The 115,300-nt window shown below is 38.0% G+C and overlaps 5 protein-coding genes and 2 pseudogenes across 17 annotated transcripts in view; 5 read left to right on the top strand and 2 right to left on the bottom strand.

Annotated features, from left to right (window-relative positions):
* Positions 1 to 12,973: 12,973 nt before the first annotated feature.
* Positions 12,974 to 34,277, top strand: LOC104592689 (Amidase family protein). Of its 5 annotated transcripts, none has more exons than XM_010252136.3 (12): positions 12,974 to 13,316; positions 13,772 to 13,892; positions 14,010 to 14,231; positions 14,368 to 14,402; positions 14,486 to 14,586; positions 15,156 to 15,279; positions 15,367 to 15,521; positions 16,011 to 16,147; positions 16,233 to 16,403; positions 16,571 to 16,795; positions 17,247 to 17,480; positions 33,918 to 34,277. In XM_010252136.3, the coding sequence occupies exons 1-12, from the start codon at positions 13,165 to 13,167 to the stop codon at positions 34,023 to 34,025; spliced, it is 1,785 nt and encodes a 594-aa protein (XP_010250438.1). In that variant the 5' UTR covers positions 12,974 to 13,164; the 3' UTR covers positions 34,026 to 34,277. The 5 variants fall into 5 exon arrangements, with proteins under 5 accessions (XP_010250438.1, XP_088758149.1, XP_088758150.1 ...); XM_088902023.1 differs by having other exon boundaries at positions 12,976 to 13,316; positions 14,320 to 14,402; XM_088902024.1 differs by having other exon boundaries at positions 13,176 to 13,316; positions 13,777 to 13,892; positions 14,320 to 14,402.
* Positions 34,278 to 42,228: 7,951 nt separating this feature from the next.
* Positions 42,229 to 45,575, top strand: LOC104593248 (pentatricopeptide repeat-containing protein At5g56310 pseudogene; annotated as a pseudogene). Of its 3 annotated transcripts, XR_016083745.1 has the most exons (3): positions 42,229 to 44,401; positions 44,536 to 44,621; positions 44,914 to 45,575. The product of XR_016083745.1 is annotated as a pentatricopeptide repeat-containing protein At5g56310 pseudogene, transcript variant X3 (transcript). The 3 variants fall into 3 exon arrangements; XR_016083744.1 differs by having other exon boundaries at positions 44,536 to 45,575; XR_016083743.1 differs by having other exon boundaries at positions 42,229 to 44,621.
* A 3,235-nt stretch (positions 45,576 to 48,810) lies between these two features.
* On the top strand, positions 48,811 to 62,701 carry LOC104592687 (uncharacterized). Of its 5 annotated transcripts, XM_010252135.3 has the most exons (13): positions 48,811 to 50,329; positions 50,434 to 50,565; positions 50,790 to 50,910; positions 51,318 to 51,451; positions 51,565 to 51,706; positions 53,048 to 53,226; positions 57,574 to 57,817; positions 58,466 to 58,564; positions 58,823 to 58,968; positions 59,128 to 59,235; positions 59,723 to 59,811; positions 59,933 to 59,951; positions 60,341 to 60,477. In XM_010252135.3, exons 1-12 carry the CDS (start codon positions 50,261 to 50,263, stop codon positions 59,943 to 59,945), a joined length of 1,476 nt encoding a protein of 491 aa, XP_010250437.1. In that variant the 5' UTR covers positions 48,811 to 50,260; the 3' UTR covers positions 59,946 to 59,951; positions 60,341 to 60,477. The 5 variants fall into 5 exon arrangements, with proteins under 5 accessions (XP_010250437.1, XP_010250430.1, XP_010250433.1 ...); XM_010252128.3 differs by lacking the exon at positions 59,933 to 59,951 and having other exon boundaries at positions 48,836 to 50,329; positions 60,341 to 62,701; XM_010252129.3 differs by lacking the exons at positions 48,811 to 50,329; positions 59,933 to 59,951 and having other exon boundaries at positions 50,431 to 50,565; positions 50,715 to 50,910; positions 60,341 to 62,701.
* Positions 62,702 to 64,593: 1,892 nt separating this feature from the next.
* On the bottom strand, positions 64,594 to 70,354 carry RBOHA (respiratory burst oxidase homolog A). Its single transcript, XM_010252127.3, has 10 exons — positions 69,492 to 70,354; positions 69,122 to 69,284; positions 68,965 to 69,013; positions 68,722 to 68,835; positions 67,759 to 68,574; positions 67,573 to 67,668; positions 67,335 to 67,450; positions 67,020 to 67,196; positions 65,176 to 65,705; positions 64,594 to 65,036 (listed from the first exon to the last, which is right to left on the bottom strand). The coding sequence occupies exons 1-10, from the start codon at positions 70,093 to 70,095 to the stop codon at positions 64,927 to 64,929; spliced, it is 2,775 nt and encodes a 924-aa protein (XP_010250429.1). The 5' UTR covers positions 70,096 to 70,354; the 3' UTR covers positions 64,594 to 64,926.
* A 16,877-nt stretch (positions 70,355 to 87,231) lies between these two features.
* On the top strand, positions 87,232 to 96,869 carry LOC104592684 (OVARIAN TUMOR DOMAIN-containing deubiquitinating enzyme 12-like; annotated as a pseudogene). The gene is made up of 8 exons (XR_016083566.1): positions 87,232 to 87,703; positions 88,480 to 88,704; positions 89,471 to 89,544; positions 90,841 to 90,895; positions 90,984 to 91,058; positions 92,921 to 92,994; positions 93,802 to 93,850; positions 95,702 to 96,869. The product of XR_016083566.1 is annotated as an OVARIAN TUMOR DOMAIN-containing deubiquitinating enzyme 12-like (transcript).
* A 6,915-nt stretch (positions 96,870 to 103,784) lies between these two features.
* On the top strand, positions 103,785 to 106,158 carry LOC104592683 (xyloglucan endotransglucosylase protein 34-like). The gene is made up of 5 exons (XM_010252126.3): positions 103,785 to 103,923; positions 104,022 to 104,206; positions 104,312 to 104,412; positions 104,529 to 104,722; positions 105,485 to 106,158. Exons 2-5 carry the CDS (start codon positions 104,026 to 104,028, stop codon positions 105,882 to 105,884), a joined length of 876 nt encoding a protein of 291 aa, XP_010250428.1. The 5' UTR covers positions 103,785 to 103,923; positions 104,022 to 104,025; the 3' UTR covers positions 105,885 to 106,158.
* A 6,206-nt stretch (positions 106,159 to 112,364) lies between these two features.
* Positions 112,365 to 115,300, bottom strand: part of LOC104592682 (glyceraldehyde-3-phosphate dehydrogenase A, chloroplastic) — a 3,775-nt gene continuing 839 nt past the window's right edge. The window contains exons 3-5 of the mRNA XM_010252125.2: positions 113,663 to 113,964; positions 113,308 to 113,552; positions 112,365 to 113,105 (exon numbers count right to left, since the gene is read on the bottom strand). Coding sequence (XP_010250427.1) covers positions 112,603 to 113,105; positions 113,308 to 113,552; positions 113,663 to 113,964 — 1,050 coding nt within the window. The 3' untranslated portion in view covers positions 112,365 to 112,602. The remainder of the gene's footprint in view (positions 113,106 to 113,307; positions 113,553 to 113,662; positions 113,965 to 115,300) is intronic.

Below are 115,300 nucleotides of genomic sequence, written 5' to 3'. Positions count from 1 at the left end.
GTTTATTAACGGACTAATTAATGGTAGATAAATAGATTGATACACTTTGAAAATTTGGATACTAAATTATTACATTTAAAAATTTATAAATCAAGGTAACGCTACACCCAAAATACAAGATACCAATCAGGAATTTTTCTCTTTAATTAATAAGGTTAATGAAAAAAAAAATCAAAGGCCCAAATATAGAAATTTCGTCCTTTTATATAGGCGTGGGCCTCAGTTATCTCAAGAACTGGACCCGCCGCAATGCTTCATTCCAATCGGACGGCCTCGGAAAATGGTGTTAGTATAAGGGGACTTTTAATAATTAGATTTTAGTTACAATCAGTAATTGCGATTTTATACCCCGTTTGGGCTCTTAAATGTTTTTTAATTAAATAACCTTGTCAGAAGGGGACATTTGATCATTTGATTTCTTAATTACAATATGAAGAAGCAATTGCGATTTTTATACACCATGAGCATGACTGTCACAAGACAACCTCCTACGCTATGGCTGTATCTAGTAGGAAAGTAGGAAACCCACCTTCGGAGTGCTAGTTTCTGTGCTGCTACTCGACTCGGTCACTACGCAAAAGCAAAGTAAAAGAAAACAACTCAAAAGTCAAAGGGTATATTAGTAAATATAACGAAAAAATACTCGCAATTGACGAAACACCCAAGGATAATAATGGAAATCCGGTAAATGATATGAAATACCAACAATTAATAAAACCATATTAAATCCATACCCTTTTTCTTATATAGGGATAATCCACGTCACATGCTTAATGGCTCTACCAACAAAAAGAAAAAAAGGTTCGTGGGCCGTGAATTGAAGACAAGCGGAGAAAGCGAGGAAGAAATAAATCCAGAATCATGTCAAATCGTGGACGCTGTGGAGCGTCATCGTCAGAGTCGGGTGGACGTGGTAGAAGAGTATGTGTGACGTGTTGATTTAGATATTTGCATGTAACTGATACTACCTGGTACTTACTGGACATCTGTCAATCTCATCATCACTTCACATTCTGATTTTCCGAGGGAACAATGCTTGTATCTTGGGATTCTTCTTTAAGAGTGGTGATTCAGTGGCGTCTTCTCGTAGAGAATAATGCTTGTATTTTGTGTTATTTTGTATGTATTTACAATGTATACATTTGTATTTACAGTATAATTATACTTCTTTCAAATTGAGCCTTGCTGTTGTGAGTGGTAGAACATAAAAAAAAAAATCACAATTTTTCATGTCCTCAGATTTTAGATAATACTAGGGTTGGATTATGATATAGGAAAAACTTGTAACTATGCTATATAAAAAATACACTTTTTGACATGTAAATACCTAAAATGCTATATGAAGCCTATCGCATATATTTGTTTGTTAGGTCATAAAAGTTAAATTTAATAATATAATGTTAATTTATGTGTTCATACTTTATTTATGCACATACATACCAATGCCTTTGCACTAATTATTGATAAAATAAACTAAAAATAAGCAAATATTGTATATTATTAATAAATTAATTAAAAATGAATTCTTTTTGGAGAAAGATTATTGAATTCCTTAATTTTGTTCGCTCTAAGATTGAATTACTTGAGTTGTGTTTGGAAGTGATGTAAAACATCATCAATGTAAAAGTTTACGTCAGTTTAGTTTTATTGGCATTTGGATGGAGTATAAATCAAGACCAATGTAAAATTCCAATCCTGGTTCAGATTTTTCGGCAGCTGGATGGAGTGGTGTTTTGCATTGTAAATCGATATAAAACCTCATCTAAAATAAAGTTTTACATCAATTATCAATGTAAATAAATATTTTTACATCAATTGTCAATCTAAATAAATATTACATCAGTAAAATTGATGTAAAATGTCACATTTTTCAAAGCTCAATGGTCAAAATTATTTTCGGTTCAATGTAAAGCTCCATCAATAAAGTTATATATTGATGAGGTTTTACACCGCTCCCAAACAGAACCTTAGTTAAATCTAATAGATACATCATATTTATAAATGAACAAAGATAAAGCTACAAACTCTCAGTGCTAATATAAATATATAATTCAAACTATGTTTTTCTATTCCATATATCTAATCACATCTAAACTAATTGATCTCATCTCAATATTCCTTTATACGTCTCCTCAAATCCATGGGGATCAAAAGATATTGTTTGACAAAATCAATATTTGCCAATGCCATTTTGATGTCTTCCGGTCATCACTTGCTGCAATTAATGATGACATGGCCAATGAATAATGACATAAGGTCTCAAAATCCCAAGTACTATGATGATGATGCGGCCCAGGTGATGATGATATGATTACAAATTAATTTGGTATTGCATAGCATGAATAAAAATGACTTGCATGAAGCTTAAACGCATGGCCCTTTAGTAAATATGTAACATTCAATGTATGTCTAGTAATGAATGCATGTTAATTTTGTGCAGCTAATTTGAATTCAAATCCGTGTGTTGATTTTTGAATTGGGGTCAAAGTAGAAAAAAAAAAGACTTATAATCTGACTTGTGTGAATATTAGAATGAGTAGTCGCCGGTCATTATTAGGATGGCAATTTTTCTCATCCCACGGGATTCAACTTTCTCGATCGGATGAATTGGGGATGGAGATTGTATCCGATTTCTCTGACTTAATGGGGTTGGGGATGGAGATTGTTTTGGCAAGATGAGGATGGGGACGGAGATTAATAGGAATTGATGAGGGTAGATTTGGCCCTCCAGTGAAGTTGCGACACGTGGCACCTCGTGACAACTAGGCAAGCCCCCAGGCAACAACTTACCAAGTTGGTCCCCCCCGGGCACCGGTCTGGCTGGCCTGGCGCGACCTGGCGCGGCCTGCGCGCGACCTGGCACGGCCTGCGTGCGGCCTGCGCGAACTGCGCGCGAACTGGCCGGATGAGCCTGCCACATGCGCCGACCTGGCAATTTGGCCCGGACGCAGGCGCCGACCTGGCGATCTGGCCCGGACACAGGCGCCAACCTGACAACAAGACCCGGACACAAGCGCCGACTTGCTGACCTGACCCGGACACAGGCGCCGACTTGGCAACCTGGCCCGGACACCGACCCGCCGACTGACACAGGCGCCAACCTGATGACCTGACCCTGACACAGGCGCCGACCTGGCAACCTGGCCCGGACACCGACCCGCTGACTGACACAGGCGCCGGCCTGGCAACCTGGCCCGGACACCGACCCGTCGACTGACAGGCGCCGACCTGACAACCTCGAGGAGTTCATCACCGTACCCCAGTTCTGACGGGATATGACGTCTTACCATTTGAAGGCTTTTTACCCACCTAACCCGCGAGGGCACCACTATATAATGACTCCGACCCCCAAAGCCAACGGAGGAAAAAAAAGAGTATGGTAACCCCCGCTCTCTAGCTCTCTCATTTCTCTCCAAGCCCTCTGTAATCAGAATGCTAACTTAGGCATCGGAGAGTCCCCGCCGGGAAAATACCCCCGAGTCCTCTGATTCAGTTCCCGCAAGTCCCTCAGCTCCCGCCGTCTACAAAGGAGAGAAAATCACCTCCCGCAGGGGGTAGTCGGGTAGCGCTGCACCAGGGAGCTCCACCATCCTCTGAGTTGCAGACCGCCTAGGAGCAAGTCAAGTGACGAGTTCGCCATCAGGCAGTTCGCCACCAGGTAGCACTGCCGGGCAGTTCGCCACCAGGCAGTTCGCCATCAGGCAGTTCGTCACCAGGCAGTTCGCCATCAGGCAGTTCGCCACCAGGGAGCACTGCCGGGCAGTTCGCCACCAGGGAGCACTGCCGGGCAGTTCGCCACCAGGCAGTTCGCCACCAGGTAGTTCGCCACTAGGCAGTTCGCCACCTGGCAGTTCACCACCGGGCAGTTCGCCACCAGGCAGTTCGCCACCGGGCAGTTCGCCATCAGGCAGTTCGCCACCGGGCAGTTCACCACCAGGCAGTTCTCCCCCGGGAAGTTCGCCACCAAGTAGCTCATCACCAAGGCACGTCACCACCAGGTCAAACACGAGGTACTTAGCCAAAAAATTTTACACATCCCAAAAAATGGTATGTGACCAAAAACGGTTACATCAGGAATCTTTGATCAAGGTCAGGATTAAGGATTGGGAGGTCCCCGCCCCGCCTCGACTCCGATCACATACACACACATTATTTATAATTTAAATTTTTTATTTATTTGAAATAAATTAATTTTTCAAAAAAAAAAATACTGCTATCTAAAAAAATTTCGGGGATTCAGGTCCCGTGGGAATCCCCGTCGAAGATCGGGGATGGAAGACAAATTTTATCCCTGACAGGGATCGAAGACGAGGATGGGGGTTAATTTTCCTAGTCATTATGGCCCCGTTTGGCATCAATTCTTGATATTCTTATTCTCAAAATCCTTTTAGAAAAAAATAGATTCTGAGAATTTTCATCAGGGAATTGCCACATGCATTTGGCACAATCATCCAATTCCTATTTTTCAGAAATATAATCACGTTTGGCATCACCTCATTTCTTAGAATCAATTCTCAAACTTACCAATATATAAAACATGTCAATTCTAATAAATATAAATCCAATTGAAGCCCCATTGTAATATATTATGTTTAAATCAAGTCTTCAAATGAGAAATATATAAACCTATAACTCTAAATATTATCCACTTCAAGCTATCCCGCTTCAATTTTGCCTTGTTAACACATGTCTTCATACTTTATATTGGTAGGAACATGTGATAAAATTTATCATTCAAGGATTGGGTATTCATAATGTAAAACCTCATCCTAGAAGATGGGATGCTGGGTATTTGAGAGTAAATTATCATTCAAGGAGAACATCATTGATCCCCTTTATTGAATCAATGGTTCCATATGTGGAGGCTAGTATGGTAAGTCAATATTTGTTCACGATGCAAAGATAGAATCATCAAACCTTCAAACCATCACTGTTTTCAGTACTTATAAGCTTCAATCCCTTAGAACAAAATTGTAATAGCAACAAAAGAAGCATAAGAAGAATAGAATAGCAAGTTCTGATTCAATTTACAACACTTCAGGAGTGTATCTTTCAGCAACAAAATTATGAATGCTTTAATTTACAACATTTGTTTGTTTGGATCCATTTGTGGGTCATTTTGTAATGTACACCTTCTTTCATTCTATAAATAAAAGTTCCTTCTGAAACAACCATGCAAGATATTTATTTTTGGCATATACATCTAAACACAATATTCTTAGTTATTTGACAGAACAACCAACAACAAATCAACTCCTAACAGTTATTTTTCTCATTATAGTGGCTCCTTTCATGGATGATAATGCAAGATAAAACACTCAAAAGGACAGATTCCTAAGTACCCAGATAATCAAATGCATAATATCTTTATTTTTTTCAAACTTCAGAGATTAGATAGATAGATAGATACAAGAATTCAATTTTATGGATGGATCCCACCAAGTAGATAATCAAATGCATAATATCTTTCTTTATTCGTATAAATGGATACCACCAAGCAGATATTACTCAAATAAACTCTTCCCATGAATTCAATTTTATCAATGAATTAAGCCTTTCCTTTTATCGCCACTAACATTGAATCACGGAAGAAATTCTTAGCAGCTTCTAAAAGATAAAAAACAACAGCCTTACTAAAGAAGAGATTTCAGAAGAGGTGTAGGGTTTCAGAAAATATCTTCTCATCTGATTTGCTGGAGAGATCAAAATTAGAAAAATGGCGTTCCATTAGATGGATTTGAGAACGAAGATGGCTAAGCTAAGTGGGTTCACCGTTAAAGAAAGAAGAGGTGTAGGGTTTCAAAAAGGATCTTGGCTCCCAGACAATCCCAACTTTGCAATCTTCTCATCCGTCTTCGTGCCTGAGGCAAAGACAAAGATGGTGTGATTTGACATGTCAGAACCCTATATATATGGGGGAAGGAAAATCCAAAGAAGTAGCCACCATGAGCGGATACTTATTGGGGGTGGTGGACTAACACCGGATCAAGTAGGCACAACGTTGTAAGTATGGTCAATGAATACTTAGAAATTTATTTGACACCTGTCCCTTAAAATACCTCTAGTAAAAGATTAATACCCACTTTTGACAATTGTCAAAATATTTATCAAGTGCTCATTTAACGTATTTTATTATGCTTACTAAATCCGGTCCCGGCAAACACCACGCTGCAAAGGAGCTTTTGAAAGATAAGACAGTACCAAGTTCTGATTCAGAACAAAATAGCAAGACATTCATAACTGAGAATGAACAGAATCCCTAAGGGGCTGTGCTTATACTCCAACTTCTGATACCCATATTCAACAACCAAGGTCAATGCGACATCATCAGTCGGTATAGTGGCTCTTTGGGAGTTCTCTTGTTTGTTGATGTCCTTCACAGACCGTAGTTCAGGGATGGGTATGGGGATGTCCACAGTCCACAGAGAGTCAAAGGAAGGAAATGATTGATGTCCACAGGTTGGTATTTAAATATTTATGATATTTATGATATTTTATTTAAGTAATTTTTAGACTATTATTTGTTTACAGGTTGGTTGGGCCTACACCCATCTTGGTATTAGGCCAAACATGGCTTGAAATTTATGGGCTTGATGGGACCAAGACCTAGGTCAAACTAAAATGATCACCCCTAACAAATTGCTTTTGGTTTATTAGATTAATGAGGATAATCAAAGGAACTAATGGTGGGTTAATGACGAGGGGTAAAAGTCTTAAAGACTTAAATTTGTTTGGCTAGTTGAGTTGTTTTATTCAAAAATAAAAATGAAAAACCACAAAATAGATAAATGGCAATGAGAAAAGGAGACCCATGCTACATGACATGGATTAAGGTATATTTGGGTCCAACCAATCCGATAACACATATGTTAGTTCCGATCCAACATGAGGATTCGATCAGATCTCACAGATGGTGATTCAAATCCGAATCCACCAAGGAAGTTGAATATTCGAATCTAATTAAATCTAAATAGGTTGACGTTAAACAATAAAACATAAAACAATAAAAATAAAAAATATTAAATTGTAATACTATTAAAATGCTTTATTAACTATTATAAGGTAATCTATTTTAATTTTTATTAAGTTTTATTAATAATTATTATTTTTAAGTGGAAGTTTATTAGATTTTAAATTAAACTCAAGCTATTTATATTATTTGATCTATTAATATTTAGATCCTTTGGTTCACGAACATGATCAAAATTGGATCACCTATTCTTGATATCAATTTGGTTTAATTGGAAATCAGAATCGGATTTCGATTGCTGTTGTTTAATTTTCTTATATTTTATTAATACATGCGCCAATATGTTTGGGTTGGAATCGATCTAAATTAAAACTAATTTTGAAAGATTGAATGGTCTAAACATTGAATTGGATTGGTAGAAATGAGCAAGAGTATTCATTGCTTTGGATTATACAAGGCTGGCAACGGGTCGAAACCAGTTGGAACCAGAGCCGACCCAACATGAAATGTTGAGGGCCTAGACTTGAAAGGGTATGTAATTTTTTTGACCTGAAATTGAACTGATCGATTCTCGAGACAATGTCAAACTCAAGTATAATAAAATAAAATAAAAATATTTATGTTTAATATATATTACATTATATATTATATGTATAGTATATATATATTTATAATTTATTTATTTAATATATATATATATAGGATCGGGTTTGAATCAGTTTAGGACTAGGTGGAACCGGTTCCGAATTGATAGTAACTGAAACCCTATATCAGGAGTCGAAACAAGAATCAACCCGATCGATTCAGGTCCATCAGGTTGGGTCAAACCCATTGGCAGCCCTGGGTTAGACCTTATCCATTTATATCGGACAGATTGGATTGGACCAAACCCGGTCCAATTGACACCATGTACTGCTGACGTGGCATTGAAAAACGCCTGCATCTTTGAGCAGCCACCAACGAAAATAAAAACTATGAAAAATGGCATACCAAGGCTGCATTGCTTTCTAAAAAACAATTCTCAGAAAATGGCATTGGTTGCAAGCATGGCATAGATTATCTATATATCTATATTCTATATCTATACTATATACTTAAAGGGGGACGGCCATGATGTGAGGCGACTTGGCACCGATGTGAAGGGTCTCCTGCATGCTGATGATGTAGGCACCTGTGTGTCAATGATGATAGGCAACTGCTTAGGCCAGAACACACCTGTGCGTTATGGGCAACGGGATAGTTCATTCAGCTTGGGCAAGGGGCTGGCGTGGTGAAGGGTCATACTTGAGCTAGGCCCGCATGCCAAACCTCCCTTGAGTGTCGGTAGCACAGTGTCGGTCCATGCACTGTCCCCATGAGTAGGAGTGTCAAGATTAGGCACCCAAGGAGGTCGACCACCCCTCCTCAAAGAATATGTTAAGCTTTTGGTGGTCTGTCTGAAAATAATATAAATTCTCCCAAAAATCTTACAGGCAAAAATGACGATAGTGTCCCTTAACGTAAGCCTACCAAGCATAGGCAAGACTAAGCCTGTATCAAACCGTGACACTAGGGTGATGTAACAGACCTTCTTCAACTAAGGTTTAGAACTCATCATCTTGTTGTGGAAGAAATCAACGGCTATGAGATCCACAAGTCCCATGTATATCAAAACTCCAGGACACAGAGAACCCAGGAGCCCTTCAAGTATTAAGGCTTTAGGGCTGCTATCATCGTAACCAGTCATGTAGAATATCATCAACCCCAAAACTATTCCCGTTGGAGTTGTCACTGAAAACATGAAGCTCATGTAAGCCGTCGTTCCCATGCTGAAGCCCGCCTGTCCATCATCATCATCATAAAAAACAATTAATTCATCAACCAAAATCATTGTTTCAGTCCTCATATTTTTGAATATCATGATTCATTCTACCAATTTTCAATATGCTAGACTTGCAGATACAGTGCAACCATGGGAGAGAAAAAAATAAAACGTGTAATGCACTCCATGCTATCCGTTAAGTATGCACATCTAATCAAATGAGTAATAGAAGTATACATAACACCCAAGTTACTCATTAAAGCACACCAAAAGGTTAATACAACAAGTTAGAACCAAGTTTTGTGGTTGCCTGATATGGAACTAGAGGGGCAACAAAAGCATATCGATCATCCATCCATTAAAAGAATTCTTTTATTTTTCCATATGGGATTTTCTCCCAGGTCTGCCGGCACCGATCCTATCATCTGGCTGTGGTAGTACCTAGGTTCTTTAATTATAAAGCAAGAAGAATAGGTCAAAGGTAGTTATTTTCTATTTGGCATATGCTTGGCCAAAAAACAATCGTCTTTACTAGTCAGTATATTTACTTAGGGGATAGACTTGGCAGATAAAATGAAGAAAAGAACTAGAGATGATTATTTAAACAAAACTAATGGGATTAGATGAATATTAAGAGGTGTCCATGGAATAGGTACAGTAAAATTTCGGGAAACAATTATAAGTACCCATGAACGGGAGGGGGCTAAGCATACCTCTGGCCGGGTATACTATTCTCTCTCTCTCTCTGTGATGGACGACCTCAGTACAAAGGTGGAGGTATTTTGTGGTGGTGAATCAATTCCAATATGACGACAGAAATGAAAGGACATTTTGTATGAGGTTGCTGTAAAGGCCCACTTTAGGGCCATCAGAAATTTTTGTCAATGCTCGGGGATGTCCCAATTCCCCTCTCCATCCCAGGTTAGCAATGAACCGGTTAAATAGTTATTGGGCTCTATGTGTTTTGGTCTGCTCGTTTGTTTTGAAGTTTAACATCTGAAAGTGCAATAATTACATTAAGGGGGCATTCGTTTTTTGGATTTTGAGAGGGGGAAAGTTGGTAAATGGGATTTTAGTTCCCATTGACCAAGAACCCCATGTTCTTTTTTCATATTTATGTGGGGACAAAGGAAAGTTTATTTTCCTGGGTATCTCCTAAGTGGGTAAATTAACTTTTCCACCTATGGGGAAAGTTGCCAACATTTGAAAGGGACAAAAATGCCCTTTTTAATAATGGATTTTTATGGCTAAAATGGACATTGCCTTATTTACATGAGAAATAAAAGAACATGGGTAATTGCACTTACCCGGTAAGTGTTTCCCAATAAAAACTTACCTAGGTAACCACATTTACTCGGGTAAGTAACTTACCGAAAAGCGAACGGGGCCTAAGAGGTATATTGATATTGGTGAAGTTTTCTTTTCTCTGAACTCAGAATGTAGAGAATGTTGTTCTGAATTCTGAAAATTATCAAATATCTATTTTGACCCCATATATGAGAGTTTTTGTTTGTCTTTTTGAGGGTATCATTGGAAAACAAAAAGTTGTATAATTGCACTTAAAGAGATAAGAGATAAGAGGAAACTATTAGCGTAGAGGTATTTCTGTCTTTATACCTTGATTGATGTTGAGCAATGAGATAAGGAGGAAAACACACCCGGAGTTCCAATCATGTGATCGGAGGCTCCAGAGTCAATGATCCAGGGATTGGGTGTAGATGCCAGACAAGCCATACCTGAGTGAGCAAAAGTCGCTGTGTTCTGATGTGATTGGACAAACCTCTCATATTCATCACGGGGAACACTCACCATCTCCTTCATGGGACCATCTGTGGATGTAGGAGGCATTTGGTTAAATGAATGATTCTCCTGTCTAAAGTTGGAACTTGAGTCACCGGTCGCGGCATGATTGACCCAGGTTGAGGGAGGACCATGTAGATCATAACAATAGTTGATGGTATGTCCATCCATACCATAATGAGTGCACTTCCTCGGGCCTGAGCTACGTCCTCTACCACGGGCTCCCCCTGAATCTCTACTCCCAGTACGACCACCACCATGATTATGAGTAGACCCACCATTGCCACCTCGGCCATATGCAGAACCACTACCACCACCACGGCCAGACTGAGCTCCCCAAGCTCCACCTCTAACACCACGACCTCTCGATGCAGTAAAGGCAGATCTATCTGAGATATTAGAGTTCTCAGTAGATCCGATAGAAATCCTCCGAAGTCGAGTAAATACCTCTTATAGGGATGGAAGAGCTGATCCCCCTAATATCTGAGCCCGTACTGGTTCATATTCAGACTTTAGTCCCACAAAAAATCTAGTCACATCAAGCTGCTCTCTCTGTTGTTGCTAAATCTTGACATCAGAAGTGAGAGGATGATAGACATTCAACTCATTACGTATGTTCCTCATGTTGGCATAGTACTCCTCAAGACTCTGATTGCCCTGTTGCAGATTAAAGTACTCTTGATAAAGCTGATAAACTCTGGTTGTATTGTCCTGCCCCGAATACAATTTCTTCGCATGGTCCCACACATCTTTGGCAGTATCAAGGAACATGAAGTTCACACTAATCCTGGGTTCCATACTGTTTCACAACCATGTGATGATCTGAGCATCCTCTTGCTCCTAGTCTTCATACTCGTGAGAGTCAGAGGAGGGTTTCTCCTCTCTGATGTGTTTTACTTTCTTCTTTGCCTTTAGAAAGACTTCAACGGATTTAGCCCAAGGCACATAATTCTCTCCATTTAACTTAATGGAGGTCATCTAAACATTCAGGTAGTCTATAGGCACCATCACACTAGGTTTATAATCATTATTGTCTCCCATTATGTTATCACCAATTCTGCACACTTGCTGAATTCTATTATCACTGAGATCTGCACACTACACACCACTAGGCCACACCTGTCACACTGATTGCAGCACTAATTGTTGCTGGAATGTGTGCTCTTTACACCACAAACCCTACTCCTACAACTACCTGAAATCTCACCACTATATGATCATATCTCTTCCTTCAAAATGCACAAAGAAACCAGCATAAACCCTAGCAATTACTAGCCGAAACCCTAGCATATGGTCTGAAACACACTTCATATTTAATCCATAACAGATATCATGCATTGAAATCTCTTACCTTATCGCTGAAGTAACACCCATACGAGCAGGAGAGCAGTCCACACACAACAGCCACTGCCCACACAGTTCGACCCTCTATTCTTCCTCTACTAGGAGAGGGTGATCTCAGAAATCACAGCAACTGACTACATACGACCTGACTGGAGGCATAGAGACCCCTAAGGGAAGAGGGCGATCACTCCTTTTCAGCCCTTTCCCTTATCTCCAATCGAACACAGAGAAAAAGAGGAAAACCCTAGATAGGGTGCGCAGAGAATGAACCCTAGGCAAGCAGAAATCTAGGCAGATTTAACCTAGCTCTGATACCATGATAAAATTCAGGTCTGCCTTAGAGTTCGGCCTGACTGAGTTCAGTTATGTAGAAGAAGAAAAGGTGATAAAGAAAGAGAGAGAGAGAGAGAGAGAGAAAGAGAGGAGAGAATTCTGGTTCGAACTGAAAGAGTCAACCTGACTTCTCCCAGTCGGCTAGTAAGTATTTATATTATTATTAAAACATGACTGAAAAGACCTATGTGCCCTTACTTAAGTTAAGAGCACATGTTCCAACACAACATTGCAGATCAACAACATCAATCAAGGTATAAAGACAGAAATACCCCTACTCTAAAAAAAACAAATTCCTAAAAATATGCAAAAAGTAAATTGGCTTACAAAAAATGCTGACGGAATGAGAAGAGGGAAGAGGATAATTAATATGGTTGACCCGTGAAACCATATTAGACAAACAAGTTTTGTCATCCTGAATTGGCCGATAATTAATAACCATCTTTGCTTTTAGTTTTTTTTTTTTTAAATTGTAAAAAAATGTTTACACATTTGACATGTTGCATGGTCTTATTATTGAGCCATCTCTCCAGCTTATTGGTATTTTAAACTTTAAAGGGCTCTCTCTTGTATCCATTCTTTAACCGGTATGAATAAATTGAGTTATTTATCTCCAAAATGAGATAGCACAGAATTAGTGTAAATTGTTGAAGTTCGATTTTTAATTGAAAATTATATTAACTTTTTCCTTTATTTTTAATCTCCCAACTATTCAATAAAGAATTATTCATAATTGTTTCCTTGCCTAAGCACGGGCCCTTTCTGCTACTTGATCCGAAATTCCGAACTACCGCCGGAGGCTCCGAGGCTCTCAAATCAAGTTATCAACAACACTGCAATCAGCCAATCACACACAACAGCGGTGCTTGCTTGCCTCTGTGTCTTTTGGAAAGTAGACGCAGCACCTGCAGCAGCTATGTCTCGCGACGCGCGTACACCCTTGCTGTTGCGTGTCTCCTTCCTCGTCTTCGTCTTGGTGCTCTACAGTGCTGCTGCAATACTGGGTTCTCTAGCATTAGCTCCAGAGCACTCACCACTCTCTGTTGCGCCGGAAGCTGCAGACCAATGGTAACTCTCTTTGTCTCTGTTTTTCTCTCAGGGGTACCATAAAACAAGGCTGTGCTCCTACCATAAAAGAAAGAAAAAAAAAAACAAGGCTGTGCAACAACCCTTCAAATTCCCACTTCATTTTCTTACCAATCACCTCTCCCCTTCCACTCCCCACACTAATTTGCTTTTCATTTCCTTTTTCAATTACCTTCTCAATCGCATGAAATCACGCCCGTGGCTTGTTTGTATAGGCGGGTCTGTATAAGAAAATGTGGGAAATAGTGTATCGGAAAATTCGAGTTAATTTTCATACTCTAGTTTCCAGGTAACATAGTTTTTTGGAAGCTTGAAGTCAAGAATAGCCTAATAAGGAATTATAGACGTTTATAGCTTGATAGTGATGAGATCTTAGAATGTGCAAATTAATCCCTTTTTTTTTTTATGGATGCCATTTCATATTCTCCTTTGATCAGGACAGCAGGGAGTCTGGTTCTAACTAACAACACCAAATGCAGAGAATACTTAAGTGAAGATGCAAGAATTCTCAAAGTTGCGTTGAAGTTCTTCGATGCCCACTTCTTCAATGATACAGAGGTAACTTTACAATGAAGATGGCCCGCCAAAAACTCTATTATTAATGTGATCATTCTTCTTGAAGTTGTAGGTTAAGCTCAACTTGTCACAGAAACCGTGTTTTGCCTTTTCCGTTAGGTGGAGGAGATGGCCAAGGGTGCAAGGAATATCAATATCCCTATCTTCAGAGCTAATCGGAAGTTAGTCGCTTCTGTTAACGGAGGGTTGCAAGATCCATCTGTTTTGGTTTTCAATCCCGAGTGGAATGGTAGAGAAACATCTCATGAGATCAGACGGTTCAGTTATCCTTATCTTTCTGATGTACGTAGGCCAGATACAGAAGATATTGCTTTCATGAGTGTAAGTCTTTTTGCTACCATTTAAGTATGGAGTGTTGCGTATTTTAATTTTTCTTTTCCCCCTACATTTCATTTATTGGTTGTATGAGGTTCTTGAGCTTGGACATCTTATTAGGACAAAGCAAATTACATCTCAGGAGCTTACTGGGATTTTCCTAAAGAGATTAAAGAGGTAAAGGTGTTGTTTTAAGCTCTCATTTGAAGACTTGTTATTCTCTCTCCCTCTGTGGATGATGCATTGGATAATTCTTTTAGGTATGATCATGCTCTTGAAGTTGTGGTTTCTTACACAGAAGATTTGGCATACAGCCAGGCAAAAGAAGCTGATGATTTACTTGATAAAGGAGTGTATTTGGGTAAGTCCCCAATCCATTAGATGCTCACTTCAATCTTGTATGAATTCTTTGTTGTTCTCTTAAAGGGTAAAAAGTGAATGAACCGAGTAGAGGTTTGTGATAAACAGCAAACTATACGAGTTTTCTCTCAGATCTATTTATGCAAACGTCAAAATCTGTGGCACATTTATAACTTAATTGAGCCATTTTGAGTGAGTGAATGACAAGACATACCGCAATTTTGTTCTCAAAAGAAGAAGGTTTATCTCTATTGTGCAAGTGCAACTGTGACATATGAAGCAAAAAAGGTAAAAAAGGAAAAAAGAAAAAAAGTGCGATTGTGGTATAGTACATGCAGGTTTTTCCAGGACATGTAGATATAATCCATAAGCCTCACTTATGGCATAACCTAGCCCCATAAGCAATATGATTGGAAGTGAATTATGCATTTAAATGAATTGCTTCTAGATAGGGGCAAAGTGGTACAGAGTGTTAGGTTCCATTTGTCCAAAGATCTGTCATGTTATTACTTTCTGTGCTATCAAAAAGTTTTGTTCATTTAAGTTTCTAATAGTGGTTAAATGTTCAAGGTCCTCTCCATGGGATTCCATATGGGTTGAAAGACATAATTTCAGTGCCCAAATATAAGACGACGTGGGGTTCAATGACATTTAAGAATCAAGTCCTTGACGCGGAAGCTTGGGTCTACAAGAGGTACTCCTTTAAAAGCTGGAAACTACACTAAGAAAGCATATTTATCACTGATTGCCTTTTCTGGCTCTTGAAATTTCCCCCAAGCAGACTAAGATCTGCAGGAGCTGTTCTTATTGCAAAGCTTGTTTCTGGATCACTTGCATATGATGATGTCTGGTTTGGGGGAAGGACACGGAACCCATGGAATATTGAAGAATTCTCCACTGGTTCATCAGCTGGGCCTGCCGCCAGCACTTCAGCAGGTTTTTCTTCAGTTCCTTTGTATGCACATTTTTAAGATGGTTCCAGTTTCTTCTTAACTATTTTCCCCAAGACTATGCTTGAATTCTCAGAAGAGTTCAAGCCTCAACATACCTTATCTTCATAGCAAGGGCACTCTATTCCTTAGAAATTTGGGTGCTGACCACATTTAGAGTAGACCCAGTTTTTGAATTATTGATATGGTATTACCACTCATTTTATACATTCCGGCCAATTAATTGGGGTGCCATTACTAATGTCTTTGAACCTTATTAGCATCTTATTTCTTCATCGAATGAATCGTAATGGCACAGACATGGCCGCCCTATATCCAATTACCATGGTGCCAATCACCTTGTTCTCTATAATCTAATATTTCTGGTTCTGCAATAGAATATTTGTCACCATTTTTATGTCTAGGTTCTTAAAGAATAAACCTTTCTAGAAGAGTGTTGTTCTTGCTAATGATTTTCTCTTTATTTCTTTTGCAGGTCTTGTTCCTTTTGCAATTGGTTCAGAAACGGCAGGTTCTATTACCTACCCTTCTGCTCGTTGTGGAGTGACATCATTGCGTCCAACTTTTGGTATTATTGGTCGAAGTGGTGTTATGAGCATCTCTGAGAGCTTGGTAGCTCAGTGACATTTTAGTTTTAAATGTCCTTGGTTTATTGGCTTTACTGGAAAGCAACCCTTGAATCTCTTCTGTTTGACAGGATAAGCTTGGCCCTTTCTGCAGAAACGCTGCAGATTGTGCAGTTGTTTTGGATTTCATTCGAGGGAAGGATCCAGATGACATCTCCTCTAGGGATATCTTTCTTGAGGACCCCTTTTCAGTAGACATCACCAAATTAACTGTTGGATATCTTGAGGATGCTGACATGGAGGTCAAAAAACTCTCTTTTAGTTTACATGATTGTTATCTTTATGAACTATTATATTTTAGAGTACAGGAGTAGTTAAGAGACTGCCCTTGGATTTGGGAGTTAGGCTAAAATTTCTCTGGTGTTCAACTTTGGAATTTCTCATGATTCTTGATTATTTTCACTACCAGGCTGTTCATGTTCTTGCATCAAAGGGTGTTAATATGGTTCCTTTCAAGCTGAATTACACAGTGAATTCTGTTCAAGGCATCTTAAATTTAACAATGGATGTAGATATGTTATCTCACTTCGATGAGTGGCAGCGTTCCAAACAAGATGCTGTTTATGAAGCACAAGATCAGTGGCCCGTAGAACTGCGACGTGCACGCCTGGTACCAGCAGTTGATTACGTGCAGGTTTGTCATCTATCCGTATTAGTCTTTAGATGGAAAATTCAGAATAGCAATGTTCTAATTTTTTAAATTATTGGTCAACCCAAAAATAGTCTGTATTTATTTATATCCAACATTTGCAGAGAAGGAAACAAGTAATAACAGAAGAAGTTAACATTTCCAGATCATAGTCCTTTTGTTAACATTGATAGCATTACCATAAAATGTAAAGTAAGCTATATAAACCACTCATGCTTCCTTCTTACCGAAAAACACAATGCATTGTTTTATATGAACTTATCTGTCAATTTGGGACAAAAATATGTGGACTAGAGGTTTAATACCGAATAGTATTTAAGACTAGCCATGGTGCAGCTTGGATATTAACAAAATGGTAGACTAGTAATATAGAAAAGAATTAAGAGTCTAATTACTATTGCTATTTTCAGAAGCTAAATTTCTGAATTATCCACAGGCACAAAGAGCACGAGGAAAGTTGATTCAGGAAATTCGTGAGAGCTTTACCGTCGATGCATTCATTGGTAATGCGACTGATTGGGAGAAAGTTTGCATGGGAAATCTTGTCGGCATGCCCATCATGGTTATTCCAACAGGATTAAAGAGTATCATGAATCCTCCTCCAAGTGGAACTCGACGTCGAACCACCATCTCAACTGGCATTTATGCTCCCCCCAATCATGATCACATAGTAAGTTTTTGTTCACAAAGGAACATTTGTGATATTATTTCCTTGTAGCTAGCGCCAATATTGGGTAATGGCTCTTCCTCACATTCCCGAAGGCACAGTTTGGGAAGAGTGCAAATACAAATATGTTGAGTGCAAAACCATGTATATGGTATATCTGAACCTTTTATTTTTTTGATAAGTATATATCTAAACCTTTTATTTGCACTCTATATGTTTGTATTTGTACTCTTCCCGAACTGAACCTAAGGCTGTGTTTGGTTGCAATGCAAATAAATTTGTATTGATGCAAAACTATGGCAGTGCAAATGATTTGAATGTAAATTCATATTTTTATTCCAAACTTTAGCCTATTTTGTTTGATTGCAATACAAATGAAGTAAATTAAGACATAAAGCAAAATAAAATAAAATCCAAAACAAAATTAAACGAGAATTTGTATTCTTTTCATATGCATTCTCATGCATTTATACTAGTGCAAATAAAATTGCACTGCAACCAAACACAGCCTAAGGCTCAGTTTGGAAGGAGTGCAAATACAAATATGTACAGTGCAAAACCTTATATTTTGTATTATTTTATATGTTTTTGTACTGTACATATTTGTATTTGCACTCTTCCCAAATACATATATGTATTTGTATTTGTATTTTATATCAGTTTGGAAGGAGTACAGATACAAATATGTAGAGTGCAAAACCTTGTATTTTGTATTATTTTGTATATATTTGTACTGTACATATTTGTATTTGTACTCCTTCTAAATTGAGTTTGGAAAGAGTGCAAATACAAATATTTCAGTGCAAAAACTTATATATGATATTACTAAACATTTTTTTAAACAGAAAGCAGCTTCATTGATTATATATAAAACTGAACATGAGACACGATAGGAGGGCTGTATTCTACATGCATTTGCCCTTTACATGCTAGATACGCAAAAGTGTGGACCGCTTGATTACTGTTTCTATGTACATGACAAAAGTTTAGACATTCAAAAAAGAGAGAAAGTTGCTTGAGTTTTGCTCTGTGTAGAAGCTTGGTCCAGTAAGTAGTAGTTAGATTGTACGACAAAAAATTTACTAGTTGCTGGGAGTCAGAGACAACATTGAGTCATTTGATATTGCATTGAGAAGCTGCTTCCAGACCATCGATCAGTGCTTGAATCTCAGAGTCATAGCTGTTGACGGCTCAGCAAGGTCTGCCTTTAGCTTTAAGAGGACCTGTTGAGTTGGATGATGAAAGCGCATCCTGCAAGCCCTGAAGAAGGATCATAAGAGCCATCAATATAAACAGTTAAATCTGTATATGTGTTGATGTGGCGTTGATCATGATGGTGGACTCTTCCACATGTTGACCTGTAGGTAGATATGATTGAGTCTTTTTTATTATTTCCAAGGGGTAACGTCGAATGCCCTGGAAAATTGTTTTGTTACGTGCTTCCCAGATAAGGTAGAGGATGATGCAGATCTTACCCAATGATTGGTTGATTTCTTCTGTGGGTAGAGCAGTGGTTAATTTTTTTATGCATTGGTTTAAGATCTGGTGGGGGGCATAGTACGAGACTTGCTCTGGTATTATTCTAGATTGTGAGAGTAGAAAAGCTTCTGATAGCTGTTTTGATATAAACTTTATGAAAAGAAGAAGAAAGAAGAAAGAAGAAAGAAGAAAGAAGAAAGAAGAGAAAAGTTTCTGCTAGAAAAGAAAAGAAGAAGAAATAGAAGAGAATGAGAGGAAGCCAAAAAGAATTAGGTCTGACCGCCCTCTTCCTTTTAATTATGTACTCATAAAAAGAATGTACAAGTACAAGTATGCCCTTAGTAGGTTGGCTACTTGTAAGAAGCTAAAAAGAACCACTTAACTAAACATAAACTAATGGGCCTAAGGCCCGATAACTACCTAACTGAATTATGTAAATAAAAAATAAATAAAGTCGGCCCAATAAGAGAACATCGACTCAATAACTCAACACTCCCCTTCAAGTTGGGAATAAATGTCATACATTCCCAACTTGTGTAGATCATGCTCTAGCTTGTTTCTTGCAACACCTTTTGTAAGAACATCAGCAAGCTGCAAATCAGGTGCAACATATGCCAAGCAAACTTCCCCTGAAGTCACCCTTTCTCTTATAAAATGTCTGTCCACTTTAATGTGCTTCGTCCTATCGTGCTAAACTGGGTTGTGGGCAATGTTAATTGCTGTTTGATTGTCATAGTATAGTATCATAGATTCTTTTGCCTCAATCCCAATCTCTCCTAATAAGGAACGGATCCAGAGGAGCCCTGAAACACCATGTGCCATGGTTCTGTATTCAGCTTCTGCACTTGACCTGGCCACAATTGCCTGTTTCTTACTCTTCCATGAAACTAAATCACCTCCAACAAGAGTGCATACTCCTGATGTAGATCTCTTGTCATCTAAACACCCTGCCCAATCAGCATCTGTGTAAGCCTCTAGCTTCAACTGTCCATGGTTAGCAAACAATATGCCTCTACTCGGGTGTCCCTTCAAATAAGAAAGTATCCCATCAATGGCCTCCCAATGCTAAACTCGTGGGGCATGCATGTATTGACTCATCACACTCACTACATAAGAGATGTCTGGTTGTGTCATACATAAGTATTTGCAACCGCCCCACTAATCTCTGATATATCCCAACATCCTTCACTAGTTCACCTTCTAAAGCATTTATCCTGTGGTTCTGATCAATAGGTGTACTAGCTGCCTTTGCCCCAAGTTTCCTTGTCTCCTATAGTAGTCCCAAAACATACTTCCTCTGTGAGATGAAGATTCCATGCTTTGATCTTGCCACCTCAATGCCTAAAAAGTACCTCAGCTCCCCAAGATCCTTAATGTCAAACTCTGTGCAGATTTTCCTTTAAAGAATCACTTACTCAGATCATTTCCTGTAACTACAATGTCATCCACATACACCATCAAAACTGACACCAGGGACCACCTCTTTACAAACAAAGTATATCTAATTAAGTTTGAGTATAGCCAAAAACAACCAAGGCTCTTTTAAACCTGTCAAATCAAGCTCTGGATGATTGTTTCAAACCATATAGAGGCTTCTTCAACCTGCATACCTTTTCCTTTTCCACATCATCATAGAAATCAGTTGGAAGATCCATATACACTTCTTCTTGTAAGTCTCCATTTAGAAAATCATTTTTCATATCAAGTTGGAAGAGTGGCCAAGAGTATGTAGCTGCTAGTGAGAGAAGAATCCGAACTGAGCTCATCTTTGCCACTGGTGCAAAAGTTTCTAAGTAATCTATGCCATAAGTTTGAGTATACCCTTTTGCAACCAGCCTTGCCTTATACCTTTCTATACTCCCATCCACCTTGTATTTCACTGTATAAACCAATCTGCATCCAACTGTCTCCTTGCTTCCTGGTAGATCCACAATCTCTCATATTTGATTCTTAATCAAAATTTTCATTTCCTCCTGCATAAATGTCTTCCACTCAGGTTTGGAGAGAGCTTCACTAACACCCTTGGGTATAGACACGGAGTTGAGGGAGGAAAGGAAGGCCCGGTAGGAAGGAGATAGTCCACTATAAGAGAGATAGTGTGAGATGCAATGGGCAGTACACTTTCTTTTCCCTTTTCTGAGTGCAATAGGAAGGTCAAGGTCATTTGCAATGGGGTTAGTAGTATCAATAGGAACTAAACCATTAGAGGAAGCAAGGGGCATACCTGGATCAGTGTCAGTCGAACCTGGAGTCTCCGAGAAGTCGATAGGAAGTGATGTGGATTCTTTTGCCGTGGAATCAACCTCCCTATGCAGTCGAAGGGACGAAGACACTATTGTGTAAAACACTGAGAAACAGGACGCAAGGGAGGTGGTAAAGTAGGTGAAACAGGAGGGTCGGACATTGGAGTGGACAAAGGGGTTGGAACTGGAAGTGGTATAGATTGCTCACTTCTCCAAAAACTCCCATTGAGAAGAATCCCCCGAGAAGAAAGGTGTGAACTTAAAAAAGGTGACATCCATAGTAACATACCGACCCCCAGAGACTAGGTCATAGCAAGTTAGCAACAATACACCTTCTGGTTTCCTGCATACCCAAGGAAGACACACTTCTTTGCCTTAGGGTCAAGTTTTGAGCAGTGAGGACCAAGAACATGGACAAAGCATACACAACCAAACACCCTTAGAGGAATATGGAACATCTCCCCCTCAGGGAAAAGAAGGCTGAATGGGGTGCTATATCCAAGAATACAAGAAGGCACCTGATTAATCAAGAAAACCACTGTAAGATTTGCATCACCCCCAAAACCGAACCGAAATAGTAGAGGTCATCATTATGCTTCTTGCAACTTCCACAATGTGTTTGTTCTTCCATTCTGCTACACCATTCTGTTGTGGAGTATATGAACAACTGCTTTGATGGATTACTCCATGCTCTGATAGGTATGATGCTAGTATTTTTTTTTTCAAAATATTCCTTGGCATTGTCTGACCTAAACACTTTCACTCGTACCCCAAATTGCGTTAGCACCATCTGATGAAACTGTCAAACCAAAGATGGCACCTCATCATGGGATCTCATCAATTATAGCCAAGAATATCGAGAATAATCATCTACCAACAGAAGAAAATACCGATAGCCACCCATAGAGGGAATATGATATGGCCCTCACACATTAGTATGAACAATATCAAAAGCAGAAGAACATCTTTTATTACTAGCTTTAAAGGAATGTCTACAATATTTTCCAAGTTGACAACCTTCACATTCTAAACTAGACAAATTAACAGACTCAAACAACTTCGGAAACAAGAAACGCAAAGAAGTAAAAGACAAATGCCCTAACCAATTATGCCAAAGCATAATCTGACCCACTGACTCTGACTCAGTGCCGTTGTTGACATGATGACTTTGATGACTAGGAAGCGCATCAAGAAGGTAAATTCCATTCACCTCATGACTACTCCCAATCATCCTCTTTGATTCCAGATCCTGTAAAACACAATGACCAGGGGAGAAAATTACTGAACAATTCAAATTCTGTCAAACTACCAATAAGTAAAAGGTTAGTACTCAGTCTAGGAACATGGAGGAAAGAGGGTAGGGAAATGGTATCGGTTATCTTGATAGACCCTTTCCTTGCAATGGGAACATGTGATCCATCAGCTGTGGAAACTCTATCTTTGCCAGAGCAGAGGTGGTATGAGGAGAAAATGGTGGAAATGTTGGTCATATGCTTTGAGGCTCCTGAATCTATAACCCAAGGGGGTCCCTCCTTACCTATAGTGGAAACATAGTTTGTAGTGGCATGTGAACTACCTGTATGTGCAAAAGAAGTAGAATGGCCACCTCCTGATCCACCTGTACCTTGTTGTCCACCTGATAATGGGTTAGGGCTGATTGTATCTCTCTGATTTAGTAACTACCCATATTTCTCCAGTTCGTCCCTCACTACAACAATTGCAACAGACTCTAGGGAAGTTGTAGTAGGTGGTCCTGATAAGTCACCAGTTACTGCCATATTCACATTTCCCTTCTTGTTTCTAAGTCGGCTCGACACAAGGTGAGGGTGAAGCTTCCAGCAGGTATCTCTGGTATGTTTAGGCTACTTACAGTAGTTACAGATCAGATCCTTCTTATCTTCCTTCATGAGTTCATTTCCACCCCTGTCTCCACTCTGCTTCAGTTTACTGTGCTAACCATAGTAGACTGCTCAATGCCTAGGTTCCTCTTCATCACATTCCTCCTACTCTCCTCTCCTGATACAAAGGCATATGCCTAAGAGAGAGTTACATTGTCTTTGGAAAGAATATGCTGCTGTGCAATGTCATACTTGGGGTTAAGTCCAGCTAGAAACTCAAAAACCCTATTCTTCCCTAACAGTTTCTGGTAAGTTGTTGCATCCTTGCTACTTTCCCAAACCATAGTCTCCAAATGATCTATCTCCTGCCATAAGGTTTTGAGGGCTGAAAAATAAATAGCATCAGACTTATCTCCCTGTCTGGTAGCAATTACCTGGTTCCTCAATTGGCAGGCTCTAGCAACATTCTCATTCTATGAATAGGTTTCTGCAACTCCATCCCAAATTTTCTTAGTTGTATTAGCCCATAAAAAGTTTTTACTTATATGGGGCAACATGGAATTGCACAGCCAAGTCATTACCATATGGTTCTCCTGTACCCATCAGGAGTAGTTAGTTTCGGGTTTCTCTTCCTCACCTGTGACACACCCCAATTTCCCATGGGCACCAATAGCCATTTTTGCAGATTGTGACCACTCTAAGTAGTTTGTACCATCTAACTTAACTGTAGTGATGGCTCTAGCCCCGAAAAAGTCTCCAACACTTCCTCCCCCTTGTCCCATCTCACCTCCAGGTTTGTTTTCAACTCCGTATCCCTCCATAACTCTCAAAAAAGGGTTAGGAAATCACTTTGAGATGAAAAAATAGGTATTTATCTCCTTTAGACACCTTAAACACCCTTCTAGTACCCTAGAATCTCCTTCCTCCAAAGATTCCTTTTTCGGTGGGAGCAAAAGAAAAAGAAGAGGTTGCCGCTCCCTCCAGAGGCCTCTAAACAAGGTGGGACTTGAACTGCCCCCTTCAGAAAACTTCAAGAAACCCTAAAAAAAATAGGGCGCCACTTCCTAGGTAAAAAATGAAGAGTCCTACTAAAACGAGACTCTCTCCCCTTTCTCTAGTTCTTCCTGATTTTGGTGAAAAATCCTACATCAGCTACAAGGGATTGCAACACCACCAAAAAAAATCCCAAAACTGGGCTTACCTTAGGTCTTCGATCAGCCCTTCATCTCACCATGCAGTCGGCCGATCTAGGGCTGCATGATGAAGCAGCTCAAGAAGTCTTTAACACCGCTCTGAAACCAAGTAGAAAAGCTTCTGATAGCTATTTTGATATAAACTTTATGAAAAGAAGAAAGAAGAAAGAAGAGAAAAGTTTCTACTAGAAAAGAAAAGAAGAAGAAATAGAAGAGAATGAGGGGAAGCCAAAAAGAATTAGGTCTGGCCGCCCCCTTCCTTTTAATTATATACTTATAAAAAGAATGTACAAGTACAAGTATGCCCTTAGTAGGTTGGCTACTTGTAAGAAGCTAAAAAGAACCACTTAACATAAACTAATGGGCCTAAGGCCCAATAACTACCTAACTGAATTATGTAAATAAAAAATAAATAAAGTCGGCCCAATAAGAGAACATTGGCCCATAACTCAACAGTGAGGCACACCATATTGCTCTTGAAAAGGAGCAGGTAAAGAATAGGTGATTTAAATCTTCGGGCTGTTGGTTGCAAAAGGCACAACCTAAGTCTTGCTCAGTTAACCATTTTTTGCATTTGTATTTTGTGAGGACTCCACCCCATAGGAATTTCCATGTGAAAACAATACACCAAAAAGGGATTTTGAGTATCCATAAAGTTGACCATCGGAAGAAAGGGGAGGAGGAGGGCTGATCTAACTGTGTAAACTCCACTATTATTGTTTTTCCATATTAAAGTGTTTGCCTCTAGCCCTGGGTTTGGGTGCAAGGTACTGATTTTTTGAATGAAATCCAAGGTGAATAATTCTTGTAATTTCTGGTAATCTCATTGTTGGCTAGCTGTTAGCAAATCGACAACTTTGAGAGATGAGTTGGTGGAGAGCTGTTGTGGGTTTGAGCTCCCAAATTGATGGAGGGGGATCCATGGATCATCAAAAACTGAGATTGTAGCGCCATCTTTGATTAGCCATATAGCATTACTTCAAGGTTGGCAAGAGCTTGTGAGCTTGTCTCCACCATAAGGAACTACAACTTCCTTTTCTAGCTGAGAAGATACTGCAAGAGGAGAAATATTTCTCCTTTATGATTTTACTCCATAAAGAGTGTGGATGGGAAGCTAGGCGCCATATCTGTTTATCGAAAAGAGCCTTGTTCATTGGGTTCCATTTTTAGATACCAAGACCTCCCAAATTTTTGGGTGTACAAAACTTGCTCCGGGCTGTTATGTATTTTGTGTTTTTACCCCCGTCTGCTTGCCACCAGTAGGCCTGAGCTTATTTGTCCATCTGATTGTGAATTTTGTTGGAGAAAGTAGTGGTCATCATGGAGTAGATTGGCATGGTTTGGATGACAGACTTGACTAGAGTAGTTCTTCCAACATGAGAATAATTTGGAGCTCCATGCTGGAATTTTTTGGGTAATGCCAATGATTTAAAAGGCGCGCCTAGGTGCACAAGCGAGGCACATTTTAGGGTAGGCGCCTCACCCAGGTCCTAGGCGCAACACTTTCAAAAGGTGCATGCCTGGTGCGCCTAGGCGTGCGCCTTGGCCCAGATGTCCGAGAACCCCCTATTTGCTAATGTTGTTTATTCATTCATCTTAATAAAACATCTTCTTAAAAGGCAATTAAAATTATAAAATCATTATGTTTTGTGTGAGAATTAAGAATTTAAGACCCAAACATGGACTTGTTTGGGCTTGCCTCGAGGGGCGTGGCACAAAGGTGACTTGTAGAATCAGGAATGTAATATGTTTTACATCACATTAGCTACTTGAAGTAATGCATTTTATGCTCCATCCTACTGTTTGAATTGCTAGCTAGTAGGTGCATTTTATGCTCCGTCCTACTATCAGATGACTTGGCTGGTAGGTGCATTTTATGCTCCATCCTACCATCGGATTACTTAACCAGTAGGTGCATTTTATGCTCCATCCTACCAATTGTAGCAATGTTTGCCCCATTTACTTAAACCTGAATTTAGGACTAGCTTCAAAGGGGATGACTTTAGATAGGTTGTGTACTTCTTACTTTCACCCCATTACTAGGTCCACAAAAATTTTCCCAGAATATTGTTTCAATTGATTTCAAAAGAGTTGAGTTTTTTTTTTTTGACGGAAATAAATACGACTTATCAGATCCTATACTTCCCCCCCCCCACACACTTAATCTGTGCATTGTTGAAATGTAAAGAAAAAGGGAAATAACTAAACTATAGATGAAAAAACAAGAAGAAAAAGAAAAAACAAACTTCCCTATCATAAACCGGATCCTCTAACTTTTGTAGTTGCAACTTCTGGTGTCTTCCCCTTTCATCCATCATGGGTGGGTTCAAATCTGGAATAGGAGCTTGCAAAACAAAGGGTAAAAATTTTCTGTCAGAAATCGGTAATATAATATAAGGAGCATTACCTGACTGTTGTAGCTCTGGAGAACCATTCAATGCTGCAACGGTTTCCTGCAATTTAGGACTCAAGGTTGACTCCTCTTTCTCAGGATGCTTAGTAATGGAAATTCCAAATCCCTCCTTCCCACCAAGTTCAAAAACTTCCTCCTCTTGCTCCTCCTTCTTGGATTTTTCAAAGCGGTTAGGAAAGGGTGGAGTTATCACTATGGCTTGGGGTTGTTCACTGCTTGCATCTTGAGTTTGGGGTGGAGGTGCTTCCTTTTCTATTTCTTCTTCAATTGTATTCTTAGGCACTTCCTTGCTAGGCCTATTCAGCTCCCTTTCGCTTCTTAAAGTGATTGCACTAGCATTTTGCTTAGGGTCGACCATGGTCTGGGAGGGTAGCCTTCCTGATACTTGAGATTCCATTCGACTCATAGCAGTTGCTAATTGGCTGACTTGATTCTCCAAGTTTCGGATGCTTGTCCTTGTCTCCTGTTGAAATTGTTGAGTGTCAGTTGCAAGTGCTTTAACAATTTCATCTAGAGACATACCTGAGTTAGACGATGAATATTGTGGAGCCAGTGGTCTAGACTGATATTGTTGGTGGAAGCCAAAGGGCTTGGCTCCGTAGCTAAGGTTAGGATGATCCCTCCATCCTGCATTGTAGGTATTTGAGTAGGGATCGTATCTCTTCTGTGGGAAGCCTCCAACAGCATTGGCTTGTTCATAGGGTTCATCTTGAAGTGTAGGGCAGATGTCGGTTGGATGTCCCGTAGATGAACAAATCCCGCAAGCTTTCACCGTTTGCATGTTATCTACAGCCATTTGACGGACAAGAAAGGTCAGACTTGCAATTTGTTGTTCTAGGGAAGAGATGTTTACCTCATTATCATGGTTTGCTGGAGGGTTGAGCCTATAGCCGAACTGTTGAGAGTTGGCCGCCATGTTTTCAATCTCGGGATCGTATTTGAGCTCACCTACATGAGAAGAATGAAGCATAAACCAAGAAAAAGGAAATAAATCTACTTAGGACACCAATCCCCGGCAACGGCGCCAAAATTTGGTGGGTGCCGAACCCAACCAAAGATAAATATTCTTGCTCTGGGTTAATAATTTGCAGATAGTGATGAGCAAGGTCATTCTCCACAGGGATTGGGTGGATTTATTTCCAAGTAGATGGATTAAGGGGGATTTGTAAAGCTAAGGAAAACGAGTAAATAGCAGAAAATGACAGAAAACAAAAGATTAAATCGATGGGAGAAAACTTCCGGTTGAAGGGATAAGTTCAGCTTTGATTTGTAGCATTGATCCTTGATGCAAAGATAGATTCATATGTTTATGAATAAATTGGTTATAGCTATTAACAAGCTCTAACAGCCAGCCTCTACTCTTATTATTCGACAACCAAAACAAGCTCTTTGATTGCTTCCCTTATTAATAGGCAGTCCTAAACAAGCTCTTAGGATTTAACCTATTAATAGCATTAAGAGGGGAGAGACCCAATTCTGGTCAGCGATCTCACAAGCTCGGATCGTTTAAACCAGATCATATATTTTCCTAACATAGATCGAAAACTTTTTTGCAATCAATTTATGTTAGTTGCCACCATGATCAAACCTACCAATCATATACGAAACTGGAGGTTCAATCGGCCATAGATTATTTCCATTGAATGAGCAAGGGGCCCTTCTTGCTTAATCAACAAAAATAATCCTCACAGTTAATTAGCAGAAAACATATGAATACCCATAAACAATGAACTAAAATAAAAATCAATTAGATCTCACAATATTACAGAATCAAGGCTTCCCTAACCCTTCAACCAGAAATAAAAACTTACAGACACTTCATGATAAAAACGCAACTTCTAGATGAGAAAGGGGGGCGAACTCTTGCTTCTTCCTCCTTGGTTGCTGATTTCCCTTTCTGAAGACTGAAGCTCTCTTGGAGGAATTGATTCCTTGGATGTTGGTCTGCGCCCCTTTATATAGGTTTGGGGAGAGGGCTGCTCTCCAACTCCCTTAAGGAGATTATCCTCAAACTGGAAAGTCCTAATCTAATTTGAACTTATCCTATCTAACTCTTATCTCTTATCTTTCTAGGATTACAATTTGAGAATTTAAATATGATAAAACTCTTTTATTGAGATTACATTCAACTTCTATTCTAATGGGACTCTTGGATTTTGAATTCGAACTGGGCTTCTTTAACAATTCGGGCTTGCTTCAAGACTCTTTTGCGAAATGGGCTTCAGCTTATGAAATGGGCTTTGCTGCGAAATTACTCTGACTTTGGGCCCGAATTCGTCTTCGATGCGGACCGATTCTGCCAAAACCCAAAACATAACAGTTGTGGGTTTTTTCCTTATCTTTCCAGTGCTTCTTGAATTGTCCAAATCGGAGTCTGGAATTGAGAGTTATGCCCAGATCACTGATCGGTGCCGAAACTGTGCAAAATCATCTGATTAGCCTTGTTTTCTTCCAATCGCCTTCTTGCTTGCCCTGAATCGAAATACAAGAGTAATGAGTTCAATTAGGTACCAATTAAGTGTAAAATACTGAATATTGAGGGATAAAGATATGACAAATTTTATTCTCATCAGCGTGGCACAAAGGTGACTTGTAGAATCAGGAATTTAATATGTTTTACATCACATTAGCTACTTGAAGTAATGCAATTGAGGAAAAAAGAGATTGTGGGCCTTACATGCTTGAAAATGTTTTATATGTTTGATTTTATTTTTAAATTTTCATTTGAATATGCTTTACATGTTATGCTTATGTATTTTAATTTTAGATAATAGGTTTTTTAAACCATTAACTTTAAAACTTAAGTTTGTATTTCTTATTAATATTATGTTTAATATTTTTATTTTTTGCATTTTTTTGAATTTTTTGGCATTTTTTTTTTATTTTTTAGCATTTTTTTTTGTATTTTTGTGCCTTGCTTTAAAAAGGTGTGTGCCTCGCCTTGTGCCTCTCACCTCAGGCCCAAATTGGCCCTTGCGCCTTACGCTTTTAAAACATTGGATAATGTGCTTCTAAAGATCTTTTGGACTTAACTGGTCTCTCATGCGAAAATGGATTCTGGAGCCTAAGTATTTTGTATTGAGCAGAGAATTTTTGAGTCTTAGAGCATGGGAGATGATTTTCTGGTGGTGTCTAAGAACATTTTTACTGAACATCACACAAGATTTGGCATAGTTGATTTGCTGACCGGAAAGGTTCTCAAATGTATTGAGGATTTCCAATAGAGATCTTATTTGGGGCATGTCTGCTTTCTTGAAGATAATGCAATCATCTGTGAACATCAAATGTGTGATAGGGGTGCCATTCCTACAAATCTTCACACCTTCAAGTGAGCCTTGATTTGAAGCATTGTTTTGCATGCTAGTGAGAACTTCCATCCCTATGAATAGGTATGGTGATATGGGGTCTCCTTGTCTAAGGCCTCTACTGGCATTGAAGTATTCTAATATTTCACCACCTAGTTTGATGGAAAGGCTTGGGGAAGAAATGCATTGATGAATCAGCTAGCACCATTTTGATGGAAACCCCATGTTTTGGAGTGTATCTTGTAGGGAGTTCTATCCCATTCTATCAAAAGCTTTTGGCATGTCCAATTTTAGAGCAATATATCCCTTTCCTCTCTTTTGGATGTTCATTTCGTGAATAATTTCTCTTACTAACAAAATGTTATCCGTGATTTGTCTTGTTTTCAAGAAGCCGGATTGGTAGGGGGAGATTATATCTTGAAGGATGAGTTGCAGCCTTGAGACCGGCCATTTAGAGATGATTCTGTAAATGACGTTACAGAGGCTGATGGGTCTGAAGTCTGAAGGGGTGCTTGCAGTTGAATGCTTAGGGATGAAATTATGAAAACAAGATTAGTGTTGTTAATGCCCCGAGGTAAGCATTCTGAGTAGAAAAAATGAGAGACCATCTGGAAGATGCTTGGCCCTACTATGCTCCAAAACTTTGATAAAAGAAGGCTGTATATCCTTCCGGGCCCGGTGCATGGGTTCATTTGGTGGACAACCTGATGTATTTCCTCCGGGGTTGGGGGTTGGAGCAAAGAGTTTATTTGATCTTCATTAAGTTGGGGGAGGTGGATGCTTTTGTAGGGCACCTGTGTTATAAGTTTCTGAGCTTCATTCTTTGTGTTCTTTTTGTTGGCCATGTGATGAAAGAATTTTGTATTCTTGTCACCATCCTTGAGCCATAACTCTCGGGATTTGAGCCTCCATAACTCTTCTTTGGACAGCCAGTAAGAGTATTGCCTTCGAAGGTTATCAAGTTGATCAGATGGGGAATTAGGAGAGTCTGACATTTGAATTTGGTTAGTGGAGGCTGAGAGGCAGTTTAAATGATCTTGGATGATGCCAAAAGTGTTTCTGTTCCACTGTTTTAACTCTCTTACATGAAGATAATTCGACTTTTATTTGATGATATGGTGAGCCTTGAACTGAGGCATTCCAAGAATTGGATATAATCTCTTTGCAGTCCGGATGGTCTGTCCAAAAAGGCATGAAATGGAACTGGGATTTTCTCCTCGCCTGGCATGGCTGTGTGGCTAACTTGATTGGTCCATGATCTGAATGAATTTTGGGGAGGTGATAAACAATAGACTCTGGGAAGATTTGGAACCAATCAGTTGTGGCGGATAAACAATAGACACTGTTTTAACTCTCTTACATGAAGATAATTCGACTTTTATTTGATGATATGATGAGCCTTGAACTGAGGCATTCCAAGAATTGGATATAATCTCTTTGCAGTCCGGATGGTCTGTCCAAAAAGGCATGAAATGGAACTTGGATTTTCTCCTCGCCTGGCATGGCTGTGTGGCTAACTTGATTGGTCCATGATCTGAATGAATTTTGGGGAGGTGATAAACAATAGACTCTGGGAAGATTTGGAACCAATCAGTTGTGGCGAAAACTCTATTCCAATCTCTCTAGAATTTTTGAAGTTCCAGATTGACCGTTGGTCCAAGTGTAGCCTGGGCCCACATAATCCATGTCAGTTAGGTGGAAGTATCGGATAAAGTCTGCCATGTGTTTGGACAGCTTTGGTTGTTTCTGGCGAAAATTCCGTTGGTCTTGACTCAGTAGGTCATTCAAGTGACCCATTAAAATCCAGGGAAGTTGGATTGGTTGGATGACGGTTTTGATGTGAGCCCACATTGCTTTTCTTTGGTTTCTCTGGGGATGACCTTAAAAGAAAAGTATGTGCCATGGTTGTTGTGGGAGGTTGTTGTTTACTTGAAGTAGAATGAAGTGATGACTCGTTTGAAGGACTTGTAAAAAGACTTGGCTAGTCCAACAACAAAGAAGACCCCCTGAGTGACCCGCTGCTAGGGGTGATCATTTCTGTCCGGCCCGGCCTGGCCCGCACAAGTCTGGCCCTGAAATTCCGGGCTTGAGCCTGGGTTTTGTGTTTAGGCCTGGTCCAGGCCGGGCCCACATCAGGCTCGTAAATTTTAGGGCTGGGCTTGGGCTTAATACTTCAAGCCTGGCCCGCATATATTTAAACTTACGGATTTTGTGTATAATGTATATATGTATACATGTTATTTTACATTAGATTATATATTTTATATATAAATATTATAACATGACATGTATAATTTATATTGTATGTAATTTTTTATATTATATAATATATAAAATAAGTTTATATGCATGTTATGTTATTTAATATAAAATATTATAGATATATAATGTTTTATATATAAAAGGCATTGGCCCAAAATCAGGCTCAATCCGGCCCGGGCTTGTGTAGACCTAGGTTAGGGCTTATGTTTCAGGCCCGGAACCTCGGATTGGGTCAGGCCCGGGCCTAAGCTATAACCCTTATCATAAGTGCCAAGCCCGGCTTGGCCCATGATCATCCGTACCCGCTGCACTGTGAACTTGGTGGTTGAAATTGAGGTGTTTAGCTAAGTTAACAGATTTGGTAGAGGAGAGTTGGGTTTCGCAGAGGAAAAGACTATTTGGTCGTTCTTTGTTGCAAAGGTGCTGTAAGTGTTGGACTTTCTTGGATCTGTTTGCTCCTCTGATGTTCCATGAGATGATCATGGATGTAAGAAATGCATGTGACAGTGTAAAGAGAGTTATAACAAAAGATAAAGATGCAAGAATGGAAAGTACCTGATCTGTAAAAGGCTTCTGGAACTGCTCAATTAGGAACCAAGCCTGATGATTAGTGGGATGTGTCCACGTGGGGTTCACCTGGCCCATGTGGTCCACCATTTGTTTTGGGTTGTCCAATGGTGCCAGGTTTTTTTTAGATGGGAACATTCGGGATGGCCATGTGTTCATAGTGTGCAGCTTCCAATTCCAATTCAGGCATATGCTTCGTAGTTCCACGTGGAGGTTGAGATACATGCAGCTCCACTTGCTCCATGGTATTGTTCATTTCTATGGCTTCGGGAAAGTAGTTAACTATGAAGACGTTTTTTTTAGGGATTATAGCAGATAAGGGCGTCTTCATATCATTTTTAGTAAAATTTTAAAAATAGGTTAATTTTTTAAAAATAATATTCAAATAAAGCGTGTCAAATATGTAAAGCGCAAAACCTTATATTATACATTTGTGTTGTATATATTTGTATCTGTACTCAAGGTTATAAATATCAATACGTTGGCGTATTGGTCCTTTTTTTTTATTTTTTTTTTCATAACCAATTAGGGGGGGGGGGGGGGGGGGGGGGGGGTTTAAGGCTTTTCCACCCCCTTGAACTGGTCAAAACCTGGGTGCTTCCCATACGATGTGTATCGACCGATACTGTAAACCTTGTTTGTACTCCTTCCAATTGTATTTGACCCTTGCAGGGTTGGGTTGGGTATCGATCTAAAATTAATAGAAGTGAAGTGATGAGACAATAACATTTGATGTAGAAATTATAAAGAATTTAGTTGATGAATTTCAAAGGAGGTTCAAAATATAAAGATGGACATTACAAACTAAAGCTGGCAAAGTGGCAATGGCATCTTCCCAGTTCCAAGCCTATAAGTACTTTGTGTCATATCATACAAGTGAAAAACCAATTAATTCAATTTGTGCTCCTGTACGTTATCCAGTATCCACTCCTAACTAAAAGTAGTCATTCCCAACTCTAATAGTCTTTTAGAAGTAGCACTTCTCCGGTCCGTGTTAGTTGGGCTCTACACTAAACCGACTTTTTATACGTTAAGCAGAAGCTCCCCTTGACGGTTCTCTTCTTTCTTGTTCTTCTTGTTTTGCACTTTTACCTCCTCCCCCGAAATGAAGACTAACTGATGGTGCTTTCATTTATGCAGGTTCTTGCATTAGCCATGGCATACCAATCTGTAACTGACCACCATAAACAGCGCCCACCAATTGATGATCTCGGGCCAGATGATTTTATCCCTTATCCTCGTCAATGATGGCAGCTTGGTTTAACAGATAATAATTTGGTGAGAAGGAAATAATTTAAGAAAATTTCACAACTTTGTACGAAACGCAGCCTCAAGGTTTTAACATTAAGAAAGAAATATGCCTCAATATATCATATATCTTTGTACTCTTTTCAAAACAAAATGTTTCAGTACTGTACAACAGCCAGCCAAGTCTTGTCAGATTCTTGCAAAGGTGAGGTGCTTAAGTACCATTTATTTTCCCGCTGGTTGTGAAACAAAGTGGTGTTTTATTAAACTACTTCAAAGAGAATAACATTAACGTCACGATTTGAGCAGAAATGGGATGGGGGTCCGACCAACCAACCAACTTATCAAAGCCCGTCTGTCCATTGAGTATGGCAGTTGCCCACTCATCGATTTCCGTCCGTACGATATTTTTTGTTTTTACCCATCTACCCATCCCCTTCCTTTGTGTGGCCATACCATTTATTAGTTCTTAAATTTGATTTTTTATAATACTTATTATTTCATATCTTGCCATTTATATATATATATATTGTCTTGGTCTTTCCAAATTGGGATTTTATTTCGATCCCCATATCAAAGTCAACTATAACACCATCCGCCATATCCTTAGCACTTATTTTATTGCCTTAGAGGAAGTAAAGTTTACCTCATTACTTAACTCTTTTTCTCTCTTGTCTGAATCAAAGAATCAAGACATTCAAGGCTATCTATGACTTTATGCGCTCCTTAGCTAGAATCAAGACATTCAAGGCAATACTGGCAATTATGGGCTGGGCTGGGCTGGGTTAAGCAACCTGACCCAATCCTAATCGGTACATACATAAAAACCAATGACAAGCCCAGACCACTTGTATTAGCAATGGCCAAAAAACCTGTATTGGTCTGCCCACTAATAGATAATAACTATTTGATCAAAAACTATTCTTCATTTACTAGTTCCTTGGGAATCTGTTTTCCTCGCACTTTACATCCAACATTCCAACTTCATATTACCAATGGGTATGGCAATTCTTATTCTTGTGTAGTGCTTATGCCGTGTTGAGGAAGGGGTATTTAGATACATACATCAATACGAACACGACACGACTCGACTAATTGATGATATTAAATTTTCAAACATGAATGTGGCTGGTTTATTGTACGGGTAACAAGATGTGGCTCACATAACTCGTTTATTTAAATAGGCTATTTTCAGTTGCCAATTCAGGTCCATACGGTCGTGATAGCCTATTTAATTCTACACTAAATGATACATATAAACTGAATTAATAGGGTTAATCTATTTAAATTAAATAATAAATAGATTTAAATAATATATAAGCATTCAATCACCCATGATCTAAAAATAAATTCACAAAAACCATTTAAGCAATTTGTTTACCCAAGGGGTTGCCTTGGATATTTAGGAAAATCATCCCAACTAAGTGATTATATTTATTATATAGCATACATATTATATTGTAAGGCTAGTTACATCTGCAACTTAGTGATTGATAGTAATTTTACTTGATTTATCTAAGAAAACTAATTGATCATGTTACAAAATTGAAATGGGTAGAGTGGAAACTAAAGCCCCATTCATTTCTTGGTAAAGCAAAGGGGGAAAGCTGGTTAATAGAAAAGTGGTTCCTGTTGATCAATAATCTCAAATTCACTTTTCAATTAACCATGGGCCTATGGGTCCCATGGTAAGTTGCTTTCCCCTAAGGCCTTATTCGTTTTTTAGGAAGAAGGGGGGGCGGGGGTTAAGTTGGTGGGTCTCACAGAAAAGAAATAAACCTTCATATTTCGGTATTAGTGGATCCCATGAAAAAGAATGATTCTTGATCATTTTATTTATTTGTGCAATTAATACCCTCATGAGACTTAGGTAAATCACTCATCCATCCATGCTGAAAATTGCTAATTCATGATGGGGTAATATCGTCCTTTCAATAGTATCATTTTTTTTGGATAAATTGGTCATTGTACAATTTTACTTAGGGAATAAAATAACACTGGTAAGTGCACTTATCCGGGTAAGTGTTTCCCAAGAAACACTTTCCCGAATAAATGCATTTTACCCATATAAATGACTTACTAAGATGTGAACAAGGCCCGAATATCACTTAATCGAGTAGGTGATACCTATCTCCTTGATGGGTAACTAATTAGCTTTACCACCTAGGGAAATTATCAAAACGCCATGGGACAAAGTTGTCCATTGTAATAATTGCATTCAATGGGTAAAATGGTCAAAAGGACATTTACTTGGAAAGGACTTTTTAATCAAAAAAACACAAGTAAATACATTTACCTAGGTAAATGGCTTCCTAAAAAAGAATGGGGCCAAAGAATTAGATTCAGTACTTGTGAAAGTAATTCAAGTTTTTCACCAAAATAAATGCATTTGATTGCAAATAACCTTGCTTGCAATGCATATTTGTCCTACCTCTTGTGCAATGGGACATTCTCTTAATAAGCTGAATAAATGCTATATGTACTCAAACTCATTAATGGTTCTAATTATATTGGGTCTTACGAAGGGTGCATTGGTTAAAGACTTGATATCTAACAGTTTCCCATTAAACAACCACTTACTTCTTATTCTTCTTTCTTCTTTGGATGTATTTGTATTAGGATATAAACAGAAAAAAAAAAGATTGAATAAAGATTTTAAAAACTCCATTGTATTTTATGTTTTATTATTTGACTTCCAAGAGCAAAACAAACACAAGAGATGTGTAAAGTAGTGGGATTCATGCTACTTCCAGTTGTTTCGATGGAAAATATAGGCCCTCTTTGGCGTCACTCAGGAGAATTACTTCTAGCAATTTTCACAATTTTTTTTAGTAGAATTGTGTTTGGGTTTGCCTACTCCAAAGAATCGATCTATTTTTTGATGGAAATTCTTATCCAAAGGCGAGTTTCTCCGAAGTGATATTTTTTCACTTCCAAGGATGAGAATTTCTCATCCTCATAATTCTCGCAACGTCCTTTGTAAATTAACCACGAACATGTATGCTTGTTTTGCACGTGAAAGCATGGGCATTTCTGTAATTTACCATAATACGCAAAAAACTCTCATGAAAATCACTAACCAATCAACCGTGAATTCAAATCAGTCCCCCACAACGTCCTACAGCACATTCCCATCGTTTATTGGGAACATCTCCCCATGATAATACCAGGAATGATGGTGTCATCATTGGGAGATGTACCCAATACACTTCCCACCATTTTCATCATTAGCCTATTTTAGCACATTTCCATAGGTGCCTTAGCATAGTGCGCACTAAAATGTGAAAATTTTTGGCTATTTTGGAAGCCTAATGTGAATGACATCTCATAATGAGTGTGTGTAAAGTAATATTTACACTCAATAATTTTTTAGTTAAAAAGACAAATGAGGATCTGATTTAGTTAAGGTGTAACGTGTAGAGGCTCCTAAAACTTTGGCTGTTCTTTATGACTTTGGATATCCTATCCACAAAAACTTTACCCACAAATACTACCTCGGTGCATTGGGAACATCTCCTGTGCATAATAACATGTAAGAGGATGAAATGTTGTCCATCTGTGACTGGATAACTGTGATATTATGTGGGTAGGTGTGGGCAGAATTGTTGTGGATAGGACTAGTTTTCTCCAAACAAAGTTGTTGTCCATCTGTGACTGGATAACTGTGATATTATTAAGTAGCAAACAAAATGTTGAAGAAACAGATATTGAGCATCGGGAGAGAAAACTCATAAACAACCATTTGTGCACGACGTCAACAAGTGGAGAACGCCAATTAAAAGGAGGGTATCTGCCTCTAACAGAGAAAGTTGAAATGAGAAAGTCTCCCTACCAATCCCCATAAATCAAGATTAAAAGGAGTAGGATTGCCAAAACCATCCCAACCTTGGCAATATAAAGATAATAACAGAAATGGCATAGTTTTAGGGGAGGCCAAGGGTTTCTCCATGAGACAACGTATGAAATATACAAATAAAACCCCTTTAAGTTTGCTATAAAACATCCATAACAAAACACCCCAATCAATCATCAACTCATCCCACTACAAAGCTTCCACACCCAAACATAAGGCATAGTATAGGGGAGCACAAAACAATCCTTTAAAGGCACCCATATTGAAACAGTTGACCGTCCAAAATGGATGCCACTTCCACATTTTGTATGGTGAATCCCATAGCGTCCATTTTGGATCTGGAAAATTCGCCCTCAACCACGCTGCCAACAAACGAGACAACTGAATGCATTGGTTTGCCAGAAAAACCATGAACTCTGGCACTGAAATCCACATCATGAAGCCCCACAAGCATATATGAATTCTTAGGCGAGTACCAAGATAAAATGAGATGGCAGGATGGCATTAAAAAAATCTAGCGGCACTACCAAACCCTATAGAGGGTATCCCATGACCAAAACGGGTATTTGGAATTGGAACACATGCGGCACAAAAATCAAATCAGATAAGAAAGGTATCGACACTAAACCCCTTAATGCCCGATCTAAGTTGAAACCTCCACACTATATTCATAGCCCTTTTCATTCCAATCCCCTATTGAATCCAATATGCATAGTAGGATTTCGGTTAACAAAAGCACTAGGAGTCAAATAATAGTCTTGTTCCACCCTCTAAACCAAATGAAAGATACAAAGGATCGAATAATAGTCCTACGCCATCATCTCAATCAAAAGAGAGATGCCAAAGGGGTGGAATGAATCTTAGCCCTAGAAATCTTAGCTCCACCCTAGGGGTGGAATGAATCCAGCCCGTGGATTTGGCATCAATCCATAGACAGGATGTGGTTTATAGGGCTGTAATTTCAGACTCCCCCACCCCCCCAAAAAAAAAAAAATAAAAAAAAAAAACTAAGAAGGGCGAGAGAGAAACTCGCCCATTATAGGCGAGAAGAGGATAGGGGGAGAACTCTTGATTAGTATAATCTAATCTAAGTGGGTCAAAAGTCAGACCTAATTGTCTCAATGAACAACTGATTCAATGTGTGGGCCGCATTACACTAGTTTTAAAGGCCCGAAAATAACTATGACTGCTACTCCTGCCTGTGAAGCACCTTTTGTTTTTATAAAAATGGGTAAATTAGAAAGACCACCCGTACTATGGGTCAATGATAAAGAGCCCCCTATACTTTAATTTGCGACAAAGACCCCTCCTGTTAGCCGTTTGTAAGTTATTTTCAAAAATAAATTTTATTTTTTAAATTTCTAAATTACCCTTTTGAACGGTGAGAAGATATCTCGACCAAAATGCCATGGATACCAATGATTACGCTAAAATACAAATAGAGAAAAGCAAGAAACCAAGAATCTGAATAGAGGAAAAGGGATCGGACGAGGAACTTGCTAAGTACTTCATCATTTGCGATTGTAACGACCACCACTTGCAATCTTAACGACACCCAACAAGTTGTTAAGTTCTTCGTTTCTCACCACCGACTGAATATGCCTCCTTGTCTTCTTATTATCCATTGTTGCGTTTCTAGCCAATTGGTGTATTTATTCAATCCTTCAAACAAAATTACGGTGAAAACTAGAGGGAGGGAATCGTGTAGGAAAAAACGAACCTCGGCTGCAAGATATTCTAGAACAGCAGCGAGATACATAGGAGCACCAACACCAATTCTCTCTGTGTACTTGCAGGCTTTCGGAAGCCTAGTGATCCTACCAACCGAAAATTTTAGACCGGCCTAGCTGCTTCTCGGTTCTGCCTTCTTCGACGCTCCAACTCCAAGAGACTTTCCTCGTCCGGCCATGATGAATTTTCAGGAAAGAATTCTAGATCAAGGGAAGAATGAAAGAGTTGCACAAGTTGGGTTCATTTATTTCATCTGAAACGAAAGTCTGACAACACAAATCAAAATTCTCATGAGAAACAAAGCAGAAATCAAAGATATACTAACCCAAATCAGAAATAGGTGGAGGATTAGTTCATTATCTGTGACGATTTCGTATTTTTCTGGCAGAGTATCTTGGATTTTATTTTTTTTTTGAAACACCATTCACATATCTCAGATCATCAATTAAAAAGAAAAAGAACATGGAAGAAAAAATAACAGGAAGAAAAGAAGAAATTGAAGAGATTAGAGGATTTTGTACCTTCCCTGGTGTGAGTGTTCTTGAAAAGTAAATTTCAGAGCTAGTGTGTTTCTCTGAACCTTATACTATCTTTCATTCCTTCGTTCAATCTGAAGCGAGGACAGTATCAAGACAAAAAGACTTGAAAACAATATCACTTTTCCTTACCATAGAATGAGAATAATGTTGTGAAGGAGAGGTTAACTAGTGTTCCAAAATCCAAACTGGTTCAACACAGAGCCATTGAAATCAGGGTGGTGCTTCGGTTCTATCAACCAAACAACAAGTCCATTGTTAAACCCACATGAGCGCCATGAATGGCTTCATGAACAACCAAGCTGTAAAAACAACCATCTGAACACCCAGATTGACATAGGGCTGTGAGAAATCTCCATATTTACAACGATTGGCCACAATGGCTGTATCAGCAACTACTGCGTCGAAGGTCTTGATTTATAGTAAGAAATGGTAAATCGGAATGCAGAGATTGTAGAAGACTGGTTTTTATGGTAAGAAATGGATATCAACGGTTTTCTCACATGGATCTCAATTTGCTGAACCATGGAGTCAAAGGTGCCATTATAGGGAACGAACAGGTGTGGCAATGAATAATTCAGATGCTTTAGAACAGCATAGAACTTTTGATGGTGAACTCATCATCAGAAAGGTTGCTCCCTGAAAAATTAACAGTCACAAAGTCACTAAATGCAGTTTGTTTATATGGCCTATAATAACCCCCATGGGAGTTGTTTCTCAAGTTCCAAAAGGAAATTGAGGGCAGCTGTGTTCGTCTCGATCTGGAGGCACTCTGTTGCCAAAAAACACAGAAGTTGGTTCTCACTGGTGGAGATTTTCCTTTTTTTGGGCGACGGTTATTGGTGACAAAAACAAATTTCTCACTGTCGGAGATTTCTCACTAGAAAATTAGATTTTTTTTTTCTTTTTCGTTAAGATATTTTTGGGCCATTTAGGTTTTAAGAGAAAATGGCAAGAAAGTTTAGTGGGGTATTTTGATAAGGGAAAAATGGCATTTTAAAGTTCGGGCACCAAAGTGACACTACACCCAAAATCACTGGTGGAGATTTTTCTTTTTTTGGGCGGTTATTGGTGACAAAAACAAATTTCTCACTGTCGAAGATTTCTCACTACAGAAAATTAGATTTTTTTTTTCTTTTTCGGTAAGATATTTTTGGGTCATTTAGGTTTTAAGAGAAAATGGCAAGAAAGTTTAGTGGGGTATTTTTGATAAGGGAAAAATCGCATTTTAAAGTTCGGACACCAAAGTGACACTACACCCAAAATACATGATACGTCTTTCCGGTATAAGTCAGAATTTCAATTTTAGCACTTAATTGGAATTCTCTTCTCATTAATTTAGTTAATTAATAACCATCTTTTTCATTAAATTTGTTTGTTAGTATAAAACTACAAATTAACAATAGCAAGATTTGAACCCTAGCTATTAGGCTTTAGAATTAGAGGTTCACCACTAAGCCACATCCACTTGCTTGCTATAGGTTTATGTATTTTTATTTTTAAGTAAATTTTCTCGTTTTCTTAATATATGCTTATCAATAAATGTTAGAATTAATTATTAAAATTTATGTATTAATAAATATTAAGATAAATTATATTAATTATTTTAAAACTAATGTATATCAATTTACATTTTAGTTTATTTTTTGTTTTTTCACGTTTTAGTTATTCCATCATTTGTCAATAATTACTAAGTGTTTCAATATCTCAAATTTTATATAGATCATTAAATTATAATTATTTTGCTTTTAACTTATTTACAATCATGTAAAATTTGTAACTATCGATATTAATATATTTTTTTAGGATTTATTTATATTTTTAAGATATTTATCTTAATTTTTCGTTTGTATCTATACATATCCAAAATGTATCCTGATATATCTCTTAAAATTATCTATACACCTTACGTTTATGATATTTTAAACCTTTGTCACGATGTAAAAATTAAAAGGAATCATTAAGTATTTTATTTCAAAGGGTCTTTGTCACAAATTAAACACGTGGGAATAAAGTCCAGCTATTTCATATTTCTAACGGTCTTTGTCGCTTCGCATCAAATCAGATTAGCCAAAACCACGGTCAGGCTCAGAGGTCAGAGCTAATAAAAAGAAGCGGACAAGTATGGATAAATACGATGCAGAATTCTGAATTCCAGCCCCCTATTCCTAGCCTTTTCTCTCTTATAAACCACATCCTGCCCGTGAATTTGACATCAATTCACGGTCAGATGCATTCGCCCTGTACTTTGGAGCTATAAAATTCTGATATGGGCTGATTGGTCATTCTCCCAATCAGCTCCCAATCAGCCCACGGTGAAGTCATGGAAACTCCTGCTTCTCATGCTTTCGTCTTCTTCCTCCAAGGTGCAGAAACTCATGCTACTACTACACCAATGCTCCGACACGGCTGCTTTACGCTGTGCCCACGCCCTCGTCATCGTAAATGGTCTCGCTCAAAGCTTCACCCTAGTCGCAAAGCTGCTCGGGCTTTGCTCCTCCCTTTCGGAAAGTGTTGCCTACGCGTCATCCATCTTCAGCGAAGTTCATCGCCCCAATGTCTTCCTTTGGAACTCACTTCTCAAAGCCTACTCAAAGAGCGACAACCCTCTCCAAGCTATTTTTTCCTACCGTCGTTTCTGCTGTCTAGGCTTTCGACCTGATTGCTACAGTTTCCCTCCCCTTTTTGATGTCTGTAGGGAGCTCTCGGCTATGATCGAGGGCCTTCAAGTTCATGTCCATGTGCTCAAAACTGGGTTTGGGTCGAACCTTTGTGTACAGACCCAGTTACTTAGATTTTATGCGCAGTGCGGTGGCGTTGTCTCTGCACGCCTGGTGTTTGATGAAATGTACCAATGGGGTAGAGATGCGGTGGCTTGGACGGCTATGATTGATGCTTATGCATCGGAGTCTGGGGATGTGACAGAGGCGTTTAGGCTATTCAAAGCAATGCCATTTGAAAGGGATGCTGTGTGCTGGAATGCGATGATTGTAGGGTTTATTAGGTGGGGTGAGATTGCTGCTGCAAGAGAGTTGTTTGTTGAATTTTCAGGTAAGAATGTGGCATGTTGGACTTCCATGATCAGTGGTTATGCCCATATAGGGGAATACAGGGAGGCCCTCAATGTGTTCAGTCAGATGAGACTGTCGGATAGTAAGCCTAATTGTATCACGTTGGTGAGTGCACTTTCTTCTTGTGCTCATCTGGGTGCTATTAGAATAGGAATGAGCATACACGAATACATAGAAAAGAACGGTATCTATCTTGATGTATATATAGGGACTACTCTCATAGATATGTATTCAAAGTGCGGAAACATTGAGAGTTCTATGAAGGTATTTGATCTCATGCCCCAAAAAGACATTTATTGTTGGAATACTATGATCGAAGGGCTTGCAGTCCATGGTCTTGGATGTCATGCCTTGGAAATGTTCTCTGACATGCAGGATGAAGGGTTCGAACCAAATGAAATCACCTTTGTGGGCATTTTAATGGCTTGTAGCCACATGGGTTTGGTGAAAGAGGGACAGTTTTATTTTGATAGCATGATTAATCAATATGGCATTGCACCCAGGATCGAACACTATGGTTGCATGGTTGATCTTCTTGGCCGGGCTGGTCTCATAGAAAGGGCCGAAGAGCTAGTTAACACCATGCCAATTGAACCCAATGCAGTTATTTGGGGCGCTTTGGTTAGTGCCTGTAGGGTAGCAGGTAATGTGGAACTTGGAGAAAGGGCTGCGAAGCACCTATTGGACTTGGAACCTCAAAATAGTAGCAATTATATTCTCCTCTCAAATATTTATGCTGCAGAAAATAGGTGGGATGATGCTGAAAAGGTAAGGAAGATGCTGAGGTGTTCTGGAGTCAAGAAGATTCATGGGTTTAGTTCTATTGAAGTTGGTGGGGTAGTATGTGAATTTGTTCAGGGGGACAGATTGCTATCGAAGGATATCTATCAACTGTTAGATGACATAGCAATGAAGTTAAAGGATATGGGCCACATACCTGGGATAAAAGAGGTTTTCCATGACATTGAAAAAGAGGAAAGGGAATATGCCCTCTCTGGTAATAGTGAGAAGTCGGCAATTGTATTCCAAGAAGTACACTCACAGTTGTGAAAAATCTGTGCATGTGCCATGATTGCCACTCTATGATAAAGTTTATATCGAGGATGTACAGTACAGCATTTTTGTTAGAGATAGGGTTTGTTTCCATCATTTGAGAAAAGGGGCATTCTCCTCTAACAATTTCTGGTGAGGAAAAGCAAACAAGTGTCTGCCTGGTATTTGAAATTTGAATAATTCATCTGATGGGATGATCTTGCCATTATATTTACGAACTCCTAATTACTCCTGGAGCTAACACTTTCAAACTGTACTTTTACCAGCATTTGGCAATACAAATGATGAATCATCGTCATGATTTCGTGGTAGGATGATTTCAAACAGTTTATATCTTTATTGCTCTCTACAGGTATAATTCATTCTTACTCTCTATAGGTGATTGTATGAGCTTACACTGAAATTGGTTTAAGTGGTAAAGTGGCATCTGTTGTTACTCTACTGATTTTCTAAAGTATGTGAAGTATGGGGTGAAAAGGACTTCCAATAGTGTTTGGAACTTGGATCTTCATCAGTAGTGTCATGTTGTACTGAAAGTGGACCAGGAAGATAACAGTTGGATTGTTTCTTTTACGGTTGCTTGAAACTTGTAAGTAGATCAGGTTCCTGATAACTTGATATCTTGTTTGCCTGCTAATCTGTAGGTCTGTCCCCGCCAACCAAAAAAGGTCCAGTTCATTATGGGCTTTTTTGTTCAGCAGCAAAGTGAGGGCCCAAATAGCAGGAAGCCAGAGAGAAAAGTAATTATTCCTTACTACATCAGACTTCATCCCATGTCTTTGGCTTTCTCTTGCTCGCCTGCTAATCTGTATACTCTTCCTTGCCAACCAAAAGTGTCCAGTTCACCATGGGCTTTTTTTTTCAGCAGCAAAGTGAGGGCCCACATAGCAGAAACCCAGAATGAAAAGTAATTATTCCTTACTATAAATCAGAGTCCAGCCCATATCTTTGGCTTTCTCTTTCGTATCTATGTAGACCAAGTAACCTCTTCTTGCTAGTTCAGTCATTGGTCTGCTATTGCAATGTCAAGGGATTGATATGATCACAAGCATGAAGACACGCGCACGCACGCATACGTGCATTTAAAATTTTCTTTGTTTACCACAGCTTCATGGGATAACCACGCTGAGGGGTGGAGTAGCTTAGTGAATCCCCTGATTGTATTTTGCCTTTATGTTTAACTTAGCATGTTTGGTGGTTTGTACTGAAGTGTTTCTGTTTTTCTGCCATTGGACTTGGTTATCCCATGAAAAAAAACTTGCCTAATGTGCAGAGGTATAGTCCCCTTTCAACATTTATAAGATAATCAGTGTTACTGGTCCAGTTTATTCCAAATTAATAATTTTTATTGCATAACTAAAAAAGATAAATAAATTTTATCCTATATCTCATTTCTCAAGGAGATAAAATTCAATCATTATTTGTTTCTCCTCCAGCCTCGCTATGTAATAACTCACCAATAATGTTACAGAAGAGTTCTATCGTATGTGCAAAACTTTTTCATTAAAATTCTTCATATTTGGGAGCCGAGGATCCTCCTAATTGGGCCAAGACCAAATCAAAATGAGGTTAGGTGGGTAGAGGATCTCATTGGCCCAGTCAATAGGTGTTGGAGATGGAATAAAAAGGGCAGTTCAGCGCACAAGGCTCCCACCAATGCGGGTCCAGGAAGGGACAGATGTATGCAGCAGCCTTAACCTTGCACATACAGAGAGGCTGTTTCCAAATTATGTTGTCGATTTAATGTCATAAAAAATTTCTTCCCAGTTTATGTGATTGAAAGCATTAAAAAGATTGAGATGGCATCTTATAGATAGCCTGACAATTGACAAATTATGTTGGGTCCTAAGATTTTTTTTTTTCTTTTTCCTGTGAAATCTGCTCATTGCAAAATTAATGAATAAATCATAAAAAAAATGAAAACCCTGTAAATGAGTTATAAGAAGCAACAAGGGGGTCACTAGGTCTATGGGGGTTGAACCAAAAATCAAGTCTTTTATTTGTTGGTGTTGCCTTAACAGCTTTCTGCCAAACAACACAATCTCCTTGGAGGAGGGGGTTCAGATGAGTGCTGTCCTATTTGTGGGTTAGAATCTGAGACAATCATTCACATTCTCTTATGCAGTCACACAACAAAGTTTTTGGTTTGGTAGCACTATTGGGCTATTGCCGCATTCCTTTCAGCTTATAGTGGAGGAATATATAGCCAATGTTTTTGAATCACTGTCCAGTTGGACCGTTTGGATCAGGAGCCATCCAGGCAACTGGTTCTGTTTTATCCCAAACCCGGTTCCTGGCTAAAAATTGTTGAGTTGGTCAACAACCCATTGACCTGGGTGGTCAAACTGTTGACCTGTTTATTGGTTTTGGCCATTTTTTATTTTAATTATTTTTTAATTTTTTAGTTTTTTTGTTAGAACGGGCTGTCCATTCAAACCGGATGGTTGAACTATCAACCCGAAAATCGTGGCCAAAACGGTTCCGATTTTGGATTGGTTTTTAAAATATTGAATATTATTGATACTTTGATAGCATTTCTGTTGTGCTTGATGATTTCAATATTTTGGACATGCATGCATTAGGTGATTTGGAAAAGCTGAAGTGATTTTAAGAATGCTGACCCCAATCGTTGTATGGTGATCTCTTGTGTTAAAATGCATATGAAGGACCTTCACTTGGCATTTATGTTTATCTCCAATGAGCAGTCCACTACTAATCGAGTAGGTGTCACTTCTTTTTTTTTTGGCCTCCACTCAGGATGGGGTGGTAAAGAGAGGCAAACGTAGATGGTGGCTATATTAAGGTTGGCTCAGCTCCTTTTGGTTTTGTGGTACGTGATAATAGTGGGGTGGAGCTCAGGGATTTTGCCAACTTAATTTGTTAATCCTGACATTCGGTAATCAAGATATAGATAAAATAGGGCTTAATTGGCTACTCTTGCAGCTGAGCTCATAATGTCCTGCGTGGGAAGGCTTAATGCTTGAGCTGAGCTGCTTTGAATAAGCCGCTAAACGAAGCTTCAATGGAAAGACATGCAATAAGTGTAGGTGACTGAACGATTTTTTTTTTTCATCAAACATTACTTATAGTATTTTCAGTTCAGGTGGGCCTCACCTTACAAAGGCATGATCGGCAACCTGAAAGTAGTAGAACTACATAAACCTGTTTTTGTTAACTCGGGGGTGAACTTATCATCACCTTGTAATGATTGTTTTTGCACTGTACATATTTATATATTTGTACTCCTTCCAAACTGAGCCCAAGTTGTAATGACCTCAACTACATAAATGATAAACCTGTGTTTGTTAGCTCAATGAACTATTGGGTATGCCTGTACCGGTAAATGAACCATACAATTGTCAAGCTCTCAAGTACAGATAGCTCATAGCTCAACACAGCAAAACCTTGGTTTGGCTACATCAGTGTTCTTGCAATTGCACTCTGACAAAGGAGTCATTTTTCTGTCGCTTGTCGAGTCATGCCTCTATCCTACTGTGTTCTGTCCAAACTCCAAAGCCGAGTTGATGGTTTGTGCGGTTAGACCGATTAGGTTGATGCTTAATCCTTTTAAGTTTTTACTGATCGATTAACGGTTCAACCTGGCGCTTTCAGGTTTCAACCCAATACACAGTTAAGAACCCTAAGACAAAACGGTTGAGTTCTGAGATCCACAATGCAAGGGGATATAGTTCAAAGTTCAAAGTCTAACAAGTAACAAGTCTCATTTAAAAAGTCTTTTGGACACCTGTCCGTCACAGGCCGAATGAAAGTGAAAATGCGGGAAGCCGGGAACGGTAGATGTTTTCAATGCACAGTGGAAATGAGGTGTGGGGAGCCAATGCGAATTCGAAGTAGAGTAAAATCAGGAGATATTATCACTTATCATTCAATGCACGGTAGGAAAGGCGTAGGAGATCTAGAGGCATGTGAGACCGGATCTGCTCTCATAAAGGGCTGCTCACACCGATCTCACACGCACATCCTATCATACATTGGGAACATCTCCCATACTTATAAGTTATCATTCATGGGAGATATTCCCAATGCACGATAGATGTGCCTGTGAGGCACCCATGTGTGAGGAGCAGATCCTGTTCTAAGGTGCGTTGCCACTTCCATACCAACGGAACAGCATTGCTGAAAAGAAGATATTCTTAATGTGCAACTGTAATCTCTTATGACTGTGAGTAGAGATGTGAGAACAACTCGTGGGTAGCAGATCTGAACCCCGCCAAAGGGTCTCTGAGCTATGATCGTTTATTTATTTATTTTTTGGGTAAATTACAAAGACCCCCTGTACTATGGGGTCTGTGACAAAGACTCCCCTATACTTTGTTTTGCGACAAAGACCCCCCTGTATTATGATCGTGAGACAAACCCTTTTGTTAGCTTTTCTGCCATTGCAATATTTTTTTTAATTCCTATATTACCCTTATAATAACTATCTGGAGAAAATTGCTATTCATCTTCCCTGACCTCACAATATACAAACAGCAGTGGCGGTGGCAAACTTCCGAAGTCCTCTCTCTCTCTTTCTCTTCTTCCCCTTCCCCTTTCTTCTTCCCGATTTCCTCTATTTTCCATTCCTTGCAGGTGAATGATTTGAGCCGGATGAGGAAGTGTATCCTCCTTGATATTGTAGGTTTTGAGCTAAACCACTCTAGAGCCTACCATTTGGCCCTTTAGAGAGTTCCAAAGGTGATTTCCAACCACAAGTTGTGCCGGTCTCAATTGTTGCATTATCCTCTCCACTCATGGACATTCTCTCATGTTTCAAAATTTTTACTTCAGAATGCAGTGGGAATAGTTTCTACACAATGGGAGAGGATGAAGGAGACCTCTCTTCCAATGGATTACTGCGGTCTTAGGAGAAATATCTCCTAGAAGATCCCAATTTAGGTAGGTTGCCACCCGCAAGAGAGGAACTAAATAGTTGAAATGGTAAGCTTGGTCTAGATATGTGAATCTGGCAATCTAGAGTCTCTGCTGGAGATTGAGAGGTACTATTACTTCTCTCTCCTCCAATTGAAGGGCACCCAGAAATTGGCTTCTTCTATAAATGAAAACCACCAACTCGGTCAAGGGAGTTCAACTTACTTTTATCATCATCACAACTTTTGCTATTTCTTTGAGAAAGAAGTACAATCGCATCAGGTGTAGCTTCTACCAAAGCAACCGATAGAATAGCAAGCAAGTCCAGGGTAGAGGGAACAGGTGGATTTCCATTTGTTTTATTCAGGCTGTCTGAAGAAGCTTCTTGTGAAACATTCAAGTCAAAACTACAAGGTATAGGCAATCTTGAAGCAGAATTTCCAGAGAAGGGAAAAGCGTTAATCTTATTAAGAATTTGAATAAGTCATTCTCTATCTGGAGTTGATGGACCATTGTCACTTTTGTCCACATTGTTACCTGTGATTGCAATGATAATTGGATGAATAAAATCCTATGGGATGCCAAGAGCTATTAATACCATGAGAAAGTCTATCTTACCTTGGAGCCGAGATAAAATAGTTAACAGGTTAACAACGTCCAAATTATACACACTCTCTCTTTCTCTCTCCATCTGCAAGGAACGGGGAAGAAGAGAGATCGAGGGAGAGATAGGGAGGATTTCGGAAGTTCAGCTACCGCCGCTAATGTTTGTGTATCGTGAAATCGGTGAAGATGAATAATGTTTTTCTCTGAATAATTATTATAACAGTAGTATGGGAATTAAAAAATATTGCAACAGCGAGTTTCAACGAATGCTAACCAAAGGGGTCTCTCACGATCATAGTATAGCATAGGGGGTTTTTGTCGCAAAACAAAGTACATGCGATCTTTGTCACAGATCCCATAGTATGGGGTGTTTTTGTAATTTACCCTATTTATTTTTGTAATCAGGCTAATCAGCTACGATCGTTTAATAAGAGTCTTTTCGAGGTTGGACGAGAATATTCGTACTCGTTCAAAACTTGGGGAGGTGGAGCTGGAGCAGAAGCAGAAGCAGCAATGGTTCTTCTGTGTTTCATGCTCGATCTTCGAAGTTTATGTCCTTCATTACTCAGAGAGCTAAAACACGTAATCTTTTTCTTTTCACTCTTTATCGGTCTTCTCCAATCCTCCCGTTTCGCCATTCTTTCTTTTATTATAATCTGTTGAATCTCTTCGTTTTCTCGATTCAGTGCTTATTGCAGCTCGCAAATCTCTACGCCATCTCGCCCGCACGAGCCGGCAGAGAGAAGCATTCGGAAGTCCTTATAGACCAAATCGGACTGTGTTACCTCCAGAAGAACAGAATTTCGTCTTCCGATGAGGTGAACTCCGATGCATCCGCTTGAAACTCCACTTCTTTGTCCGTCTTATTCATTCTTATGGTTTCGTTTCTTTCTTTAACTTCCACTGTGATTCGTTAACAAGCAAACTCGGTTTCCTAAGGTGATTAAACTAGAATTGTTATGTGAAGATGCAAACTAGTGATATTTGGGCTTTATTGAATTGGAGGAGATGTTTCTTGATATTCAATTTTGAATAACGATAGCTGAAGATTGCCTACTGTCCGAGAGGAAACTTTAGTCTCCGTGATTTTCATCATGCCGTTAATCGCTTACCTGCTGATGCATTTTTGCCGGAAATGAGTGATTCTGGAGCTACCTCTGGTGGTAATTTCTGTGTCTCTCTCTCAAAATACCATTCACCAACCTTCTTTTAAAATGAGGAGATTTCAAGCACCCGTTGCAAATGTGGAAAACCATATTTTGCTAGACATAGTATGTACTGTAGTTTATACACGACTAAAGCTTCATTATGTAACCCTTTTATTTTCAGAATCCTTTACACCTTTTATCATATAGTCCTTAATGTAATGAGATCTATCCACTAAACCATTTCCAGTTTCTGTTGAGTTCTGTTCAGTGAAAGCAAGAGCTTGAATAACGCAAGAATTAGTGATGCAAACGTTAAAACTTGATGTCTAGATCTTATAGAAATTTAATTTCAAAGTCCGTATCATTTCTTTTGAATTCTTTATCTTTGTACCCCATTACTTGAGACTTTTCTATGTTAACAGATGTTATGCTTGAAAAGCTTCTAAATGGCAAAGTTCTGTACTCGTGGGGTAGTAAAGATATTGTGAGGAAAGTGATCTTCATTAGTTCTTGCTTGGTGGAAATCATAAGCCCTATTACGAGGAAGACTCTTATGGTAAGTGATAATTACTACAGTATGTTCCAATTTCTTACTATATTCCCTTGTCTGTTGCCTCTTTTACTGCCTCAACCTAAGTTAACCTATGGCATTTGAGCTTTTAACAACAGGATGCAGCAGATAATTGCGTTTCAGTAGAGTTTGTTTTACTGGAGCAAGAACTTATCCAAAATAATATCTCAGAGAATATCAAGGAGTTCATCAACAGTATCTCTGATCTGGAGAACTGCTCTTTTCAGACCTGTCTTCCTGGTAATGAACAAAAGAATATGTTAGATGTAGTACTTTGTCAAATGGTGAACCTGGCAAATGGCAATCTAAACTCTTCAGTCTATATCATCATCATCAAAGCCTTATTCTAACTATATGGGGTTGGTTACATGAATCCTCAATCCTATTTTGCCATTAAATACTGTTCAGTGCCATATCCATTGTTAAATTATGGACACTTAACTCGCTTCTTACTACTTTCAGCCAAGCCCTTTTCTGTCTTCCTCTAGTTCTTCTAGCCCCTTCAACTTCTAACTCTTCAATTGGTTTCTTGAGTGCATAGGTATAGGTATTTGATCAGTGGCATAGCCTACTTCATTGCTCAGGTTTCTAGATAAGATTTCTGTATTTTCATTGTGTTTATGTGTGTGCATGCATGCACGCTTTTGCTAGGCAATGATGTTTTATTTTGTTTTAGTTAGCTTTGCTTGGAGTTATTCCTAGCTTCAAATGGGACAATGTTGGAACAGCTTCACTCTGAGTGGGATATTTTGGAATTCTTCCAAGCTACAGGGGTAAATGGAATATGTAAATATAGTGTCTATTTGTCCAAAAAAATGAGTGGGAAAACCATAAAGGAGAGGCTCAGAAATGAACTTATTCATAAGAACCTATGATTAGGTCCAATAGGTGAAAATGTGAGGGAAAGATTAAATGTTTTGGTGACATGCAGAGAAGGCCATCTTCAACATCAGTTAAGTGATAATGATCTTTAAAAGAACACCAGAGAAGTGATCTCTTACAAGTTGAAGAGTTAAGAAGAGCTAGGGGCAACCAAAAGGGACACAGTTTGAAGTAGAAAGAAGTGATTTGAGGGCCCCAAATTTAATTATGAATATGGCAGTGAAAAGAGTGGGATGGCAGAACAGGATTTGTGTGGCTGACCCCATATAATAGGGATAAGGCTTAATTAACTTGAGTTGAGTATGTGCTCAAAGATGGAAATCACCTGGTGACCATTGAGGGGAATGGGTTATACCACATACTTGTATCCATGTCCTTTTTTTTCCCCATTTTCCCATGTCCATGTCTGTGCATCATAGTGTATGAAGTTGGGAAAAGGTAGGCTTCTTGAATACATCCATTATTTCTTGTGCTTAACTCTTGCATAGAAGGTACTGAAAGCAAGTCCATGCAAGGATTACCATGGATTTTTTTTCTCAATCAAATACATTGATGCATAGTTATAGTAGTTGTTACAAAACCATAAAGGTAAACTTGTTGTAGATTGCCAGCACTGGGACATAGAAGCCACCATAAATAGTGACTAGTTATTTGCCTAGTATCAATATATTAAGAAGGAACAATTGAATGAGTGTGCAGATAACTGGGTCTTGTGTGGCCTGGTCAAACGTTGGCTACAAGAGCTCAAAGGTGACCTAGAGGACCCATTACAAGCTATTTTTATCTTCAAGAGCAATATCATAGGCCCTACAAATCGGCTTGTTTGCCATTTGTTTTCTTCTGTCAACCAAATAATTGATGGGTTCAGCTCGTGCCAGGTACTAATCATGATTTCTGCTGTGTGTGAATCCTGAAATATCTTCTGGTGCAGGATTCACGTTCTTTAGTCCATAGAGATTGTGATATTATCTAATCATCCACCATGTGATGTTCTTCTTTTGAAGATATTATTGGTAGAAGTAACCTCATTAATTGAATTCAAATCTAAGTTCTCCCTTTGTTGTTATTTTTCTCTTTGGACTATGCAAAAGAATATAATATCTTGATGATGGTCAATGATGTGCTCATGTTGATAAGGAATATTGAGTTGTTCCTTTTGTCCTGACACTGTGTCCACTATATGTCCTAATCTGCTTGAAAGTATCATAGTTTAAAGTGCTCAGCTTAGTATATGCATGATTACCTATCCTAAAATTTTGGTTGGGTTATATTATACAACTGAAATGTTGTTGAAATTAGGTGATTCTAGGTAAATTCCCATCGGTATGGACTATCGTTAAATTGGGTCATGATGTAGGACCACAGACACTATTGAATTTATATTTACTTACAATAGAACAACATATAACTTAAGGCCTCAAGGTTGTACTGTCTTTGTTCTGAATCTAAGGGACCATTTGATACACCTGAAGTGGCTGAACTGAATGCCTCGTTGTTTTGTCTTTTAGTGGTTACAATCATTAATATAAAGGGTAAATTAAAGATAACCACATTGTACTTAAGTGGTCTTTTTTTTTTTTTGATGAATTGTACTTGAGGGGTCTTGACACGTAGCCCTCCAAACATTTTTTTTGGATAATAGCAGAAGTTTTATTAATAGAAAACGGCAGAGAGTAAAGAAGGAAGGAGGGAGGGGTAAAATCTCTTAGCCCTCCCCAAAATTCATATACATGTTACAACATTGCCCAAAAAAGACTCTCTTCCCATCCCTTGCTTGGAAAGTGAGTCTGCAGATGAATTTGCACTTCTCTTAATCCACTGAAACTTGACTTCCATGTCCTGGGTCAACTGGTTAAATTTCTTTTTCTCATTCAAGAACTTCCAAAACCCAATCTCTTCCCTTTGCAGCCAGCCAATGACCGACTTTGAATCACCTTCCACTATCAGTTTTCTGCAATTCAGCTGTTGTGCCTTATAGCCCCCCAAACTTTGTTTTGCTACAAAGATCCCCTGAACTTTTGGATTCCAGAACTTAACCCCCCACGTTTAGCATTCTGTTGGTCAATTTCATGGAATATTTCTTTAAGCATTTTTAGAACTCCAAACTACCTGTATCTATTTTATGAGACCATTTTGCCCTTTGAAATCTTGCATGTTTTTCTCAACTTTCTTTCAACAGAATTCATCTTGAGAACGCCTTGAAAATTATTGATTCATCAATGCTTTGAGAATGATTTGTACTTTAGAATGGTTATTTTCATCAGTTTGATCTTCATTTCTATCAGCCCATAAAATCTTGAATGGGCAATTTAGTAATCTTACTTTTACGACAAACCTTGTTACTGGGTCAGGGGCCAGTGCTGGAACCTAGAAGTTTAGGTGGTCTTTGTTACAAAACAAAGTTTGGGGGGCTAAGTGTTACCACCCCTAAGTACAAAGTGGCTATCTGTAATATACTCCATAATAAACTATTTAAGGGTATAGCCATCAAACCAACTTAGGCTGTGTTTGGAGGGGCTTCTAATAAGCGCATTTTGGGATTATTACATTCAAGAAGCCAAAAGAACCCCAAAAATGCGCTTGGTAGAAAAAACACAGAAAATGGGAATTTTTTGGTGAAAAATCCCATTAGAAAAGGCAGTAGAGGGACGGCTTCTCGCTTCTTGCATTTCCCAGAAGTGCATTTTCATTTTTTTCTTTCTGTCTTTGCCTGTTTACATTCAAAAATGCCAAGTTGCCCCTGGTTGAGAGAAAACCCTTGTCCAGCTCTTCTTCCTCATTCTTCCCTTTCTTAAATAAGTGCATTTTTTTCAGAAGAAAAAATAACCCAAAAAAGCACCTTACCAAGTGCTCAATGAGTGCTTTTTCAAGAAGCGCTTATAAGAAAGGCACTTCTTAAAAAGCCCATTTAGAGGGGAAAAGCCCTGCGAAATGCAGGCTTAAACTTCAGCTGTTAAAGAGCTCACAACTTCCTTAATGATTTATTCACTAAAAGACAAAGCAAAAAGTCATTCCGTTCAGCCACTTCAGCTCTTATCAAATGGCCCTAACTATTCCAAGAGTATTTCATGATTTGAAATTCCTACTACCTGAGGTGGCATGTTCATTAGACAGTTTTGCTAATGATTTTTTCTTGTTGCATTGTCTTTTTGTATAGGCTGGCATGTCCTATAACTTCTGTAACCCAGATACAACAGGGACATGACTGGACAAGGTGTCTGATAGAAAATTTATACTAAAATTAAGAATTCCATACAGCACCGATGCACAGGTATCTGGATAGTCTATAAGCATTGTTTAAAGTACATGCCTACCAATTTAAAAATGTCATGATCATGCTTAATTAAATTCAAAATTAATAAACTAGTTTGAATAAAACACCTACTTTTGAAAGAAAATAATTTAGAGAAGATTTGTTAGGAAACTGGATCTAGGACAGGTAGTCTTATGGGAACTAGGTAGGCTGCAAATTTAAAAGAATGACTCAAGAAGTTGAATTTTACCTTTAGGATAGTTCATTGGAGCTATCTAAGATTTGCAAGTTGACCTATAAAGGTTTCTAGGTGAAATTTAATAATTTGTTGATTTCTACTTGGACTGATGAAATTTGCAAGAACCAAGAAATTAAGTCTAGGGATGGAAATTTTCTATGATTTTCTTTTGAAACAGTAAGGTATTGTATTAACAAACCAGTGAGCACATCACCCCCCCACACAACAAGATACTGTACTTAATTTTTTTTTTTGATAAGTGTACTTTGGGGTTCAAATAAAAGAATATTTCATTCATTTGTATGCTAGTTACAAAAAGGTAAAGACTTATGTATGGGTGATTTAGTTTGAAGAGATTCTAGGTAGTTTGGTCACAAAAAGACAAAAAAATCTCATTTCATCATCATCTGGGGTTGGTTACATGAATCGTGTTTTGCTATTCTGTTCTGTTAGTACCATATCTGTTGTTAAATTATGAGTGTCACGTTGCTTTCAGTGATACCCTAGCATGAGCATGAGAAGACAATTCAGGATCCTTAACCATAAGAGTGTCAAAAGTTTTAATGCCAGCTGCCAATCTGCAACCCCCTTCTTTATCTGGCGTTGGCACTAGTGGCGTAAGACAAGCTCACACTGGTGGAGTTGAAAAAAATTCTCATTTATGAGGGAAAATCCAAAAATTCTGAGAATTGGAATCTTGTTTAGAGTTTTGGGTTGGAACTTAGTAGTGTGAATTACAATAGAAAATAATAAGGGAGGAAAAAAATTGAGAGGGATCTGAATTGATCTTTCACAAAGAGAAAATTTTTCTAAGGATAAAAGGACTGAGAAAAATTAAGACTAAGTGAACTAAAAAAGAGAAAGAGAAACTTACTTAGATTGTCTGAAGGGCCACAAGGAGGGACATGAAGCCTTGTTGAGAGCTGAAAGAAATGTTGACCAGAAGATTTTAATCAAACCTGCAATAGAGAGTCTAAAGAGAAGAGAGAGAATATAGAAAGAAGGGAAAATAAATGAAAAAAAAGAAAGAACAAAGCTTCAGTGCTTCATGTAGAGAAGCACACAAGGAATACTTGCACTACATCATAAAACTCTTTCTATCCTTTCTCTCCTTGAAACATGGCACACGGCAAGATATATTTATAGGGAGATAATAGAACTCGGGTCACTGTTTACAAAAAACACAGAACTGCAACTTGCAAAATTGAGCTCAAAGAAAACATCTTGATTCCTATTCTACTTATCCTATGACTGAAACTTCAAACACAACTCAAATAAGATCCAAATAACATGACTATTAGACTAGACCCCACTGACTAAGTAAAATGACCAAAACACTCCTAAAACAGAAAATTACTCATAAAAAAAACAAAAGAAAGGAAAAACAGAATACTCCTAGGTTAGTTGTAGGGCCATTTTTATTCCCATATCAGTAACATTTTCTATTGGTGACAGTATTTTCATACCCAATCCCAAAGAGGTTCTTGATATGCTGGTTTTCAAAAATGTTGACTTGATCAAAGTTCCCTTAAATACTTTTTCTGGTAGTTGTACCTTTTAACCTTGTTGTAATGTAAAGCAGGTGTAAAGATTATCCAAAATGTTTGTGTTTATTTATCTATCGTTTTCATGAGAGAGTTTGGGCAGTCAGTTCATTTGATCTGTGCCCAATGGCCAAATAAATCAACATCTGAGCAGAGTCTAACATTGCTCATTTGTGATTCCTTTTTATAGGCATGTAGGTGTCATGCTTTGCCCTTGGGTGGTGCCATTGGCAATAGTGCAAATGAGGGTGCTTCTTGTCCAGTCACACTTCGTGAGCTTGGAACATCCGACTTAATTGAAAATGCAGTTAAGGTCGGTGAACAGACAATCTTGTTCCTGCCCTCCTTTGAAAGCTGTCCAAAGTTCCACCAAGTTTCTTCACCTATTGTCTTCAATGTTATTGAGCGAACCAATTTAAGTGCTCTTAGTGAAGGTAATTCTGGATATGAAGTTTGTTGCTTTTGCTCAAATTTTCTGGTAGTCCTTTTAAACTTTCTAAGGGTAACTCTTTTATGCGCTCTCTCTCTCTCTCTGGCTGAAAATGGTATCCGATTGTCTGAATTTTAATTTGGTCCATTGATAATTGGATCGAATATGGAACTACCCCTATCTGAGTTGATTTATATTGCATCTATTAGTAAAATTGGTTTGAGTGCTGTATTTTTACTAATTGTCATAGGTTCAAGTTTCATACAAGTAATTTTCAATTCATTTTGTTTATGGAACACAATACCAAAGTCATTTTTAGTTTGATTCCTTTTATTCTATTCAATATCTGTTTGCAATCTGAACTCAATTTGAATCTGATATAAATCTGATGGATACCATCTGATTTGAATTTGAATATAAATGAATCAAATTTGGTCCTACCTGTATCTGATTCAATATAAATGAATGCAATACTTCATAAATATTCATGATTGTCTTTTAAACCCTTTTTTCCCAGCTGGGGGTTATGTTGATGTCATGACTTTGGTCTCAGAATTAGGGTGCAAGACTTGTGCAATTCAGTGACATGTTTGAGCAATAAACTTGTTCACATAGGTAATCCTACTAATCCCTCTTTTGGTGAAAAAAACAGGTGTTATAATTGGGATTTCCTATATCGTCACTCCTTCAGCTTACCATGATATGGAAGCCACTTCTGATGAGTGTGACAAGTCAGAGCTGAATACTCAATGTGTGTAAAATGGCCTAACTTTCTCTTCCTACTTCTGGTGTGGTTATTTTTGTAGGGGGTTAAATTATAAAGGGATTCAACTCTTCTCTAACATGTCTCATACCACCTGAACTCTTGGATTTGTGCTGTCTTTTTTTTTTTCTTGAAATTTCTTCATTTGGAAGAGAGCTATTTCTTTATTTATTTTAATTTCTTTTTGAGTCCTTAGCATGGATTTTATGGTCTTTTGTGTATTTCTGTCCTCTGCCTTGCTAGCAGTTTTCCAAGGGCTTCGACAAGCACTTTGTTCTCTGGATCAGGGGTTGGTTTGCTCTTCAAACTGTAACATTGAAACCATGAAAGAGGGAACTTTAAACTGCTTTTATCTTCTTCAACCTTCAGACAAGGGGCCAATGCTTCTCAGGGTAAATCCTCATCCTCAAGTGTAACCTGTGCCATGAATTTTGTTTACCTCATTTATTTATTCTGTAGAATGGTATTCTGATTCCTTCTCTTTTACTTGGCTACCTCTGTATTTTCCTATCATGTTTGTTTACTAACGTGTGTGTGTGTGTAACTTTCAGAGGCTTGCAGGAGCAGAGGAAATCATGCCTGTTCCCGACGCAGCTGGATCAAAAAATTCTGCAGTACCCAAGGAGATGGAGAAATCCATTCAAGCCTCTTTGTTAGAGGTAGGAACTTATGTTCTAATATGCTGTTTCCATGATTTCAAATGACTTTTTGCTTTGCATTTGTTGGGCTTGATGCTTACAAAGCTAACACACACACACACACACAAAAAAAAAAAAGGAAAAAACTCATATTCCTACGAGGAAGTTTTAAGCAGATTTCACCATGGTGCAGTGACCTATTAAGGAATTAATATTGTAAAAGGGAAGTGGTATACCATGACAAGATATTCCAAGGTTCTTATTGGATTAAATAACCAAATATACCAGTATACTGTGTGGTTCTTGGTTGAAGAACAATAGAACATTCGATAGGAGTCAGGAGATGTATACCATCCAATCCATGTGCCTCCAAATTGCAGTTAAGGTTATTGTAGGGAAAAACTAATGAGGTATCCCTAATTTTAGAAACTTTGTAATTATGTGGCTAATTTCTCTGCAATATTTAGGGAAAAAATTTAAGCAGTTTTTGTTCATGGCTTTCTTTCAGGTGAAATTAAGAGACTACAACCCTCTTCTTCATGTGAGAGGTTTCCATACAAAGTTGGACTTGCTCATAAAAGAGAGCTTACAATTTGGGTAAGTTCTTTCATTGTCAGATAGTCTTTAACTGATAAACTAAAACTAGAATTAATATTGTATATTTAATATTCCCCTCTCTTCTTAGAGAGTTCCTTAACTTTGAGTTTATATTTTGCAGGAGCATCTTCTGATTTCAGGCAAGACCACAATATATTAATGATTAAATATACCTCATTGCACTAAACTCAGTTGACAAAAAATAGTTGCAGCATGTTATTTAGGGATCTGCATCTAATGAGATAACTCATCTCCTCTCACATTCTTGTTGTCATTACTCAAGCACTTTCATCACTTTTTCTATGAAACAGTTTGTCTGTGGTTTGCTTTGAGGAGGCAATTAAAGTAGTTTTTTTATTTTTCTTTTATATAACTATGGTTACCCAGAACTATGATGATCCAACTTTTTCTGTCTGGGTCCCACATTTAGTCTCCAAATAAAATTGAGAAAAATACTAAACACGGTAGAAACAGCAGTTCTATAAGTCATTCCTTTGAAACATGGCATTCTGAAGCATGAGTTTTGCAGGTCATTACCACCAAAAGAGAAGGAAACAAGCTCTGAGTCCAACTCTCCCAATACAAAGGATTCAGAAACAATGGTATCCACATCATCAATGAAAGGAACTTTAGAAATAGAAGACCGCCATACCTCATTACTGACTCAGGATACCAAAAAAAATAAGACCAAGATGGCTGCTTGTATTACAGAAGAATGTATACAGCTCATTGTCAATGGAGTCCCCCAGATGTGTTCTCCCACTAGGATTTCCAAACTCAAGATGGAGAAATCAGTTCCATCTTCACCAGATGGTAACAAGACGTTGAATGATAGACATTGGGCCACCAACAATAAATGTAAGACTATTGCTTGTATTGCAGAAGAATGGGCACAACCAATTGATGATGAAGTCCTCCAGACATGTTCCCCCACTAGTCTTTCCAAATCCAGGATGGAGAAATCAGTTCTAGTGCCAGTAGATAGTAATAAGACATTGGATGCTAATCAAGTGGACACTAAAGAAAACAAGAGTAAGAATACTTCCTGTGTTACAGAAGAATGGGAACAACTGATTGTTAACAAAGCTCCCCAGGCATATTCCCATACTAGGATTTGCAAACCTGAGAAGGAGACATCAGTTCTGTTGCCATCAGATGGTATCAGTACATTGGATGATAATTATCAAGGTACCAAAGAAGCTACGAGTGTGAAAACTGATTGTGTTACAGGAGAACGGAAACAACTGATGACATGTTCTCCCACTAGGCTCTCCAAACTGATGATAGAGAAATCAGTTGTATTGCTGCCAGATGGGGATGAGACATGGGATGACAAATCTGAGGACACTAAAGAAGATGAGTGCAAGTCTACTGCTTGTATTACAGAAGAATGGGAACAACTGGTTGTTGAAGAAGTTCCTAAGCAATGTTCCACCATTAGATTTTCTAAACCCAAGATGGAGAAATCAGTTCTGTCACCCTCAGATGGTAATAAAACATTGGATGATAAAACCTCAAGGATTTTAGAAAGACTAGAATGTCCACAAGGGTTGAAAAAGAGATCGGCTTGGGCTGTTATCACAAGTGATGTAAGCACAAGTGGACATGTACTGTTGAAGAAACCTGTTGTTCCTTTTGGGCCCAATCATGCAACAGGTCCAGGTTCTGCATCAACCCGACCACTGAAGCCAATTTTTCAGAGGCTGAAAAGAAAATAAAGACGAGTTTCTGTTTGTGTACTGCAGCTGAGAAAGCCCAAAGACACGTGAATAGGGGTATGAGTTACATTTATGCCAACTGAATTTTCCAGCTTTTACCTTTTCAACCCTTCACGTTTTGAATGCTGTTATGGCCTGTGTATGAGTTAACAAATTGGAAAGGGAAAATCACTATCCATGTCCACCAAATAACAATATGTGGCCCACCATCAACTACTTGGTTCCTGCTCTTGGTACTTGGATGGCCTACATGGGCATGACTTATAGATTAGGTGTATGCATTCCTCCATAATGTAAAGTCGGCTATAACCTATAATCAGAAAGCAGCTACTGACCTACCTTGGCTTTGGGTTGGCTGCTTAGGTCTTGGAATTAGTGACATAATTGGCCATGATCCATTACACTATTGAGTGAACCCTACATGTGTTGGGGAAAACGGTGGTTTCAAAACATAATAGGTATGTTATAAGCAAGGGTTCTCCACGAGATTGGGTGCTAAGATGATGGTAAAATCAATCCATCTGATGAGGACCCACTGGTTTTGCTAGTCAGTTTCCTTATGCATATTATTCTCTGGTTCTCTGCCTCAAAACTTTATTGTATTTTCTTTAGTTAAAAAGAACTCTTATCGCACAATGTTGCTAAGGGCCATTAAGTTGCAACTTGCAACATGAAAAGAGGGTGGAAATGGCAGAGCAATTGAAGTTAGTCTTGTTCATGGTAGTTGGAGAGGAAAAAAATAGAGACGTCCCAAGGATCCCTTTCTCTTTGGGTGGACCAATGTTATTGGAGGACTTTTTACAGAATGGCACCAATGGGTTAACACTCAAATGGTCAAATTGAAGCATGTTTGATCTGTATATGGTTCTAGAGTCTTTCACTTGTGCTTTTCTGAATGGATCACATCTATGAAGGAAATGCCATGGAAAAATCCATACGACTATGCGGATCCAAAGTCGTTATTCCCTTCTGGCATTCGCCCAATAAGGTACGTACAAATGGGTTAAAACTCACATGATCAAATTGAAGCATGTTTGATCTGTATATATGGCTCTAGACTTGTGCTTTTTTGAATGGATCACATCTATGAATGAAATGCCATGGAAAAATCTATGCTACTTTTGTATTCATTATTATCCCAAAAGAAAACCAGTTTTGGGGTTTCCTTTTTATGTTTTAGCAGAGCTTTTATTACTATAATAGTGCATGGATATAACGAATTCAAACTGGTTTATTAAAAAACTGATTTATTTTCAGTTCCACTTCAATTGTGGGCCTCATTCTGATAGTGGGTAAAGTGAAATTAGATGTAAGTGGAAAGTTGCCAAATAAATAGCCTTGGAGAGCTTTGGAAAATCCGTCTCCAATCCAAATAGACGGAGGGACCCTTGCCTTGATCCCTGCCACTAACTAGTAGTCTAGTACAAATTGCTACTTGATATTTTTATTTATTTTGTGTGTGTGTGTGTGGGGGGGGGGGTGTTTAAGGAAGATTCAGAACACAATCATATATGATAAAACAACTTTTAGCCAATAAGGAGGGACACTAAATCCACATAACTTCCAAACTCTTATCTTTATTTATTTATTTATTTATTTTGTTGGGCAAGTGATGGAGCAACCACTGGTTGACTTAGTGTGCGCAAGTGGCAAATTTTTTGATAAAGTTTTTGTATATCTTATAAACAAATGCAGAAATATTTGATTCATTTTCTGGCTTATTTTGTATGTAAATGTCATCAAAACCAATTTTACCAGCTTCCTGAGACTGGTATGGATGTGTGTGTGTATATATAAGTCGAACTCAATTCCTGGTCTCTGTTACAATCAACTAGAGACTTCACCAGCTAGGTGGCACCTACAAATTTAACTTTCTGAGCAACTATATGAGGAGCTTTATCTCCCTGTCTCTTCACATTGATTGGAATTCGATTTCTATCAAAAGAAAAAAAAAATGATTAGAATTCAGATGGGCTACAAAGTCATGCGTAACGGGCTATGGGACCAATCGGGAGTGAACACACCAATGTTCTGTATACGTAAGGTGTGGGTTCCAGTGTACAGAACACTGGCGTGTTCACTCTTGAATGGACCCATGGCCCGTTGTACTCAATTTTGTTTGTAGCTCATCCCATTCCACTTGATTAAACATAACATGATCAAAATCTGTACAATACCATAAAATACTATCCAAAATATTGAAAAAAAAAGACCATGGTATTTCCAGCTGCACCGTAGTCAAAGACTCTTTCAACTACAAATATTCTTCAATCCACTACTTTTAGCAAACGCCATAGAAAAATAAACTGCCAAGAGTTTGGCCTTAATGACTCCCCCCAAAATATTGCAAGTACAACATGCAGTCCCAGAAAATACCTTCATCAATTCTGATGAGTGATGACAAAGCCATAGGAGGCCAGATGTTCAGTCACAATTCCTTTATCATAAGTTTCCAATTCACTTGCACATCATGTGAAACCATTCCTCGTTAACAAAAAGTAATCGGTGTTAGGATCTATTCTCTACCATCCATGATGCATCACGAGATTCACGACCTAGCTTCTCTTTTCTTTTTCTTTCTTTTTTTGGCAGGGGGAGTAGAAAAAGTTAATTTTGTAACACAGAAGCAGAAGCTCCTTTTAAATCTATCCACAGGGACAGACTAGAAACTAGAGACTACAGAGGGATGGATGGAAACTATTCCTTGTTCTTGTCATCTGTTATCTCTCCATCTTCCTTCTACGTGCGTATTAGAATTTTAATAGTATAATAAGCAATCTTAACGAATTTCAAAAAGCCATCCATAAAAGCACAACATAAACCGATTTTAATTTTATTAGTAGCTATTAGTCCTTTGTAAGTATGTAAATTACATTCATAATAAAACTGTACAAGTCTTTTATAAATTATTTTGGAAAACTCGGGACTAACCATCTACTATTTTAAAATATATAATATATCCCTTGACTCACAATTTCTTACCTGTGAATTGAATTTGACTATGATACAAAAAATCTCCTTGAACATAAGAGTTGTTGATAAGCAATGCCAAAGGCAGCCGTAATGTAGTAATTTAGTAGAAGAGTTATATTATAATAACAATAGTGAAATATAGTTATTTACATCCGGTATCCAGGAAATAGAAGAGTTCCTGACTTGCAGTTTTTGGCCTTGGGCCACTATATCAGCTAACTGGTTAAACTTCCTATTTACAATGTAAATATAGAGACAAATTACAAATAGACTCAACGCGTTTTACGTTCACCTACAAAACCCCATTTGAATAATTTGAGTGGGGAGGGGGTGGTCGCACTATAGGCTATAGCTTCCTCCATTACTTAATAAAGGGATTGGATGTTCGGTTGGTGAGCTTCCAAATCTTCATGCGCCCGTTCAGTCAAAAATTCTCTTTATGAAAATCGAATTTGGTGGACGTTTTGTGGGAGAAGTCCAAGGCTAGCTGCCGTAGCTCCTTGGTTAGTGCTGGTGCTCCACAGTAGAAAACTCCTACATGCATAAATTGTAAACAAATTAATCAAATCAAACAGGTTAGTAATATTTGATTTCAGAATATTTTATTAATTTGCATGTGAATGCCGAGTGTAAATTACTAAATTTATTAAAAAGGGCATTATTCAATACTCACCAACTCGGGCATCTCCGTGCTTGAGCGCAATGCGCTTGTATACATTACGCCAGTTGGGCTTGGCGAAGTGGGACTTGACACGGGTACCAGACACAACGTCGACCCCATTCTTGGCATGGTTAAGGGATTGAAGCATGGCAATGAGGGCCGACCTTGCGTCTCCTTCCTCATAGACGCTGGTGCAGTAATTGTGGAGCTCGATGACGCCCTCGTGGTCCATCTCCGCCACTTCGTTCATGACCCCTTTGAACCAGTCGAACGAACCCTGTTCCCTGGTGACCCAGTAGAAATAGGCCCTGCTCGTCTTAAAGCTATTACCTTTCCTCTTTTGAGGAGGGGTTGCTGCCTCTAAAACTAAAGCTGTCGACGCCTCCTCTTCTTCCATGGCTTTGATATCGTTGACGATATCCTTTACAATGCTGATCATGGGTGTGGCCCCAATTCCCAGCCCCACCAGCAACACTACCTCGTATTTCTTGTAGTCCTGCGCTGGCGCCCCGTAAGGACCATCGATCAACACCCTCGGGAAACTGTTTGTCATCAACATATTAATGATAGAATTAAAATTATATTATCATTATTATTTGTTGGATTAAATTAATATTAATTAATAATTTAATAGAATGCACGCACTATTGATCCATTTATATATATATATATATATATATATATATATATATATATTGGACAGGTTGCGAAGGCTTTAACTTTAAGCTCAATCCAGGCCCTTTCTAGGAACTGGGCCTAAGGTCTCAACACGAGGTCCAAACTGTCCAAACAGGCCCAACCCACATTGAAATTGAAATTGATGAAGATTGGGCTCGGGCCCAGGTTGGGATCGGGGTTGGTCAATCAGTCTTTTTTTATAGGAAAAAACTTAGGGGCTACACAAGAAGGGGGGAAAAATCTGACTGAGATCCTTTGGAACGGGTTTGCAATCTCCACACAACTTTGATACAAATGTATGAAATATTCATGTAAATTATGTGTCCATATGTAAATGTATATAGTCAGACTGGGCTCAGGCCAGATTTGGGTTACCTAAAGGCTAGACTGGAAGATAAAAAAAGCCCAAAAAAATTGAGCCCAACCTGGTTTGAAGACCAAAAATTCAAGCCCAGTCTATATAAAATTATGAATTGAGTCGGTCTAGACTCAGGTTAGGTCCACCCAATTGCATCCCTAACTTTTAAAGCCGAGAAGTGCAAGGCCCAAGTGAGTTTTGTGCTTGGCTTTGTGATTTTGGGAATTAAAAGTGTTTTGACGTTAGATTTTTATATTTCTAAAAACAACTATTACCAAAATACTCAGAATTTTGTTTTCCCACATCAAATCTCAAAGCTTAAAGGCAAAAATTCATCCAAACGTAGCCTAGCTAATTGGTTAAGAAGATAAAAAGTCAAAGGTGGGTTGGCCAATATCATCACAGTTTTCTCACTAAAGCAAAGATATTTTCTATCCTTGGGTTGCTCTCCATCTCAAAATATTAAAAGGACGAGGAAAAGTGTTGAGGTGGTGGGGGTACGGGCACATGGGGCACATGGGTCCTTAATTATTATTAAGATAAGGAGGCAGATGCAAAGGCGACACATTTCATTAAATACAGTGGAGCATGGATTCTAAGTTCTTCTCCCTTTTTTTTTTTTCTTTGCGTACGTGGAAGTAGAAAGAACCCCATATATCTAGTCCAGACATCCAGTAGAGTAGTAGTGGAGGAAACCATAATTGGATGTGGGACACTGCGCACGTACGAGAGAGAGAGAGGTTGGCATATATCATTTTCATCTTCTCCAAGTAAGTCTATTACATTAGCCTTTTACCTTTATAAAAAGTTAGAAACTTACTTTGGGGTTCCCAATCTTTGCATGTAATCAGCCCGAAGTAGACCACTTTTATCCCCCGTCGGTGGCTGACACACCTGAGAGAAAACGGTTTTGAGCTGCCGTGTCCAGTCGCCGAGAGTTCGGATGTGAACGCTGAGATAGTCATCTCCGGGAGCCGACGTGATGGAAAATGGGTGCCTATATATATATATATATATATATATAAATGTTATTGATGTTAATTTGATCGAGTACTTACTTGTACGTACAGTCTACACTACAATATGTAGTATGTACAGTCAATCACAAAATACACTTGCTAATTTAATAAATTACCACTCAAAGGGAGAAACCGCAGCACAGTTGACAAACATGTATTGACCACTCTTGTATTTGAACCCCTGTGGCTTGGACATGTGCAACGCCAACACATTTCCCGGGTAAACAGCAACCTAAAGGAAAAGCCGGCCCTTATTAACTTAAAGTTGTAACCCTAATATTAATTACATTATTGATTAAGATTTGATGCATGGGCTAGCCAGCTGGTTCCCTAATTAAATAAGTAGGTACGTACCTTGAGGATTTTAACGGGTTTGATGCTTGATCTGAATGCCCTGATCAGCCTTTCGCAAGTATAGAGAGTCACAGGAATGGCCAAATACATCCATGTCTGCCCATGCATGCATCATCAGTACTCGATCGATCATAATTAATTAATATTAAGAATTTATTTAAAAGAAACAAGATGAAGTGGAGGTACCGTTTTCTTGTCCCATTCCTTGGTGAGATAGAGTTTGATGCCATGGACGATGAGGAGAGCGTAGACAATGACGAAGAGGTGGTGGGAGTACCAGAAAGCATTGAAACCGGTGAGCTTTTTCAAGGGGTGTGGGAGGTTGAACCTGCCTCGCCTGAACCACGGCGTGGCTAATGTAAATGCTATCCCCATCAACACCACCATTATAATCCCAGTCACCCCTTCCACCCCTTTCACAAACCACCAGTAGCTCGATGGCTGCTCTTCCCCAAAGTATGCCGCCATTAGCTCATCATATTTCTCTTTACTTGCCGACATTAGCCGTGGGAAATCGCACGTCAAGTGAGCTCCCACATGAATTCCCGTCCCCACTGCGATCCCCACCGCGATTACCTTGTGGAAATTGAGATTATCATCCAACGGGACCACCACTCCCAATTTGGTCTTATTCCTCACCCAGGTAATGGTGTTCCGGCACACTGGCAGCAATATCAGTGCCATGTTCAACTTGAGTGTCTCGGCCGCACCCTTGGCCATGCACACACAATACCCCATCACCTCATACGCTGCTCTCTTCCTATACTGTATAAACTTGTACGCAAATAGACCCCATACCATTCCCAGCCACACCCCCACTACCCATACTCTTTGCCAGTTATCCACTAACCTGCAACTTATCTTTCCAACCCATCTCTTCACTGGGTTGCTCTCTTCATTGGGCTTCAGCTTCTGGCTCAGCATCTCACTCAGATTCCGACTCTCTCCTCCTCTTATGGATTGATTTGGAGCTTGCAACAGTAGCAACTCCAAATTGTGAATCTGCACCCCCCCCCCCATCAAATTAACATTAATTTCTCAAAATTATTAAGTACTTAAGCACAACTACCAGCTAGCTCATGTTCATTCAGTCCAATTCAACTTTGTTTTGTTAAAAAAAAAAAAAAAAAATCATCCATCGATCTTTACCATAATGTAGCCATGGTTGTCTGGGTCCAACTCTTCCATGATCAAGGCAGCATATTCTTGGGCTTGTTTCTGTATGGTAGATAGCTTGTTTGCAGAAGCGCTGAGACTGATAATCTGTATCAAAACATATGAATTAATTAGTAATATTTGATTTAATTATCTCTTTTCTTTTAATTAAATACGTACCCAGACGACCCAGAAATATAATTAAAGAATTCCTTTTAATTATTAATTCTGAAATACCTCTCTGACTTCTTCTTCGGTTATTCTCCCATCGGCATCTTTGTCCACCCTGCTTCCCAATAGAGCATTAAATTAATATTTAAAATTTATTACTTAGAGAAGAGATTAATTTATAATTGAGTCAGTAGAGTACTAGCTAGAGTGGCTAATTATTTACATGTCAAAGAAAGTTTGAAGCCTGGAGTCGAAGCTTTGATCAGAGATCTGGTCCCAGAACTCCTGGAGTTGAAGCTTGGTAATGGAGTCTCCTGTGATGCCCTTCTTCCGAGCCAGCGCGTCGAAAAGCTCACCCGCGAACTCTTTAGAATCCTTATTCATTCCTGCGACATTATAATTACAACATTATTTAAGAAGAAAGAGTTAATTAAAGGGAACAGAGTTGACTCGATCGTTTCACACGTTCTTCTTAATTACCGAGCCGACCCAACACCCAAGGTAACTAATTCGGACAAATTAATTATATATTTATGGTGGAAATTAACGTTGTTAATTAGGTTGCTGCCTGCCGGCTGCCGTGCCGTTGTTACCTATGCATTCCCCGAAGAGGGTTCGGGGCAGAACGCCGTTGGTAGAAGCCGTGAGCTCATCGAAACGTTTCTCAACGGCAAGCCAAGCATTACCAGCGGCACCGTCCGTCGTCTTGCTACTGATGAACTTGAGTCCCTTCAAGGCATGGGCAGCAGCCGATTTCGTCCTATCAAACCGAGTGGCAGATGGACGTGTCGTCAAGGAAGCAAGGCGCTTCAGCTCCTGCGAGACCTGTTTGATTCTCAAAGAAGCAGTCCGCATCACGGAGGACCCAAAGGAGGATCTCTTTTCAAGGTTCTTGGCCAACAAGGTGAGCTCGTGGTCTTCGTCGTCTTCACCTCCGGCGGGCTTAACGCTGTGAACGGCGACGGAGTCACCGCGGACGTCGATGGTGATCTCGACGTAGGCATCGTCGTCGGGGATATTGTTGCTGCTGCTGCAGCTGGCACGACTGACGCTGGAGATGGGTTCGGGGAGGTTGAAGCGCGCGCTCTTTCGTCCTCGTTTGTTTAGAGGGCCGCTTAAAGGGCCACTGAAGGAGGAGCGTTCAGTACCGACGCTCTCAGTGTCGGGAAGAGCTGCTCGGCCATCATCAGTTCCCATTTCTGGAAAAGGAAGAAGGAATGAATAATCCGACGAATTGGCCTGGAGGTAGTCGCTGCCGTTCTGGAGATTGGAAATTAGAAGAAATAGAGGAGGAGCGCAGTGGTAGTAGTAGTTGTTGTAGCTGGGTTTTGTCTTCTGTGACCGACTCTTGGTTCCTCAAGAGTAGTTGTTGTATGCAGGTAGACTTTAAGATTCATACTATAATGCATATAATATTAAAAATATAGTACAAATTAAGGGGAAGAATTCGGATTATATACAGTAGGAGTAGTGTTGACGGTCAAATATGTGGGTCGGTCGAGATTTGTATGACACGCGTGCAAAGTGTAATTAAACTGGGTTAGCTAAATAGCTAGCTAGGATTCATAATTCATATTGACTCTATTTGGCTGCCTGCAGCTTAATTGGATTATTATTTTTTAGGCATTATATATATATATATATAATTATTAATTAGAATTAATATAGGTGGAAGCTTGAAGTTGATATCCATCAGCCGATTTAATTTAAAGGGAAATTCAATTGAAAGTTGAAAGGCTACTCCATTGACCCTGAATGAAATGTTTAATTACTTGTTGTTTCACTGTTTACTAAATTACTAGCTGATAATTAACCAATAAACTCAAAAATATTCCAGGTGGGTTTCTAAATTAATGATCCATCTAGACGTACGGTCGTACGGTCAGCTAGCTAATTCCTAATCAAACTTGGATGTCATTGCTGTAAATTCCGCATCATGGGAACTGGGAAGGGAATTAAATACCGCCTTTAATTATGGATAGGAGGAGTCAGGACATCCCAAGTACACAATGTGAAATCATAACACTAAACTAAACAGAACAGAAACGATGAAACGGGATTCATGTAGTGTGGCCCCAAAAAGTTGAAATAAGCAGGCTTTAAATGATCGATGATTGGTTGGTAAAATCGTCATTACTGAATTAGTTTGGTACATTAATTAATAGCTAATTTATGTATTAAAAAAATAAACAGTGTTTGTCAAATACATACATGTAATTGAGTAATTCTAATCAGAGCTGGGCTTATCATATATCTCATTCTGTCTCCCTTCTTCTTGGGAATGGACTATCGTCTAATATAGATATAGAGCTAAACACTATAACATAATTCATCCACCTCTTCAACATTAATATTGGTTCAACGCTAACTACCAGCTGGTTCATATACACATGTATATGTAGGGGTGTCAAATGGACTGGATTTGGTCTAATCCGGTCCAATGTGAGTCCATTACAAATGGACCTGGTCCAGAGACTGTTCAATCTGTTTAAATTCCTATTAACTTAAGATTGATTTCAACTCAAGCCTGATTCACTGACATCTATATTCTTATCTTCAATCAATGGACTAGATATTGGCTTAATCCAATATAAATTCATTATGGACGGACCAAGTCCAATCCAATATGTGATATTCGTCCGTCCAATCCATCCAAATGGATTTTGATTCAGACCGAATCCAACTCAAAACCGGTCTATTGACATCCCTAGGTATATGTTTATTTTAACTCCATCTTTATTGGAAGCTAGCTAGGGCCTAGGAGTAAAACGCACCCACATTCCATATGCCCATAGCTGAGGTAAAGGTACCCTATTATTTAGTATATAGAGGGGTCTTGGTTTGTTTGTTTGTTTGTGGGTATGGCCGTATGGGTAGGGTACAGATAGACAGACCTACCTAACTTTTGGCTTTTCTTTTTTCATTTTTTGTTGTGTTTTTAGCCGGTACCGTCATACAAACAACACCTCTATCCTTGTTCCTCCTTTAGTCCCGTGATTGTAGCAAATTAAAGCAATGGGTCCCCTTAATTCTCCACGTTTAAATGGCACTCTCACACTATTCTACTAAGTCTCATTACAAAAGGCCAAGCCCATATTTACTACATTAGAAAGACAAAAGGGACTTGTAGAACTGGATTTAAAAACCCCTGAATAATCACATTTGGCCGCCATATAGGTCGGGCCAGGCTTTTTAAACAAATCCCGAGCCTGACTCGTAAAATAGTCGGGTTCGGGATTTTAGGCCCGAGGTCAAGCCCGTGGGCTAAAATGCATGCTCAAGCCCGTCCGGGGGCCGGGTTGGCCTGTCGAGCTACCCGGCCCATGAACAGGTCTATTTCCAGCAAATACTCTTTTTTAAAATTTTCCTTCCTTCCAAAATGCTCCTCCTTCCCCATGAAGGTTGGTTTCTGAGCTTTGCATGGGTAAAATTGTGCTCAAGATAATATTTTGCTTTTAGAACTCTTGCCCATAAGCTTGTGATATCAGAACAAAGCCTCCATGATAATTTGGCAAGCAGCGTGAGGTTAAAAGCACTAGGACCTCTGAAGCCTAAGCCCCCATTTGTTTTGTTTTTATAGATTTGATTCTAGTTTATCCATCTTATTTTCCTTTTATCTTTTTTATCTCCTCACCAGAAGGATTTTTGGCTTTTTATTAAAGAATTACATATGCTTTTAAGGAATAGGAAGCAAGACATGCAGATTTGATTCCGTGTCATGTTGTATAACCAATAAATAACCAAACAACATGATGCATCCCCAAAGCATTATACCCATTTCTCAAAGTTTCTTATTCTTATTCCTCAATTTCAATTCATAGGTGGCCTCTCCATTTCTGATCGATCGACTCCAAAAGATTAAGGTTGTATTTGGTAACATTACCATTACCATTTGAAGCTCAAAAGTTTAAAGAGGCATTGTCCTTAATTTCATGTTAAAATGCTAATACAAAACAATGTTTTGGCATGAAACTATTCTGGTTTATACTTGTTGATTATATAATTAGGCATTGAACAAACGTTTTGAGCTGGTATTTGGCATAACCACATCAAACATTTTAAATGAAATGTTTAATTTATACTTAATGTGACTACCACCCTACTACTATATTGACCTTCATTAAGATTTAGGGGGTTCTAAAATATATTTCTACACTGCCACATAAGATGCCAACTAAGAGCTATGTCAGTGGATTATTTCTTCAAAATTCAAAAGGATGTTTGGTATGGACTATGGAGGTGTTGGGATTCTGTTTCAAGTCCATATATCAGCACCATGTTTAAGTTTCAAGTAAAACACTAACAAAACGTACGTGTTTGGTTGGACCATTTGAGGTACAATGATCACATCTCACAACACAACCAGCTGAAATCAAAGTGGCAGTTTTTGATGTGATTCAAGTAGAAATTTTCCTACAATGCCTAACCTAGTCAGCATTTGCCATTACCCAACATGTTTTAAGATAAAAACAGACACACTATGCTTGAGTAGTGTGGCCTATATCTATTTAGGATTAATGAAGACCAAGAGATAACTCTATGTGGTATCTTCTTTTACCTTAATTCAATAATTCAAAACGTAGGAGAGATTGAAGATGATATCACCTATAAGAAAAATGGAAAGGTGGATTTGGAATCATATGTAATAGGTTAATACTATTTTAGCTAGAAGGAAAATTCTATGAAACAGTTGTATGGCCATTGTATGAAACAGAATGTTAAACAGTCTTGAAACATGTGAAAAAATGATGAAAATACAAATGCTTAATAAATGAATGATAAAACTAAAAAAGAAATTATTACAAATTAAGTCTTAATGAGGAACCTAGGAATAACTTCAATAGGTGTAAAATGAGAGGAGGTAGATGAAATGATTTGGTCCATGTGCATTCAAGGGGTTAGAAGAATTATGGGTATTTAGAGAATATATATATATATATATATATATATATATATATATATATATATATATATTTGAATGAAACTAATAAGAAATGATTTAAGCTTAGATGATGGTAATGATGATAGAGGCTGGGTTGCAGCAGCGAGGCCAATCTAATATAGCCGGTGTTTGGTATCGATGTCGTTGCTCTAAAAAATGGTGACATCAGCGTCACATTAGAAAAATCGACGCTCCAAAAAACAGTAACATGTTTGGAACCATTTTCCATAAAAAAATGGTGCTTCAAACCACGCCTTGAAAATCGAAAAGGCGTAGTTTGAGAAACGCCGAATTCGATGTTTTTTTTTCAATTTAGAGCCCATTGCTACCAACAGAGACATGATGTGGCAATGACATGGACTTTCTATAATGGGTACTAGTGTTGAAAATAAATATGGAGCACTGGTACCAAACAGAAAGTGTTGTTGTTGCTCCAGGAAACGTCTTACCTGACAACAACGTTTCTAAACAAAAAAAAAAAAAGACACCGTTTTATCAGAAAACAGTGCTTCCAACCCACGCAAAATGATGAGCATCGATACCAAACATATACCTAATCATTTACAGTTAATACTCAAGCATAATTCAAAGAAATTGTGAAAATTTTACCCATCGTCAAAATAACAGTTTATACTTCAAATGACTTTCATGGCTCCTTTGTCATAAGGGATTTAACTTTTGCCATGTTTCTATGGTAAAATAAATAAGTTGACGCTTTAAAATAGAAATGTCTAATGCTAGCAAAATATTAAGTAAGCATTTTGGTTTTTTATTTTCCCAAAGTATTCACATATAGCAATATAGCATAAAAATTAATAAAAAAGAAGAAATGTCTTATAAGAATACTATCAAATATCAATAAAATAAGTTTCAAAATTTCCAAAATTTTAAAGTATTTCATTGTGGATCCAAGGTATGAAATAGCCTACAATTCTGAAATTTAAAATACCAGTTTAATCAACTCCATTCCACTTGGTTTATCTTTCTTTTTTTATTTGTTCTTTTCGAAATTTTAAAATATTTGGCAGGTAAGATTGTCATAACGCATTAATATTCATGCATCTAAACAAAATAGATTCCATCTAAGATAAAAATATTATATTTGAAGGAGAATATGACGATGATGATGACTTACAAAAATCATATGAGAAACGATTTTAGAAAGGAAATAGTTTGACCGAAATCCTGATTTGGTTGGTTTTATTGGAACCCGCTACGTGCTTCTTACTTTCTAATGGTGTCATCAAGGGTCAGTGTAGCCGTTGCTAAGTTTTATTATAACACTAGCGGAGAAGCCCGTGCGATGCACGAGTGAAAATGAATGAAAAAATAACAGTTAAAACTATAATTAAATTCATTAATATAAATCAAGTATAATAAAGAAAATATAATTTGGGATGAAAATATCGATTTGACCGCAATTTGAGAAGAACTTGGATTTAGGCTATTAAAAAGTGATTCGATTGATTTTTGACAATTTATAATTATTTTTTTGTTCTTACTTTCTCATCTGATTGTATGCGTGTTATCTACTATCTTTCGTGTCCTTTTTTGTATTGTCTTTAATTTGCACTTTTCACTACTTTATCAAAAAATATAAAGTGGGTTGTATCGTGTCAACACAACACGATTTTGCGGGTTGTCTATGCTTTAACAGGTCGTGCCGTGCCAACACGTGGTCCTAGGTAGGTCGTGCCCTACCTAACCTAAAACTCTTCAAAGATTAGGCCTGTAACACAAGCTTAGTCATGCTCAACCATCGGCCGAGGTGTGAGAGGCATGCTTTTCTATTAAAAATTTGAAAAAATAATGAGTAGTTAAATAAATTAACAAAATAGGCAAGAAATTGAAAAAATCTTAAAATTTTATTCTTATGAATTTTGATGTATACAATTGTTTATACATGAAATTAAAAAAAAAATACAATATAATTTGAATAAAATAGTATAATAAAATTAATATGCATATATATATATATACCCTGTTCCGTGATGGGCTACGAGCCTATACCAGCATGGTCCACTTTTTTGTTCTATATCGTGCCAACGCACGAGCCTCAAAATTCAAGCCCAATACAACTCGGGGGTATGGACTAGCCCAATTGCTATAGTGACTGGGCTGTCTTGAGTTGGGGATGATCCTCACCCTTGACATTACAAATAACTGAATATAGAAAACCCATTCTGGTTATAAGCCGGAAAAGAGGAAACAAGTTGCATAGACCACCAATTGTTTAGCAGTATTTTCAAAAGCTGACCTGGATTGGATGCGCCATATCATCCCATTGTCATATAAGGGTGAAGAGGGTTATGACTTATGACCTTATGAGTATGGGTATGGGGGGATAGTTTACTCAGAACATTTGGGGTAGGTGTCAGATCAGAATTGATGTCAACTCATGGGCGGGTATGGGGATATAGAGTGTGGGTTTTTGACCTTTTGAATATTTATAGCTCTGTAGTGAAAATAAAAAATCTGCATTGGGCCTATCCGTACTTCTCTGAAATTGGTTGTTATGACTTGAGGAAGTTTAACATGTCATAACGGTAGAGTTTGAATCACCTGCCAACAAAATTTATTCCAACACCCATGAATCCCAATCTCAATGTGGGATAGTGCCCTAAGAGTTTATTTTTGTATTCGGAGTCAAGTCAAGGATTTGATCATTGGATGCCGAGTTCAAACTTCAAATTTCATCTGTTTGCATCCACAAACCACAATGGGGAAAACCAAAAACCTATGGCTGAGTTTGGGAGGAGTACAAATGCAAATATGTACAGCATAAATACATACAAAATATAAGGTTTTGCACTCTACGTATTTGTATTTGTATTCCTTCCAAACTGAGCCTATGATGCAGAAAAGATACGGTAAAGAAAGAGTTTTGATCAATCAAAACCCACTCATGAATTTTGATAAATAACATTATGTTCTCTACCATGTTTATGATTCTGGTTTATTGGTCAGTTGTTTTTGGCATATTATATCTTTTCCATACCATAGTTGAACTCATCCACAATGTGATCTCATAAAAGTTCCGTTTGGAGTTTGACTTTGGTCAGGGCAAGCTGGTGCTCACACCGTTCCAATAGCCTTTTGTAATCTTGTATTAAAAATATTTCCCCGTGAAATAAAGCACATAATCATGGAGATATTCCTACTACAAGGCTACAAGGGTTATTTGAACGGGCTTTGCGCTGACTGAAGCTAGACTTGTCGTTTGGGACTTGGGACTTGGGAGGGCTCAGCTTTGGTTCAATTGGATTTAAAGAAGCTGTTGGAAGAGTCTTGTCCCGAGAGCAGTCTAAATTAAAGGTGATCATCGGATGGGCCGGGCTGGGCCTTGATCTAAGTAGCTGTACCATATCTAAAATTTGTCCATTCAGATTTCTTAATTTTATCAAACATTGCTTGTAATCACCCCAAGTGGGCCTTACCTTGCACACCCAAAAGCCACTGCGTAAAAGCCTTTGCAAATGGGCACTAAGTTGCCGAACTGCCACTGAATGTCTCTCCTATGAAGTTTCTTTTCATGGCTTCCGTCAATTTCTCTTGGCTTAAACAAAATTTGCCTAACAGTTCCCTTTTCTTAAAGAAACAAAAAAGACCTTATACTGTGTTTGGTTTGAAGGAAAAAATAGGGAAAGGAAATGAAAGGGAAATCTTTACAAACCTTGTATGAATTTCCTACTTTTTCCTTCAAAACAACGTTTAACATAGCCTACATGTTTAAGGAAAATTTCTTGATTGAAATACCTCCATTCTCTATCATTAAATCCTATGTTTAAGGTATTTTTATTTATCATCAAAAAAATTTTATTACTTAAATCTATATCTAATAATTTCAACAATATAAATTCTGTGTTTTTTAAATCAAAACAAACTCAGGCCATTCTTCTGTCTAGGTGGTGGATTAGTTTAATTATCCAGTTCACATGGATTAAGCCATAATGTCATAATTAAATAAAATAAAATTTTAAAAATATAAAAACATAAAAAAATATTAAATATTAAAAAAATACAGAAGTTTTGTATAAATAACATTTAGACATGCATCTAGTGTTATATATAATTTAAGAATAAGTAGTGTTATCCAGTTCACATGGATTAAGCCATAATGTCATAATTAGACATTATCCAGTGTTAGACATTTAGACATGCATCTAGTGTTATCCAGTTCACATGGATTAAGCCATAATGTCATAATTAAATAAAATAAAATTTTAAAAATATAAAAACATAAAAAAATATTAAATATTAAAAAAATACAGAAGTTTTGTATAAATAACATTTAGACATGCATCTAGTGTTAAATATTAAAAAAATACTAAATGTATAAATAACATTTAGGCATGCATCTAGTGTATAAATAACATTTAGACATCCCACAAAACGTCCACCAAATATAAAATTTATAATTGGTCCGAACACAAGACCATGATGTCATATAATTTAAGAATAAAAATTAAAAAATATAGAAACATGATAATAATAAAAAATACAGAAAAATGTGTAGATAATATTTTCATATCTCTAATATTATATATTCATCATATTAAATAAAAATAATGTGATAAATAGAAATTCTTTTTCTTAATGATAAAAATGGAATTAAAAATTAAAAATAAGTTGAACACAAGATTTTTCTTCATGTACATCCTCTCCATGGTTTATCTGTTTGGGTAAAATGGGCCAACCTCATAATTAAAAAATAGATAGAAACAAAAAATATAGAAGATATAATTTTTTTTGTAAAGAAATTTGTGCATATATTTAATATTATATATTTATAATAGTAAATAAAAAAAGTATGATAAATAAGAATTATTTTATTAATTATGAAAATGGAATACAAAAATTTAATTACACTAGTACACCATACTTTGATTACTTATTTTTCTTCATGGATTTTAAAATGACATTGAAAGTCTAAATCCATAATTATAACATCACTTTAAATTGTCCCATGCAATGCATGCAAAAATTTGCTAGTGAACTCATGTGAAAATAAAAGCTTTTTTTTTTTTTTTTGCCTGATCCAATAGGGCCCATGGTGTCATAAAAAAATAAATAGATAATACATACAATACAAAATATAAAAAATATAAGTTTTGTAAAAAAATTTGGGCACATCTCTAATGTTATATATTCATCATATTAAAACAAAATTAAGTGCAATAAATAAGAACAATTTTTATCAATGGTGGAAATGGAATACAAAAAATCATAAAACATGAGAATGGTTATCTAACCCATGACCTTGTTGACTAGGTTAAATATATTCAATCAATTTAGCCATCAAGCTATTGACTAAATCAATGTTTTTTCTTTATTATTTTTTCATTTTTTTTTTGTAGGCAATCAGTTTGATGGTGAAATGGGCTTGCAATTGTAGTTGGGTGAAAAAGTTAACTAATTTGACCTACTAATTCGACTATAAATTGAAAGCATTGATAAAACCTTCTAAAAATTGATCGAGCACATTTCTCTGATGGACTTGCAATTTAGCCATCTAAACTAAACAAGTTACCCTAATAATTATAATGACCAACCTTTAGAAAACTTCTTGTTCAGACATGCCGTTGCTTCTTCTTTAGAAAGAAGTATCACATAGTTGCCTCCGCTAAAGAAGTGATCATTTCAAATAGTGCATGACCCGTATGAATAATAATCAAACCCTTCTGATTTAATTTCCTAATTCAAATAAAATATTCATAGTAGAGGATTTCAACTGGTTAATTGATGCGATTTTCATTCTTTTAGATGAAATGGATCATTAATTGCAAAATAAACTTGATTTAATCTCAAAAATTAAATATGAAATCATCTATAAGAAATATTAAATAGGAAATGAAACTTGAATTCATTATGATTCATGAGTAGAGAATCCCAAACTAAATAATGGTTGTTGTTTCCTTGTAATTAATATTAGAAGAGGGCCCCTGCGATTACAACATTGCTATGCTACATTAAAAAAAAAAAAACAATGGTTTTTTAATAAGAAATTTGTAATTATTAGTATCAAAGTATTGAAACTCATATATAAGACTTAAAAGAGATTATCATGTATTCGTTTTTTAAATATTGTTTCAGTAAAGCATCTCATATAAAAGAATTAATGTGATTATACAGTGATAGTTTTGAGTTCTACTTCAAAGTTTTTTATTGTTTCACATCGAGAACTCCCAGTTGACTCGGACAGTAGCATCGTTCGGCTCGAGAACTGTCCAAACAACCAGTTTCGTTTTACCCCAAACTCGGTCCCTAGCCAAAAATCGTTGAACCAATCAACGAACTGTTGACCCAGGTGGTCAGTCCATTCAACGCTTTTTGGCCATTTAATTTTTTAATTTTTTAATTTTTGTTGTTAGAATGAGCCATCCGTTCGAACCGGGCGGTCGAACCGTTGACCTAGAAACCAGTAGCCAGAACGGTTCCATTTTTGGGTCGTTTTTTCTAGATGTCAATAATTAGATGAAATAACTTGTAGTCATAGTCATGGGAATGGTGGACATTGCAAGGGATTCCAAAACCTTGAATGATAAATCCAAAGTGACCTTAAACACAGAAAAAAAATTGACAATAAATCCACCAAACTGTAAAACCCAAAGAAAAAAAAATCAGAAAATCGAATTCAAAGTTCTGCTTTGAAAGGAGCTAAACATACATTCAATCAAAGAAAAAGACAAAGCAGATCGTCTTGTAAGAAAAAAAAATATTACACAAGAAACCCAAAGAAAAAGAAAAAGGGAACAAATAAAATGGTGGTAAATCCTAGACTATTTTGGAGGATCTTGAAGAAGAAGACCAAACACAAAAAAAAAGCAGAAAATGAAAAAAAAAGCACCATATCGCACGCACTAGAAATAGTAGAAGAAACCTTTGAATAGTGAAAATCCAAAAGCACAAAAAAACATGGTTTTCGAACCGTCGTTGACCCGGACAGATGAACATTTTGGCTCGGGAATTGTCCAAGCAACCAGTTTCATTTTATCCCAATCCTGGTCCTTAGCCAAAAACCGTTGAACCGATCAACGACCCATTGACCCAGGCGGTCGAACCGTCAACCTATTGACCCGTTCAATGGTTTTTGGCCATTTTTTTATTTTTTTATTTTTTGTTGTTAGAACGGGCCATCTGTTCGAACTGAGCAGTCGAACCGTCGACCCGAAAACCAGTGGCCAGAACAATTCCGCTTTCGGGTCATATGAGTCATACGCTCAAATGACATAACACGTATGATACTGCTTAATGGACCTCACACACTCAACTTTTTGCCTGTAATTTTTGTTATCATAACGGGTCATCCGTTGAACCGGACAGTCAAACCGCCATTTTTTTTATTTTTTTTAATTGGGAGCCATCCAAGAAACTGGTTCAGTTTTACCCCAATCCTAGTCCCTAGCCAAAAACCATTGAATCAGTCAATGACCCATTGACCTGAGTGGTCGAACCGTCGACCCATTCAATGGTTTTTGGCCGTTTTTTATTTTTAAAATTTTTGTTGTCAGAACGGACCGTCCGTCCGTTTGAACTAGACGGTTGAATCGTCGACCCAAAAACCGGTGGCCAGAATGATTCCGTTTTCGGGTCGTATGAGTCACACACTCAAATGACATAACACATATGATACTACTTAATAATGGATCTCACACACTCAATTTTTTCCCTGTAATTTTTGTTGTCAAAATGGAACGTTCGTTCAAACTGGATGGTCAAACCATCGACCTAAAAATTGGTGGCTAAAACGGTTCCATAATTTTTTACTTGTAATTTTTGTTGTCAGATCGAGCCATTCGTTCAAATTGAACAGTCAAATCGTCAACCCAAAATATATATATATTAAAGGGCTGCCATTTGGCGAAAGGGGAGACCACCCCTATCCCTTTAATAGATATTGATAAGATATAAGATAAGATAGGCGGTCTTAAGTTAAATAACTAAAATAAAAGCAAAATATTCATATATATATATATATATATATATATATATATATATCTTAACGTGCGGATAAAAGAGTAGAACTTCGTACCCATGACCCATCATTAAATTGTTGACTAGGTCAATGTTTCAAGGCGTATCGAAATCATTGACATAAACTCCAAATGATAAGATTGGAGTTTTTGTTTTTTAGGTTGAAAAACAACCATAAGCATGCCAGTGGGGTGGGCTTAGCAAAAACATGGATTCATAACTCGACCCTATTGGGTTAGGGTTTTGCCATTGTGTTTGATGTTGTGCGATTTGATAGCTCCCTATTGGTAGATAGCTTGGATTCTGGCTGATGAGGTTTCTTGGTCGAGCTGAAAGAACAGTGGCAGAATGTCTGGGTTGTTATACCCAGGGTGGGCATTCTGATGCTTAAGTTAGTGAACTGGTGAATAGCTTAGGAAGCGAGAAAGTTAGTAGACTTTAAGAGCTAAATCACGTATACCTTTTTTGTGAATTGGTGAACTATGAAATGTCGGGAGCTCCATGAAACGCATTTGAGATCTCTGGCATGTTTGATTCAGAGGTGGTTTCATGCCCAGAGATGGATTCCACGTAAGCTAATAATGTTTATCTGGTCTCATCCGAAGCGGGTGGGACCAAGATTAGCTCCATCGATGTGTCATCATGATCCTGGAGAAATTAGAGTCAGTAACATGCTCAATAAAGAAGTCGCTCGTCACGTTGGGTAGGTTGCTAACCGGATCTGGGCTAGGTTGGCAGAGGCAGGTCGCGTTTCGGGCACGTGTGGATGTCACGCAGTCGTTAAGTCCCATAGACATAAAAAATGCGCTAAACTCATTTCGCCTTTGAATATGAACTATCACATCTTCGAGGACTGTTTAATCTAACCGATCTTGGCCATTCATAGTTCAACTTGTTTGTCTATAAATAGAACCTCTAGGGTCCCATTTCCATCATCCCTGACTTTGAAGTTATGGTGCATTCTAAGGTCGAGGAGCTTAGCGTTATCAAAGTAGTCAGTGTCATCAGCGAGGTCGGTATGTTCATTTTTTAGGTGTCATCTTCCCTTTGTCCTGCCCTTTTTTCATTATGTCTAGTGTCGAGTCTGGGGAAGAGATGGGTTCGACCTGCCAGGCCAAGGAGGCGTCCTCGACCCAAGAGCGGTAATAAGAGGGCTTCATCCTCCTATCAACCACCTAAGAGTAAGTCCGAGTTCGGTTCCATTTAGGTAACTATCGAGGACGTTTACAAACTCGTAGCTCAATATAGTGCTCCAGACCAGTTTGGTTATTCCCTTCCCCATGGGCAGTACCCTTGGGAGCACAATGAGGATGAGATCACTGTCTTCGAGGAGGCCCTAAGGGTGGGGCTTTGGTTCCCCCTTCATCTGCTTATTCCTGAGGTGTTGAACTACTATAACGTCAATTTAGGTAAGCTTCACCCGAATTCTATTATGACATTGGTTGACACCATCTCATTCTATCACCACATCGACTTCCCTTTAGATGTCGAGACCTTCATCGGCATATGCCAATTGAAGCGAAATCCCTCTGAGATGTATAGCTACTACCTATCCAATTGCTCCGAGTGCAAGCTGCTGAATGGCTTCCCCTCCAAGGTAGCGGACTAGAAGAGGAAGTATTTCTTCCTTGACCGAAGTGGTAGATGGCAGTTCCCAATGACCTAGATAGAGGGAACTAGGGATATCGAGGAGGATACATTGAGTGAACGGATGCAGATAAGGATGCAGGGCTTAGTGAACAAGAGGTCGAAGCTAAGTGAATTCTTATCCAATGAGAAGCTGATTCAGGCCGGGCTGAGTCCTTCGGGTAGGTTGTCTTTACAGGCTTGGGCATTTTCCTTTCCCTTTTGTGATTTGACTCATTTTTTGACTTCTCATGCAGGAAACATGTCATGCATGCTAACTTTCGAGTTATTCCGGGCCATGAAGAGGAAGAAGGGGAAGGTGGCTTCCCAAGAGGCTCCTCAAGTCGTTGCTCCCAAGCATTCCAGGCAGAGTGTAGTCGAAGTTGTGCTGGTGGTAGATATAAGTTGAGGAAGACCAACCAGAGGGGACCTCACTAGAATCCGAGGCAACTACTAATTTGGATGTCGAGGCCATTATTGAGGAGAAGCGCACCATCATGGACTTCCTGACTGCTCTAGTGAAGAGCAAGGAGGCCGTCTTTCTAGAAGAGGTCACGAAGATCCACGAATCATGCCCTAGTGAGCTCAATGGGAAGCTCATGCGTTGCCTTATGGTGGTATGTTCCTGACCTTCCCCATTGTACCCGTCATGATTTCTGTTCCACACATATATATCTACTCATTTCTCTTTCCTTCTATTTTTTTTGTAGGCGAACATCCTGGCATACTCCCTGTTGGGGCAAGTTAAGGGAGGTCTAGTGAGGGCCCAAGCTTTAGAGGAGACTACAGAGTGTAGGTCTCACCTCGAACGACCTTGCCAACTTGTTAGCGATCTGAAGGCCAACTGGCTAAGCTAGTACAAGAGCGGAGCCACAATGGAGACCTGACGAGGATCGAGAAATTGACTGAGGAGCTAGAGCTCAAGAGTTGAGAGTTGGAGGAAAAGGAAGCCGAACTCACGGAGCAACACTTGAAGTTCATGCTACTGAGGTCCACGTAGTTGAGGAGTTGTAAGTGGTGTGGTAAGGCTGAGTGCAATTGAGGACCTCAGTGTGCATTGCGAGTTGGTCCTACCCCCTTGTGACTACACCATCAACATGTACGTTATTGGTGGAGTTGTTTATGGAAAATGCCATTGATTGTTGGTAGGGATGTGGTGAGAACTGGCCTTTGTGTAGTGGTTCCCACAAATGACACCAATTGATGTTGTGTAATGTGGTAGCTCCCTACTAGCAGATAGCTTGGATGTCGGGCTGATGAGGTCGCCTGATTGAGCTACAAAGAACAGTGTCAGAGGGTTTGGATTGCTATACTCGAGGTGGGCACTCTGATGCTTAAGTTAGCAAACTAGTGAATAACTTAAAAAGCGAGAAAGCTAGTAGACTTTGAGAGCTAAATCGTGCATACCTTTGTTGAGGAAGGGGATGCCTTTATATAGGCTAACTGCCGTGAGCTCTACAAAATGTGTTCGAGATCTCCAGCCAGTATGATTTATAGGTGGTTTCATGCCCGGGGATGGATTTCCACGTAAGCTGGTAATGCTTATTTGGTCTCGTTCAAAGCGGACGGGACTGAGATTAGCTTTGTTGACATGTCATCGTGATCCCAGGGAAATCGAAGATAGTAACCTGCTCAAGAAGGAAGTCACCCGTCACATCGGGTAGGTCGCTAACTAGATCTAGGCTAAGTTGGCAGAGGCAGGTTTCCTCTTTATGCCAACCTGACATCTCTCAAGTTGTTCATAGGTTATCCTACCGAGGTGGGGCCGGGGAGGTTGAGACAGGTGCTAGGTTTCCAAGGTCCACTTATATGGTGCCGAAATGCAAATGGACAATTCTGTAGTGCCACGTGTCGTGATATCATTGGAGGACCAAATCACCCCTCATCAATGTTAATTCATGCCGATATTGCAGCACTTAAATATTTGTGTATATACAGACTTAATTGAGTATCGATGTAATGGGGGTGGGATATGTTTGGCATCATAATGGTGAGTTCAGTCAAAACGCACAAAACCTTGCAATTGAGACCCCTCAAGGCATAAAACAATAAATCCACTATTGCATTGCAAATATAATTTTTGTCATGTTTATTTGCAAATATTATTATTTTTCTTTAGTTTTATATTTCCTTATAATTTAGGTTTCTTTTCTTTTTATTTTTGGGTAAAATACAAAAACCTCCCCTGAAGTTTCTGACAATCATAAGAACCTCACCTGTAATTTTACTTTAGCAAAAACCTCCCCCGAACTTTTAAAGATCTCAACAAAAACCTCCCTTCTATCGGTGATTCAAATGGAAATTGGTAAAATTATAAAACTGCCCCTGATTAATAGTCAAAGAATCAATAAAATATTTCAAAATGTTGGAATTGCACCTCCTTCCCCTTCCTCTCCCAATAGAAGGGAACGACGTGAAATCCTTCCTCCCATCTCCTCTCACTAGTTTTTCTCGTTGATTTCTTCTTCTTCTTCTTTCATCTTCCCCCCCTCTTTCTTTCTCTCTCCCCTCCATCCCCACTGTCCCACTCTCTTCCATCGAGTCGATTGAGTTGGAGCAACCAAAAGGCACTTCATCTTATTCACGTTCATTTAAGAATTTTAGTGTTTTGGTCCTCTCATCTTGTGGGGGGTTTTACTACTAATGGATTCGCGTTATGGATACATTGACCATTTCGGACCAAGCCATGATCTCTGTGCCTTTTAGAGACGTGGACTGCAAATGGAGGGCTTGTTTTCTTCAGGGCAAGCAAGGGCAATCAGGGTGAGCAACTTCTCTACAAAGAAGCTAGAGGACCTGATAAAATATGCAAAGGTTCCGCTTGTTGTGAACCAGGTTGAATGCCACCCTATCTGGCAACAACCTACACTGCACACAACTTGTGCAAATCAACCGTTGTTCATCTCTCCGTAAATTGGAGTTGGACAGATTGCCTGACATAATTGATTGAACTTCATAGAAATTCCTCGAATGTACCGTTGGCGTAATAGCATTGCCCAGCGATTCCTAGGGGATCAAAAACAAGGAAATTTATACTAGAAAGGTACCAGAAGTCAATTCATGAGGGAAAGTTTTCCTAGATTTATTATTAAAATTTCAATTGTGTAACCAAAAGAAAAAAAATAAATAAATGCTTGATTCATGATAAATAGGGCCTTTTCTAAGAACTGCAACAACCTTCATCAGAATATCTTTTTTGTGATGCAAATATAGTTCTCCAGTTTCTTTATAGAGAAGGCTTTTCTCTCTCTCTTGCCACCGCGAAGAAGATGAAAAGTGCCCTCGGTTGCTCCGACTCAATTGATTCGAAGAAAGAGAGTGGGGACAGTGGAGACAGAGAAGAAGAAGAAATCACGTCATTCCGTTCTATTGCGAGAGGAAGGGGAAGCAGGGGAAATTCTAATATTTTGAAATATTTTAGACTCCTTGACAATTAATCAGGGATAATTTCATAATTTTATCCGTTTTCCGTTTGAATTATTAACAGAAGGGAGGTTTTTGTCAAAAATTTTAGGAGAGATTTTTGTATTTTACCCTTTATTTTTTAATACTTTTTTTATAATCTTTGTATTTTACTGTAATTTATGTTTTATTTCTCTACTACTTTTATATGTCTCATTTAATAAATAAATGCATTCTAAAAAATTTAATGAATAAAAGACTATTGGAATGGCGGATTGCATTGAGTTCAGCCGGAATTAACACAATTCATTTAATTTTATATAAATGAAAATCAGTTTTATTAACGAATTGGTAGATCAGACGAATTGGATGAAAAAAAAAAATCCAAAACACAATCCACCCGAATCCGCCCAATTGCCGAGTTCGGCTTCCGTCAGGGCAGCCTTTACACTTTTACAGTATTGCATTGGAAATATCTTACCACTCATGTGCTTTATTTTATGGGGAGATATTCCCGATGAAAGGTTGCAAGAGGTTCTTGGGACGGTATGAGCACAGGTTTAACCTGACAGCCGATCTCCCAATTGCCACCCCCACCAGCCCACGGGATTCTTGGAGTGCGTTGGCTAGCCGCAAAGCTGAGCTGAGAAGTGAAAACCATCTTCCAGCAATGATTTATAACCGCGTCCTTAATTAAGAGATCGATCCACTCGCGATCTTCTCCCTATTGATTATGTTGTTTATTTATTTATTTTAATCGCATCTATTTAAAAGGTTTGAAGTTTTCTTGGCTTTGGTTGGTCATCCGCCTTCTTCTGTTCTCGTCCCTACTTCCGAGCATTTGACGATACTTGATTGCGGGTGAGAAAGTTATCTTCCTGAGACTCATTTCTTTCTTTCAATGCTCTCTTTTCTGGGTTATACTGGGATTTAATTTTTCATACAAATTCTATTGCTAAAAGAGCGAGCATTTACCCGTCTCTCTATGGTTCGTTTTACCTTCTATTCTTTGTTTACTTCTTTTCTTTTATGTTTTGATGGAATCTGAAGCCTGCAAGTTTGGTTTTACTTGTGCTTTCTCTCCCGACTAGTGCTGCTTCCTCTCCTCCATTTCTGCCAATGATTTATTGGTTCAGTGGATTGGAAATCTCTGAATCCTGGATTCTTCAAGTGCCTGACTCGGTAAATAAGTTTAAAAAGCCGGGCTTTTGGTTGGTTTATTGTGCAAACATTCGTAACCCCTCATCGTTCTTTTAGTACCCTGATCAATTTTTTCTTTTTCTATTATCAAGTTTTATATAACTCATAATCTTATTTATTCTGTTATAATAATTTTTTTCTTAGATGATCATCATTTTTTAAATCAAGTTAGTTTCAGTTTGCGATGATTCCCTATTTTCGCAATTATTCACAGTCATTGCTCACTGTCTGTATGCTTGCTGAATGTTGGCTAGTAATTTGTAGGAAGTGATTGGGTTTGATACGCAATCTCAGTAGGCGTGTCTGTCAACATGATTCTTAGCCATCTTTTATCATGTACTGAAAATTGAAATCTGCTTTTCAAGATGAGATTATATGGATATTTAATACACATTTGATGATATTATTGACACTCTAAGATCTTTTCTACTTTCCAGCTCCCCAGGGTGGGGTAATTGTTGTTGCTCTTGTCTTGTGAAGCAGCGGACTGCAGTTGCTGGGTTGGACGATGAACCGAGGAACTCAGAGTTTAAGTGAATGTTCTCATTCTACATCTATAAACAGTAGTCAGGATATTGAAGATGATTGCTGTTGTACTATCAGAAGAATATGCCAAATTAGATGGTGCTGTGGGGAGTCTTTCTAACCTGGCACCTAAGCCTGTGAGCTTTTTATTGTTTGTGCTGTAATTCTAAATCTGTGTATCTTTGATCTTAGAATCTTCTGATTACTGTGTGCTGTTTTAAGAGTTTAGACATTTGGAACTTATTTTACTGTAAAAAATGAAAGTATACTTTGTATGAAACGATTTTGGCACTGTTAAATCATGTATAGATTGGCTAATAAGCTAGTTCTATTGAGAAAATTGTCAGTTAAGTTGTCATCCGTACATATAATTGAAATGCATCTTGAAAATTTGAAGCTTATTGGTATTGCCCTTTTGGTTTGTCCATATCCGAGTTATTGTTTGACAACCTAACAGTAAAGTAACCTGCTGTCTTTGGTGGTTGAGTATTCCTAGAATTAACATAGGCCATTAATCTAAAATTAATTATAGGTCAAGTTGTTAAAATCTCTTCTAGTTAAAAACCAATCTAGTGGGGATAAGTAAAATGACAATAGTACCATTGCTGTCCAAAATTAATGGTAAAAAAGGAGAAACTTAACCAACTAATAGTTTATTTCAAAATTTTCCTTTTTCTTCTTAAGGGATCATTTATGAATCCCATGCTTACGTATTGTAGTTCCTGCATTTCCTTTTGACATGCACTTGTATGATCATTTGCTTGCTATTAACAGGTTGGTAATTGAGTGATAAATTGTTGCAATCCCTGAAGTTTCTGAAGTTCCTTTTATTTTTTAAATAAATGCTTTAAATGAAGAAAAACTGATTTGAATCTTTTCTGGTATCTGATTTTGAAATTTCAGCATGTTCCACGGATAAACTCTTACTTTCCAAATTTAAGTGATGCTGGTTTGGATTACCAACGGCTGCTACAGAGGTATTTGATTTGTTTAACAATTGAACTTGTTCATAGCTTATATGGAATAGGAAACATATGATTTATTTGCTTAGTCTTCTGTTCTTCCTCTACACATATCACCAAAAAAAAGAAAAAACAGAAAACTATTGAAGGAAATGGCATTTAAACATAGACAGAACTATAGTATTGTCCAGCTATAATTTGCCATGTCTTCTTCTTGAATGATTGGTACCCCCCCAATTTAGTATGTTGGGTCCTACTTAAGAGATAAAGACAATAAATATATTCAGCTTGAACAAACAATGGCAGCATGTATTTTGTTTTGTTTGTTTGGGTGGTAAATTACATTTATCCCACTGAACCCAATTAAGTGGGTTAAGACAAGTGCTTCTGCTGCTGCTGATGATGATGACAATTTTTTGGACAGTGAGTCAAGGATAAGCTTCAATGTTTTCCAAAAGTAATTTTCAGGTTCAGTGGTTAAAATGTGTATAATTCCCTTTTTTGGTATAGTCTACTAAGTTAGACCGAAGTGATGATGCTTATTGATGATTTGAGCATAAGACACTTTGTTTTATCGAGGTGCCTTCTTGTCACCTCCTACTTTGTAACCTTTTTCTTTTTAATAAAATTTATTATATTACTCTTCAAAAGAAAAAAACATTTGAGCATAAGACATATGGAAAGATTTGGGCCCATATCCTAAACACTTCCTAATATTTTTCCCTCTCATTGTGAAAAAGGCTCATTGTTACTGATTAAAAAGAAGATTTAGAACAGTGTTACCTTGAAATCAATGGCATAGATGTAGGGTTCAGTATCCTGCTGAGTTTCTTCCTTTTATTAAATGAATGTGTTTGCTTACTTTTTAACAGTGTTGTTATTGTAAATTTTGTTTAAAACTTGATTCTGAAGTCTCTCCATGAGTTTAGCTTAATTTCAAGTATATGAATGTGGTAATTTAGTGTTTTTTTTTTTTTTTAATTTCCATGTTTTCAGCGCTATTGTTTAAATATGTACTTAAGTTCTTACCTTTGTAAAAAAAGAGATGCATGATTCAAAAGTATATGCAAGTATTTACATGATTGAAATGAACTTTTGCATGACAAGCAATATTCTTTTGTCTATAATGTGTATAGCTGTACATACAGGCATTTTACATGATACACTGCATGTTATGCAATTCGTTATGTTTGTGCCAGTCTTCATTATTTGCAAGTTTGCTTCAGATGCTTGTCTTATGTTTCCTTATGTAGATTTTGTGTGATAGGTAATGTTCCAAGTGATTATTTTATCATCAAATGCTGTATGTAGGCTAAAGGTTTATGGCTTATGTGAAGTAAAGGTCACTGGAGATGGCAATTGTCAGGTCTGTGTCCTTCAATGAAGAGATGTTTCATGACAGCAAGGTAGATTTCTTGAACTTTTTGTGTTGTTTTTATTCTCATATTTTGCAGTTTCGTGCACTTTCAGACCAGATGTACAAGTCACCTGAGCATCATAAATATGTCCGCAAAGAAGTTGTAAAGCAGGTATTTTATGAGTGTTTTTCAGGTTCCAGTGTTACCATATTGTTGTGTTTACCTTTCTTCCATTGCGTAGCCAAGCACCATTTTATGAATAAATTTATAGGACATGTTTATACACCTATTTTTTGTTACTGTTGAGTTGTAGTCCAGACTGTGGTTAAGACATTACCTTTGGATTAAGTAATATGGGCTTCAAGAACCATAGCCAAGTATTTGTAGAAACTTGGCTAAATGTTTGGGAATTTGCTTATTAAGGCAAGACAGTGCAGTTCTGATCGTGTTGTTTAGTTTTCAAACTTTAGAGAATTGTTTATTAAGGCAAGACAGTGAACTTCATTGCAGTTTATTCTCTCCTTAAAACATGGGTTACAAGATATATTTATAGAGGTAGTAGTGCTCAGGTTACTGTTCACCAAAATTGCAAAGTTGTCACTTGCAAGCTTCAGCCCAAAGAAAACATCGTAATTTCGATGACCTATGAAGTAAAGAATCCCTACTTGACAGAAAACATGGCTATTGATAGAGCACAGTGGCAGAACAGGATTCATGTAGCTGATCCCAAATATTTGAGATTAAAGCTTTTGTTGACTTGAGTTGTTCCATTGAGATGATCAAATACCCTCATCCAGGTTCCTGTAGCTTATTGATTAGAAAATTCAAACTCTTAGGAGTTTAGTACTCACTTATACTCCCTTATTGGGGATCTTATTCATCAAAGTAGCTGATCTAGTGGTGTTTTGGACTTTTGGTAGTCATTGATCATTGGGGAGTAGCATTAGGCTAGCTCCAAATTTGATGTAAAAATCTGAAAATGTTACCTGTATTCAGATTTTTGTTCCTATTTTTTATTTTGTAATGAATAAATTTCAATAGATACAAGAAAAAGTCTCTTTCGCACATAGTAGTCCTATATGTGATGTTTTCCCCTTTATATAATTACTTTATAGTTATGTACTGAGGGTCTGTTTGGTTTGCGGTCAGGATTGGAATTGAAATCCCCTGGTATCAGAATCAGAATCGCCTATTCCCAATGCCTGTTTGCTTCAGATGGAAATCAGAGTTGGATTCCAATTATTGCTATTTGGTTCATTTGGAAATTGGAATCAAAACCAATCAAAATTTTCAGTTTTGTATTAGTTTATTTTTATTATACTTTATTATTAATATATTATTATTTTGTTATTTTATTACTAATTTATGAATATTTTGTTAATATATTATTTTTTGTTATTACTTTACTAATATTTTATCATTTTTGTTTTTTTTAATTTTAACAATACTTTAATATTATTATTTAATTACTAATATATTATTATATAATAGTTTATTATTATTGTATTCTTATTGTTATTTTATTATTACTTAGTTATATTATATTAATATTTTATTATAGTACTATTGTTTTAGTATTATTTAATTATTGATATATGATTACTTAATTAATGTTTTGTTATTTTACTGATTCTTTATTAATACTAGGGTTTGGTGTATTAGGTTTTCATTTTTTTGCTAGGAGCCCTCTACTTTTTGAGAAGCTCTAGAATCCCATTCCAACCAAACAAATGGCTGGAATCAGAATGAGCCTTTCTGATTCCGATTTCAGGCACCTCTTCCAAGGAACCAAACCGACCCTAAAAGAGAAGGAGAATTTGACATGGTCTGTGGTTTGGGGAGGATTCATTAGGAGTGGCTTCCTACTTCCATTTTATGTAATTGTTGCATTTGAATCTCTCTCTCTCTCTCCCACTCTCACTCTGACCTCAACATTACATTTAATAAGAACTTTTCTTTTATTATTTAGTGGTTCCTAAAGACATGAGAAATATGTTAGTTTCCTACATTCTCTTTCTTTTTTCTTGCTGCAGCTTAAAGACTACAGTTCTTTGTATGAAGGCTATGTCCCCATGAAGTACAAAAGCTATTACAAGAAAATGGCCAAGTAGGCTACTTGCTTGAGGTGTTATTAATTCAATATATTTTTTTTTGTCATTCACTAAAATCTTGTTTGAATGTAATCTTGCATGGAGTGATTTCATTATTATTTTTATTTACATATTAGAGCACAAGTTTATCATCTAAAATGGATCTGTTCCAGGTTGTTATCAAAACATTGGAATGAGGTATTAGAGGTTTCTTGAAAATGATCTCTTTACAACCTGAATAATCCATTTCAGGTGGTGATGAAGTGAAGTTGAAATACTATACCAAACCCATGTTGCATGGATACAGATAAGAGTCAGAATCTGACATGTGTCTGGGAGTCTGACTTGGCTAATATATATATACTGAAATACTATACCAAACCCATGTTGTTTTTCATTGTTTTTGTAATTTTGATGTTAATTGGAAAAGATCCAACAAACAATGGATCATAAGTTATGTTTAAAATTTTAAATTGTCTATTGGACAGTTTAAACAGTTAGCCTATTGTTTAGAGGCATTAAAGCGAAGATTCTTAAATTTGGAGAGTTGATGTGGTGGGCATTTTTGTAAATCTACATGAGTTGCATCATAGTTGAGTTTGACGTGTATTTTGGAAATTGGACACAAGTCGATTCATGAACATCAGAACATGTTTTGATTTATGACTCTCCTCCAAAGGTGGGGTATCCATGCAACATTGTACCAAACTAAAATGAAATAATCTATCGCATATCATCCAGATTACTTCTTTGAACCATTTATGATTTTATAGTTCTTCAATATGAAGGTAGAAATGATTTTTCTTCCTGGCTGTGTCATGCAGATCTGGTGAATGGGGAGACCATGTTACCTTGCAAGCAGCAGCTGATAAGGTGTTATATTGTCTATCCTTTACAATTATAAATGGCTCTAGTATTTGTTGTACTTATGATGATGTTTGTCATCCATTTCTACATAACAATTACAATGTTGGGCATCTATTCGAACTAGGGCTGTTCACGGGTCAGTTCGGTTTGGTTTTATTTAATTTTGCCGACCGAACCGAAACTGACTGGCCATATTCAAAAACCGAGCTACATATGTTATTTAAGTCGACTTCGGTTTAATTGGTTTGATTTAAACCAAATTGAAATTAACTTTTGCAAATTTTAATGCAATCATAACTGTAGTCTAGGCTGTCTATAGGTCTATTTATAGACCTGTCTTTAAACTTAAACCCTAATCAAATTGTATCGTTTATAAACCTACCTATAGACTTGAACATTTAAACCAAAATCAAATTATAGCCTCCATTTATAGACATACACGTGGCTGGCTGTAATGTCAAGAGAACCTTCCTAAACACAATTCAATAGCTTAAATAGTGTAAGATTTCAAACTTTGCAGCCTTTTAACTTTTATAAATATTTTTTTTCTTTTTCACTTTTTGTAGGGTAATGATTATAACTTAGTAGAGTCTTAACGACGTCAGTTGAGTGGCTGGCACAAGTCAAATAATCAAGGAAAGTCTTTATGCCATTGTATGTATGTACGTTGGTTGAGTTGGTTTTAATTCATGTTTTAAATGCATTACCCGCAACCGAACCAAATAGTCGGATTTTGACATTTTTCTAACCGAGGTCGACCAACTGCTTTCAAAAACTGACCATCTCAGGTCGAGTTGGTCCGGTTTAATCAGGTTGGTCGGTTTATACAATTGTGTGAACAGCCCTAATTCGAACCATGGTCTGAATACCAAAATTACTTGTGAAAATTTTCATTGCATTCATGCTTCTCTTCTATAACAACTTTACTTTGTTGGAATGGCCATGCCCCTGAATAGCTAACTTTTCTGGATGCTTCCCCTGGCCAGGAGTCAGCTAACTTGTTAGCTAATTGCTAGATCTTGTTGAACAAGAAATTCCTGCTAGATAATAAAAGATTGAGCTTGTAATTATCAAATAAATAAATAAAAGATTGAGCCGCTTTCAACACATGCCCCACTACACATCTACCAATCACAATTTGAGAATTCTATTCCACCTGCATCCACAAAAAGCTTGACCCACATCCCAAGCAAGGACCCTGTAACATAGAACGGAAACTTTAAGTTACCTTAATCAATAGGTCCAGAATGTAACTGCAGCACCTCTCCCTCTTTGTTCCTTGAGACACTTCATATGCCTGATTATCTAGGTTATCCACTGAGAAACCATAAAGTTAAAACAACCAGACTTCGAGGTGGTAAGGATCTAATGGATCTAAGGATAAAGGAGGCAGCCTGGCACTCTCCACCTTTTACTAAATCATCAATCATGAAATCTCTTTAACTTGTATCCATTGTTTTTTAAAATCGGACTGGACTGGACGGTCGGACCGGTTGACATGGGAACTGATTCCATTTCATCCTAAAACCGTCCCTGGACCAAAAACATTGATTTGGCCAGCACCCACTGACCTGGGTGGTTGAACTGTCAACTCGTCAATCTGGACAGTTGGACTGCTTGGCCTGGGAACCGGTAGCCAAAATGGTTTTTAAAACCTTGTTTGTCTCTAATGAAGACCCAATGTGTGATACTGATAGTAATTAAGTCAATCATAACCTCTATTATCATCTTCCTTTCATAAAACATAATGTTATTTTTCTCCTCTGAGGCTCTCAGCTAACCAAAGAGTAGCAGAACTCATGCACCTCAACAAAATAATCTTTCCCCATCTTGTTGGGTCTCTCTCTTTGGGTGCAGGTGGAACACCCCAGAGAGATTGGACAAGTTTTTTGGTACCTCTATGTTCAGCTGGTCAAAAAGAAGGGGAAGACTTCTGTGGAGGTGTACAAGGGCAGCAGTGTTTTGGACATTATGGGAAGAAAGAAATAAGCGAATCTTTGAGGAGAAGAAAAGGAACAAGGAAGCTTTAATAGAAGGGATCATGGCAAAAGTGGCTCTCTGGGTCAAGTCAGTGAGGTTATTTTCAGACTTACCTTTGATGACATAATGAGGAAGTGGGGAACAATTGCAGCTTTATCCTCAGCCAAGATGAAAGTTTTAAGGGATTGGAACCCCCTTGAGTTAACTTCCTGAAACTAAATTTTGACAGGAGCAGCTTTGGGAATCCGGGTCTGTCTGGAATTAGAGGGCTTTTAAGAAATGAAAGTGGAACTCTTGTGGGTCTGTATTCAGAACCCATTGGAATGAATAATTCTGTAACAGCGGAACTGGCTGCAGTGATTTTTGGGATGCAAAAAGCTATGGAGCTGGGGGTGAGAGCTAGTAGTTGAAGGATATTCCAAAATAGTGATAAGCTGGCCGAAACATAATGAAAATACTCCTTGGTATTTCAGAAATGAAATTAAAAGGTTTAGAAGGTTTTCAAGGGATATGCAGTTGATAATCCAGTGGACTCCAAGATCGGCTAATGGTCTAGCGCTCAGTTGCAAGACTAAAGATATTAAGGCTCTTCTTGTTTGTTCAGGGAGGTAGCCGAGGCTACCCATGATTTGTACATGCATTATTTCTTTAATAAATTTTGATTCTGTTACTGATAAAAAATAAATAAAACAATGCCAGCTCAAACAGGAGCACAAAATCAAGAGGAGACCATCTATCTCCAAATAAAACAGAGGTGCTCCTATATCATTTTACAAAGAGATAGGAGATTAGTAGATGAAGGATGGCTCACCACTAGCCCTGCACAGAAGGCACATATTGGGGGTTGACAACTTTGAACCATTTTATAGATAGGAGATTCCATATGAGTTTCTCTTGGTACTTTTGTGTTGTTTAAGATTGAGTTGCTCTATGGGTTATAACAAGCTGGTGGTAGAAGGAGGTTATAAATGACCAATTGGTTGAGGGGTGGGGCTGCAGGTCCTTGGAAGTATCACATCAGATTAGGGGAAAAAAGCATTATTCTTAAGTTTCAACTCTTCATTTGTTATGACCCTAAGTTTGGCAAATGTATCTGATTGGCCTGTTATTGACCGAGTAAACTGATAATGCTTATATTAGGATCATATCCCCTACTATAGAGCAGTGTCTGGGTCAAACGGATCAACCCATGATGTCATATAAATAAATAAAAAGTTGGAAATAGATAAAAATACACAATAATTGGGCATATCTCTAATATTATATATTCGTCATATTTAACAAAAATAAGTGTGTTAGATGAGAATTATGTCTTGTTAAAGATTGGAATTGTTAAGAATATAAAAAAAAAAAGAAAAAAGAAACAGAATTAATATCCAACCTCTGACCGAGTGACTGGGTCAAATGGTTCAACTGGCTGGGCCACTGGGTCATTGGCAATTGTAGAGATGATGGACCGAATGGGCCTTAGTCTTCTTTATTTTATTTGTGCTGTTATTAGGTTGCTATGGTTCAGTTACTGGGCCTTAGTTATTGGGCCAGTTTTCTATCTTTTGTTGTCCATTAAGTGGCCGCCTTATTGAGAGCACTCTTGTAATTGTATCTGAAATTTACAATCAGATTAATAGAAGTGATTAGGGGACTGAAGAGAGGATTGATACACTCTTTTCTTTCTTCCCTTTTCTTAAGAACTCTTTCTTCTTCCATCTTCTTCTCCTTTCTTTTGGTTTATTTTTCAGAATTAGTGCATGTGTGATTCATAAATAAATAAAAAATAAAAAATAAAATAGATAAAACATACAAAATTTGGGCATATCTCTAATATTATATATTCATCATATTAAACAAAAATAAGTGTGATAGATAAGAATTATGTTTTGCTAAAGATTGAAATGGTTAAGAATGCAAAAAAAAAAAAAAGAAACAGAATTAATATCGAACCTCTGACTGAGTGACTGGGTCAAATGGTTCAGCTGGATGGGTCACTGGGTCATTGGGAATCAACGGTCTTTTTAGGAAAATAGTCCGGTGGTGAAACAGACCCAGTTCTTGCTGGGTGATGGGTCAACCAATGACCAATCCAACTGTGAGTTTAAAACACTACTATAGAGCTGATATATTGTATGTGGAGATGGGGTTTTCTGAGTGCGAATAGCAGAGGTGATAGCTTTCATTTGTATATTTGGACAGACTTTATTGACTCTCGTTTTCTTGTATTTATCATTTAATGACGTTTATTAATAAAATTTCTTTGATCAATTACCAATAACAAATGAATTCATTTTGTACTTGTTAATTTTCATATCGATTTACTCTAATTTAGGATTGAATAGGGTAAGAGGATCTAAAGTGAGATTTAAAGTGAAAATCAAGGATCAAAATATCGATATGCCCGATACCCAAAGTTGGATATTGGTGCATATAAGATGGTGCATGATTTTAGATTTAAGGGGTTTATTTGGGGACTATCAGATGGTGCATGGTTTTAGAAAGGGTTTAGAATGCTTAGGATGAACTGGTTAGGTTTACTTCAGGTTTTTGGTCTGAAATCTCAAACATTTCAGATTTTATCAAGGAATGGAAAGTAAGAAGCTTCGATAGATTGAATTCCAAAGGGAATTTTGGGCTGAAATTTTATAGTGTTTTTGTTTAGGTTATAAGGAGGGCAGTTTAATTAGACTTGTTTAGGTATTTTTAGATTTTGTAGGTATATTTTGTATCAATGTTTTAAAAGGCGTGGGAGGTGCACCTCCAGGCAAGGTCCCCAAAACACCCTGAGGTGTATGCCAGAGGCATTGACACCTTTGAGGTGTAGGCCTCATACACTTTTCATGAGACATGCTAGAGGCATACACCTCATGTGCCTCATGCACACCTCATAATAATAATAATAATAATAATAATAATAATAATAATATATTATTATTATTATTATTATTATTATTATTATTATTATTATTATTATTGTTATTGTTATTGTTATTGTTATTGTTATTGTTATTGTTATTGTTATTGTTATTGTTATTGTTATTGTTATTGTATATATAAACAATCCCAAACACCTATTGTATATATAAACAATTGTATTATACAACACCGTTTTCTCATGTAACAGCAGTGCAATAATTGTTTTCAATTTTATTATACTATTTTATTTAATTATTGTATATATAAACAATTATATACATCAAAATTCATATAAAATAAAAATTTCAAGATTTTTGTCAATTTTTTTTAAGTAAATAGCTTTGGTCCGGTCCATGGACCAACCTGGCCCGTGGCCTGCACAGGCTCGGGCTGTGGGCTATGCTAGGCCGACCCCCAAAATATCAAGAGGAGGGAGGCACAGCCCGAGACGGTCTGTGGGGTGACACAACATGACTTACACTTTGCACGGGCCGCACATGGGCCATGGCTTGCTGAATTTGCCAACCTAACACAGCTTGTGACACGGGCAGGACCTGTACAGACTCGGGCCATGGGCTGTGCCAAGCCAAACCCTAAAATATCCCAGAAAAAAGAGGCACAGTCGAGACGGCCTATGGACCGGCATGGCATGGCTTGCACATTTCACGGGACACACGAGGGCCATGCCTTGCCAAATCTGCCGAGTCAACACGGGCCCGTTTTACAGCTCTAGGTTAAACTTAAACGCAAGAGCAATTAATGGAGCGCCTATCCATGTGTATACACATGGTATGGTATCTGTGCTGCATGCGTTTCCCAAGCATATATCTCCATGAATATCTTAAAAAAAAATGTAATTCTGAAACTGTGTCTAACATCTGCAATATCAATTACTTTGAAGTTTGAACCTTGGGTGGCGTGTGGAAGATGGATGAACTGGTGGCCAAAATTAGGATGTATGGAGAAAAGGTTTCTACCAGTCCAGAAAGCACAGTCATGGTTTGGGCGGCCATATATGTATTTATGTTAATTTGGTTACTACGGAATTCAATTAGTCTTGTAAAACTGATGATCATAAGCTACAACAAACAAAGTTTTTTTTTTTTTTTTCTGAGTTATTTCCAGTTGCATGTAAAGCCTTGGTTCCATAAATCCATAATAATGTAGGGGGGTAGGGCACATCCACATGTGCAACTTGGGAGATATATGTGTATAGACTATAGAAGGGTTGGGTTGGGTTGGGTTCATGCCTGCATGCCTGCATGCCTCAAGACAACTAAGAATCATAATCATACCACCAGGCACCAGATTCGTTGTTAGGTCAAAGTAGCCATTTCTTAATACCACTAGGCAGCAGGATTGGCTATACATTGTGCAGCTTTCAAATCAATAAATAGAAAAACACCACCAAACAAGAAAATATAAGACCTTATAATTGTTGACTGATGCATAATGCTTAATGCATGCATGGTGATCAGCTTCAGTAATTTTATGCATTATTTCATTTTACTAAAACTACACTCGTCATTATGTATGCAGTTGCTTAATTAATTAAATTAAATTACTTGCTTCAATTCAACTTCTTTCTTCGTAGGCTTTCGATATTCATGTAGCTAGGTGTGGGAACATCAGTCGTCTTTTGTTTTTAATTAATTTTATTTTTTAGAAATGCACGGGGACATCTTATTTATTATATGCATGTAATTAAAGAAGAAAAATTAATTAAACCAATGCCCATTAACAACCTAGCTAGTTACCCACATATATAGTCCAGTCCTCCTTGCAAAATTCCCATAGTTTATTTTGTTAACGAGAATTGATCCAAGTTGTTTTTAATTGGGTTGTCTGGGTTTTGGACTAGTTTTTTGTTTTTTTTAAAGGTTCACCCACTTGTGTCATTAAATGGCAACATTTGCGATTTGCCTGCCGGAAACAGATGAAGATTAGGCGATACTTAATTAATTATGCTACTCTCGTATAAAAAATTGGAAATGCGAGGAGCATCTGTCTCTTTTGTTCTCTACCATATATTATATATAAATAAAAACTGGTGAAACCATTGTTTCCAACCTTGATACCAACCAATGCATCTTAATAACCATGCCCACGGCAGCAACAGATTCCCATTTTAAAACTGAGAGCCAACCTTGATACTAACCAAATGCATCTTCTTCTTCTTCTTCTATCAAAGTGATGGAAACAGTGAAGCGCTTGCTTGGGCTACTGATGATCATTTCCAATTTATAATTATATATATATATATATAATCTAGTCCACCAATATTAATTAGCATGCCCACGGCGTAATCATTCTTTTAAGTATATAATATAAACAATAATTAATGCCATAATATAATTAATTGTTACAAAATTGTTTGATCAGAGTACGTAATTAAGTATGGTGAGTGGTGAGGTTAAATGGCAACTGAGAATGTGCATGCGTGTGCCCTTTCATTTCGTTGAAGGATCCAATGCTAATTGCTAATCTGTATGGCGTGATTAACAGCTAGCTAATGTAATTGTAATCAACAAACAATCATCATCCTGGGGAGGTATATTTGGACATCTTTTCGTATTAATTTCTGAGGAATCTATCAATCAATCATCTCTCCCTTTCTCTCTCCCCTCTTGCATCTTATTAATATTGTTACTTTCTTACCTTGTACCAATAAGTTACTACGTACCTTCCTCATGGTCATGGGCTCTACTTTTGAATGCATGTGCCCACATCTCAGTCTGTACTACTTGTTGTAGTATAGGCAGTTACAGGAGACACAAAGACAAAGGCCAAAGCCCATTACTCAATGGGCCCTACCTACCAAAAAGGCTAGAAATCAACCACATCAGCTGTAATGTGTATGCATGTGTTATACCTAAATCTGGAGACCAAGGTAATGTGATTCAATTTTAGAAATTAGATAGATGGATTGCATGCTTTTGGCTTTTGGCTTTTGGCTTTTGGCTTTTGGGAAATCACATTCACACCAGTACACCACATACATTTTCTCCTTTTAAGAAATAGTAAAATAAGAAGGGTGCATCCCTTCATGCAGCATGTATAATATTAAAAGTCAGACTCACCGCTACCTGCTGCACCCAACCATACTTTAATTACTTTGTTAATTTCCACATTACAATTTATAATTAATTAGGTTGAGCTTCCAAGAAAAAAAAAAAGAAGCACTAGTTACGACGAGGCACGTGCTGTAGCCTGTAAGAAGTTGAGGTGATGCTCCACAACCACGAGACAAAGTAAAAAAAACTGGTGGGGCATGGCGAGGCACCCACACGGCCGCTGCACCACTAGCTTATCGGAGTAGGAATCGCCGAATCGGAATCGGATAGTGCTTACTGCTTTTTCAGGAACCCCCCAGATTGAAACTGAATCAAGGGATAGCGGACAGGGTTGTCCAGAGTCCAGACAGTAGTATCGTGTAGTGTGTGGTCCTGTCCCCACATGCTCGGATTGGGGTGGTACACCACATTATCTTCCACGTGATTCTTTTCTTCCCAAAACATCATTCCACGTATCTGGTTCTAAGACGAAGATAATGACGATGACGATGATAGGTCATAGCCTATTAGGATTTAGGAGAGGAAAGTTTGTTGAGGGTTCCTTTTCCTTGTCAAAATCTCTGTACATTCCAGCTCCAGTCCAAAGCTCCAGCCCCAGCAATAACATGTTTCCGGCCACCTACAGAATTCAGACTGTTAACGATACCAGACCAGCCACGTGCCTCGTGGGTCCCTTACCAACTATATACATGCTTCCTTTTATATATTTATAAAACACAAAGTTAGGATATTAGGAAGAAACAATCTTCCTCAACAGTGAATAATCAGCGTTCCTAATCCTCTCCCTCTTTCATACTCTTTTGCCAACAGTCTTCTCTTCTGTTAATTGAGAATTGGCCCTTAATCAATTGTTTCGCAAATCACAATACAATAGAGAGGCAGTGCACGGTGCACCTGCATGTCACGGTCGCCTCGCTTTGGGCAAAAACAAAAACACTGAATTGGGCCCTTTGCCATACATACATATATGATGGGTCGGGCCGCCGGTCTTTATATAACTTTTGTCATCTCTCCTAATATTAATTTCACATACTACTTTATTTAGATGGACGACCACGACGGAGATAAATATATATATATATATATATATATATATATATATATATATTATTTTTCATCTTCGGATAGTTGTACAAAATACAAATAATGCCCGATAAATAAAATGTTTTCTTTTTTGTATTTACAGATAAACTTATCCTCGTCTTACTTTCGTTTCTTTTATTCTTTTATCTGGTCTATAATAGTCTGTCTTGCCTCAGACTCGGTCTGTGTTGAGTGTTAAGTATTATGTAGTGAATAGTGATGCAACCAATCTCCAGCTAGCGTCGCAGATGGCAGCGTGGTAAAATTATTGAAAAATAACACCTACACCTACACTTACACTCGATCGGTAGAGAAGAAAAATTAATGTTATGCTTTGAAATCTGGTCTATCCCAGTAGATGTAGGGTATCAATTTCCCAACCCACCTATGAGAATAAGATCATAAATTCCAGTCAAACTACTTCTACTTGCTTATTTTAGAGATATTATTTTTAAATGGGATTGACACATAGTTAAAGGTTGCAAACGATCATGTTGTAACTGGTTAAAGGGAATACTACTGTGTGCCTCTTCACTCTTCAGTTTCACTCTCCATATTTTTTATTTTATTATTTTTCATAAACAAAATAAAAAGTTCTAAATCTTCTTGCAATCAGCTTAAGCCCCCAAATTAAATATCAAAATGTTGATCAAATTGGATGCCAAACATAGTAGCTGCGGACGTCGCATTCCTCTCTCGAGTGTGTGTGTGTGTTAATAGTTAATACTTATGAACTTAAATCCAACCTCACCAAAGTATATATTATAGACAGTTCAACGTGGTAAGCAAATTATTGAAGCCCTCGAGTAGAGGCAGAAGCATAGCTGTATTGCCACCATAAAATTATTTTATATATTCCTTTCACAATGCGTCAAAAAATAATATTTAATACTAATAATTTTTTTATGGATTTATTTAATACTAATAATAGTGGCACCATCAGCCTACAAAAGGACTTGCACACTGTCCCTTTTTTCCCACAGGGAACCCTTACCCTTTCTCTCATTCTCTCATTCTCTCGCCCTCGCCTTCGGGGTAATCCACTTCCCTTCCATTTCTACTCTTTCGTTTCTCAGCGACTTTCCACTGCGTGGGTTTACGAAATTTGCATTGCTTTTGTTTTTGTTTTGCAGAAATATGGCTTCTTTTCTCTGGGTTCTGTGTTTAGGTTTCTTGGCGCAGGGAACATTGGCTACTCCACCAAGGAAGCCTGTGAATGTACCCTTTTATCGTAACTATGTTCCAACATGGGCTTTTGATCACATTAAGTACTTCAATGGAGGTAACGAGGTTCAGCTCTCATTGGATAAATACACAGGTAAGAAATCAGAAAACCATCCCACCAGAACATTTACTCAGATTGCTTTACCTACTCTAGAAACAACCTCATGGGCTTCTGCTTCATCGGTTTTTCTCTGCTTAGGTACTGGCTTTCAATCCAAGGGTTCTTACTTGTTTGGCCACTTCAGCATGGATATAAAGTTAGTTCCAGGGGACTCTGCTGGAACAGTAACTGCTTTCTATGTAAGTGATTTCGTTCCAGTTGTATTCTAAACCCATCCATTAGAACAATATTGATTTTTCACCTCTTCTTTTCTCTGTGTTCTAATCTATCTTGTTGTTGCATTGGTTTTCCTTAGCTATCTTCTCAAAACTCGGAGCACGATGAGATAGACTTTGAGTTCTTGGGAAACAGGACAGGCCAACCATATATTTTACAGACAAATGTCTTCACTGGAGGGAAGGGTGACAGAGAACAAAGGATCTATCTCTGGTTTGACCCAACCAAAGACTTCCACTCCTACTCGGTTCTCTGGAACCTGTTTCAGATAGTGTAAGCTTTTCTTTATCTCTTTCCATTGTGTTATTTTAAATGCTGAACGAACAATCCAAAATCTTTCTTCTTCACTGGGTTTAGAAATTGCTGATGATAAGAGCACAAATATTAAAGCCTTAGAACAGAAAATTTTGTTTTTTTTTAACATTAATGAACAATAATCATCGTGTCTTTGATTAGTAGTTATTAGCATTCACTGTTCTCATGGTTCCTATTAATTCTGGAAAAAAAGGAAGAAATTCTAGAGGTTAAATTAAATCTCCACGAGAGAATGTGAATAAGAATGCCTAAATTCAAAAGAAGAGGGCATATTGTATTACAGAACCGTAAGCTCAGTAATATTTTGCTTTTAAGTTGTACTACACACCCCCACCTAGGGTCTCTTTTTTCTTTATTTCTTGTCAACAACAATCAGCATCCAAAGTTGAAACATAACCCCATGAAAGCTTTCTATCAAAATTAAATGGACCAAATCGCCATGGGACGTGCTTTGTGAACTCTTATCCCGTAGCTTCTCACCCTTCAATAAATAAGATAAGAGGCTGAGAGTGAGAGGCTCACCCAGTCTTCCTTTTTCCCTTTTAATATATTTAATTTTTCTCATTTAGCAGCTGGAATTGGGTAATTGCTTAATTGGGTTTATATATTCCTCTTAGTTTCCTTTTTCTACTGCCTTTGCTTCACTACAAATGCCACTTTTATAGGATATGTGATATATGAGTATGATATGATATGGGGTTTGATTGGTGGATGCCACAGGTTTTTTGTGGACGATGTTCCAATCAGGACTTTCAAGAACTGCAAAGATTTGGGACTGAAGTTCCCTTTCTACCAGCCCATGAAGATATATTCGAGCTTGTGGAATGCGGATGACTGGGCCACGAGGGGTGGTCTTGAGAAGACGGACTGGTCCAGAGCTCCCTTCCTTGCTTCTTACAGGAGCTTCCACATAGATGGGTGTGAGGAGTCTGTGAATGCTAGGTTTTGTCGCACACAAGGAACCAAGTGGTGGGATCAGAAGGAGTTCCAAGATCTGGATGGTTTCCAGTACAGGAGGCTTAAGTGGGTCCGCGACAAATATACCATCTACAACTACTGTACTGATAGGGTGAGGTACCCTAAAATGCCACCTGAATGCCAAAGGGACAGGGATGTATAATTGATAATTCAAGCAAGCTCTGTTTGTTTCATTATATGGTATATTACATCCGCTGGCTGGTGGCTGGATCATCTTCTATTCTCTACTTGTTGTCTCTATTGGGTTGGGTATATATGTATATGATGAAAAGTGTTGGGAAGAGAGATGACTTGGTGGATGTAAGATTGGAAGGGAATCCTACTTTTATGTATTTCTCCTCTCTGTCGAATCGAGCGTCGACTATGGTTATTGTTTGTGGTAATAAAGACTGAAATTAATATTATTATGTATTTCATTCATGTCTCTATAAATTTGATTCATGGGGGTGCCATTAACACTGCCAATATCGCAGAAAGCCAGCCAGCCTGATGAAGGTTTGGAGAAAGAGTGAAGCAGTGTTGCTCTTCTCACTGTCCATTTGATTTGCTCAACTTTTTTCTACCTTCTCTACTATCTTCTTAAGAGATAAAATTAAGGGGAATTCTTTGTAAACTGCAAAACAGGTTTGGTAATTTGTATGGTTCCTATCTTGTTTTCAGAGCAAGGTATTCAAGACGAACACCTCCCCTTTAATTTCAATTTAAATTGTGATTCTCTTCTTAACTCTTTTAGTTGAGCCAAGCGCTTTCTTCCAGCGGCATCGATTAATGCGCGATTTTAGGCGTATCCATATATGTAGTAATAATCTACTCTCTCTCTCTCTCTAAGTGGTGTTTTACTGTTTTATATAATTGACCCCTCCTAAATCTCCGCTGCTACCTCATTGAATTACCCACTTTCATCAGTGCAGTGCAGAATCCAAGAACCGGGCCAACCGGCGCTTCATGAATCATGATAGGTTGCCATTTGCTTGAAGACAGGACTGAACCAGATGTCTTGGCCAATAACCCATTCAAGCTTAATCATCTGATTCTTGTGACTCCCCGTTTAGAAGAACTGAAGCTATGTTTTGGCGAAAAATCCGAATAAAATCCAATCGGCTCATTTGGGAGGGCTTCTGTGTTTGGGTGGGGTGTAGTAATTGAGCTGTGGTTTGAACATTTGAAAAGCCCATGTCATATTGGCTTTCCGAAATTTTACCAAACACAGCTTATGACATTCTCATATGGGGCCCGACTCAATCCAAAACACCAGAAAGATAGGGATGGTAAGGGGGAGGGTTTTGTAAATTCTAGATTTGATCCGCCTCCTTAAACCTTTCAACATGCACCCGTTTCAAAACTCATTGTAGTTGGATTTTAAAACCTGTATCTAATTATTTGATAAAGAAATATAAAAAATATATATAAACTATTAGTTATTCTTCATATAAAATTCAAAATATTATTAAATTCAGCACCTAGTATATAAAGTTTAAATGCTTTTTAATAATATGTAAATTGGGGAAGATTGGATTTAACATAATACTTTACCCGTACCCATACATGTTATAAAATTCTAAAACCTATAACCGCCCCAAAACTCATCATTTAAGTAAAAAAACCTGTTCCATTGGAAAAGGTAAAAATGAATACCCCCGAATAGTATAGAAATTGCCATCCCTACAAAAAGCCTTCCGAAACGCTTCATTCATCCAATTTAAAGAACCAGCTTCAGCTCAGCCCTCTCAACTTTCTAATCAGCTGAAATCCACAACAACGACAACAATATCCATCCTTAATCTTAGGACTGCACGTGGACGGTAACACGGATAATTGCATTGGGGCCTTGGCTTCACGTCCAGACCACCACGTGAAAAAGTCTAATCCCCGCAGTCCACACTATCTACCATATAGGCATTGATAATGATACACGAAGTTTGGTTATGATTCCAAGTAAAGTAAGGCCCAGGTCATGTGAAGTGATCAATGATCAATGATCAATCAAGTTGCTACGACTAGGTAATTGCAGCACAAGACTTTGGTAAAGCCGAGCCGTGCCATGTCGGTGCTCTCCAACGTCGGCACATAGTCCAATCCTTTGAATTTTGGAACAAATCAAAGCACCCAACAATGCATTATGCATTGCACAATACTGTTCTGTTCTTATTTTCTCTATTCTATGTATTGTGTGCTATAGCTATAGCTGTGAGTTCACATCAGCCCCCCGTTGGGAGCACCCCAAAACGTCACACAGCACATCTCAGCTAGAGACACGGCTGAGATGCACTGTGGGACTTTATGAGGTGCCCCCAGTGGGGGCTGATATGAATAGCTGTTGCCTGTTGCGTTGGACCACCTGCACCCGGCCAGTTGAGTAACGTGGGTGCGTCGGCAGACAAAAAAAAAAGGAATACAACCAAAAGCAACTTTTTCTTAGGGCTCAACATATCATGGGGATATGGTCATATGGTCTGGTCTAAGAAGAAGGGATGCTCTATGACTTGACTTTAGTCTACAATGGGGACCCCCCCCGCTTCTTAGAAAATTGAAGGAATGGGGAAGGGCCATTCCTGATTTTGGCTTGAAGGAATGGGGAAGGGCCATCCTGATTTTGGCTTTTTTCTTTTTGATTTGGCAAGCTAATCACACTTCATACACCTACCACCATCATTTCCAGGCTTTAAGTAAGTTTCCAAGTTTGAAACCCTAGGCTGAGCAACAGTAACTGGGAAAGAGAGCCAAGCCAAAAGGGCCAAAACAATACAAACTATCAGTAGCATAGGCTTTGATTCAAAACCCAATTAGTACAGTGTGTCTGTTTAAACTTTAATCTTTAAATTAGGATGCTTTTGGCATTGCATCTAATTAAGCTGAGCGTGACCAACAAACCAAGACCCTTCTTATTATGCAATCAAATACTGTTTTTTAATTAATTAACTATACACATATTATGTTTAGTAAACTTATATCACAATTAGGTGTTTATCTAAATTAAGCGGAAATTTGTTAAACAAGTCACAGTAACACAACTCAAAACATTGGTATTTTTTACCTTGTTTATGTTCTAATGTTACGTTTCCGCATCATGAGGACAAGGGCGTTGTGACAATGACAACTGATTGTGGAAATGCTACCCACACATCATTTCATGTTTCTACAATTGTCATTTGTCATAGTACAAAATCTTAGAGTCTAGCTACCATTGCATATTGCGTTCACGGTTTTGCACAAACGGACATAAACAAACATCAATTTTTGCGCACATATGCCCAAAACATTGGTGTGCCTAATTGCTTATTTATATGCTGTGGTAATTGGTAAATAAATACTTACCAAGATCAAGATGCCACAAATATATATAGTTGGGACAGGTTGGGATGAATTGGGACTGGGCCAGTGGAATTGGAGGTACCAACTGTTTTAATTACTTGTTGCGTCTTGCATCTTCTATCTTGACTTGAGTTGAGAATTATTCATAATTTGGAATGGCTCAAGAAAGCATTAGGCACACAAGTAGGGATATGAGCATCTGCCCATACCTGCACTGCCACACAACATCTTACTGGGCCAGGACGCAACCCTAATTCAGTCCAAGGTGCTGACGTAAGTGGATGGTCATGCATGAACCAGCCCAATTATGTACTACCAGCCTCAACTCACTACACCAATGTATTTGACTTGGTATTGTATGAGTAGCCCAGTTGTGTTTGCAAAAAGTTTGGGCCGATTGGACAGCGCCTCAGGTCAGTTTATCAGGGGTGAATCTCTCTCTAAATATATAAAAATTTTGGTGAATCACTGTTGTTTTATTTTTTTTCCTTAAAAAGTCACTACTAGTATAATAGAAATAGGAGAGTGTAAAAGCCAAGGGTCAGACCACAGAGCTCACACAGAATCTCCCCTCCCCCTGAAAAACAAATGAAACATTTCTTGAGTTTCAATAATAATAATAATAATAATAATAATAATAATAATGATGATGATGATATAGTTTCTCATTTGTCGTTATTATTTAAATTTTATAAATATTATCTTTTTCATTACTTATTATACACATTTAGATATTAAATTAAAGAAAAATGATCAAATCACTTAAGTGATTTATGCTCAAGTAAAACATGGTCTTTGTAATCATGAGTGTTTTGGTTCAAATTTTTATATCCCCAAAACATTTTAAGACTTATTTCAAGGCAAGTACAATTCCAAGGTCAATTCCATTAAAGTCAACCAAGGCCGATTCTCTAGGTTGGTTCAGTTAGGGTAAACCCTTAGAGGCTTAGACCCTAGAACTGGTATAAGTGGGCATTGATTCCAAGAAGTTAGAATCATTCCCTATCAATAACAGATTGAGTAAGATCGATTCAAAGCAGATTCAAGATCAGTTGCATTGGGTGCCAACTTGAACTTACCCATTTATTCACCCTTACTTGCTATTTCCCCCGCCCCTAAAGGCCTTAACCCCGTAATTCGTATCATAATAATCATGGAAATTCAGAGAAAATGCTAAAAGATAGATCTATAAAGAAGGTTGTCTGTTAATGTTGGAGGTTCTTGAGAGGGATAGACTTGATGGATATGGAGTCTAGGGTGTAATTTAGCCGGGCTGGTGTTGAGTTGTTAAATTTTAAATGGACCCAGCCCATACGTCCGATTTCAATGCATTATAAAGATCCCGAGTTTTTAATCTTTAATGTTGTAGAACGAAGTGGTGGTCCTAATTAAACCAATTTAAAATAAAAACTAAAAAAAATAAATGTGTAATTAGAGTCTTACACTCAAATCTCCAATGTTTGACGACTTATCCTACAGTACTAGAAATGTTGCTGGAAACCGGTGATTTTGTCGTAAAAAAAAAAAACCATATGTAAGAGCACCCAAAAATACAGATTAAATGCTAACAAAAGTACCATGAGCTGATGGAATTTGATCCTATCTTATTCACCAAAAAAGAAAAGAAACCCGTTGAAATAATGAACCTATAAAAAATAATCAGTTTTTTTTTGGGCGGGTGAGGGGGAACTCAAATGATCCTTTCCAATCTTGATCCAGAAGAGATTGGCAAAAAAAAAAGTTGCCCTGCACATATTTATTGTGAAATATAGAATGGACAGAAAAGGGAATTAAGCCTCACTTTTTAGCAGCTGGAAATAGAATCAAAATATCGTATCGCATGCCAATTAGGCAACCACTATCGCTAGAAATTGGAGGATTTATTCAAGAAAGTTGCGAGGGCTGAATGTATGGTGGGTTGATTAATTTTCTACTTTTTTTCTTATTTCGGGTTATGAAACTCATGTTTAGAGGAAATATTATTTTAACGTTTCCATTGTTGTGCATCTTTTCGCCTATATGATGCCTAATGGTGTCCAATAAGCAATAACACTTGTCTAATAAAACAATATAATTAAATATATATATATATATAATTGCTGCATGCATTACATTTGTGTCTAATAAACTGCCTCCCAATTTCCATTGCATGAACACAAAGCACACACAACACCATAAAACTAAACATGCTCAACTAAAGTGTACTACATTTCTACCTTTATTTTTGGCAATAAAATAAAATGAGAACTTGGTTCACTCTGGAGTGAACTTAGTCTGTAATTTGTATATTTATATATACGCCAAGGTCTACTGCATGTATAGTATATACAGTAAACCGGTATGTAGTGCGGCACGGCGAAATTAGAATTTGTTTTCATATTTCAAATTTCAAAATAAATTAATTAAATGCAAAAGAAGGCTAACTAACTTAGGCTCGTTGGGTTTGTATTTTCAGGGTGGGTAAAAGTTCGTTGAAGAGACTTTCCAAGGTTTGAGGCAGAAACTGACAAGGCGCGAGATAAAAGGAAGACTTGGTAGCGATGATGAAGAGTTTTTGGCAGACAGTAAGGGATTTAGGTTTGGTGGGCTCCCCTGAAGTAAAATATTACAAAGACATTAATTTTTTTTGTGGATGCTTCATTAAAGCAGAATTGAGAAGAAAGAAGGCGGTAAGGGATAGAGGAAGAGGTAAGTCCTTTTGCTAAGCTTGTACATTGAATTAGGGTTGTTTACAGGTTGAGTTGCGTCAGTTAATTGATGTTTTTTCAATCGATCCGACTTGGTCGGGATACCTGAAATTGAAACTGAAACCGATCCTGTATTAAGCAAAACCGACCTGATCGATTTGAGTCGGGTTGGGTCGGTTTCGGCTCCACTTAGTGATGACTTAATTGTTGTACAACCTAACTTGTAACTAGGATAGAGACAAATTAGTTAAATAAGAACTAAGTAGGTAGTAATTACTAAGTAGGAACTAACTACTAAGTCGGTTCGGTTCGAATCGGTTTCGATTTTTACACACGAAAATCGAAACCAAACCGAATCATCGGTTTATGATTTTTTATAACCCGAAACCAACTGGTGCTGAAAAAACCTGGCCAACTCAGGTTGAATCAGTCCAAATTGATCGGTTTGGTCAGATTGGATCTTCTTATGAAGAGCCCTAACTGAATGTTGGGTTGTTATTGGAAGTCCTGGTTTCGGTTTCAGTAGTGTTTGACCTTTGGAGTCATTGGTTAAGTCTGGAAGGTGGTTGTTTTGGTTATATCTTTGTGCTTTTTGAGTTTTTGTGTCGCCTAGTTAGTTTCGGTTTGTATTATATTCTTTTCTTATTATTATTCAAAAAAAAGTTTAACAATGATACAGTGAAAAAAAAATAGCAATTAAGGAAAGAAAAAATTAAAAAAAAAAGAACAAAGTTTACATTATTTCAATACATTTTCGACAAATTAGATCGATAGAGCTCGCTTTAAAAATGCATGCATGGCACCCTCCTGAATGGTGACTCATGACGGAGCTGAGTACTGAAAGAGTAGTAATGTATTTGGTCATTTCCAGTTGTTGGCAACGATGTCGGCCAAATCAACCACCCTTTGAGAGTAACCCCACTCGTTATCATACCAAGCAATCACCTTAACCATGTCATCTCCCATAACCATGGTGAGGGAAGCATCAACAGTTGAAGAGACATCACTGCACCTGAAGTCCACGGAAACAAGTGGCTCGTCACAGACGGAGAGGATGCCCTTGAGTTCCTTGTCGGCAGACTCCCTGAATGCAGCATTAACCTCCTCAGCAAAGGTCTTCTTGGACACCTGGACAACCAGGTCCACGACGGAGACATTGGGAGTGGGGACACGAAGAGCAATTCCGTTGAGCTTGCCCTTGAGGGTCGGCAGAACAAGCGCCACGGCCTTGGCAGCACCTGTTGATGTTGGGACAATGTTGAGGGCTGCAGCTCTTGCACGTCGGAGGTCTCGGTGACTTGCATCAAGTAGTCTCTGGTCTCCGGTGTAGGAGTGAGTGGTGGTCATGGTACCCTTGATGATGCCTGCAACAGCAGAAGCCATATATATATATGATCATTAATTAGTTTCAAGTAATTAATATTTAAGGGACTTGCTAATTAGTGTTAATGAATCGATCGAGTTTCGAGTCACGCAAGCATGGCGACTACTGCTGGCTAGGCTAGCTGCATGTATGTGTAGCTCTAGTATCGATCATTTATTAATTTAATCAGTAGTGGTGCTTACCAAACTTCTGATCCAAGACCTTGACGAAAGGTGCAAGGCAGTTGGTGGTGCAAGATGCATTACTGATAATGGTCTCGTCCGGGTTATAGGTGTCGGCATTGACCCCAACCACATAGGTTGGGATATCACCCTTCCCGGGGGCTGTTATCAGCACCTTCTTGGCCCCAGCTTGGATATGCTTCCCTGCACCTTCCCTGTCAACGAACACACCCGTTCCTTCGATCACCAGATCGATCCCTAGATCCCTGCGGTGATATATTTATATAGCTAATTAATTTGAAGGTACGGTCGAGACCAGAAAAAAAAAGGGGAAAAACATTAATATTGAATTCGAAAGTGGGTCTTGCTTGCTTACTTCCAAGGGAGGTTGACGGGGTTACGATCCGAGACAACCTTTATGATCTTACCATCGACCGAGATGGCATTGTCACCAGCAGGTTTGACATCGGCCTCGAAGATGCCGAGGGTGGAGTCGTACTTGAGGAGATGTGAGGCCTGCTTCACACCGCCGGTGTCATTGATGGCGATGACATCCAGCGGGGAGTCCTTCCTCCCGTGCCAACACCTCAAGAAATTCCTCCCTATTCTTCCAAACCCATTGATTGCCACTTTCAGCTTCGCCTCTACCACTCCTCTCTTCTGACCGTTTCCACCAACCTACACAGCGACAGGGCAAAATATTTAATTTATATATATATATATATTTGGTCTTCAAGCCTTAATTCATATCCCCTGCCTATAGGGAATTTAACTTATATTGATTCTACATCACAATACCCCGGCTAAGGGCTAAGGGTCGCAGATTTAAAGACTCGTTGACAGATCTGAAATCTAACAAAACAACTGTTACCGGATAATTAATTACATAACCACAATGATTAATTGTGGACAGGTATGCGGGGGAGGGTGATATTCTGGCCCATGGGAATTGGGATGGATTAGGCCTAAGAATATATGTATGCTGGGCCAGATCCACCTAGCATGGTCAAGTTTAATATTCTCTCTCTCTTCTCATACACGGGCAATATGATCATAAATTGGCCCCATTTGGCATGGGCTGTTGGTTTTTTAGAAGCCCAACAGTTCACATTTTGATTTTTTCCCGTTTAGTTGGGAAAAAATCTAGCTGTTAAAAGTCGTAGCCACGAAAAGATATGGAAAAGATGCACGAATAGATGTGCCTTAACCAAATGGTCTTCAACCTGTTAATATCTTGATGCAAAAGCTCTTATATCATCTTTTGACTGTCAAAACTTTCAGAAGATCTTTTAAAAAAGACTTACCAAATGATCCATTTGTTTATTCGTTTCCTCTGCATTTCAATTTAGGTATGTTACCTGAAAAACTTTAACCAACCACAAATTCACGTACTGAATAGCAATTCATTGGTTACTGATTGATTGCTTGCATGATACCAGATGGTTAATGGCTCATCTTAGGCCCACATAGTGTTGGGCTACACTATCTCCTATCTCGTTTTCATTTTTTCTTTTTTTTTTCTTTTTTTTTTTTTTTGGAAATGCTCCACAGGTTAGTGTTTATTGACAAAATTGTCTAGGTCAGCATAAATGTAATTTTTATGACCAAACTGCCCCTAAATGGCATGACAACCTTATTAAACATATTTTTATGTCAGCCTAATTTTTATTCAATACACCTTTGTTCTAACTGACATCAGATAGAAGTGGATGTTGGGTACTACAGGAGCCACATTTCTTCTTCTTGACCATAAATATTTTCTTGATCTCGGTTCTTGTTGCATTTGAAATTAATGTGACGGGTTTTCTGGACGCTTTAAAAAATTATAGAGTTTAGAAATGCTGATGTGTTTTAGACAATTTCCCCTCTTTTTCTTTATTGTTCATTTATTTTGCTTAATTTCAACTTTCAAGGTTCTCTTCAGTTCTCGCCTGAGAGTCTGAGAGTCTGAGAGAGTGAGACACGAGACAATTGATTGTCATCTTAACATCAAGGACAGCATGGATTTGGGATC

The sequence above is a fragment of the Nelumbo nucifera genome, chromosome 3 (assembly GCF_055504915.1).
Source record: "Nelumbo nucifera cultivar China Antique chromosome 3, China Antique-T2T, whole genome shotgun sequence".
NCBI lineage: Eukaryota > Viridiplantae > Streptophyta > Magnoliopsida > Proteales > Nelumbonaceae > Nelumbo > Nelumbo nucifera.
Note: the sequence above shows the minus strand (reverse complement) of the source record. Positions and strands in the feature narration are given on the sequence as shown.

Excerpts from the sequence above, each read along its gene's own strand:
- LOC104592687 (XM_010252128.3), top strand. The coding sequence starts at position 50,261 with ATGGTTCTTCTGTGTTTCATGCTCGATCTTCGAAGTTTATGTCCTTCA. Across the intron at positions 50,566-50,789 it reads GAATTTCGTCTTCCGATGAG|CTGAAGATTGCCTACTGTCC; the intron begins GTGAACTCCGAT and ends GAATAACGATAG. Across the intron at positions 51,452-51,564 it reads TTACGAGGAAGACTCTTATG|GATGCAGCAGATAATTGCGT; the intron begins GTAAGTGATAAT and ends TTTTAACAACAG.
- LOC104592689 (XM_088902023.1), top strand. The coding sequence starts at position 13,165 with ATGTCTCGCGACGCGCGTACACCCTTGCTGTTGCGTGTCTCCTTCCTC. Across the intron at positions 13,317-13,771 it reads CCGGAAGCTGCAGACCAATG|GACAGCAGGGAGTCTGGTTC; the intron begins GTAACTCTCTTT and ends TCCTTTGATCAG. Across the intron at positions 14,403-14,485 it reads TTCCTAAAGAGATTAAAGAG|GTATGATCATGCTCTTGAAG; the intron begins GTAAAGGTGTTG and ends TAATTCTTTTAG.
- RBOHA (XM_010252127.3), bottom strand. The coding sequence starts at position 70,095 with ATGGGAACTGATGATGGCCGAGCAGCTCTTCCCGACACTGAGAGCGTC. Across the intron at positions 69,014-69,121 it reads CTTCAAACTTTCTTTGACAT|GGTGGACAAAGATGCCGATG; the intron begins GTAAATAATTAG and ends ATTGGGAAGCAG. Across the intron at positions 67,669-67,758 it reads AGGAATGGGACAAGAAAACG|ACATGGATGTATTTGGCCAT; the intron begins GTACCTCCACTT and ends ATGCATGGGCAG.
- LOC104592683 (XM_010252126.3), top strand. The coding sequence starts at position 104,026 with ATGGCTTCTTTTCTCTGGGTTCTGTGTTTAGGTTTCTTGGCGCAGGGA. Across the intron at positions 104,207-104,311 it reads CTCATTGGATAAATACACAG|GTACTGGCTTTCAATCCAAG; the intron begins GTAAGAAATCAG and ends TTCTCTGCTTAG. Across the intron at positions 104,723-105,484 it reads TGGAACCTGTTTCAGATAGT|GTTTTTTGTGGACGATGTTC; the intron begins GTAAGCTTTTCT and ends TGGATGCCACAG.